General features: G+C 39.3%; 6 protein-coding genes across 7 annotated transcripts in view; 3 read left to right on the top strand and 3 right to left on the bottom strand.

Moving 5' to 3' along the window:
* The first annotated feature begins 1,398 nt into the window (after positions 1-1,398).
* Positions 1,399-20,222, top strand: LOC132851925 (uncharacterized). Its single transcript, XM_060878905.1, has 4 exons — positions 1,399-1,507; positions 3,116-4,876; positions 19,344-19,519; positions 20,214-20,222. The coding sequence occupies exons 2-4, from the start codon at positions 3,217-3,219 to the stop codon at positions 20,220-20,222; spliced, it is 1,845 nt and encodes a 614-aa protein (XP_060734888.1). The 5' UTR covers positions 1,399-1,507; positions 3,116-3,216.
* A 4,355-nt stretch (positions 20,223-24,577) lies between these two features.
* Positions 24,578-94,452, top strand: LOC132852815 (formin-like). The gene is made up of 17 exons (XM_060880262.1): positions 24,578-26,991; positions 29,018-29,138; positions 35,591-35,652; positions 39,321-40,027; positions 42,290-42,431; positions 50,983-51,070; positions 55,860-55,921; positions 56,156-56,244; positions 56,734-56,863; positions 57,020-57,166; positions 59,070-59,129; positions 59,205-59,325; positions 73,951-74,043; positions 82,973-83,024; positions 89,624-89,773; positions 93,090-93,171; positions 93,278-94,452. Exons 1-17 carry the CDS (start codon positions 25,279-25,281, stop codon positions 93,320-93,322), a joined length of 3,864 nt encoding a protein of 1,287 aa, XP_060736245.1. The 5' UTR covers positions 24,578-25,278; the 3' UTR covers positions 93,323-94,452.
* A 956-nt stretch (positions 94,453-95,408) lies between these two features.
* On the bottom strand, positions 95,409-98,409 carry grem1b (gremlin 1b). Its single transcript, XM_060879047.1, has 2 exons — positions 98,155-98,409; positions 95,409-96,794 (listed from the first exon to the last, which is right to left on the bottom strand). Exon 2 carries the CDS (start codon positions 96,791-96,793, stop codon positions 96,242-96,244), a length of 552 nt encoding a protein of 183 aa, XP_060735030.1. The 5' UTR covers position 96,794; positions 98,155-98,409; the 3' UTR covers positions 95,409-96,241.
* Positions 98,410-101,993: 3,584 nt separating this feature from the next.
* Positions 101,994-115,733, bottom strand: arhgap11a (Rho GTPase activating protein 11A). 2 transcript variants are annotated; one of them, XM_060880242.1, is made up of 12 exons: positions 115,133-115,733; positions 113,645-113,715; positions 113,322-113,418; positions 112,971-113,227; positions 111,919-112,082; positions 111,632-111,766; positions 111,382-111,456; positions 109,432-109,596; positions 109,050-109,170; positions 107,121-107,229; positions 105,740-105,881; positions 101,994-104,183 (listed from the first exon to the last, which is right to left on the bottom strand). In XM_060880242.1, the coding sequence occupies exons 1-12, from the start codon at positions 115,253-115,255 to the stop codon at positions 102,781-102,783; spliced, it is 2,862 nt and encodes a 953-aa protein (XP_060736225.1). In that variant the 5' UTR covers positions 115,256-115,733; the 3' UTR covers positions 101,994-102,780. The 2 variants fall into 2 exon arrangements, with proteins under 2 accessions (XP_060736225.1, XP_060736226.1); XM_060880243.1 differs by lacking the exon at positions 111,382-111,456.
* Positions 115,734-120,073: 4,340 nt separating this feature from the next.
* On the bottom strand, positions 120,074-123,752 carry actc1b (actin alpha cardiac muscle 1b). Its single transcript, XM_060880241.1, has 9 exons — positions 123,644-123,752; positions 122,444-122,591; positions 122,204-122,332; positions 121,962-122,072; positions 121,791-121,875; positions 121,225-121,386; positions 120,696-120,887; positions 120,403-120,584; positions 120,074-120,296 (listed from the first exon to the last, which is right to left on the bottom strand). Exons 2-9 carry the CDS (start codon positions 122,570-122,572, stop codon positions 120,153-120,155), a joined length of 1,134 nt encoding a protein of 377 aa, XP_060736224.1. The 5' UTR covers positions 122,573-122,591; positions 123,644-123,752; the 3' UTR covers positions 120,074-120,152.
* A 5,144-nt stretch (positions 123,753-128,896) lies between these two features.
* The window catches only part of eif2ak4 (eukaryotic translation initiation factor 2 alpha kinase 4), a 64,586-nt gene continuing 49,303 nt past the window's right edge, over positions 128,897-144,179 (top strand). Inside the window, exons 1-10 of the mRNA XM_060880260.1 lie at positions 128,897-129,291; positions 129,830-129,945; positions 130,880-130,982; positions 133,135-133,308; positions 133,663-133,743; positions 135,368-135,510; positions 135,644-135,744; positions 136,392-136,549; positions 138,787-139,322; positions 144,058-144,173. Of these exons, the coding sequence (XP_060736243.1) occupies positions 129,160-129,291; positions 129,830-129,945; positions 130,880-130,982; positions 133,135-133,308; positions 133,663-133,743; positions 135,368-135,510; positions 135,644-135,744; positions 136,392-136,549; positions 138,787-139,322; positions 144,058-144,173 (1,660 nt within the window). The 5' untranslated portion in view covers positions 128,897-129,159. The remainder of the gene's footprint in view (positions 129,292-129,829; positions 129,946-130,879; positions 130,983-133,134; positions 133,309-133,662; positions 133,744-135,367; positions 135,511-135,643; positions 135,745-136,391; positions 136,550-138,786; positions 139,323-144,057; positions 144,174-144,179) is intronic.

Here is a 144,179-nt window from a genome sequence, read left to right as displayed (position 1 = left end):
TTTGTGATCTCAGAGAATGTGAAGGATTGTAACGTGTTAGAAGACTAGTTAGATAGATAGGAGCTAAACCATTAGAGACTTGTACGTAAGTAGCAGCAGTTTGTAATCGATTCTAAATTTACCAGGTAGCCGGTCTGGGTTATATGATTTTTTTTTGTCCTGCCATTGATTCAGGCAGCAGGTAGGTACATACTAGTTTAAAATCATGTTCATTGTGAGAGCAAGTGAAGACTTTAACAGGTTTTACTATCACAGCATAACTGAAAACGAGAGTCAGTAACCACCACAGGCACTAAGGTCTACTTGTAGTCTTCAAAGACCTCCAGCCAGTCGAGTTTTTCCCCATTCCAGCTCCAAGATCCAATGATTTTTATTCATCATACATTATACACAGTAATATACAACATACAGCTTGCAGTGCAATGAACATCCGGTCTATTCATCCTTAGCCTATGCATATAAATAAAGTAAATTAAGAAACTACATTAAAAATATGATTAATAGAAATAAGACATAAGAAAAAGTAAGAATAACATGAAAAATAGAATAAAATGTCAAATTGTGTTGATATGTCAAATATATGTAGATACCTGTGTGACGTAACACTTACTGTACAGCACTGTCAACCTGGCTAAAATGTGTTTTGTGGTCTGGCTGGGAATAAAAAAGAAACACATGTTTTGGTTATATAAGACAGAAATGGCAAACATTTGAATTCATTCTGCACTTATGTAGAATTTGCAGATCTTTAAAATAAAGAGTATTCATTACCGATGCTAGTTAGAATGACTATACAGTAAATATAACCTTGGAGCATGCAGTTTGAATGCATTGCAATGCAATTGTGGACCTTGAGAACTTAATAAGAAGCTCATGCATTCACAAACATACTGTAGAACTGCGTATTGGATTACAGTCAGTTTCAGGTGTGAGCTTCAGGGTACAAATTTTGTCGTTATGCACAATACATTAACAATACCTATTGTTCTGCAGGCAGTGACGACTAAGACTTATGTAAAATAAGTTAACCACCTGCACACCACCTGCTGGAGTGGCACATATGAATGCATGCATGTGACATTTAATTATTTACATACACACAAAAATTCTATTGTCCTGTACAATGTAGGCAAGAAACACATGGTGCAAGTCACAGGTTTTGTCATTTCAACCTTCCTCTGCTTGATTTGTGAAGATAAAAACCCAAACCCAGCTTAGCAGGCGTTCGTTGCTGTTTCCCTTTAATGTTTTGATGCTGTTCTACATGCAAGCTGACCACCTCCTTCTCCTCTAGCTCTCTTCTGCACCTGAAAATCCGCATCCGCATGAGCTATGGCACAGCTCGAGGTGGCGCTCGTGCAGCTGTCTATACGCACTCTGATTGGACCACGCATGAGTCTGTCAGGAGGCGAGAACTCGTCCTCTGTAAGGCACCGGTGAACGCAGGCACGGGTTTAGCGCGAGGGGAAAAGACGAGGGAGAAATAAGCATCATGCCGGAGAAAGCGGTAAGCGCGCGCCAAACTTTCACGCACTTTCCACACGCGATTAGCGCGTATTGGTGCTGATGTTACGTAACGTTTCACATGTAGCGCAAAACGTGAGCGCTGCTGAAGCGCTGTTTGTTTGAGACTCAGCGCACAACTTAATGCCGCATTTTCCCCACAGCTATGAACTGGATTTTGTAAAGTAACTACAGTCGGTTAGCTGAAGAAAGCATAACAACTGTTTAACATGGCTATTATTATTATTATTATTATTATTATTATTATTATTATTATTATTATTATTATTATTATTATTTAGTCTATTTTATTTTTATTATTTATTTTTATTATTCTTTATTATTATTATTATGAATATTATTATTATTATCATTATTATCATTATTATTTATTTTTCTTTTATTATTATTATTATTCTTTATTTTTATTATTTATTTTTTATTGTTCTTTATTATTCTTATTTATTTTATTCTATTTTATTATTATTATTATTATTATTATTATTATTATTATTATTATTATTATTTAGTCTATTTTATTTTTATTATTTATTTTTATTATTCTTTATTATCATTATTATTATGATCATTATTATTATTATTATTTATTTTTCTTTTATTATTATTCTTTATTTTTATTATTTATTTTTTATTGTTCTTTATTATTCTTATTTATTTTATTCTATTTTATTTTTATTATTATTATTATTATTATTATTATTATTATTATTATTATTATTATTATTAAGACAAATTTTCCTTTACAAGTAAGTGCCACAGTATTTACTTTCTGACACACGGCATAACAGTTTACAGAGTAAAATGTGATCATGAGATTTATTGCACAATATCATGTGCTGAACATTTCCTCTAGTCATTCATGATGCACTATGAAAGCTGCCTAAATTCACACTGAATATAGACACTAAGCAGCAGCCCTTAAGGGTTCTCTGGCTGTCCCTGTGGTGGAACCCTTAAAGAGTAGACCGATATAAGTATATTTTGTTTTTTTTTGTTTGGTTTTAGAAAGATAAAAAAAAATGTGTCTTCTGATCATTAAGAGTCAATGATATACAATAACTACTGTTTATATTATGTACAGTAATTGCTGTTTTTGTTGTTATTAGTCATTAACAGATGTTTAATAATCTATAATTTTCTTGTTTTTGTTGTGGGGCAACAAAATTATGAGGCATTGTGAGTGTAGTATCAACATTGATCCAAATTATGGATCAATAGCACAAACATCATTACTAAATCCTGTTTGTCTGCTTTACAGGATCCCAGGCTTGGTATTGAATAAGTACCCTGCACATTTTACCGTTTGCCCTGCTGTATAACATCTGATGAATCTAACCATTTAATTAATGCTTTGTTGAAGTGGGTGTGTTAGATTAGGGAACCTGTAATCTATTTCATTCAAATATATAAACTATTTTACCAGTTAAAATATTGTTACTGAAATGCTCATTTATAATTATTTGTCTACAGGTTTAATATTGTATTAAGCAGTATTATTTATATTCACTTAAGACCTGTGTAAGATGAATTATTCACTTCCATGTGCTAAAATTATTTAATATATTCAGTAAAGGTGTTCTCTCCTTAACAGATTTTGAATGTCCATGGGGATTCTTCTTCCCAAGCAATCCATTACCAAAGCCAAGAGTCTTGGAACGGCCATATATTTCAAGTAAGTGTGTGATAAATTAAATGGCTCCCATAATGGAGGGCACACACACAGTGCTCTGTCTGCACAAACGAATTGAGGAGGTTATTTACATCAGCCCATACTTCCCCAATAGGGGAGTGCGAGGCTTTACACGCAGTGGCCACACCTCTCATCACTGCCAGTCACTGTTCACCAATCAGCACGACCAGAAGGCTGAAGATCATGCAATGCAGAAACAAAAGACTCAGTCAAACAAGCCAGCAAAGAAAGTCTTGCAGTCCTGTGAAGCAACACAATTTTTAGCTGAAATTCACTGGCTGTCTGAAGAACATTGGCAGCTGATTGTGGATCTCCTGTCTCTATGTGGTGACTGTGCATCACGATTCAGAATGGGCAACAAGGACGGCAAGCTACAGGCTCAATTCGAAGGGCATGAAATACATCCTGATCAAAGTGTTAGCAGCAGCAACCTTCAGCATACCATGTCTTTGTCCCCAGAACGTAAAAGACCTGCTTCTGGGGTTAGAAATATCAAGAAACTAGGTAGCAAGAAAATGGACACTGCTGAGGAGTTCTTGCAGACTAAATTGAAAAAGAAAGTACAGCCAATCACAGCTTCAGAAATGTTGAATAAATTCCTGGATGCAGACTTTCTTGAGGCAAATGAAAACCAAAAGTTGCTTGGAACCCCTGCTTCTGTGCATGTACCACATACCACTGGCTCCGACTCCTATGCCAGTGTCAGCAGTGAGCCACTTCTCACAATGGAAGAACCCTATCAGACATCTCAGGGAGCCTGGGACTTCATGGAGGACTCACGTCTGTTTGAGCCAGAGATAGACCTCTGCACTGAATTCACTGAGTTTGAGGACCAGTTCTGTCTGAGTTATGGAGCATTTTCCCGTTGTCTCACAGAAGCGAAACAGTACCATAACCATCAGGAGCAAATGACCAATGGAAATAACATTGCTTTAAGTGGAAAAATGAGTTCTGCTGGAAAATACAATTTGCAGAATAATTCTGGAGGTAAGACTGGAGTTAGTCTGTATGATAACATGAACAGGAGAGACATAGTTGTTGAAGTGGTGGCCAAAAGTAAGGAATTATCTAATTTCAACCATGGGGGCAAAGAGAATTCAGCTGACGTCATTGAAGTAGGGCCTCATACTGATAATGCTAGCTCTGCAGTGGGACAAAATACTTGCCAAGTTTTGAGACAAGAAATGCTAAATGTCCAGAACAATGTGGAATTAAATGTTAGAGACAGACCTTCAGAAGCAATGACATTTCCACTCATCGATTCTCAAAATCAAACTTCCAACCTCAGGCCTAGGACCAAAAGCCCTATATCTCCTTCCCTTTCTGGGGTTTTTAATTGTTCCTACCCTCCATCCAACAGCCTTCAGAGTATGTCCCCTATCTTGTCACCACTGTCATCCAAGCTGTCCAGTCCCCAGCTGAACCACCGCATTGTATTGCTGCCTGAGGAGGATGCGGGTAAGGACACAGATCAAGACATGTGGTTCCATGAAACAGCTGGGTCATGGTTTAAAGCTGGGGACCAGCCCAAAAACCCAATGGAGGCCACAGATAAAAACGGAAACCAAAGACCTATCACTAGGATGGACCTAAACCTCAGCAAACAGGGATCTGGTAACTCTACATGTATCAACAATGGTACAAACGCTTCCAAAATTACAGGTGAGTTTAATATATGATTAATATATGATAAATATATTTACCCAGTGGCATATGGGAGAAAGGGTCTTGGGTCCTTGCAAGAGGGATTATTTATATTAGCTACTATATTTAATCATCAGAGAATTTTTTATATATATATATTTTTTTATATATTTTTTTTATATATTTTTTTTTACATATCACAAGTCTTAATCTATGGCATATTATAAGGGAATGTTTTTGCAGCTTCGTGTTGCTCCAAAATGAAACAAACATCGCTGTAGTGTAAGTTTAAAATAAAATAATTCTGCTTCTGTTTTAGCTAATTCTAATTCTGTTAAGACAAAGTCTCCTACTGTACCTAAAATCAATATATTTTGGTCACTGTGTTGCTTCTTTGTTCTCATTTGTCACACTCAGGAAAATAACTCCAGCTTTAACAGTTTTCTTCATATATTGTGTGTTGCATCCTGTTGAGGAAGCTGCCCTGTTATGATTCATTTAATTGAACCAACGCCAGTGTCAATTCATGGATTCAGATCACATCTCAGTGGATTTTGCAATATGCTTATTAACTATTTGGCAGCATACCCCACAGCTTTCTGTGGTTTGGACTGAAAAGATGATGTCACTTTTCCTAGTGCTGCAGTGTCCAGCCTACTGCTTACCCTATCATATGATCATAGCTTGTTATGGGTGGCAGTGCAGTTCAAGCTATTCTACCTCGTCATTGTGCACGGAAAGCTCTGTCGTTCGACTCACAGTGTCAGTCTATTGGTTTAAGAACGTTTTTACATGAGGATGTTTTTCGTACTTCCCTTATAGGAAAAAAAAATAGGCAGTGCACATCTAGGGTCATATTGGTCAAAGTAATTCAATTTATAGTTAACAAGCACTACAATAGAGCAATAGAGCAACAGTTTCATTCTGCCATCTGTAAAGCCTTTTTAGCCTGTAGCTGCTACCAGAGATGGGGGACTCGAGTCATATGACTTGACTCGCATACTCGCGTCAGACTTAAGTCGCAAATTTGAGACTTGAGAATTGCTTGCCAAATATTAAAAAAAGACTCGACTTGACATTCATGACTTGAGACTTGACTCGGACGTGAGTTAAATGACTCAGAGATGGAGACTCGACTTGACTCGAGTCAGACTTAAGTCGCAAATTTGAGACTTGAGACTTGCTTGACAAATTTTAAAAAAAGACTTGACTTGACTTTAAAATCGACTTGACTTTGACTTGACATTCATGACTTGAGACTTACTTGTGACTTGCACATGTGTGACTTACTTCCACCTCTGGCTGCTACATAAAAGACATTATCTTGTGGTTTTGTTTCATCTTATAAGATATAAGGACGTTTCAACGGACGGTCTAGATGGCTAACACTCCCGGAGCATTCTGGGTGAAGATAGAGTCTTCCTTCTTTTAATAATTAATTGCTTCTGTAAAGTTACCAGGGTGAACAGCAGCGAAAATAGAATAGCTAAAACAATAGGGGTTTTTTTGGAATGCCCTTTACAGTTTGCCCTGACAGAATTACATCCCATGCAAAGTTTACAAATTTAAACACAGCAACAGCTAGCATGAATAGAGCATTTCATTAACTTCATGGTGAACAATTGAATCTTTTGGAAATCATTGGGAGATCAGAAAATGGAATCAGGACAATGTGACACGTATCAATGGCTAGGAGTTTAGTGGAACTTTGTGGCACATTAACAAATCCGAAAACAAATGAACAAATCCGAAAACACAACGACAAGTCAGACAACCTGGAAGAGGTTGGTATAGTTTGTGAATGGAAACTTACCGATCATTGGACAAGACACCTTTCATTCACCTGTATATCTTTAATGACAGTCGTCTTGTCCAATGATCGGTAAGTTTCCATTCACAAACTATACCTACCTCTTCCGGGTTGTCTGAATCGGTGCACGAAACATATTAACAAATCCGAAAACACGACGACATTTCAGACAACCCGGAAGAGGTTGGTATAGTTTGTGATTGGACAAGACACCTGTCACTCAAGGTATACATGAAGTTCAACAGTCTGCCGCAGGGAAAAGTTGGAATGGATGGATGGAATGGATTACTGTGGATTAATTCTGTTATTTTCTTATATTTAAACGGAGAATTTTACACATTACACATAAGATTCCATACCTGTATATCTTGAGTGAAAGGTGTCTTGTCCAATGATCAGTAAGTTTCCATTCAAAAACGATACCTACCGTTTCCGGGTTGTCTGACTTGTCGTTGTGTTTTCGGATTTGTTAATGTGTTTTCGGATTTGTTCATTTGTTTTCGGATTTGTTAATTTGTTTTCGGATTTGTTAATGTGTTTTCGGATTTGTTAATTTGTTTTCGGATTTGTTAATGTGTTTTCGGATTTGTTAATTTGTTTTCGGATTTGTTCATTTGTTTTCGGATTTGTTAATTTGTTTTCAGATTTGTTAATTTGTTTTCGGATTTGTTAATGTGTTTTCGGATTTGTTCATTTGTTTTCGGATTTGTTCATTTGTTTTTGGATTTGTTAATTTGTTTTGCACTTCTCGGCCACCGTACAGAGGCAATCGTTGGCATCTCGTATATGGAAGAGGGCAGATATGGTTTTCTTCTGAGGGAGGAATGTCCGGTGATACAACATGAGACATGTTTGCATTTATCCTCCATCATTTACTCTTACTGACTTAGACAGACGGGAAAAAAGCATCCTGTGTTGAATTGTAGCAGTCAGAGGCTATGTTACATTATTCATATAACATTCTGGCTTTTAAAACATCCTTCCTCCTAACAACATTAAGAACAAATCCGAATCTAACAGCACTAACATTTTATCCATCTGCGAATAGAAAGGTCCAGTTTTCCAAATAATTTTTCAGCTCTAGAATTTGTAGATGATGCAGAAACTCTAGTACTTTGCACTGATCCTGCCTCTGCTCTCTTGCACAAACTTAATTTTAGTAACATCTAAATAGCATTAACTAATCAGTCTATGGGTCATATGAGACCGATCGCTCCACAGAGAGTCAGTTGATATAGTTTGTGGTTCCTTTTTTTCCCAGCAGTCAACAGGGAACATAGGGAAACTCTATTCCTTATATTTGATTTAGTACTCATGAACAGACCCCAGACACAGCTCATTTCATTTCTGTAAGAGCTTCTTCAAGAACCTACTCAGAGTATTTTTTTCCTTAATTCGTGGTCAAACGTTTTCATCGTACAAATAAATGTACAATGTAATGATAGTTTAATTCATTAATTTTTCCCCCTTTGCATTTGAAATATTGCTTTAACTATTTATTTTAAAATGCAAGCTTTTGATTTGTACTAGTGCTTTTTATAACAGAAGATACTGTAAGTAGTGACTGCTGGTCACAATATTGAATTACAGGCATAATATACCCTACTATCTCTCAGTAATTAGATCTTACTATTCGGATATCCTTTAATGCTGAGGCTTTAAAGCCCAGGGTTTTTTTTTTTTTTAATGAAGTGTAATCATATTTTGCCTCTTATATAGTGTCATTCTATAGCCAGCTCTTTTGTTTATACCACACAAAAGCATTGCTTCTGCCCTTTGTCACTACCTGTAATTTATACTTTGATTAGATAGCTTTTACTTGGTCTATTTCCTTCTAGTTTTTCCTCCTAAGGCATTTTGATTTAAAAAAGAGGTTGAGCAAGTAATCCACTTCTTTTTTGTTTATTATTTCATTATTATTTGTGTTATTTACAGTCCTTTAGCTAGCTTTTGGGCTGCGTTTTGGCACAAATTGTCAATTTTCTTTTGAGGAAAAGAAATTGTTACTCATCAGACTGAAAATGAAAAAAAAACATGGCAGGCTAATGTTAAAGATTTTAATTCCAACGTTAGGAAGTAAAAACAGGTTCTTATATTTCTTGATAAAGTAAAATAGATGAACTCACCGGCTGTGCATCCGCAGTTTAAATAAAAACTACAACTCGTTTTTTTATTGCATTCGGACATGATGCTAGCTTTAGATGGTACTCTGTCAGTATGAGTATTAATGGGTTGATGAGAGCACACTGTGTCCTCTCTTTGAAATTCTAATTTAACTGGAATTATGGGCACATCACAAAGGATTACACTCCAGACACCACTAGAGTATTAGGACAGTAAAAAAGGATAATGTTCAGCTACATTACACTTGACCTATTTGGATGTGCTTGAGAGAAATGCAGAGGTTAGACAGATGCTGCAGCTGTTTGTTCTGTAGATTGCAGATAATCTAATTTGACCCTATTTACAATATTTCTTGGTCGTTGCATGACCGATATTGCACTACAAGAGGTTTTCTTTGTTCATGAGCTGTATGGCCATGCAGAAGTGTTATATTTATGCTATTTGTACATAAAGGAGTACAATATCCAGTACTCACATTTTTCAGCCTCCAAGTCAGCTGAGGTGTTACTTCAGCTCTGTTACACATGCCTGCTTCATTTAGATCACAGGGTTCAGTTCTCAGCTTATTCTTGCTTTAGAAGTAAAAGAAGCTTTATTTACCAGATATACATTGCACATCTCATTTGTTAAGAAGTTGGGGTCAGAGCACAGGGTCCACCATGAACCATTGGAGCCCTATACCAGAGAGGGTTAAGGGCCTTGCTTAAGGACCCAACAGCGCCAAGTGCCAAGGCTTAAACCCCCAACCTTCAGATTAGTAAACCAGAATCTTAACCGCTATCCCATAATGAACACTTCTAACAATAGCTAGTACATCAAGTCACATGTGTAGCATGAATAGCATGAATAGCTTCCTGTTATATATATATATATATATATATATATATATATATATATATATATATATATATATATATATATATATATATATATGTATATTGTGTGTGCATTATGTAAAGACCAAATTTAATTCACACACAATGCTGACAGCTCTGATTTTCTGTAGAGCTTATAATACACAGGGTTGTGGGGAATCAGGAGCCTATCATACACACACACATTCAAACACTACAGACAATTTAGAGATGACCATCAGTGTCAGGGAAGCCAAATGCAGGGATAACAAATACACGATTTATTAACAAAACGTGAGGCAGACAGGGAAGAAAATAACTAGAACTAGGAACATAATACGGGCAACAAACACTGGAAATTTAGAGTACAGAGTACATAAAACACAGACAAAGAAAAGGAGGAAGTAAATAGACATGATATTTAACAGGCAATTATATACAGGTGAGTCCAGATGGAGAAACACATGACACAACAGGCTGCCGGAGCACCCCCTAAATGTTCTGACAGAAAATAACCAATCAGTCTACAACACGTCTGGGAATGGGAGTGGACACCAGTGTAACTGGAGGAAGCCCCTAAAGCATGTGGAGAACTTGGCACACATGGGGTGAAGATGGGACTCAAACTCCAAAGGTGTGAGGCAAACATAATAACCGCTAAAGCAATCCCGTTATGTGTTGGACAAAATACAACTTTTTAAGATAGTTTAACGAACAACACTCACTGCACCTATATGTACCTTTACTCATTATGCAACATGCATCATATAGGTTATTTGCTGTAACTACTGATAATCTATGAACAGTTGTTTCCTCACCAGCCTTTCTTGTGGTCTCATGATGTTATTAACAAATTAAAGCAGTAATGTTCACAGAAAATGTGAACAAAAAAAGTCTAAAGCATCTCCCATGGCCAATGAGATTTGAGCATTCAACATTGCTGTGGCGTAACTCAGGAATAAAAGACGAGAGGACATATAGAGAAAAAAATTCATTGATGGGCTAATGCCATGCATTAGAAGCTGATTTATTTTCTATAACAGCACATGACAAGAAGTGTTTAATTTCTCCTGAAGATAATTATAGTAATTCACAGGAAGATTGTATTCGATATCTCCTGTAGTGGCTGAACATGCACGCGGACGTGTACAGGTTTTGTATTTTGTTGGATGAAATGAGGACAAGTTCAACTGAGGGCATGTTATCCAGACAGAAAGCAATGCACACACACACACACACACACATAGCAGAGTAACATGCCCTTGGAACAAACACACACAGCAATGCAAAGAGAGTGAGGCAGTCTCTATGTGCGCTTAATAAGATGGTTTTAACGAACAGAGCTAATTGCCCATGACCTGGTCTGTTTTTTGATTATAGCAGCTAGTACAGCTTGCTCTGGTGGAACTGAGCTCTGCGTCACACCGTCAGTGCCCTGTTTGTTTGTGTGTAGCTTAATGACAGGTTTGTGTTAACATATCAACTAAGACTGTTCTCAAACCTGGTCGGAAATCATCAACACGTTCAGAAACTGATTCATTCATCTACACGTGGAACATTTCATTCCATATCCAGCTCTTTTTGCCTATATTTTTCCAAATGCACATTAAACATTTGTATTGGACATGTATGTGGTCATGTCTGTTTTAGTCCACAAGGTGGCATTATTTAAAAACCATTGCCAAATTGATGAGTAGGCGTGTCCAATGTATATTGTGTTCTGACATTATGTCATTCAATGTTTATGTCATGCATAATATTTCTAGCTGTTTTTCATGTCTATTTGGTCTTTTGGTTTTTTTCTTCACAAGCTTTCAACAGCACATTTTGTCGTAAGGCATATATTCAGCTTTGACAACAGAAATTTCAAGCATTTTATAATCAATTTTATATATATACAGTGAGGAAAATAAGTATTTGAACACCCTGCTATTTTGCAAGTTCTCCCACTTGGAAATCATGGAGGGGTCTGAAATTGTCATCGTAGGTGCATGTCCACTGTGAGAGACATAATCTAAAAAAAAGAAATACAGAAATCACAATGTATGATTTTTTCACTATTTATTTGTATAATACAGCTGCAAATAAGTATTTGAACACCTGAGAAAATCAATGTTAATATTTGGTACAGTAGCCTTTGTTTGCAATTACAGAGGTCAAACGTTTCCTGTAGTTTTTCACCAGGTTTGCACACACTGCAGGAGGGATTTTGGCCTACTCCTCCACACAGATCTTCTCTAGATCAGTCAGATTTCTGGCCTGTCGCTGAGAAACACGGAGTTTGAGCTCCCTCCAAAGATTCTCTATTGGGTTTAGGTCTGGAGACTGGCTAGGCCACGCCAGAACCTTGATATGCTTCTTACAGAGCCACTCCTTGGTTATCCTGGCTGTGTGCTTCGGGTCATTGTCATGTTGGAAGACCCAGCCTCGACCCATCTTCAATGCTCTAACTGAGGGAAGGAGGTTGTTCCCCAAAATCTCGCAACACATGGCCCCGGTCATCCTCTCCTTAATACAGTGCAGTCGCCCTGTCCCATGTACAGAAAAACACCCCCAAAGCATGATGCTACCACCCCCATGCTTCACAGTAGGGATGGTGTTCTTGGGATGGTACTCATCTTCTTCCTCCAAACACGTTTAGTGGAATTATGACCAAAAAGTTCTATTTTGGTCTCATCTGACCACATGACTTTCTCCCATGACTCCTCTGGATCATCCAAATGGTCACTGGCAGACTTAAGACGGGCCTGGACATGTGCTGGTTTAAACAGGGGAACCTTCCGTGCCATGCATGATTTCAAACCATGACATCTTAGTGTATTACCAACAGTAACCTTGGAAAGGGTGGTCCCAGCTCTTTTCAGGTCATTGACCAGCTCCTCCCGTGTAGTTCTGGGCTGATTTCTCACCTTTATTAGGATCATTGAGACCCCACGAGGTGAAATCTTGCATGGAGCCCCAGTCCGAGGGAGATTGACAGTCATGTATAGCTTCTTCCATTTTCTAATGATTGCTCCAACAGTGGACCTTTTTTCACCAAGCTGCTTGGCAATTTCCCCGTAGTCCTTTCCAGCCTTGTGGAGGTGTACAATTTTGTCTCTAGGGTCTTTGGACAGCTCTTTGGTCTTGGCCATGTTAGTAGTTGGATTCTTACTGATTGTATGGGGTGGACAGGTGTCTTTATGCAGCTAACGACCTCAAACAGGTGCATCTAATTTAGGATAATAAATGGAGCGGAGGTGGACTTTAAAGGCAGACTAACAGGTCTTTGAGGGTCAGAATTCTAGCTGATAGACAGGTGTTCAAATACTTATTTGCAGCTGTATCATACAAATAAATAGTTAAAAAATCATATATTGTGATTTCTGGATTTTTTTTTTTAAGATTATGTCTCTCACAGTGGACATGCACCTACGATGACAATTTCAGACCCCTCCATGATTTCCAAGTGGGAGAACTTGCAAAATAGCAGGGTGTTCAAATACTCATTTTCCTCACTGTGTAATTGATTATGAAATAAATCACACTTCTGTGAAATCAAACTGCTGACTTAGGAAGCAACACTGACAATCAATTTCACATGCTGTTGTGCAAATGGAATAGACAACAGGTGAAAATTATAGGCAATTAGCAAGACACCTGCAATAAAGGAGTGGTTCTGCAGGTGGTGACCACAGACCACTTCTCAGTCCCTATGCTTTCTGGCTGAAGTTTTGGTCACTTTTGAATGCTGGCGGTGCTTTCAGTCTAGTGGTAGCATGCAGTGTTGTATAAAGTACTAGAAAGCAATACTTGAGTAAAAGTACAAGTATCATATTAGAAAAAGACTTTGGTAGAAGTGAAAGTTACCTTTTAGAATATTACTCAAGTAAAAGTCTTAAAGTATCTGATATTTACTGTACTTAAGTATCAAAAGTCATTTTCTGATATTTAATGTACTTAAGTATTTGAAGTAAAAGTAAAAAGTAAAATTTCAGTGATTTTCGGTAGGCATAAGAGCAGGGGCGGTTCTAGGATTTCATCTTTAGGGGGTTTTAGCCCTCAGTGAGAATTTAAAACAAGAAGAGTTTTATATTATATATTATATGACTACATAGTAAGCCAAAAGTTATGGTATTATTAAATGGCAAAAGTGGACACCAAAATTTTATGCATGATGTAATGATGCCAGTCTTGAATCAGATCAGTTCATGTATGTGTGCATTCTCTACAAACAGTGTGTCCAATGAATGCACTCATTAATATAAAAAATATTCACAAGACAAAAACCAAATAATTAAATGTTATTTTTATTTAGTATTGAATGGATTGTTTGCATTAATATTTGGTTTGTGCTACAACTCTGGTAATAAGAATAGTGAAATTTCACTGCTTTTGGTTGCCGTCTTTGCGGCTTTCAGATGATTAACGTTATAGATAAATGCCTCCAGCTCTGACTGCGCGTGCACGCTGCGCGTCCCTGTGCTTCTCTGTAGCGCGTGCGGAGCGTAATGCAATCTAGGAGCAGTGATTCGCCAGACCTCCCTTATTGCAGTCGCACGCATTTCTTCTGATTTTATTTTGTAGTAACGAGTAACGAAGATGCTTATTGGAAATATAACGGAGTAAAAGTAGACATTTTATCTAGGAAATGTAGTGGAGTAAAAGTGAAAGTTGACATAAATTTAAATAGCGAAGTAAAGTACAGATACGTGAAATTTCTACTTAAGTACAGTAACGAAGTATTTGTACTCCGTTACATTACAACACTGGTAGCATTAGACGAAGTCTACAACCCACACAAGTGGCTCAGGTAGTGCAGCTCATCCAGGATGGGACATCAATGCGAGCTGTGGTAAGAAGGTTTGCTGTGTGTGTCAGCGTAGTGTCCAGAGCATGGAGGCGCTACCAGGAGACAGGCCAGTACATCAGGAGACGTGGAGGAGGCCGTAGGAGGGCAACAACAAAGCAGCAGGACCGCTACCTCCGCCTTTGTGCAAGGAGGAACAGGAGGAGCACTGCCAGAGCCCTGCAAAATATTATAGTGTGTGGAGGTTGGGCAGTAATTTGCAGTGTACGCAAATGTGCTGAGTATGAATGAGAGAGCCTGTGTGTTGGGCTCGGATATTTTACTTTTTTATTTGGAATGTAGCCAAAATTTGCAGTCAGCATTTTAAGGCCTGGCAGCTTCAGGCTGGAGATACATTACCATAATGCAGATCTTAAGTAGGGTTTTTAGGCATTTTCTTAATAATGGATGTTGCTTTTTATTTCACCATTACAGAATGAAAGAATACGTTTCATTGTTTGTGTTTGAGCAAGAAAGATATTTTACACAATTTTGGTGTCACCCAGATGAGGATCATTTCCTTTTGAGACTATTTCATATTAAGGTTTCTTTCATCTCAGGTAGTTTCCCCTTGCTACTATCACCTCTGGCTTGCTAATAATGCTTTATAACAATGTCTTACTGTTGAACTGTAGTGACAGGAAATCGCCTTCTAAATCTAAAGCAGGTAACTTTTGATTTTTTTTGGCAACACACTAAGACCAAATGGGGAGAAGGGGATGAATTCAGTGTGCTATGCTTTTTCTCATCCTTCATGTTTTTATGCAGTGTGACATGCAAAAACCTGTATACATTCCCTCTTTACAGTACAATGTAAAATGTCACATTGATCACATTTTTTATGTTCTGTAATTTTAAAAATAGTAAGAAGCGCTAGAGTGAAAGGACAAAAATATTTTTTCTATCATTTTAAAAATGAGCTGACGTGTAAAAACGTGATGGATTCATCTGATGGTTCAGTGGTTAAGGCTTTGGGTTACTGATCAGAAGGTCAGGGTTCAAGCCCACAAGCTATGTGACATAAAATTTGAATTTTATTTAAAAAATGCTTTTGCTCATTATTGTCAGTCTTATTTGACAGCAATGCCGTGTGACTCACGTGCAAAGCGGAAGACAAGGATAGTAATCAATATCAAGCGCAAGGTTTATGGTCTTTACTATACTGTCAGTGTGTTGTTATTTTTTGTAAGCCAGTCATTAGAAGTTTGGCCTTTGTATGTTATTTGCACACTAACAACCAAAGTAGTTTGTGGGGAGGAAATTATGGTGCATTGGGTGGTGTTGCTGCCTCACAACTCCAAGGCCATGGGCTTGATGCTGCATTCAGGTTAATGTCTGTGTGGAGTTTCATGTGTGCTCTCTGTGTCTTTGTGGAGTTTCACGTGTGCTCTCTGTGTCTTTGTGGAGTTTCATGTGTGCTCTCTGTGTCTGTGTGGAGTTTCACGTGTGCTCTCTGTGTCTGTGTGGAGTTTCACGTGTGCTCTCTGTGTCTGTGTGGAGTTTCACGTGTGCTCTCTGTGTCTTTGTGGAGTTTCATGTGTGCTCTCTGTGTCTGTGTGGAGTTTCACGTGTGCTCTCTGTGTCTGTGTGGAGTTTCACGTGTGCTCTCTGTGTCTGTGTGGAGTTTCACGTGTGCTCTCTGTGTCTGTGTGGAGTTTCACGTGTGCTCTCTGTGTCTGTGTGGAGTTTCACGTGTGCTCTCTGTGTCTGTGTGGAGTTTCACGTGTGCTCTCTGTGTCTGTGTGGAGTTTCACGTGTGCTCTCTGTGTCTGTGTGGAGTTTCACGTGTGCTCTCTGTGTCTTTGTGGAGTTTCACGTGTGCTCTCTGTGTCTGTGTGGAGTTTCACGTGTGCTCTCTGTGTCTTTGTGGAGTTTCACGTGTGCTCTCTGTGTCTATGTGGAGTTTCACGTGTGCGCTCTGTGTCTTTGTGGAGTTTCACGTGTGCTCTCTGTGTCTGTGTGGAGTTTCACGTGTGCTCTCTGTGTCTTTGTGGAGTTTCACGTGTGCTCTCTGTGTCTGTGTGGAGTTTCACGTGTGCTCTCTGTGTCTTTGTGGAGTTTCACGTGTGCTCTCTGTGTCTGTGTGGAGTTTCACGTGTGCGCTCTGTGTCTTTGTGGAGTTTCACGTGTGCTCTCTGTGTCTGTGTGGAGTTTCACGTGTGCTCTCTGTGTCTTTGTGGAGTTTCACGTGTGCTCTCTGTGTCTGTGTGGAGTTTCACGTGTGCTCTCTGTGTCTTTGTGGAGTTTCACGTGTGCTCTCTGTGTCTGTGTGGAGTTTCATGTGTGCTCTCTGTGTCTGTGTGGAGTTTCACGTGTGCTCTCTGTGTCTGTGTGGAGTTTCACGTGTGCTCTCTGTGTCTGTGGAGTTTCACGTGTGCTCTCTGTGTCTTTGTGGAGTTTCACGTGTGCTCTCTGTGTCTGTGTGGAGTTTCACGTGTGCTCTCTGTGTCTGTGTGGAGTTTCACGTGTGCTCTCTGTGTCTGTGTGGAGTTTCATGTGTGCTCTCTGTGTCTGTGTGGAGTTTCACGTGTGCTCTCTGTGTCTTTGTGGAGTTTCACGTGTGATCTCTGTGTCTGTGTGGAGATTCACGTGTGCTCTCTGTGTCTTTGTGGAGTTTCAAGTGTGCTCTCTGTGTCTGTGTGGAGTTTCACGTGTGCTCTCTGTGTCTGTGTGGAGTTTCACGTGTGCTCTCTGTGTCTGTGTGGGTTCCCTCAGGGTTCTCTGGTTTCCTTCTAACATGCCAATAGGTGAACTCTTAACTGCCCCTAGGTGTGAATCTGTGTATTAATGCCTCCATGCCATGGACTGGCATCTCCCCAGTGTAGACTTCTCAGAGGGTTCAGGATAAAGCACTTACTAAAGATTAACGAAAAGATTAATTGCGATACATCATAGTATGTATACATCAAGAGACGGTGTATCAAAACTACTTCGTAATCCAAAATCCAGTGTGAGCAATGTAGTAGATTGTCTCTTTTATTAATATGTACATCAGGCTATAGTATAATAACAGAAAATGTTGCTTTGCACTGTTTAACTGATATCTGGTGTCACCCAGATGAGGATGATTCCATTTAGGATCTAGTTTTTCTGAAGGTTTCTTCCTAATAACATTTTAGGGAGTTTTTCCCTGCCACTCACCTCGAGCTTGCTCATTACGGATAACTTGATGCATTTATAAATATAAATTTTACATCCTGAATTGATCTATTTCTGTAAAACTGTTTTGTGACAATGCCTATGGTTAAAATGAATTAAATGAATGAAAAAGGTAGGTTATAAAAATATTTTATTTATACATATTAATGGAGGTTTCATTTTAGGGATAAACTTAAAGGTAGGGTGTCCGTTGTTTGAAAGCCAATGTTGACATTTGAAATCACCAAAGCAAACACGCCCCTAACCCAAATGGGTTCCACCCCTGTATTGATAGCTCCGCCCACACATACATACGTAACCCAGGAAAATAATGGAAAGAAATGTGTCTTTTTCATAGCTGAAGGGAAGAACAATACGATTGCAGATAAACAAACAAGCAAAAATGACACACAAGCATAATCATGCAAAGGACGACATATATTAGTTCTGTGTAACAAAACAAAACCAACGTTACTCACCTATCGAGAAGGAAAAAAGCGTCTCGGCGTCTTAAGTAAAGTTGGTCACATATTCACAGATTGGAGTTTCCCGAGTCAATAACTCCTGAGCTAAACGCTGTTACTAGTAAAACGCGGTTGTAGCTGCGTCTCTACATTACTACGATAGAAAAGAGGTGTTATTTGTGTAGTAACAGTGTTTAGCTCAGGAGTTATTGACTCTGGGAAACTCCAATCTGTGAATATGAGCCAAATTCCTGCTCTTTCAGTTCTCTCCAGCGCTGGAAAGCTGATCCTATATTAACACGTCCTACTTCTTACCTTATCGTAAGCCTTTCTTCGCTTTCTTTCTTTGTTTTTATCCTCCATGTCAATGTTAAAACCGCTTTCTGCTAATGTCACACATGCGCACTGAACACTCTCTCCGCCGCATATTGACAAGCTCCGCCCCTTTCTGCTCATTGGCTACACGTTAGTTTTGTTTTTGTTTTGTTTGTTGGCCCGACTCAGTTTTCTGAAGCATTTCTCAAACAACGGAGACCCTACCTTTAAAATTGATATCCTGAATTTATGTATTTCTATAAAGCTGCTTTGTGACAATGTCTATTGTTTAAATCACTAGATACAAATTTAATTGATTCAACTTGATATTCGTTTAGTTATATTAAAAAAGTAGCAGGTAGTAATGATTTAAGTATAAATGTATCTGGTTAAAAAACACAAGTCTATCAATTTCACTAAAGCTAGAGCGGATGATCGATTCAGTTCTGCTTATTCTGAGCTTCCATGCTGTGGCTTGGACATACTTGTAGAAATGCACCGAGTCAGTCATAATGGATGGAGCATAAATCATGATTTCAAGCAGGAATAGCCAAGAACTTCGGGAATATAGCAATATTTTTTTCTAGGTAGTGCAGCAGTCTTTTCAGTACTGATATAAAATGTTTAATGTATGATTAAAAAAGGAAGCGAACGTTACAGTTGTCCGTTTATCCTAGTAGCTGGTTTTTAAGAGGATGAAACTATTTAATAAAGGACGCAAGAGCTGTTAATGGCACTGACACTCGCCACGGTCATTTGTGGACTTTTAATCCTTTTAAAAGTATTTCATTACACTCAGTATAAACTTGAATTTATTTTAATTATACTTAGTATTTTTATGTCTGAGATTTTTTTTTTTTACTAAAGTCAACAGAAAGAAAGGTAAATAAATACATTTGTGTACATACACACATACAGAAGTTGCTGAAATGGTGCTTTAAATATTTTGCAGAAGAGTGCCTGAGACAAGAGGAAATGTGGTTGCTGGATGGTGAAGTGGATGGCGATGACTCCATTTCCCATAAGCCTCTGTGTCGGGCCACAAGACCTGATCACCTGGAATTTTTAAGGATAACACCGCCAGATGATGATATCATTGGAGAAACAGTGTGTTACACAAATTCAGGGGTAAGTGGAGCGCACACACACACACACACACACACTCACACAGCTTCTAACCTCAAGACAGCAAGATTCTGTTACTGTTGGTGGTGGTGCATCTGCTCTGGATCACTTACCTCTTTATACATCCTGGCTGGTGCTGTGTATCTGGTGTTGTGTTGTGTGTCGCCTGGGGGTTCACCAGCATGCCATTTCCAGTGGCATTGTGGGTAGGGCTTTTAACAATACCAGAATATTGACTACGATATCAGTATTAGATAGATAGATTTTGTTATTGTATTATGTTTTGTATATGTTATTGTATATGTACATTATGTTTAGTGTATGTAACCAGAGTAACCAAGATAATATAGAGAGTATATACAGATAATTCACATAAACTGAGGTAAACTAGGATACAGTTATATACAATTTTAACTGGGAGAAAAAGATGCAACAGAATGTAAAGGGTGGAGCAGAAAAGCAACGAGATTGCAGACAGTGACGTATTAGTGAGACATCAGGGTTCTAGCGGTGTAGTGTAGTGTATCGGGATGTCTTAATGTTTTAAATCTGAATTCTCAGTATCTGTTATTGCACTGATTAAAAAAAAAAACACCTTTACATTTCTGGAAAGTAATAACACACAGCTTTTGTACTCTATTAATCTTTATATTATTCTTTATATTAACCTTTTGTTCTATGTTCATGTTCTGTAAAGCTGCTTTGAGACGATGTTAATTGTAAACAGCGCTATACAAATAAACTCGAATTGAATTGAACAGCATTATTCATGTAAATGATTTAATTAACTAAATAGCTGCAGAGCCACCAAAACACTTATTCCAGGAAGAAATCGTAATGTCTCGATGTGTTCACGGTTGTCTTGATCTCTGTGAGAGAACTAGACCGTACTGTTCCCATTCACTGTGTATTTTGTAAACAATTACCTAAGGTAATATTTTCCCAAGAAAGGTCCAGGAATATTTTCCCAAGAAAAGTCCAATTTTTTGAACCTTACTATATAAAAGTCTTTCATCCACTGCCTTTACAATTCACTGACAGTTTTGTTATCATCTCCTCATTCTCAAAGCATCACACAAACAATACCACTCCAATGAGGAGTCGATGTTGTGTGGGATTGTTTTGGAGTGGTACTGGAGTGGTATTGAACTCCAATGGTTAATTGAGACTGAGACTCGTTGAGACTACAGATCGGAAGGTTGTGAATTCAAATCCCAGGTCCACCAAGCTGCTACTGCTGGGCCCCTGAGCAAGGCCCTTAAGGCTCAGTTGTATAAAATGAGATAAAAATATAAAGGCTAAATGCCATAAATGTATAACTACATCTATAAGCAAACATCTTTCGACTGATTGTTAACTAAATGTTTTCTAAACATGTAAGAGCCACATTCGATCTCAAAGCTAATCAGATCAGAGACTACTGTAGTGTATGAACAATAAGATTGAAAGTATAACAACTGGTCTTTCTTGTTGTACAGATCAATAAGTCTTTATTGCATTGTTGCAGATTTAAACACACAGATGTGCCTTGGGTTCTGAGTTAGATACTGTAAATAAATACATAAATAAAAACAATAATAGGGGAGTTGTTATATATTAAGGATCACTGACCGCAATTTAACCAAATACAAGGTATTTGTTTCATTTCCATTTATTAATTTGTGTGTGTGCGCATGTGTGTGTGTGTGTGTGTGTGTGTGTGTGTGTGTGTGTGTGAGAGAGAGAGAGAGAGATTTTTAGGGTCATGATTGAGGACAATGTCCCGTCCAGAGACAAGCTGTTTTGTGTTGAGGTTTAGTTCAAACCATCGAAAATACCCTCTCTAATGAATGTTTTTTTTTTTTAAATTGGTTGTTGCGTTAAATCTTACCCAGATACAATAGTGCTATTTTCTGATTGGCTATTATGTAGCCTCTTTTTTGATTGGCTGTTAAGTGTCAGGCTCGACTAAGAAGTGAGACGCGCTTGATTCCTGCCCTGTTCCATAGAGACAGCGGTGCGGACTGATACATTTTGGGCGCTGCGGCTTATTAAATATATGATAAATAGTCAAAAAGTTTTTCTGCGTGAGAAATATGATGTGTGGCGGGAGAGTGACAAAAGACCCAAATGAGTGACTGTCACTCTCAATGCGTGACACTTGACAGCCCTGCTATACTGCTAGAGAAATTAGGTCAGAATATGTAGCTTTTATATACATCCCATAATTTTTCATTTTATTTATCCTATTTGCACTGATTAGTGAACTGACCTGAAAGGAAGTGTAGATGTGGAGAAGGAAAGGAAGAGTTTTTGTAGTTTTGACACAACTTTGTAGTGTAGCATAGATCCTTTAAATGAGTGCAAAAAAGACACGGAATTGTACATATTTGTTGTATATATTTGTACTTATTTATTAACTGGTGAGTGGTTTGGAACGTTCAGAAGAATTAGTTACAGAAATCGAGATCTATAGCTAAAATGTCAACATAGAAATGACTACCTCTGGCACCTACTCCTCTTCACATGCCTTTTTAAAATAAAGAGCAGAACCATTTTAATTGATCTAAACCGGTAGGACAGTATCATTCTTTTTTTGGGTGTGGACTTTACACCCAAACACAGATACGCCCATTCATTATACAGGTCTGCATGCAGGCAAACAATAGCAAGTGTACACACACACACACACACACACACACACACAAGAGCAGGTGTATCCATATTGTGTTCCACAAAATTAGTAAAAAATAAGGAAAGCTGTTGCTTTTTAACAGTCTGTACTAAGTGGTTGGCTCTGCTTTATAGAAGCACAGGTTGTCTGGTAGTTCAGCTGATTCAGCTTTCTCGGTTCACCTCAATCTCTTCAATCTCTTCAAACTTCTCTTTATTTTTTCAATTGGTATGTCGCCTTTGTTTTTAAAAGGTGTTGCACAGTGCATTCTTTTTCACTGGAAAATGCTGCGCTATATTTATCATTATCGGATTGTCATTTTTATTTTTTTATTTTCTTTTTACACTTTAGACCAAAAGATGATGTTCACCTTGGTCCAAGACGTTTAAAAGTCAGTTACTTCTAAGACAGTGTCGTTTTTACACTAATAACCACCAAACTGATTTATTTCAGATTTTCAATGTGTCAAAACTCGACACGCGGTTAGTATTTGGTGGCATCGCCTTATAATTGTTTGAAATGGTGTAGCCTTCTTCAAGCTTCTCACTTTACTGGAAATGTTGCTCATTCCTTCTGACAGGACCTAAGTGTAGCTTAGTTAGGGATGTGAGCTTTCTTACTCGCTCGTGCTTCTTTCAATTCAGTTCACAATTTGTCTCTGGGATTTAGGTCAGGGCTTTGTGATGGCTACGCTGGTCATGGAGTAAGGGCTTCTTCCACAAAAGATCTAACACTTTTCGATGTTGAAATCTCTTAATGGTTGATGTACAGTACATATTTGTTTCCTGATGCCTCTAACTCCTTTACTACTTTCTTTATTATCATGGGGTTCACTTGAAGCTTTGGTGTGGTCCTACAATTATTATATTTGTTCATGCTACATTCAGTTGTTGGGAAAAACACAGACGGATAGGATTTTCTCATGCTAGGCTCTCGGGCCCTTTAACAGCCAACTCCTTGTTAAGACAAAAATACTTCTAAACATATTTCTGGAATTTTCTTGCACTGTTTTAAAGAGCAGTGCATGTCAATCTTTTTTTTTTTTGACCAATTGGGATTCTGATCTCTTAAAAATGTTGATAAAACAAATCTGTCTGTAATTTATTGTTTTAAATTAAGCTCTTTGAACAAAGTATATATACAGTACTAATAGACCTGTCATAATACATTTACAGTAAGCTGAAATGTGTGTAGATAGGAAAAATAGAGTTTGAATATTGTTAGCTTTGGTGTATGTAAACTTTGGCCTTTATACCGTATACTGTATGTACTCAAACTAAGTGTTGGTTTTTTGTTGAAGAGCATAAAGGAAAGGCTAACTGAAACTCCTCTGCCATAGTTTTTACATAACAGAAGCTCATAATCCCATATCACTTCAGCATGAACCCAAGTCTTAACTACTGTATATGTTGCAATGCTAAATCCTTTTAGCTGATTATCCCTTAAAGCATGTTAATTGCGATAGACCTATAGCACATATTTGCACACATGGTGCAGTTAGACAAACAATACCAGAAGAAAAACTTAACAATTAAGACAGATGGAAAACCCACCGCAATATGACGGGACATTCAGGCTACAATTAGCGAGCGAGTGAGAGAGAGAGGGAGAGAGAGATTTATAAAATATTTTTTATAACATTTTGCATTAATAGTGTCGATGTACATTTGAGTGAATGCATGTGATGAGGATTTAGATATTGATTTTAACTGTAAGTGTTTGCCATTCTGAAAAATGCTGTTAATGCTGAATTAGCAATAACAACGCTTCTTATAATTAACTGAAATCAAGACTCATAGACTTCTTCCCTAAATGCTAAATTCCATATAGAACCAAAAGGTTAAAAAAGTACTGGTTTGCTTTATTTATTTATACATACATACAGTAAATACATACATACATACATACTGTACATACATACATACATACAGTAAATACATACATACATACAGTAAATACATACATACATACAGTAAATACATACACACATACATACATACATACATACATACATACAGTAAATACATACACACATACATACATACATACATACATACATACATACATACATACATACAGTAAATACATACATACATACATACATACAGTAAATACATACATACATACATACATACATACATATATTCATTCATTCATTCATTTTTGTATTTTTGTAGTGGATCAGTATAGGCTTGGCGACTTAACCTTATAGCCAATGGCGTAATACTATGTGCAGGGTAAAGCAGCACCGCCCACTCCACCTGATCCTCTGGATTAGCAAAACAGGGAGGGAGGGAGGGAGGGAGGAAGGGAGGGAGAGCAAGAGAAAGCGAGAGAGAGAATGAGGGAGGGAGTGAAGGAGGGAGGGAAGCAAGAAGGGAGGTTGTACACACTGCTATTATGAGGAAGTAAGTTTGAGTAATAAGATACCTGGCTGTAAATGTTCTTCCCAAGGAGTAAGGAGGGGGAAAAAATAAGGTAGGGAGGTACAGAGGCATAGGTAACACGGTGTGACGCACTCTACACGAAGCCACGCAGATTTTCACAAAGACAGCACTGAACTTTGGTAGACCTACAGACTGTTGCATGTTTTCAACGAGAAGGAAGAAATCACAGAGGCCGGGAGTCTGCCATGCGGAAAATGCACGCCAAGGATATTTCTGGACCCGTTTTCATTCAAAGCTTGAAGAGAAGTATAACTTTTTAGCTTCCATAAAGATTATTGAAACTGCCAGTGCTTGTAAACACGATTCATTTGATATGGGCAGAACTGTCAGCTGAATGAAGCCCTAATCTGTAGCACTGGAATGTCTGCTTTTTGTTGAAAGAACTAAAAATGTCATGTGGTGGAAAAGATTCACGCTAATGTTTTGACAAGCACACAGTTTGAATACAGCTTTATCTGCCTAAAGGAAGCAAGATAAGAGGGGATTTTATTGAGGCTATAATCGTAGCCCTCCTGAAGTGGGCAAGAACAAACAGGGGATTTGCTCTGACAAAAGACTTCTGTTTTCTCAACCAAATGAGCTCTTTGTGACACTGACTGGATACACAGGGGTGATCTAACTGGTATTTTAAGTGGATTCGGGAAAGCTGTTAAATTCCTGTCATGGAAGGGAACAATTCACCTGGGTCATTACTCCATAAGTTATTAGCCTCACCTAGGTTTGCAAAAAGAGAATCTCAGCAGCAACCCGGGGAAAGTACTGTGTTAAAGTCGTTCCGGACGTTGCCCAAGGAAGAGACGTATGAACACCCTACTAACCATAGTGATATTAATACCAGCTGTGTCCGTGTTGGTTCTCCAAATGAAGAAGTTTTACAGAGGTCTCCTTTTCTTGATTGGAGAAGGCCCTTTTCTTCTTCCTTTGCTGACTTAAACTCAGATGTAGTTCAAGTCACCAGAGTGGAGACCTACATTGACAATGAAAATGAAGAGGAGAAAGTTATTGACAATGAAGATGAAGAGGAGAACGTTATTGACAATGAATATGAAGAGGAGAAAGTTATTGACATTGAAAATGAAGAAGAGAAAGTTATTGACATTGAAAATGAAGAAGAGAAAGTTATTGACAATGAAAATGAAGAAGAGAAAGTTATTGAGAAATCCTCATCTCTTGAACAGAACTGGGATCTGCATCATCATGGAAGGGAGAGTTATTTTTCTAAGACACACTCCATACTATCTGAGTTGACGAGAGGAGATGACAGATCTCTTCTGAACAGGACGTGGTCTATTGAGAGTTCTGACAGAAAGCAGGAGTCATCTCCTTACACAGTAGATGATTTACGACACAAGATTTCACCTAAAGGACTTCTGGTGGATTCTTATCAAAACAATGGTGATGGACAGAGAGTTTCTCCATACAGGACTGAAGACTCTCTTCACGTTTCTCCATCTAAAATTGAGAGCTCTCCTTACATTTCTGCGCTTAAGCTATATACAGAGTCTGAAGCTATACCAGCAGCAGATGGAAATGTTTTGGACTCCGGGTTGCATTCAGAAAAGCAAATTTCCCACGAAGAAGAGAGTTGTGGAACAGCTACTCCAAATACGAGTTTCATCAGTTCAGAGTCCCTCAGCTCTATAGCTGTTACCTCTCCAAGCTCCACTGTCCAGCCAGGAGGTGACATGACAAAGGACGCTTTATGGACGGATCAGAAAGAGTCCATAAATGATTCTGTACCAGGTGCTACATCTCCTTCACAAGTCATCACAGAGGACCTGCCTGCCATCAAGAACACTACATCAATCCCATCCACGTCTCCTACTCACAAATCGCTCTCTACAACATCAGCCAAGGAACCATTCCAGATGCCAGCGCTGTTCAGCGGTGTACGGGTACTAAAAAAAGGTGCTGTGGGAGACGATCGAGAGACCGTGTCTGAAATCAAGCAAAAGGATACAGACCGGGCACTGCTGAGCCTGAAACAGCATGTCAACAAAGCCAAACTCAAACAGCATCAAACCAGCACCTCCACACACAAAAAGGGAACTGATCCCAAAGCTGGGGCTGAGTCCAAAAATCAGTGGCGGCGAATGTTAAATTTTGATGAAACCCGCAATGAGGAGAGCATAGAAAAAGAGCCAAAGGGCAATGAAGGCCTCAATACAGGAGAGAAATTACAAGCACATGATACACCAGGGGAGTCCTTCAAGTTTTTGTCTAGTTTTAAGCCCCTTTTTAAGGACAGTGTCGGAGATACTTCAGTTGACGTAGAGGCTGTCAAGAAGAAAAGAAAAAATGACAGAGAGCTACTGAAGTCCATCTTTGAGAAACAGCCAAGCAAATCATTGAGCATTGACAAGAGTCCAGGAGAAGTATGTATCACTCAGAATTTGTTTACCTGTACAAACAACAAGGACAAAGATGGTCCTTGAATTACATTCTTGAATAGTTAGGAGCAATGTACTGTCTAGCTATTATCTTCAGTCTTAACTATTGCTATGGTGTAATTATTAAATGTCTGATTAACTGTTTAATGTCCATATTAGTGTCCATAAATGTCCATAAAAGGGAAAGCATGAAAAAAATTGAGAAGCAGTGAGATTCGTATCGAAAGTTTCTTTGAAGCATTTTACCATTATATATTAAGTCCATCTCATGGAATAGATTATTATAATATATCATTTAAATCCTGTTTTCAATTCCGCAGCTTTTAAAACACTTCATACATTTCAGTAATCATAAAATGCACTTTTTATAGTTGCCTCGGGGGTTTCCTCCGGGTACTCCGGTTTCCTCCCCCGGTCCAAAGATATGCATGGTAGGTTAATTGGAATCTCTGGAAAATTGTCTGTAGTGTGTGAGTGCGTGAGTGAATGAGAGTGTGTGTGTGCCCTGTGATGGGTTGGCACTCCGTCCAGGGTGTATCCTGCCTTGATGCCCGATGACGCCTGAGATAGGCACAGGCTCCCCGTGACCTGAGGTAGTTCGGATAAGCGGTAGAAAATGAATGAATGAATGAATGAATGAATAACAATAACTAGAGTGTTAAACATGAATGAACGAAGTGCATGAAGTGTTAAACATTCTACACTTTGTAATCGGGTATAAGTACAATTTGGGACGTACCTTCAGTCTTTCCTTTCACTTCCCGTATCCTGTTACAGTACTAGTAGTTTTTTTGTAGCTGTCTGGATACCTGAGTTGCATCAAGTCAAGTCAAGTCAAGAAGCTTTTATTGTCATTTCAACCATACAATATAGCTGTTGCAGTACACAGTGAAATTAGACAACGTTTCTCCAGGATCAAGGAGCTACATAAAACATAGACAGGGCTAAGGACTTAGTAAGTTAGTGCAACTGTAAGTGCAACTGTGCAACCTGGTGCAAACAGTGCAGGACAAGACAGACAAGACAGTGCAGGACAATACAAACAAGACAGTGCAGGACAAGACAGACAAGACAGTGCAGGACAATACAAACAAGACAGTGCAGGACAAGACAGTGCAGGACAAGACAGTGCAGGACAATACAAACAAGACAGTGCAGGACAAGACAGTGCAGGACAATACAAACAAGACAGTGCAGGACAAGACAGTGCAGGACAAGACAGTGCAGGACAAAAGACAGTGCAGACAAAAGGTTACAAGACAATACACAAAATACAAAAAAGACAATACACAAAAGACAGTAAACAAAAAACAGCACCGACCGGCCAGTGTCAATACTATATGTAAATACTGTATGTTCAGACAATATCGCGAACAGTAATACTAGAATGAACACAGTTTCTTAGCAGCAGGTCCCTGAGATAGTGTATAAGATTGTGCAAAAACAGCAACAACTGAAATATTCTACAGTATGTGCAAAATGACTGAAATGTTAGACAATGTGTAAAAAAAGAGCAAAAAAGTGTGCAAAACAGCATGTAAACAGTTTGTAAACAGTAAGTATGTAAACAGTTAAACAGTTTGATGAATGCACTGTAAGCAACGTGTAAACAAGTTGACAGATGTATATTAGAATTGTGTGTATGTGGGGTAGGTCTGTGCAGTCCATACAGATGATGTGCGTGTGTATGTTGTGCTCAGTACAGAAAACAAATAAATAGAGAAAACAAATACATTTTAATAAAAAAAGCCACCCTGATAGACTAACAGCATGAATAGGGGTAAACCTTTTTATTTATATTATGAGAAAGCACTTACAACTCTACAGCCAGCTATTATATAAAAGAGAAGTGATGGGACAAAACCTGGGTATTTCAATCAGTTTCAGGCTTGATTTCTATCACATCTCATTAATTAAGGTTGCTTAGTCAAGTTTTTGTTATTGTTATTGTTGCTACAACTATTGAGGGCTTGATCTATAACCCTTACATTGATATTTTTTTAAATCCCAGACTGAGCTCACCTCTCCAGGAGAAAGTGAGGACAGGACTCCCGGGAGACTTCAAGCAATATGGCCACCACCTAAGCCTAATGATGAAGTGGAAAAAGTGGGACTCCGTTACACCGAAGCAGGTCGGTGGTGTTTTAAAGAGCAAGCATCGATCTATGTACAGAAATATACACTTCTCTTTCTGTTTGCTTTAGCAACAAACATTCCTCAGTTTTGCATTTGAATCTAATTCTAAGCTGCCGAATGGGAGCAACTTTGCATCGCAGTGGCAGATGGGTAGAAGTATATGACACAGTTGTATTTTATGATTAAAGTAGTTTACTGCATATCTGCACACTTTTAATATCTGCTCGATGTTGTGCTATCCAGATGACATTTAGATTTCAATTCAAGAATAGTTTTTTTTAAAATACGTTAATAGAAAATCCATTAAACTGTCAAATCCATAGTATAACTGAATGATTTACTGTGTTTGTTTTGAATTATGAAATGAAAAACCGATAAATCCAGCAGAAAATATAAACAGCAGTAACACATCCGCATTAAGAGCTTAGTAGTTTATCCACTTGTGAAGTTTAAAAAGGAGGGGCAAAAGGGCACAATGAAGGGCAATTCCATTTCAGCACTGACTTCACACCCTGCTATTACTGATGTAGGTATTGTGTAGACTCATACATGAGCATTGTCCTGATTTCACCTGAAATACCAAACATCACACATCATTCTTTTGGTGAATTTGTATCAACGGTTGGTTTCTTCTGGACAGAATTCATGTTTCCTCGGAAAAATCCACCATAGTGAAGATCTCGTACTTTCAGCTTTTCCCGTTAGGGGTCGCCATGACGAATCATCTGTTTCCACCTAACTCTATCCTCGGCTTCCTCTACCCTCTATGTTCTCATTTAACACATCCATATATCTCCTCTTTGGCCTTCCTCTTCACCTCTTACCCAGCAGCTCCATCTCCAATACCCTTCTACCAATATAACCATCTCCCTCCTCTGTACATGTCCAAACCATCGCAATCTAGAGAAGATACAAAATACAAAAATAGGGCACCAAGTATTTGAAGAATTTCGTAGTAAAATTAACTTGAAACTGTTGCGTACATCAAATTAGACACTTTTTTTGATTGTTAAACCTCTAACGTCATTAGACTCATGCTACATTCACACATACGAAGTCATCTGTAGCCATTGCTACTACTAGTTGCCATAGTAATGATGTTTATCAGTGGGTGGTGCAACTACCATGCTACCTGAATAAACAAATCAGTTTTCTTGGCATTCAAATGAAATATTCTAGAAAGAGATTTGGCATATGTGTATAAAATTCATCATACAGTATATCATATGATATGAGATGAAGCTAAAGCAGCGTGTGCTCTTTTACACAGATCACATGTGCTCTACTGCATTCATGCCTGATTTGTAGTCACTGTACTAAGTCGCTCCATATTTGCATAAAGTTAAATTCTCTAATTTCTCAAATTCGCATCGTTTTACATGCCCACGTCTATTCACCGACGGACACTGTCGCTCATGTCACCAGAAATCTTCAGCTCTGACTAAAAACAGATCATCTCCGGTGGCTTTGTCTCTGTGAGTCAATGAATGTGTGAATGTAGCTTTACATGAAGATTTGGGAAGATGAGAACATTTTCTGTAGTCTCTGGAAACATTTCATGAAGATGAAATCTTTTTAGTGACTTGAATCATTTGAATCAGTTCAGTTAAATGATTCATGCACGTTTACTCACCGACTGGGTAAATTACACAGTTTGCCCGAACATGTAACTTGATCATGCCACATTGAACAGCTTAAGCAGTGTAAAATAGCTAATAATTATTGCTCTATTTGTTCAACATAATATGCTTGTATGTTTATGCTTAGAATTGTTTCTTTCCACAGCTCAACGCAAACTCCTACTAGTAGTACAGTCTGCTAGATTACTAGATCATTCTCTTAATAAACCAAGTGCAAATCTCAGCCATGACTAAAAGGATTCACTCATCTTTCTTTTAGCATACATGATTTTGAATTCACGCAGTTAAAAAGCACTATAAAGGTTTACTGAACCGCTGACACAAATCTCAGTCAGACTAATAACTGATAAACATATAATGTACAAATATCAGTTCATATACAGTAGATAAATCATGTCTAGTGTCTGGAAGGGCTCTGTAGAGTCAGTTAGTCTTTAGTGTAGTTAAAGTATAGGGCAAATCAATTGCCCCTGTAAAGTTCAGTAACAGTTCAACAATTAGAAAAAAGATCATCTTATGTAATTAACAGAGGAGGCACAAATTAAAGGAAAATCCGGTGGCTTTGAGGACAGGTTCGGGGCCAGTTTTTCCCCCCACACCCATAAATCTACTGAACTCTACACTAGAACCCTGATGTCTCACTAATACTTCACTGTCTGTAATCACATTGCAGTTCTGCTCTAACCTTTACATTTTCATTCATTTTCTACCGCTTATACGAACTACCTCGGGTCACGGGGAGCCTGTGCCTATCTCAGGCATCATCGGGCATCAAGGCAGGATACACCCTGGACGGAGTGCCAACCCATCACAGGGCACACACACACACTCTCATTCACTCACACAATCACACACTACAGACAATTTTCCAGAGATGCCAATCAACCTACCATGCATGTCTTTGGACCGGGGGAGGAAACCGGAGTACCCGGAGGAAACCCCCGAGGCACGGGGAGAGCATGCAAACTCCACACACACAAGGCGGAGGCCATGGAGGTGTGAGGCGAACGTGCTAACCACTAAGCCACCTTGCCCCCCCTTTACATTCTGTTACATCTTTATATACAGTTTCTTACAGAAGTGAGTACACCCCTTACATTTTTGTAAATATTTTATTATATTTTATTATCTTTTCATGTGACAACACTGAAGAAATGACACTGTGCTACAATGTAAAGTAGTGAGTGTACAGCTTGTATAACAGTGTACATTTGCTGTCCCCTCAAAATAACTCAACATACAGCCATTAGTGTCTAAACCACTGGCCACAAAAGTGAGTACACCCCTAAGTGAAAATGTCCAACTTGGGCCCAAAGTGTTAATGTTTTGTGTGGCCACCATTATTTTCCAGCACTGCCTTAACCCTCTTGAGCATGGAGTTCACCAGAGTGTCACAGGTTTCCATTGGATTCCTCTTCCATGACAACATCAAGGAGCTGGTGGATGTTAGAGACCTTGCGCTCCTCCACCTTCCGTTTGAGGATGCCCCAAAAGATGCTCAATAGGGTTTAGGTCTGGAGATGCTTGACCAGTCCATCACCTTTACCCTCAGCTTTTTCAGCATGGCAGTGGTCATCTTGGAGGTGTGTTTGGGGTTGTTATCATGTTGGAATACTGCCTTGTGGCCCAATCTCCAAAGTGAGGGGATCGTGCTCTGCTTCAGTATGTCACAGTTCATGTTGGCATTCATGGTTCCCTCAATGAACTGTAGCTCCCCAGTGCCAGCAGCACTCATGCAGCCCCAGACCATGACACTCCCACTACCATGCTTGACTGTAGGCAAGACACACTTGTTTTTATACTCCTCACCTGGTTGCTGCGACACACACTTGACACCATCTGAACCACATAAGTTTATCTTGGTCTCATCAGATCACAGGACATGGTTCCAGTAATCCATGTCCTTGGTCTGCTTGTCTTCAGCAAACTGCTAGCAGGCTTTCTTGCACATCATCTTTAGAAGAGGCTTTCCTCTGGGACGACAGCCATGCAGACCAATTTCCAGACCAGTGTTGAACTTCCAGTGACCAGTATGAAAGCGTGAGAGTGATAACACCAAATTTAACACACCTGCACCCCATTCACACCTGAGACCTTGTAACACTAAATGGCTAATTGGGGAAAAATGGCTAATTGGGCCCAAGTTGGACATTTTCACTTAGGGGTGTACTCACTTTTGTGGCCAGCGGTTTAGACACTAATGGCTGTGTGTTGAGTTATTTTGAGGGGACAGCAAATGTACACTGTTATACAAGCTGTACACTCACTACTTTACATTGTAGCACTGTCATTTCTTCAGTGTTGTCACATGAAAAGATATAATAAGATATTTACAAGAATGTGAGGGTGTACTCACTTCTGTGAAATAATGTATCTAGTAGGGATGAGCGAGTACAGCATTATCTGTATCTGTATCCATATCTGTTAACCATATGAATTATCTGTATCTGTATCCGTACTCGGAGTGGGTGGGGCATAACCCGGAAGTGGGCGGGGCTTGTCGTGAAATGGTCGGGGCTTTAACCGGTAATAATTTATTTGTAATATTTATAACACTAGCTTACTACCTTTATGTTTTTATGAAAAACAGCAAAAACGTGTCAGACACTCAGTGTCTGGTTACTGGTTAGAGACAGCTGAAGGTTTAAAAAAGAAAAAAAATCTCCGACAGGCAGAGACGCAATGCGAGTCGCATTCTACCAAGCAAGCACCACGTCTGAACGAACTCACGTTTACCAGAACTCTACTGGTTAGTAAGTACGTATTATTAACGTTACAACCTGAAGTAAAAAGCTGAAGAAACCCTAAACGTTAACGGAAAAGACCCGCGAACCCGAGTGACTGAGTGAGAGACAGAGAGCTGTTCTGTGTGTGACTGTGAGTGAGCAGAGCGAGACACAGCAACACAATACATCTGTATTTGTGTAGGGGAGGGGCGCTGTGACTAGCCTATCACTGTAGGGGAGGGGCGCTGTGACTAGCCTATCACTGTAGGGGAGGGGCGCTGTGACTAGCCTATCACAGAACGCTGACACAATCAGATACACAATGATGATTTTCATTCAATCCGAGCACAGATATTGACTCGTATTACTCGTATAATACTCGTACTCGGCAGAAGTGCTTTATCCGTACCGGATACTCGTTTCAGCCGAGTATCCGGCTCATCACTAGTATCTAGTACATATACTAGTATATCTTGGGTACCAAGGGATAGTGGTTAACATGTTGGTCTGCCAATCCATAGGTTGTGAGTTTGAATTTCAGGTCCACCAAGCTGCCACTGCTGGGCCCCTGAGCAAGGCCCTTAACCCTCAATTGCTCAGTTGTATAAAAAAAAATTGATGTAAGTCGCTCTGGATAAGGGCATCTGATAAATGGTAGAAATGTAAATGTTACTGATGTACATAATGCACACATTTGCACAGCATAAATAATTATATATATTTTTAGACATATTGTACTGTCTATAAAACTTGCACATGTTCCTATTTTACACAAACTACCTCCCATAATTTTATTTATTTGTTGTACATATACTTACATATTTATATGAACTTGTTCCTTATATCCTGCACTTGTTCCTGATATTTGCACTTCTGGTAGATGCTTAACGGCATTTCATTGCTATCTACCTTTACTATGCACTGACAATAAAGATCTATCTATCTATCCATCCATAAATCCTTCCATCCATCCATCCATCTATCTATCTATCTATCTGGGACATTTTCCTGGCATGGTTTGGGCCCACATCTATAAGGAAGGTGCGCTACACTATCACTTGATAATACTTTTTTATTCTGATTGGAGTAGATTTTTCCAAGGTGTCCTGTTGTATGCTACACAAAAGCTCACTGATTGGAGAAATGAGAATATAAATTATGTAAATCTTATGCTATGGCCTTGACAGTCACCAGATCTCAACCAGTTTTTCTCCACCATCATCAATACACCAACTGAAGGAATATGTTAATGAAGAACAATCCAGTACAGTTTCAGGGTCTTGTAGAACTGTTGTCATGACACACAGGGTGTTTTGGGAGCTTGTGTGGTTTTCACCCTGAGAACCTTTGCTGAGATCTGAATGTGAGTGTGATTGTTCCCAGTGCCCCTCAGACCCGTTGGTCTGGTTTCAGACTCACTCGATTGTACGGATCCATTCGTCTTATTTACATTATCACAGATGCATACGGAAAAAATGACACAACTCAACCATATATTTTGTTTTTGTATTACTTTGGTGCTATTATGTGCAGTAAGACATTTCACCTCTTCTGTGTCCCACAACGTTCCCCTTCCGCTCATTCTATATGTGTGTTATCAAGAAAATAAACTAAAACACATGCACAGCTTACTTCACTTCCTTAACAACTCAAGTACGAGTTGTGTTCTCATTCACGGCACAGTTCACCTCCATCTCCTTTGCTCAGTTGCCAGATTTATTGAGTGACAGAATTGCTTGAAGCCTGTAATTTTGGAAATCTGGAGAAATGTGCTTCATGTTAGTTGTGTTCTGCTTCACGTAGTATGGTGCTGTTAAATATACCTACATACTGTAAATATGCTAAAACTCTGGATAATCCACCGTTGCTTGATGGATTGCTTATCCTTCCTGTTGGTGCAAGTATGCGATTTTTTTCCATCGTATGTTTTATGATGTAAATGTAGTTTACAGCTAAACCTAATAACACAAACACATTAATGTTGATGTAGTCCTGTATGTTTTTGCTAAGCTTTACACAAGGGCACCTCTTTAGTGGACACTAAAGTCTCTCCCTCTCTGTGTGAATTTTTTTGTTTTTTAGAGCATCAGGCTGCTCTTCTGCAATTGAAGAGAGAATGTAAAGAGGAAGTAGAAAAACTTCAGGTACGTCACACTTTTTTTTTCCCCCTCTTATCTGTTTCCCTGTAGAAATTGTATTATGCTCACGAAGCACTAGATGTCAGCATACACAGTGAAGTCAAACCACTCACTGTATGACATTTGCTCTGTGCTCAGTCCAGATGAACTAAAACCACTACAGTAAATGAATATAAAGCCAGCAAATGCAGGTTAATGTGCAAAAAAAAAAGCCTTTTACTGTACAACAATCTCTTTGTTTTTAACTGTAAGACAAATCTTACAGACCACCGCACTACATACATATTTATTTTACTAACATAATACAACTGCCCAGTATTAGGTTCATAAACAATATTATATTTATAATACTATAATATTTTGGCTATTTTTGGAGCCATATGTTTTATTATTTTTTTTAATTAGATTATTTCACTTAAATTAAATGTTAAATCTTTTTTTAAATTTTACATTTTTTTTTAATGTCGATGTTTAGATAAAACTTCGCTTCTAGCGACGAGTCAAATAAGATGAAAATCTAGGCTAAGGAATGTCGTAATAAATATAATCATTTTCATAACGTTGGGTTCCATCACTGTAACAAAAAAATGTGAATGTGTGGGGAAAAAGAGAACCATGACTTCAAAGAACTTTACACTTTACACATTTACACTAAATGGTGGGAATAAAAAAGTGATAAGTTCATATTAAAGTCTCAGGTGTAGATGAGAGAAAATGGTGAGATTTAGATTGGATTATTAGAAGTATAAGACCAATGAAATGTAGATAGTGTCTAAACAGAATTGCAAATAGTAATATGTTAATATATATATACATACTATACGTACTGTATAATATATACATACTAAATAAATAGAAATATGTACAATATTTTGTTAATGCAATAAAATACATGACTGAGTGCAGAGTTACTTGGTAGGGAGCAGAGACCAGGTTTGTCTGTGAGCACACAAATACATACGTAGGGTCGCATCATGACAGTGCAAGCTGCATCATAAGGGAGAAATGTTGAAGAATGTGCAAAACTATCAGGAAGCATAATAACAAACATTGTAAAGTGCAGGGTGAAGGCAAGGTATTGTACGGTGCAGGACAGACAAGAGAAATGAGGGGAGGAAAAGCATTACCTCAGTACCACAGCCTCAGTCCGGTGCCTGTTGACTGTAAACATGCTCGTACTGTATATAAGGGCAGAAATGAATAAAGAAGCCGTAATGGACTGATATTTTACAGATGGAGGCCCACCTCCAACCAGCTTCTCTAAATGAAATAGAGACGTTTTCAAGCTGGATGTACTGTATCCTGACGTCTCATCCGTAAAAATGACACTAAAAAACATCCCCAAAACATTGGTTTGAATTCTTCTTGTGTGTCCCGTACTCATGTATCCGCTGCCCTAATTCGTCCTTTCTGTAACTAACCTGCGGCTGCTGATAGTAAACAGGCTTCACAGACATCTCAGGGGACAGAATATTTCTGATATTTCATTTGTGTGTGTGTTTCTGTGTTTGTGTGTGTGTGTGTGTTTTTTTTTTTTTGTCCTGTAAGAGATTTGCTGATTTAATGAAAGACATACACACATTAGAACTTAGCTCTCAGGCCTGCTTTCCAAACAAATTAAGCCTAGATTGAGTCTAGGCTTTGATGAACATATCTAGACTGGCTTTGTGTATTGTTCAATGAAACAGTCACACAGTAATGAGCTGAAAAAGTCTTTGTTGCAGTAACTGATACTTTTATTCCTGTTCGAGTAGCTGTAACTTTATAATAAGTAATCCCTCTTTTTCTGTGTGTGTGCATGTGTGTGTGTACGTGTGTGTCTGTGTGTGTGTGTGCATGCGAGTGTGTGCATGAGTGTGTTTCTGTGTGTGCGCATGTGCGTCTGTGTGTGTTTGTGTGTGTGTGTGCATGCAAGTGTGTGCGTGAGTGTGTTTCTTTGTGTGCGCATGTGTGTCTGTGTCTGTGCGTGTTTGTGTGTGAGTGTGTTTCTGTGTGTGTGCATGTGTGTCTGTGTCTGTGTGTGTTTGTGTGTGTGTGTGTGCATGCGAGTGTGTGCGTGAGTGTGTTTCTGTGTGTGCGCATGTGTGTCTGTGTCTGTGTGTGTTTGTGCATGCGAGTGTGTGCGTGAGTGTGTTTCTGTGTGCGCGCATGTGTGTCTGTGTGTGTTTGTGTGTGTGTGCATGCGAGTGTGTGCATGAGTGTGTTTCTGTGTGCGTGCATGTGTGTCTGTGTCTGTGTGTGTTTGTGTGTGTGTGTGTGTGTGCATGCGAGTGTGTGCGTGAGTGTGTTTCTGTGTGCGCGCATGTGTGTCTGTGTCTGTGTGTGTTTGTGTGTGTGTGTGCATGCAAGTGTGTGCGTGAGTGTGTTTCTGTGTGCGCGCATGTGTGTCTGTGTCTGTGTGTGTGTGCATGCGAGTGTGTGCGTGAGTGTGTTTCTGTGTGCGTCCACGTGTGTCTGTGCGCGCATCAGTGTGTGTGCATGTGTGTGTGTGAGTGTGTGCGTGCGAGTGTGTGTCTGCGTGTTTCAGTAACACGATCCATGCATTTCTTTGTTATAAAATCTAAATTGTTATGAGCCTGCGTAAGACGTTCTATAGTCAGTAATTAGAGAGACATTAAAGCATGTTCTATAGCATTTATCATGCTAAATATGTCCCAGGTTTTTACACGACTTTCAGAATGATTAATGTTATCCTATGCAGCCACATCCATTATGTCATGGTGTGCTGTTTGTCACAGCCGCATTCGATTGAAGGGAAAACAAAATGGAGATGTTTAGCACTGACAAGCAGAGCGCTGAAAGACAGGAACATGCCTCATTGGGTTCTTTGTATAGTGCCCTTTTTTTTTTTAATAAGAAACATATGGATGTCATATGAAACATTTGTTGCTTTTGCAATTCAACAGACCAAAATATTTTGTGTTTGCCTTCATGGTTGACGCAGGATCATTTCACCAAAAAGCCTTGAATAGTAGGAAGTTGAAACAACTTGATTTGTCATAGTGATGGTCTGGAAGCATCGAAGAATCATTTGAAGCCCGTTTTACACTGTACGAGATAATCTCCCAAAAATGTTGCTCATATTTTATAACTGTATGATATTGTGTGTTCACTTTGACAGAATATAAGATGAAGAGCCTTTATTGATTGATGCAATACGTTCTTACGTCATAAATCTTCGGACCCCAACGCGGTTGCGTAAATCGAACCATTCTTTACAGGGAGCTTGAGATAATAATGACTCTTTTTACTGTCTGTTAGCACTTTTCATATATGTTTCGACATTGCCATGATAGTCATAGATAGTCATAGACACTGCAATGCAATGCAGTGGTCGTGTTCTGATCTTTTCATTTACAAATTCTGACAATCATCTTTATTCTTTCTAAGAACGCTGATATCACAACCAAAGAATTCTTTTATGCTGTGCTTTTAGTTTAATCATACACTCTAAAGCTGGCTTAAGATGAAAATCTTTGCACTTAAGTTAAGTCAAATAAGTGAAAAAAAAAAAGTAGACTTCATAAATGACCTGATGACCTGATTACTCCAAGTCATATTGTATGATTAGCTAGCTACAGAGTGGCATGTATATCTATTTATGGAATGGCATTGAGTTATCACATGTCCCCTAACACAAATATCTGTCGTATACCTACACTATGTACACCCAGGCTGACTCCGAGCTCCGGGTGTTCCAGCTGCGTGGAGAGCATGCAGTGGCTCTTACCCGACTGCAAGAAACCATTGCTGAACTTCAGAAGGATCGAGGCTATACACAGAGCAAGGGAAAAGTGTGCGATGCCTGTGTGTCCACCGAGGACGACACATTTCTCAAAACCTATCGCAACGTTTGCATCCAAACCGACCGGGAAACTTTTATCAAGTCCCCTGAAAGCGAGAATGCCAAACCTGTTCAAAGCCTGCCTCGAAAACTCGACCTCGACTCCATCACCCAGAATCTGGGCGTGGTACCTGGAGCACCGCCTCCACCACCTCCTCCTCTGCCTGGCCAACTGCGCGTCTCACCAGCTTCAGGTTCTGCACCAGCACCACCACCCCCTCCTCCTCCTCCACCACCACCACCACCACCACTACTACCTGGATCAGTGCCACCACCCCCTCCACCTCCTTTACCTGGAGCCGGGGCTGCACCACCGCCACCTCCACCCCTTCCCGGAGCTGGTCCTCCACCCCCTCCTCCTCCACCACCTGGATTGCCAGGAGCTCCACCCCCACCTCCACCTATTTCAGGGGGTGGTCCACCACCTCCTCTGCCCACCTTTGCAATGGCAATGGAAAAACCACCACGCAAACCAGCAATTGAACCAACATGTCCAATGAAGCCACTCTACTGGACTCGGATTCAGCTTCAAGACAAGTAAGGACACTAAATTGCCTATGCTCGAAACCACACACACACACACACAACGAAGACATGTGTACGTAGCTCACAATTATGAGGGAAAATGCAGTACTTGTTTTGAAGTGCCTGTAGTTTATACAGCTGAAGGGTTTGGAGTGGCAGCATAGGACTTCTGTTGCAGTAAGTGGGATTAAGACAGGATCTACGTTGCATTATAGTCCTTCATCACTTCGGGAACATCAGGGCTAAACTGGATTTTCATGTTAGCCATCATTGCTAAGGTAATATATTTCTGAATTTAAACAAAAGCGTCAAGGTTATGTGTACAATTCATGACACCATATAAGTCACAATTTTAGGCACGAGCACTACTTTTTAGCCTTGTGAGCCTTACACAGTATTATTTATAATATATCGAGTAGCGATGACTCCACACAGAGTATCCCTCAAAGGGAAAAATCTAAACCGTGTATACATTGGCTCACCTCCAGTGAAATGCTTTCACCTTGAGGAAAGAAGCAAAGCACATTAGAGCTTTTTCAACCAGTTTGATAAATGGAAGGCGAATTAAATTCCCATCACATCCATTTGTGTTGAACACAACCACTGGAAACAAGGTTCTCCAAATGCTTCAGATTAGTCGGACTTGTTCTTAATTGAATCACTGGCAGCATGGTTGACTGCCGTGGTATTCTATCCGTGACCAACTACTGTACTTGACCCTTGAAATGTTTTAAAACCTTATTTCTCGCTTGTAAAGTTCTTTAGTGAAAGTGGATGAGTGCAAGGGATAACTTGTTCACTAGGGTACAGACTTATCAGGATACCATCAACCTAAATCTCTGTTCAGGTTTATTTTAATATACACAAAACAAACAGAGAAAGTAAGTGCTAGTTTAAGTGTTTCAGGAAGAGGTCGTTCGAAGATAGCCAGTGACTCAGCTGTTCTGACTTCTAGTCAGAAGTTAATTTTACCACCTCAGTGCCAGAACCGTGTCCTCACATATCTACGTCATTTAAGACAAATAATAAACCGGGTTAAAAAGCATTTTGATATTTAAGAAAGAATGGAAGGAGTCTCAGGTGTAACATTAATATATTTTACTCTAGCTCCCTCAAAACATCTCAAGTTTTTATTGAGATAGAGAGAGAGAGAGAGAGAGAGAGAGAGAGAGAGAGAGAGAGAGAGAAACTGGTAAAAAACGACAACAGTTTGTTACCATTATAAGAGGAACTAAGTTCATGGAGCTCATGGATTTTCCAATTATATTAAATGTACATGCACTAGTGCTGCCAATACATTCAGTAAATAAAATATTGTTATTTTAACAAATTGTAGTAAGAATAAAACACATGTTGTTACTCTTACAATTTCAGGGTGGCATCACTACCAATGCCGTTGATTATTTTTCCATTTCTATATACTTTTTTTTTATTGCATTGTATCAGTTACGTAACTGCAGGTATAATTGCGGATGAATTCGTACAAATATCTATTTTGGAATTCTGGATATGTGCGTGAACCCACATTCTTTAGACAATTGATAACAATCTATCCTAAAGAAACCATTCCATTAAACTGTCCTTTGTGAAATAAGATTTATGCACTACTAAGCCCCCTCTGGCTTTTCCTCAGTCAAGAGCCGTTTATGTGAGCAGATGGAAAGGAGCTGCTATATTATCTGTGGTTTTGATAAATTTCTCCTCCTTTCAGAAGGACAGAGTGAAAAAGGAAGGTAGCAATGAGGAGTCAGTGAGGGCAATGTTCGTCTCCCCCTCTGCTTCTGACCAGGCAGCTTGTTTGTATTAACCATGTTACTGAGCAACAGGCAAAATCAAATACCTCTCATGCTTAATGACGCAGTCGTTTTGGAGGAGAGAGAGTGGTTCTCTGCAGGCAAATACAGTGCTTATGGAAGAACACTTTGGACGTTACATTTCTTTGACACACGTGGGACAAATTTGTTTTGTTTTGGGGTTTATTCGTCGTTTCTGTGAAACCCTCTGAGCTCCGCATTCTTATACTCACTTTCAGCAAAAACATTTCTCCTCATCTCAAAAAGTTTAAATAAACTTTGGATGGAGGTTTTAAGCAAAAGAAAAGCATTGTTTACAACGGGGAGAGAACAGCTTGCCTTGGTATTTCTAGTGGTGCCTAATCTGTTCTTTATAATCCTCCCTTTTCTGTCACAAACTGTTGCTCTAATGGCGTCTGAAACATTACATATCTCTACATGCTTTTTGTACAGTCATACGGCTGGTGTATCTCTTTTCCAGTAATAACACGCTGTGGGAATCTCTTGAAGAGCCAGATATCGTTGACCCAAAAGAGTTTGAAGAGCTTTTCTCCAAAGCCACAATGCAGCCAAAGAAGAAACCTCTTTCCGACACATATGAGGAGAAGCCCAAAGCCAAGAAGGTATGTCTCCACCTCCTCCTCCTTCTCCTGCTCCTCCAAGTATTTGCACCAAATTAAGAGGTTAGGGTCTCTATTTTCCCCATCTAATGACCAGTCATCTGTCATGGTATATTTGCTGGACCTTAACTGAACTGGACACACAGGCATTAGCTATATAGTTATTTATTCCATGGAATCACTTAAATGATGATGGAAAGCTTTACCACTAGAGGGTATTTGAGACACACATCAAATCATATTTCTGCTCCACTGTGTTATTCATAACGCTCCTCTGCGCCTGACACGGCCGACGATTCTTTTCGGCTTTTTTCGATCTCGCACTGTTTGTTTGCTGCACCTTATTATTTGATGTACAGTTTAATGTGCCATGCATACTGACACCGAACCAAAACCGATTCCTGTGAGCACATAAAGTTTTCTGATTCTGAAACAGGGTCATTGACGAGCAATTTTATAGCTATACACTCACTACCTACCTCGGGTCACGGGGAGCCTGTGCCTATCTCAGGCATCATCAGGCATCAAGGCAGGATACACCCTGGACGGAGTGCCAACCCATCACAGGGCACACACACACACTCTCATTCACTCACGCAATCACACACTACGGACAATTTTCCAGAGATGCCAATCAACCTACCATGCATGTCTTTGGACCGGGGAGGAAACCGGAGTACCTGGTGGAAACCCCCGAGGCACGGGGAGAACATGCAAACTCCACACACACAAGGTGGAGGCGGGAATCGAACCCCCAACCCTGGAGGTGTGAGGCGAACGTGCTAACCACTAAGCCACCATGCCCCCTGTCACAAAGCAGTTTTATAGAAATATAGAAATCAGGATAGAAACAATACATTTAGGAAAAAAAAAAAATTTGAGGGGATCCAGATTGAAAAATAAACCTATTCTCATCTGGGTGACGTGATATAATTTTAATTATAGTAAATATTATTGAGGGAATGACTCTCTGCATACAGTATTCACAGCTGCTATGCCTAATCCTGCTATGGCAATATAGATATAATCTAACTGCATATCCAAATCACTGTTTAATATCTCTAAACATTTTTTGTTGTTACCAATTTCATGGTAGCCATAAGCTGAAATGTGCTGCCTCGAATTGGCTTCAAATACTGTAGTTGGATTAAGGGGGGTTGGATGAATAAAAACAAGATCTTTGTAAAAACAACCTTAATAAAATTGAGGTAAAAATCTGCACTCAATTTATTTGAATAGAATTCTTTCATGTATTTTTTATGTTGCAGTTAAAAAAAAGTAAAAAAAAAAAAAAAAGAAATTACTGATTTAGAGGTAGTGTGGGTATGTGGGTTGGAAGGTTGTGAGCTCAAAACCCTGGTCCACCAAGGTGCCACTGATGGGCCCCTGAGGAAGGCCCCTTACCCTCAATTGCTCAGTTGTATAAATTTTTGCTTTATTATAGAATAATATACAGATTGCATTATTTGCACATTGCTTATACCAAGATATTACAGAGTAATTGTTTTTTGAAGGTTATATTTAGTACCTCAGTGCTGTTGAATGGTCAGAAGGTGGTGATTTTTATTTTTACACTAAGACTCAGACTTGCACACATCTTACAGACTTTAAAGCGTTTTATGTATGGAGCATTTTGGTACAGTAGCAATCAAAGGCAAAGTTTAAAACTTCGATTTTTTTCTCACTCGATTTTTTTGTCAAGCTGCATTTTAACTTATTATTACATTAATAGTCAGTCTCTTAAGATTTTGTGGAGTTATTGTGTGATCGTCGCAGCCAAAAACGCATGATTTTGCAGCAGCTTTTTTCTACATTTTGTGTGCATTTTTTATTTTTTTTTTGGAAGAATTCACACTTATACAATCACAGTATTCTTTCATTTTAAACCTCTACCAGTGAAGATGCCTGGATATTTTTTTCTAAGATAGCTGTACTCATGTTCAATACATTTGAGGGTTTTTGATGATGTCACTTCGGATAAGCGGTAGAAGATGAATGAATGAATGAATGAATGAATGAATGAATGAATGAATGATGATGCTTTGAACATTGTCTTTGAGTTTGCTTGACTTTTCTAGATTGCAAAAATTTGTAGGAACTAAATAGAGAAGGAAAACAATAAAAAATATATATATATATAGCTATAGCTCTATAATGTTATATATTCTTAAATGTTGTTGCTGTGGTTTGAGAAGAAAACAACACTTTGGCACTTGCTGTTATAGGAAACGAAATAGCTTCAGGTGGTAACTGCATTCCATTACGACGTCATTGATTACTTTCCTATAACCGCACACCCCTGTTGTGTTTTAGCCCTCGTTTATATGGCTGGTCCCATAAACACTCTGTTGTAGGGTTCTACATATAGCTAAGTCCTCGCTGAGGAACAAACCACAGAAGCATGTAGGACTGTTGTGATGTTGCACTGTATCAGTGTAGGTAGTGGGGGGATGTAGTAGCTTAGTGGTTAAGGTGTTTAAATCCCAGATGCCACTTCTGCACCCCTGAGAAAGGGCCATAACCCTTATTGTAAGTTGCTCTGGATAAGGAATCTGCCAAGTGCTGTAAATATAAACGAATAGTGGGGTCAATGCCATACAAATACGTCTGATGACACCATGTTACATGTTAAAAAACTGTAAAGAACAATAAATGAAACAAATGTTTTTGGTGTGATCATCTGTTTTATAAAGAAAAGGGGTTTTAGAGTTTTAAATAGTTTCTTGCAGAACCAGCTACAGTTCTTCTGTTGATTTTGACCTTTACACTTGCTTATTTTTGCACACAAAACGCAGCAGCTTCGATTACGTTTTGTCTGAAAAGTGGTCTCTCATATCTCTAATATGGTGCAAACGCTTTTCTGTTACAAACTAATATAGTTTGTTTTAAATGTTTGGACATTTAAAATCTTTTTGTACTGACTCAGTAATGTAGAAATCATAAAATAAAAATCTATAACAAAGTTTGTACTAAAAAAAAAAATTTGCTGTAAGATTCCAGCCCAGACTGTGATGTTCCTTTCAGCAAGTCAGCACATTGCCTGGCGTCCAGACAGCTCCACTGGCCCTGTCTAGTCTTGTCTAGTCCTGTTTCAGATCCATACACACTCTCTTTCTGATCAATCAGTTAGGGCACCAAGTCGCCTGTGTGTGCACGTCTGGTCACTCTGTCCTCAGAGTTGGCCTCAATTAATATGAGCGCAGACAAGCAGAGGACTTGCCAGCTGTCTGTTGCCTACAGTCTTCACACGCTGCAAGGCTAGCACTACATCACTCATCGCTAGTTTTTTTTCCCATCTAAAAATACTGTTCCAATCTGTTTCACTTTTTCCAACGATCTCGCTTATTATGTCAGCTTGAAGTCGTTTAAATATTACTTATTTTCTCTACATGAAAAGATGAAGCCATTTTTTTTTTTTTGGAACAAACTCATTATAGCACAGTGAAATTCTTTTCTCTCCTATCCCAGCATGCCTGGAGAAGAAAGGGTTTAAGGGCCTTACTCAAGGGCCCAACAGTTGCAGCTTGACAGTGCTGGGGTTTAAACCAAAACCTTATAATCAACAACCCAGAACCTTAACTGCTTGATCCACCTCTGTCTCTGCTGGATATAATGCACTGTACTGGATATAAAATATAAATCTATAGCATATTTAGTTTAAATCAATAGCAAAATCTCTGTTAAAGTGTAATTAAAAACATTTAATAATAAATGAAATACTCACACATAGCATGTGACCTCCTGCACTGCTTCGAAGCGGATGTTCTCCTCACTCTCTCTCTCTCACTCATTTTCTACCACTTATCCGAACTACCTCGGGTCATGGGGAGCCTGTGCTCTCTGTGATCTCAGGCGTCATTGGGCATCAAGGCAGGATACACCCTGGACGGAGTGCCAACCCATCGCAGGGCACACACACACTCTCATTCACTCACGCACTCACACACTACGGACAATTTTCCAGAGATGCCAATCAACCTACCATGCATGTCTTTGGACCAGGGGAGGAAACCGGAGTACCCGGAGGAAACCCCCGAGGCACAAACTCCACACAAACAAGGTGGAGGCGGGAATCGAACCCCCAACGATGGAGGTGTGAGGCGAACGTGCTAACCACTAAGCCACCATGCCCCCCCGGACGTTCTCCTAACAAACGTAATTGTTCAGAGTGGTTGGGGAACCAACGGTTCATGTTAGCAACAAGTATGTACTGATATAAAACATTCTTTTATGTTCTGACTTCAACGGTCTTGGCTTTGTATGTCTTTTGCTCTCCTGTATATATTAACAACCCCACTGGAAATAACAAATGGAAAATGTGATATGAATGAAAGAAAGCCAGGAGTCCCATTGAACATAACAGGAGGATGTGAGGAAGAAAACATCTCAAGCTTCGTTGTTCAATATTTAAAGTTGATTGGATGAAATTGGCCGAGACGACTTGAACACGTACAAGCAGAAATAATGAATGACAAGCGGTTGTTGGATAGCATGCATGCAGATGTATGTGGAAGAACAAAATCTGGAGTGTAGTAAGTAAGGGCTGTTATTAAGCTTCAACACTGTGTCAGGTAAAAGTGACAGATGAATATTGGCACGGAAGTTCTTGGCAAGGCGCTGCAATTTCCAAAAGGTCGGCTAAACAAAAGTAACACGTTTACATCTCCATCTTCTTTTTATTTTCAATTGTATATACTTCAAGGTATAAATAGTTTTTCTGCGTCACCCTTCCAAGAAATGATGGTTACCGGAAAAACAAAAGATTTCGCTGTGGAGAAATTTCAGAAGGGGGGCGGCTGATTCAGACAGTCAGACCTGGCCTAATGTCAGTTTCCTACACTGACCACCCGTACACTACGTTATAGGGGGAAAAAGCCAGTAGCTGATAGCAGTTAGGTGCATCAGGATTGGTTCAATGGGGTCTGAGGAACGATGTAGGGGTTGCAGTGGGATTGTGTGCATTGGCATCGTCTTTCTCAAATATTTAGCTGGGAGTGATAACAGTGTCTATGTTCAAGTGTTTCCAGGTTGCTCCCTTATCTCTTGCCTCAGGGCTTCTTTTTTTAATAATTGTATATATATTGATCATTATGAACATTGGGTTTCTCTGTGAGTTATTTTTTTCCATCTACGGTCCCGATAACAATGCAAGTATATATAATAATTGCTCTCAAAACTGACAAAAGAACAGAATCTCTATACACAACTAAATATGTTAGTTGTGTAAGGGGTGGGAGGTTGGTGTATGTGTGTGTGTGTGTGTGCGTTGGGTGGGGGTGTTAATTCGTTTCATGTGTCCTTTTACACACAGTGTATATTCTTGAGGCCTTCTCTCTTTTTCTTGATTATCATATGAAAGAAGAGGAGATGACATAAAGTGAAGGAAGTCTCCGTCATCTCAGTCCACTGCACCCAACCTAATTGCAGGCATCTGGCTTCACTTGTGACGAAGGGATGAACACAGCCTTTGATGAGGCTTAAAACCTGGTTTTAGCACATTTTTCTTGCCCTGGTCAGTATTGTTAAAAATAAGAATGCATTATGCATTGTCGAAGAAAAATGTTGTCCTAATGTCTCTGTTGTTCTGATACAGCGCTATAATACGTAGCCTCATATAAACATCACACAACAGTTCTAGTCACCAGATGAATCACGTTTAATACACCGTTTGTATAATAATAATAGCAGTCAAACAAACAGAAGTTTTAATTGGTTCTGAGATGATTTATGGGCACGATCACCTCCTGTTTACTAAGCAGTTATTTAGGCTAAGCTTTTACGCCTGAGAGTGGGATCCGGAGATGCAGTATGTGGTTCTGTGTCAAGATGCTCTTTGGCAGAACATTTTGGTAATTTGGTGTGTTTGTGTGAAGAATTTTGGCCTCAGTTTGTGCTAAATGGTATTGCTGTTGGTGTTGCGAAAGTTAGTGAAACACCATTAATAACATGGTGTTGTCTGTGTCTCGTCTTCCCATTCACAGCTGGTGCTTTTCTCTATTCCTGATGTTGACTTAGTGTTCTGTCTTGAAGACTTGAAGACAAAAAAAGTCCAATCTATTGAGGATCCACACAATGTTGTGCGGGTGGTTTAAATGTAATGGCTGATCTGTACCTTTACATGTTCAGAAAATTAGGTTGTTATAGGCCTTCTTGTGGTGATAGTGTGAGGAGTTTAGCAGTCTGAGAAATCTTTGGAGTTTTCTGAATTGAGAGGAGTTTAAATTGGATGGTTTTTTTTTTGTTTGTTTGTTTTTTTTACCTCACAGAGATGTCTCTGGGTAGATCTATACCAGGCATGTCCCACTGGACGGAGACCCAGGAGAAATTGAAATTCACTTTTGTCTTGGGATCCCACAGGAGGAGCTGGAATCTGTGACTGGGGTTAGAGCCATAGTGTCTAGGATGACCTTCTCAGCCTGTTGCCACCGCAACCCCTGTCAGGAGAAGCAATGACTGAATGTACAAGCGAGACGTTTTTACTTTCCAGTAGGAGTGAGCAAGCTTCCGACGTGAAGCTCCCGAGACAAAGAAAGCCCAGGATTATCAGCAGGAACATTTATTCTTAGTATCTGCCTGGTCAGACACAGAGAGCCTATTAGTTTGAGTATTTTTGGAAATTGAAAATAAGAGAACACTAGTACAAAAAAAGCTGCATAAATCTCCATTATTGACCATGCTGGACATTACTAGCTGAGATTAATGAACTCCAGTGTGGGAACAAAATGTCAGTCAAGGCTATTCTTACTTCAGAATTAAATCCGAATACTGATAATATATTATTTCATGACCACCATATTCTCTAACAAACCAGTTTATGCTAATTAGGCATTCGTAGCCTGTTGAATTGTTGAATGAATTTCTATACAGTATAAAGCTTGTAACTGCCACTGTCTCATAGTGTAAACTTAATAATTGAGTAATAAGTGATTCTTATATTTGATGCAATCAGCAACCTACTAATTTCACAGGCAAACATTTGATTGAACATAATTGGGTGTATTTTTTTGCTATGGAAATTGTTTGCTTTTCTAAAGACTTGATTGAATCTCCTCTACAGTAGTTTGCCACAATGCCTAATCGGTTAGCTCTGCTGAGCACTAGCCCCACTCGGTCATTGTACAACACATGATTTATAAGCCTGGTTAGTTTTAACACGCTAGTTCATTAGAGGTGTTAAGAGAGGCACTCCTGCTCTTGCAGTGTCTGTGGGAGGGGAGGCCAGGGGAGATCCCCGGTGACATTAATAATGAATGCAGTAGCAGCATGCCCACTTTGCTGGCTGTAATGCAATACTCACTTTAAAGACCCCTCTTGCTGATTCCCACTGAACGCCTTGGTAGCTCAGAGCCTGCAAGAGCGCTCAACTGCTACCTAATGAATAAGTCTGAGACATTAACTTTTAAAGTGGGGCTTTAACTTGCCAAAAACTGTTTTGTCCTTTATGGGGATATTCACTCATATGTAATTGTGACCATGTGTAGGGACAAATAAAAATCCTGTAAATTTATAGTTTGTTATAAAATCTGTAAGTCTGCTTGTCCAGAGCTGAAAGATGTTCTTTTATGGTTCTTCTGGCTTTGCTTCTTTTGTTCCCAACTGCATCCAAATTGTGACTATAACAAAATGATTTTTACGTTGCATTTATGTTTCTATACAGTATATAAGCTTAAAATAAGCTCTGATAAGTGATAAAGTACTATGATTGAGAGGTGAGCGGTCAGATGTGAAGCTCCTAGGACAAGAAAAGACCATGTTTATTAACAGGAACATTTATCCCCAGTAACTGCCTGGTGGTCAGAGTGGCTTAAATTAGCTTAAACTAGTTTGAATCTTGCCGTCAAGTCCAAAAGATAATGTGTAAGCATGATTTTAAAAAAAAATCTACTTACAGAAATTCTGTTTTATTTTAAACAATTTATGATCTAGCTGAGGTTGAGGAACTAGCACAGCTAGAATTCATGAGTTTCTCAGTGTTTTCAGAGGCATAGTGGTTAAAAACCCTCTGGTCATACTAATCATACTAATCAATACTGAGCCATCTGAATACTAATCATATGTTATATGTCCTTAATATTGTCATGTCCTTAAGCAGAGTGACTTAATATTGTTTCTACAACTGAGCAGTTGATAATTAAGGGCCTTGCTCAATGGCCGAGCAGTGGCTATTAGGGGCACCACCTGGGTACCACCACTTTTTTGCACGTTGTTCAGGGGTTTCCTCCAGATACTCCCAGACTTCCTCCAGATATTCCTCTCCAGTCCAAAGACATGTGTTGTGGGCTGATTGGCTTTTTATAAATTGTGTGTGTGTGTGTGTGATGTGTTTGGTGTGTGTGAGAGTGATCGTGCCCTGGGCTGGGTTGGCACTCTGTCCAGAATGTCTCCCAACTTGAGCCCTGTGTCCCAATATCAATATCACAATGTCAGATTAACCTGAGTTATTAATGGCCATAAAGATATTTGTAGCTATAAGTTCTTTCTGTTTATCCACTAGTACATAATAAGCCTGTGTATTCCTTCCTGACTTTTGGTCATGTATCTGCATTCCTTTCAGAAAATCAAGTTATTAGATGGGAAACGTTCTCAAACCGTGGGGATCCTAATATCCAGCCTTCATCTGGAGATGAAGGACATTCAGCAAGGTGAGAACAGCACCCCTACACACAACCCTTCTAACCATTTCCTGCCTTTCTTAAACGCTTCCCGCTCTTTTAATTAGACCGCAATTCACTTAAATCATTGGTTGCGGACTTGATAACTCACAGATGGGTCAATTATTATTATTAACAGGGGAATATGTGAGCAATGAGCAACTGTAATTTTCACTGATGTCTTTTGATTTATTTCCAGTCACGCTTTTTTTTGTTTCCCTGAAATTCCTACATCTGCAGTGAGTGTTGGTGTCATATGAAGGAAAGTGTGTGTTTGTGTGTATGTGTCTGGGGATTTGGTGAGTAAGCGTGCATGTAGTGCAGGAACGAGTGCTTTTTAGGGAAAAGAGACTTTTTCCCCAATTTGGGAAATATACATAGGGTGAATGTGTGTAGGTGAAGGACAGAAAAAAGAGAGATACAGAAAGTGAGAGGACAGAAAGTTAAAGCCTGGCTGTCTGTAGGGAGGGTGATCTGGTTATTTTAGCTGGTAACACTCTTTATAGCTCTAATGGGAGTGAGGCAGTAATAATCTGTGTGTGTATAAATCTACCATCGCTGAACACACACACACACACACACACACACACACATGCAATTAGCCACACACATTCGGGTCCACGTGACATTTTAGGTCAGGCAGCCACTCTCTCTCTCTCTCTCTCTCTCTCTCTCGCTCTCTCTCTCTCAGCATGACCCCTTAATTTGAGGTTTGGGAAAAATACAGAGTCTGAGTGTCACAGTAAGGGGAAGTTTATTGTTAAAGATGTTTAAGAAGATAATTGCTTCTTAGCTTAACAATTTAAACTGACACAGTTAGTATTTGTTGCATAACCGGGTAACACACAGAGTGAAACTGGTAAAAAGAAAAAAAGAGTAAAAAGACTTAGATTGCACACACAAATTCAATGACCACTACTTATCTTGGACCTCCCATACACAAAGCCTTGCATGCGCACTGGTCCTCACTCAAGGTGCAAGTAGTTGATGTCCTTTGATCTACTGGTGTGAAGAAATTTCCAGAACAAGTCATCCCCCCCTTGCCCTGTACACTTCACACACAGCAGTCATCTTTGCGTGACTGATCAAACACTCAGCATGACAAAAACCTTATCCACATCTGCTGTACTTGTTGTCAGTGAGATTGTTAGCACATTACAAAGCTCAGCAGAGGAAAGCAGATAGCTGCATTGTTATTTGGAGGATATGAGTGTCTGTATAGGGGAGCCATAGATTTTGTCATCATCGCCTTCTCTTCTCTTCTCTTCCCTTTTCTTCTCTTCCCTTCCCTTCTCTTCCCTTCTCTTCTCTTCTCTTCTCTTCCCTTCTCTTCTCTTCTCTTCTCTTCTCTTCTCTTCTCTTCCCTTCTCTTCTCTTCTCTTCTCTTCTCTTCTCTTCCCTTCCCTTCCCTTCTCTTCTCTTCTCTTCTCTTCTCTTCTCTTCTCTTCTCTACTCTTCTCTTCTCTTCTCTTCTCTTCTCTTGCAATATAGATAATTATAGAACTGTGGTAGTTCTGCATGTGTGGGTTTTGAGGTTAAGCAATTACAGGCTTTTGGCCATGACCCATGGTCTAAAGGCTTAGTCCCCTATGCTTACTTGCTTGTGTTTGTGTGTGTGTGTGTGTGTGTGTGTGTGTAAAACCATAAGAGAGACTGTAACTATTACCATACTCATTAACATTCCCTGCATCTCCTACTGTAGCTTGTGCTGCATAATGAAGCACATTACACTAACAGTATCTAAGTGTACAGTATGACATATATCTTAATAATTCATTAATTTATTTATTTGTATCTTTAAATCCAGACAAACTCACTTAACAAAAGCACATCTCTATCTAAAAAAAAAACTGGAACAATGACTGAAATGAAATATAAAAAAAAACTTAAAGATGGGAATTCAATAAAGAACTGCACCAGACATAAAGGATTTAAAACTTGGTTATTGGATATTTCCATATAAAATGTGAGAACGATGGAAAAATACATTCAAATTGTTAAGTTGAGCACAATTGTGCTTTTAGTTGCCTTCATAGTAACATATATGTTGATAATAAATTATATATTTTATATATATATATATATATATATATATATATATATATATATATATATATATATATATATATTCATTCATTCATTTTCTACCGCTTATCCGAACTACCTCGGGTCACGGGGAGCCTGTGCCGTCATTGATCTCAGGCGTCATTGGGCATCAAGGCAGGATACACCCTGGACGGAGTGCCAACCCATCGCAGGGCACACACACACACACTCATTCACTCACGCAATCACACACTAGGGACAATTTTCCAGAGATGCCAATCAACCTACTATGCATGTCTTTGGACCGGGGGAGGAAACCGGAGTACCTGGAGGAAACCCCTGAGGCACGGAGAGAACATGCAAACTCCACACACACAAGGCGGAGGCGGGAATCGAACGCCCAACCCTGGAGGTGTGAGGCGAACGTGCTAACCACTAAGCCACCATGCCCCCCCTTATATATATATATATATATATATATATAAAATAAACCAAAATTATATATTTTATATATAACAAACAAATATATATATATATTCGTATCCGTAGTCTTCAGATAAACAAAGTGATAGAGTAATGATATTATCAGAAAATAAATTATTTAAAGTGCTTTATAACTTTACTGCAGCTGAGACTGGCTCCATATGGACAGCCTAGAGATACAAGAGGTTTCGGTGGATAGTATCACTTGAGAAACCATGTAAATGGCTCTGGACCTCAATTCCCACAAAGAGTTTTGATCACTGAACAGTTGATAGAAAGTATTTTTGTTATACGAACGAACCGAATGCCGTTTAAGTCTGGAATGTCTGGAAACGTATTTAAAACTTGTATGCGCCAGTGGAAAGCAAAGCAAAGCCAAATTTTCTGAATTTTTTTTTCAGTCAGCGTAAGTTGTTTTGAAAGAGTCAACCCACGATACCAACCCAGCGTTGCCTTCGTCAGGCTTTTAATAGCTATGTGATTTTTCACACGTTATTTTGTTTACAGATTGGAGCCATGGGTGGTCTGTTCTATTTTTAGCCCAAGCTTAGCAGCAGGACTTTGTGTTAGTGTTTGTGGGTTTTTTTTTGCTGTTTTTAGATTTTGTGCAAGATTTAGTGAAGACATAGCACCATTGGTCCCAAGAAAGTTAGCAAGAAATCACTAAAAAAGCAGCCAGTACAAGATCAAGCGATCTTACTAGAGAGAACAGATAACCAGCGTCTACCATTAGCACAATCTTCGCAAAACAAATTCAATTTATGTCGAGGTGGTACTGTATTTGAGTATAACATGTTCTCCTTACTTCATTGGTATTGTAAGGTAAACATGGATTTAGCAAATGCAAGTGCAGACTTGATTTCCAAACTGGAAACAGAACAGTGAAGCACAAACTAAAATAGCAAAACATTCACATTTACACCATTTGGCAGACGCCTTATCCAGAGCGACGTACAAAAGTGCAAAACACAGACTATGAATGAGGCTAGAGACAGAGATGTACTGAAACACAGGAGGTTAAACAGGAGTGCTGATCAGGGAGAAAACCGAAAAATCAAGTGACACGAGTGTCGTTATCATATGATATGCACCGAGGCTGATGGGTAATATAGTCTGGTGATTTAGTAAATGGTGATTTCTCATTCGTTGGCTGTAGCATGGAGGCGTGGTGGTACAGCAAGGAAGTGTTATGTCTCTCATCTGTATCTATTATGAAATTATGAGTTATTATGAAATTGTTTTTCTTTCAGTTTACCACTATAAAGTAAAACCATTGTACAGATCAAATTATAAAACATATCACTATCATAGCTGTCCATGTTTGCACTCATTTTCTTTATTATTACTTGCTTTATATTTCTGCTGTTATATAGTATTACCACATGCTTTATTATAAGATGCAGAATTATGAAATATGAATTAGACTAAACCAAAATTAGATTAAACCACCGGTTTTATTTTACTTTGGGTTTGAGACATTGGGAGATACTGCTGTCTTTAAGTAATATAAATGGTATTGTTATTAGTGCATCAACTTTGCACAGACACCTCAAGACTTTGCGCCTGTTCAGACGAAAAGAACATTGTGATCTGCTTGACGTTGCTGTGTTTCTATATCAGTTGAACCGATATGGTATACTTCACGGTAGCCGTATCACCATTCGTGAAAACCCGTCGATTGCACCATTGATGCAGATCCCATTTGGTTTGAGTTTATCATATGAATCAACATGCCATAAAAAGTTCGGGCCTGGATTATGATACAAACGTCGCCGAAGACGATTCCGGCGCCTCAGTTGCACTCCATGGAGATCCAGTATTTTCAACAATTGCCTGATTGTCTCTTGTGTCACCACATAGCCAGTCTGAATGCATTTCAGATGCATCATCTTATATCCGTGAAGCATACCATATCGGTTCAACTGATTAAACTTGAAACTTGGGACATGTTTACTTCCATGCAATCCACATTAAGTCGTTAATTAAGAAAAACAGAGCAAAAATTTTTTTTCCTGAAAAACTCTCATAATTTTGAGATAAGTAAGTCGTTAATTCAGAAAAACAGAGCAAAAAAATTTTTTTCCTGAAAAATTAAGTCGTTAATTCAGAAAAACAGAGTAGATTTTTTTTTTACTCAAGTGAATGCAATACGCTTCCGTACTCCTGTAATCGATGCACCTGCACGAAAGACGATGCACGTGCACGCCAAACCAACAAAAGTTTGTTCTAATGAAATGATTTCCTCTTGCAGCTGTTCTTACTGTGGACAACTCTATAGTGGATCTGGAGACGCTTGAAGCGTTATATGAAAATGTGAGTACATTTTGTTTAAGATTTTATTTTTTTTTTCTATTTAAGTTCATGTCAACATGACACACTATGTTGTAACATGTTGTTTCAATATTGTCTTGGAGTAAGACATTAAGACATTGATGGCGCTAACATTTATTACTTTGACTCATTTCTGTGACCTGGATTTGATTATTATTAGCTTTTGTTTAGTGCTTGCATTGTGTTGTGCCAGTAATTGTTTGGATTTGATCACAGAGGGCTCAGAATGATGAACTGGAGAAGATCAAAAAACATCACGAGAACGCCAAAGAGGATGAAGTCACACTTTTAGATAAGCCTGAGCAGTATGTCATTTTCATGATTGTTTTTTAAATTCATTTTGTTTAACAAAATTTTTTGTTTGTTGGTGTATATTATTAATACACAATATTGTAATATTACTAAAACATTATATATCATTATAAATTATCTGTTTTCTTTTTTTTTTTGTTTGTTTGTTTGTTTTCAAAGCTGCAGCTTTAAAAACGGACCAAATCTATAAAAAAAAAACCTGTGGTAATTTAGAAAAACTGGAGTGTTTAACTTGTTCACTTTGAGGTTGTGAATTCTTATATCCAGCAGTGTGTTATTTAAATTGAAAACATGTTTATGACACTCATAGCTTTTGGTTCTTAAGTAAATCACACTTAATAGCCTTTAGTTGCATCAAGATTTTCCAGTTTGTGTTAAAAACCAGGTCTTCCGTGAGATATCTACTTCGCAGGCAGGCGGAAAAAAATGTCGGTTCTTATCTCTATTACTGTGTGTTTTTTGTTTGTTTTGTATTTATAAAGATTCCTATATGAACTGGATCAGATCCCGGATTTTTCCGGCCGAACTCACTGCATCATATTCCAGTCAGTGTTTCTAGACTCCATAGTGTCTATCCACGGTAAAGTGGAGATCATCTCCAGAGTGTGTAAGGTACGTCCAGGCAGTGCTACCAGAACACTTCAATGCTGAGTCGAGAATGACCATTTAATATAGTGTTTATAATTTGACATTAAATATTTTTTTTTCTATTATTATCTATAATATTTATCTATTAATTTCTCTGTGTGTGTTTGTGTGACCCTGTAGGGTCTGTTGGAAATCAATAGTGTAAGAGACGTGATAGGTCTTATCCTGGCCTTCGGGAACTATATGAATGGCGGGAACAGGACCAGAGGGCAAGCTGACGGCTTTGGCTTAGAAATTCTTCCCAAGCTGAAGGATGTCAAGAGCAGGGTATTTCAGCACAACCCCATAGTCACATGAAGAGGCTTTGCTGCCTGTAATATAATTACGAGTGAATTTCTAATCATCATATTTACAGCATACTGTATGGTCAACACCCTTACATAGAGCAACTTACATTTTATCTCATTTTATCAACTGCTAACTGAGTTGTTGAAGGTTAAGGGCCTTGCTCCAGGGCCCAACATTGGCAGCATGGTGGTATTGGGATTTGAACTCACAACCTTCGAATAAGTAGTTTTCTCAACATCTTAACCAATGAGTTATTAGATATTAAACGTACTTATTTCTGTTTAGCTGATGTTAATCCCTTATATCGATGTCGCTCTTTAATTCAGGCTTGTTATACTGTGTACTTATGTTTAAAATTCTGCAGGAATCCTGGTTAAGTCACACCGCTTACTTTTTACCTGGGCTTAATAATTAATCCCAAATTTCACACTGAACATTTCTAAATCCTTACTTGCCCATTTCCGGTTGTCGCCAATATAGCACTTTAAATAACGGCTCGTGTAAAGCTTTCACACCATTGAGGAAAAAAAGTTCTTGACGCCTGTCGGAACTTTAACAATTGGTACAACAACAAAAAATATTTTGATATCCAGCTTCCACTTTTTCTGTATAATACTCTTATTATTATTTCTGACCATTCCATCCAGTTTGTTCTTAACAGACATTTGTGACAATAACTATAAAAAATAACACTGGCTCATTTTTGCTTCAATTGATGCATTTGCTGTCACCATTTCAGTTTTTTTACTCAAACACTGCAACTGTTTCCAAAACACCAAGGGTTTATGTGACTGTGATATGATGTACAGTTTCACACTGTACAGTTTTGGCACCACAATGTCAGATCAACACCACAAACTGGTGCTAACCTCGTGTCAGAGCAGTGTTTCATAACCCCAGAGTAAAAAGCTGTGATAATTCTGCCCCTAAATGACCAGTGTGAAAGGTTCCTCTACCCGAGGTTAAAAGCAGCGCTTAGAATGATGATATCCCGGTGATAAGAGCAGTGTGAGAGCACTTTTGACTAACAGTAATAATATATCATGATTTAATTTAGGTCTATATGTAGTTTTGTCCTCAGGGTGTCCCCAGGTATGTTTTTGTATCCTTAAAGTGTCCCCATGTGTATTTTTGTGTCCTTAGGGTGTCTTTAGGTCTGTGTTTGTGTCCTTAAGGTGTCCCTGGGTATGTGTTTGTGTCCTTAGGGTGTCCCTGGGTATGTTTTTGTGTCTTTAGGGTGTCCCCAGGTATGATTTTTTTTACCTTAAAGTGTCCCCTGGTATGTTTTTGTGTCCTCAAGGTGTCCCCAGGTATGTGTTTGTGTCCTTAAGGTGTCCCTGGGTATGTGTTTGTGTCCTTAGGGTGTCCCTGGGTATGTTTTTGTGTCTTTAGGGTGTCCCCAGGTATGATTTTTTTTACCTTAAAGTGTTCCCTGGTATGTTTTTGTGTCCTCAAGGTGTCCCAAGGTATGTGTTTGTGTCTTTAGGGTGTCCCTGGGTATGTGTTTGTGTCCTTAGGGTGTCCCTGGGAGTGTTTTTGAAACAAAAACATAAAACAAAATGTTTTTGTGGGTTTTTTTCCTGTTATGCAACCGGCGTGATGTGAATTTCACGCTTGTTTGCGGATTTTAAATGAAAGGGAATGGAAGAGAAGTGTTGTGATCAGATGTTTTATCCAAACCACCTCACACCACATCATCCATGAGCAGAAAGGCCTCCAACAAATAAATATGCTTTGTCTATTCAATCAATCTTTGTTTAAGTATTCCAGTTAAATTTCAGAATCTGTCATTTTTGCATTTTTGAATGCAATATGAAGTGGATTATTATATTATTAATATGAAGTGCTCAGCTCTCTCTAAACTGTTTATTGTCCTTCCCAGGACAATCGCATCAGTCTGGTGGAATATGTGGTGTTATACTACCTGCGAAACATGGACAAGGTAAGTTCTACAATTGTTTGATGATGAATTGTCGTTTAGATCTGCGTCTGAACTGCGTTCTGTTATTGGCCGCAGGACGCAGGTACGGATAAGAGTATTTTCCCACTGCCTGAGCCTCAGGACTTCTTCCTCGCTGCTCAAGTCAAGTTTGACGACCTCTTCAAAGACATGCGGAAGCTAAAGAGGGATCTCACAGGTATGAGACAGAATTGCTGGAACTTTCTTTAGTGCTCTTTCCAGATAAAAGGCTTTTAAACGGATTCCTGTAATGACACACCTTAATTAATTTATTACCCTTTTTTTGTTTGTTGTTTTTGTCATGTTATGGAATATAAATCCACCAAAAAAATGAAAAAGTAGGAGGCCCTGCTTAAACATATATAGCTTACAAATTTGACAATAAAATGTTTTTTTACACGTCTACACAGCAGCTCCATAAGCAGCCAGGAGGTTGAGGGTCACGCTCTTACCAGCCCCCGTGTCTGTGATTATTTAAATCAACCAATAATACAACATATGAAACCAATTAGCTGTGTTCTCTCTGCTCTCTTCTACGTTCACAAATCACAGTTAAACAAAAACCCTGATCCTTACTGACCCTGAGGGGGGATACAAAGTCGTCTACAAAAGAGTTGCCCGCTTACCTTGAAGTGTCTGTCATTCATTTATTAGAAAGAAAATAGAAGACTAAGAGACAATAAATGCAACACAAGGGCTTTAGTATTTGATCTGGACTGCAACAAAAAAACTTTAAAGCATCTCACCTTCTGGTCCTCAGGGTTTTGGCACCAAATTGTCTGAAATTGCAATGCTTTGGAAAAGAGAACTTCTGGCTTATTTATCTTTTATCCTCACCATGAGCCAACAGGATTAAATATTTATGCGGTGCTATCATAAACCACACTACAGAGAACAAGTGTTCTCAATTAACCCACTGGTAATGCAGCCAAGATCTGGTACTAAATATCGGTTTGTTCACAAGTCACATGTGGAGATGAGATACGTTTGCTTAATGCCTTGTGTCAATGCTGTGGCTCCGATGGTTCATCTCCGCTGCCTTTGATATCAAATATAGGTATATAGAATACCTAGGGACAATATAAGGTGTCTTTAGGTATGGTTTTTTGTCCTTAGGGTGTCCCCAGGTATGATCTGTGTCTTTAGGGTGTTCCCAAGTATGTTTTTTGACCTTAAAGTGTCCCCAGGTATGTCTTTGTGTCCTTAGGGTGTCTCCAGGTAGGTTTTTGTCTCCTTAGGGTGTCCTCAGGTATGTTTTTGTGTCTTTGTGGTGTCCCCAGGTATGATTTTTTGACCTTAAAGTGTCCCCAGGTATGTTTTTATTTTTACCTTAAAGTGTCCCCAAGTATGTTTTTGTCTCCTTAGGGTGTCCCCAGGTATGTTTTTGTGTCTTTATGGTGTCCCCAGGTATGATTTTTTGACCTTAAGGTGTCCCCAAGTATGTTTTTTTTTTTTTTACCTTAAAGTGTCCCCAAGTATGTTTTTGTGTCCTCAGGGTGTCCCCAGGTATGTTTTCATGTTCTTATGGTTTCCCTAGGTATGTTTTTGTGTCCTCAGGGTGTCCTTAGTAGTTGTTTGTGTCACTAGGGTGTCCCCAGTTATGTTTTTGTGTCCTCAGGGTGTCCCCAGGTATGTTTTTGTGTCCTTAGTGTGTCCCTTTGTATGTTTTTGTGAAACAATGTGTTTTTTTCTGTCATGCAACGTGTGTGATTTGAATTTCACACTTAATCTATATAAGTATATAGAAGATTGAATGCTTTGCTTCACTGTAATTCATTACAGCTAGAACAATGAAAGCGTGACAATCGGTGGAAATTCTCTGAAAAACAAGAATGGGCTTATTAATGCCTTCAAGCAACGATTGCAAAAACTCTGCTATATTATGAGGCACTCGCAGGTTTTCAAAATGACTCCAGATTTTGACCAAGATGCGTCATGTGACGCGTAGTTTAAGAAGCCTTTATGTTTGTCACACATACATTAGAGCAGATTTTTTATTCGCATGTCCCTAATTTTTAGAGGTTGTGTCAGAGGGCAGGGTCAGCCATGAATCAGCACCCCCAGAGCAGAGAGTGTTAAGGGCCTTGCTCAAGGGCCCAACAGCGGCATCTTGTTCGATCCTCCGTGCCTTAACCACTCAAGCCATCAGAATCCTTTGCCTGTGAAATTAACAAAATCTTTTTTATTGAAATTTTAAAAAAAAAAGCAATTTTGATTGCAACATTCACAAAACAAATATTGCATCTTGCATGTAATAATGTCATTGTTCACATGTTGAATATATGATAAAAAAAACATTCTATGTAATTACACGTCAATGTTTCAGTGTTTAGAACGGGTTATTTTATTTAGATATTTTAAAATAGTGTTCACTAGTCTAATGTACACTATTCATACAGAGCAGAATAGAGAAGTTCAGAGTAGAAGAGAGAGTTTTATTGCCAGATAAAGTCACATAAGTGTACAGTAGAAAGCAATAGACAAGTGACACAGATGTAGCATCATGCAGAGAAGTTAGCAGCATTGCAGTGCAAATACACAACAAGACGCTAGGCACAAAACGACACAAAACAGCTACTTTTCTGATAGCTGTACTGATACCATATTTATGTGTGTGTGTGTGTGTGTGTGTGTTTGTGTCTGTCTGTCTGTGTCTGTGAGAAAGAGAGAGAGAGAGAGAGGAGCTCCACCCTTTCTGTTTTTTGAAGATGACCATGAGAAGATGAGTTACAGCTTTGGGATTGTGGTTTGTTTCCAAATAAAAGTCTTGTATAGATATTTCTCAGGAACTTAGGCACAAAATACACTGTCTTGCTGTGAGAAGGAGACTTGGTGAGAAAACAGGGTGATAAGAGTCTGTGGGCTACATGTCTGTGTGTTTGGAGCCTCGCAACTCTTTTGCTTTTGCAGCACCCATGGTTTGAAACATGGCCTGGCTCAGGGTCAGGTCACAGGGTCAGCGTCAGGGTCAGAGAGCATAACTGAGCCCTGAGACACTCTGACTGCTCTCCTGTACAGCTTCTCACTGCAGCTGCAACCTGAGCCTTTATTTCATCTCCTTTTGAGTTCTTTGCGGGACTCTTGCTGCTTTTCACTGACATTTGCTTCCTCTCCTCTGTTAGTTTATTTTCATATCAGCATTTAGTTCTTGCAGTAGGTATTAAGATTATGGGATCACAACACTCTTCTGGCATGTATTACAGAAGCAGATATTGGTGGGACAGTGTGGCTACGTAATATCTTTGCTTCTTTTTTCAAGCATTTTGGACGGTTACATTGTCTAGATCAAACTTCATTAATTTTTTTTTTACAATGATTGTTCGGTACAATGATTGTTGTTTGGTCCAAACCTTCAAACCTTTATACTCATACTCTTATCATAATAATAATAATAATAATAATAATAATAATAATAATAGTTGTTGTTGTTGTTATTGTTGTTATTATTATTATTAGTAGTATTATTATTATTATTATTATTATTATAAAATAACTCTGTGGTAATACACATTTATAGAAGACAGCTCAAGACAGTTATGGCACATCTTGACATTTTCTATATTTTTTTTATTTATAGTGGTATCAGTTCCTGTCCTTGTGGTGTTCCTGTCCTTCAGGGGTTTCCCGATTGTGCCCCATGATGGGTTGGCACTCTATTTAGGATATTCACTGGCTTGTGCCCAAGTCTCCTGAGATTGTCTCCAGGTGGGGAAGTTGGAAATCGTCAGGTTTCCTGCCACTCTGTATAGAATAAGTGGTACAGAAAATGGCTGGATGGAGAAAAATCTCCTGAAAGTAGCCCCAGCCTTTTTGTTTCTAAAGATGACTATAGAGCAGATGACTTACAGCTTTGGGGTTTTGGTGTGTTTCCGAATAAAAGTCTTGTATAGATGTAACTGTGGCACAAAATACACAGCTCATTACATGTACACTGATGTTAGTGTGTGAGTTTGTGCCAGTATGAGAATAAATTATTGTTTCTCATGCAGTTCACAATCCAGCTGCTTAACCAGCCGTACAGTATGTCTGTTAGTACCTCAGAGCTTGCCAGTGTCTTGTGATGGTCACTGTCAGTCAATTAGAGACCAATTATGTAATTATAGATCTATAATTCGAGCCACCAGAGAGTTCTTTGTGAGAGCAATATAAAACCAACATTTGTTGAACCTTTTAGTTAAGGGCTCACATTGAATGGGAAGGAACAATGGAGTGAAAACACAAACGTATAAACACGTTTTTGTCATGTTATGGAAAATCTTTCCAGAGATGAGACCTTTGACTGGCCATTTACTCTGTGATCATTTAGATGTCAAGCAGTGGATCTTTTCCATTGCAGCAAAGCCAAAGAATTCAGTAGATAATCCACAATTATATACGAGCTCAGACTGCTGTCAGAGCATTTTATAAATCTTGGCTATTACCTTCAGAAATAGAACTAAGCCTTGGTTCCTTTCTTTCCCACTGCACACTCAGCGGTCTGCACCCACAAGAGGCTACTTTACTCCAGTTAAATACAGCAAGAGCTTGTAGCATTTGTTGATTCCAATAGTTAGAGTATTTATTAACAAAAACTAAAGGTTTGCACTGGATCATAACACTAGGTTAGATACACTCCCCAAGCACTTTATTAGGAACTCTACACTAATACAAGATAGGACCACCATTTGCATTCAATACATTCTCAATTCTTCATGGTGTGAATGCTACAAGATTTTGCAAACATTTCTTTCAGAGATTCTGGTCAATGTGAACATGATTGCATCACACAATTTTGCGGATTTGTCAGGCGCACTTTTATGCTGCATATCCCTTGTTCTACCACATCCCTAAACTCAGTGACATGTTCATGCTCACAAGGTGCATTTTTATCCTGGCTGTAGCCATTTGAAAAGGGTAAATTGTGACCATGAAGGGATACACATAGTCAGCAACGAAAATGAAATAGTCTGTTGCAATCAATTGATAATAGATCGGTCTTAACAAACCCAAAGTGTGCAATGGAAGCATTACCAGCATCATTATAACACCTTGACCAGCCTGGACTGTTGACATAAGGCAGGATGACTACTTTCTATGTGCCTCAGCAGAAATTGAGATTCATCAGACCAGGCTATTGTTTTTTCCAGTCTTCAAGTGTCCGGTTTTGGTGAAGCTGAGGCTTACATTATATTTATGGCATTTGGCAGACTTACATTAGATCTCATTTTATACAGCTGAGCAGTTGAGGTTTTCCTTGCTAAGGGGCGCAGTACTGTAGCAGCAGTTTGGTGGACCTGGGATTCAAACTCACAACCTTCCAATCAGTAGCCCAACACCTTAACCACTAGGCTTCCCCATCCCTAAGCTGGCAAAAGTGGATCCCAGTGTGCCTTTTGAGAGTCAGTTTTTTTACACACTTGGGTCAAACTTTTCTGTACATTTGTCAATAAAGTGGAAATTATAGAGGTGCTCATCTGGACAGATATCTTCTTCTTATTCTTCTTCTTCTTCTTCTTCTTCTTCTTCTATTTTCGGCTGCTCCCTGTTTGCCACAGCGGATCACGTGTTTTTATGCCAGATGCCCTTTCTGATGCATCCCTCCCATTTTTATCAGGGTTTGGGATCGGCACCGAGAGTTGACTCTTCAGTGGCTAAGTTAGCTCCCTGCCCAGGAACCGAACCCAAGCCACGTCAATGAGAGCATGAGATCCTACCACTGGACCACCAAGGAGTCCCACAGATATAATGGACAGATATAATCACTAAATTGCACAGAGTTCTGACAGTGCAACAAGACCTTATGGTGCTGCAAAAGCGCTGCACTACATCCACATCTGCTGTTCCTACAGCAATTAATATGGGAGTGTTTTGGGCAGTGTTTTCACAATGCTATGTGATCCATTTACCAAATGTCTGGGGTTATTTGGGCTTTTCTGTTTCATTTATTTTGTTTAAACCTCTGCAATTTATGTCATATATGAAATCCTAAAGGATTGGGTGGGATTGGTTAGAATTCCTTCAGAGTGGAAATGTTTAGTCAGAATTCATTCATTGGGATTGTTTAGAAATCCTTTGGTAATGGACAGGATTGGTCAGAATTCTTGTGATTGTACACAGGATCGGTCAGGATTCCTTTAGTAGTAGGTAGCCTAACAGGTCAGATTCCATTGGCAGTGGGTGGCATTGGTCAGAATTCCATCAAAGTGAAAATGTTTGTTCAGAATTTGTTCAGTGGGATTTCGTTAAAGATGTACAGGTTAGTCAGAATACCTTCAGGAGTAGGTGGTGTAACTGGTCAAAATTCCTTTGGGAGTGGGTAAGAAACCTCTAGGTTATTCTGTAGAAAAAATACCTTTTACAGGATGTATAATATATAATATTATAATAAGTGATAATCAGATTCAGCTAAGTGGTTAGTGGGCAAGAAATGCAAACACACAAAAGATAGACAGTGGTGGTGGTGTTCTTTTGGCTGCTCCCATTTTAGGTTCACCACAGCCGATCATGTGATCTACTGTACATATTAGATTTGGTGCAGGATTTACACCGGATGCTTGTCCTGATGTAACCCTCCCATTTCATTCTGGCTTGGGACCTGCACTGAGATTTAACTTTTCAGTGGCTGGGTTTGTTCCCTGCCCAGGAATCAAACCCAGGCCACGGCAATGAGAGCGTAGGATCCTGCCTCTGGACACCAGGAGGCTTAAAAGTAAGAAGACAAAAAGCTGTTTGTTAGTAATAGACTAAAAGCTTAATAGTAAATAAAAGCCCAAAATATTGTTTGCTTTACCACTGAATAAAAGAGCATACACAGGAATTGAACAGAATGAAATTAGACAAGAAAAAAATGTTTTGTTTATACTGGCGCAATCAAGTTAGAATATTTTTTAATTGTCATAAACAGCCCACACAGTTACTACTAATATATAAACATGGTCAGTATGATGTATGACAAGAATGTCTTGAAAAAAATTGAATGAGACAGTGCATTGAATGAAGACAGTGTTAGCCTTCAGGTAAAATACACCAAATACACATACCGTGCAACAAAGCACAAGGAGTCATCTCTCTCTCTGGCGCCCTGTTCACAAGTCTCGTCTGACCACATGGTGCGGTGGTGACTGCGCCTGTTCCACTAGTTCCAGTGAAAGGGGCCCTCGTACTAAAGGCCTTGCCTGCTTACGACATTTAGGGCCGTTTAAAGCAGGAACCTGCTGGCTGACTCACTAGAGTGATGGATGTTTTAACCTCCCTCGGAACCTTCTCTGAAACAGTAACCTCTCACGAATGCCAAACAAGCATTCGCTATTTTCTTTCCATTCCGCATTTCATCCTCATTTACTAGCATCCCAACTCTTCTGCTGTTTACTAATATTATGCAATAGCAAATAGCAGACAGAGCAGCTACTGTTCTGCTCTGAGTTTGGCTCATGACGTCCAGTACTTCGGTCAATGTATAATAAAGAAAGACATGATTCTGGAGCTAAAATTCTCGAAAGCTGTACAACCATTAAAGACGTGTATGACTTATTTTGTTTGGTATTTGTTTTATGCAAAGCAGTTACTGGGGGTTGTTCTTAACATCTCTTAAAACATAGGGCCCCATGAATTTATGGCATTTGGCAGATACCATTATCCAGAGCAACTAAGTGCTTGAAAGTTTCTATCAAAGAATACACTCTGATACTTGTTCACTAAGTCACACATTAAGAATACAATCAGTTAATAAGCTAGTTGTAGCCCTTCAGGAAGCAGTAGGATTTAGAAATTGTTTGAAGACATTCAGTTGTTTGGACATCCAGGGGAAGTCGAGAAGTGTCTTGGTGCATAGCTTACTTGTACCCTGAGAGATGGTGGGACCAGTCAAGCAGTGCTTGAGGACTGGAGGGAGCATGATGCAGTGTGGGATGCGATAAGTTCTTTGAGTTCACTGCATACTGGTCTGTTTTGGTTTTGTTTTATATCTGATGCAGGCAGCTACAGGAAGCCAGTGGAGGGAGTGTTACTGTGGAGTGTGCAGAGCATTCTGGATTAGTTTGGTGCCACTTGGTGTCAAATGGTTCTCTGAGGTGGATCTGCCAGTATTGAGTTGAAGTAGTCAAGTTTGGAAATGACATGGGACAGATTAAGCACCAGAGTGGCCTGTGTAATGGACGTATCATTCTGATGTTGTAAAGGAGAACTCATCACTGACACAAGCTCTTCCACATTGATTGTGAACATTTTAATATACAGTAAGAGTTAATTATGGGACTTTTTATATGCTTGAGTTTAAAAAGCTTGTTCTGTATGCTCTAGAAGATTGTCTGCAATTGTTCGTATTCGGTATAAGCTGAAGTCTTTGTCCAGTACAATGTTAGGTTACAATAGCTGCTACATTCTGTGCATATAGAGAAAAGAGCAAAGAGCATCTATGAAAAAGATTTCCAAAGAAGACAGTTAAGCAATATTTGCTTTTCACATTCCCATACTGCTTTAGCTCTATGGTCTATATAATGCATGGTGACCAATAAGGCCATGCTACACACACAACATTGTTCAGGTAGACGTCTGCATACTTTACATATACACTGATGAGAACAATATTTGATACACTGCCGATTTTGCATGTTTGCCCACTTACAAAGCATGTAGAAGTCTTTTATGTAGTCTTTATTACTTTGCATGTAATTTATATCATAGGTACTCTTCAACTGTGAGTGACGAAATCTAAAACAAAAATCCAGAAAATCACATTGTATGATTTTTAAATAATTAATTTGCATTTTATTGCATGACATACAGTAAGTATTTGATACATCCGAAAAGCAGAACTTAATATTTGGTACAGAAACCTTTGTTTGCAATTACAGAGATAATACGTTTCCTGTAGTTCTTTACCAGGTTTGCACACACAGCAGCAAGGATTTAAGCCCACTCCTCCATACAGACCTTCTCCAGATCCTTCAGGTTTCTGGGCTGTTGCTGGACAATACGGACTTTCAGCTCCCTCCAAAGATTTTCTGTTGGGTTCAGGTCTGGAGACTAGCTAGGCCACTCCAGGACCTTGAGATGCTTCTTACGGAACCACTCCTTATTTGCACTGGCTGTGTGTTTCGGGTCGTTGTCATGCTGGAAGACCCAGCCACGACCCATCTTCAATGCTCTTACTGAGAGAAGGAGGTTGTTGGCCAAGATCTCGCGATATATGGCCCCATCTATCCTTCCCTCAATACGGTGTAGTCGTCCTGTCCCCTTTGCAGAAAAGCATCCCCAAAGAATGACGTTTCCTCCTCCATGCTTCATGGTTGGGATGGTGTTCTTGGGGTTGTACTCATCCTTCTTCTTCCTCCAAACACGGCGAGTGGAGTTTAGTCCAAAAGCTCTATTTTTGTCTCATCAGACCACATGACCTTCTCCCATTCCTCCTCTGGTTCATCTAGATGGTCATTGGCAAACTTCAGACGGGCCTGGACATGCGCTGGCTTGAGCAGGGGGACCTTGCGTGCGCTGCAGAATTTTAATCCATGACGGCGTAGTGTGTTACTAATGGTTTTCTTTGAGACTGCGGTCCCTGCTCTCTTCAGGTCATTGTCCAGGTCCTGCCGTGTAGTTCTGGGCTGATCCCTCACCTTCCTCATGATCATTGACACCCCACGAGGTGAGATCTTGCATGGTGCCCCAGACCGAGGGAGATTGACTGTCATCTTGAACTTCTTCCATTTTCTAATAATTGCGCCAATAGTTGTTGCCTTCTCACCAAGCTGCTTTCCTGTTGTCCTGTAGCCCATCCCAGCCGTGTGCAGGTCTACAATTTTATCCCTTATGTCCTTACACAGCTCTCTGGTCTTGGTCATTGTGGAGAGGTTGGAGTCTGTTTGAATGAGTGTGTGGACATGTGGTTTTATACAGGTAACAAGTTCAAACAGGTGCAGTTAATACAGGTAATAAGTGGAGAACAGGATGGCTTCTTAAAGAAAAACTAACAGGTCTGTAAGAGCCGGAATTCTTACTGGTTGGTAGGTGATCAAATATGTCATGCAATAAAATGCAAATTAGTTATTTAAAAATCATACAATGTGATTTTCTGGATTTTTGTTTTACATTTTGTCACTCACAGTTGAAGAGTACCTATGATATAAATTACAGACTTCTACATGCTTTGTAAGTGGGCAAACCTGCAAAATCGGCAGTGTATCATATACAGTACTTGTTCTCCCCACTGTATATGGAGGTGTAAAATCTGTATCCGCTAGGGGGCAGGCTATGGTTGAACAGTACCTGGCTGGCTATGGAATATCTTTTTTGGAGGAGGCAGCTATTTTATAAGGTTTAAGTCTACCCTTTATGAGCAAGCCAGAGAAGGTGGCAAAGAAAAGCTCCATGAGATGATATGAGGAGGAAACCTTGAGGGGAACCAGATGCAAAAGGAAACTTATCCTCATCTAGGTGACACTGGATAGTTTGATTATAAATCATTTTCGTTCTATATCTGTTTATTATATGGAAAAAAGTGCAAATACATAGCCAGGAAATTCAAACTAGTTTAAATGAAAACTTTCTTATACTCGATGTGGTTCACCACAGTTGTGCAGCAGGTAGCATTAATGCCAACAGCTTCATGGTGTCGATCCTGAATTGTTCTCCAATTGAGTTGAGTTTGAACTGCTGTTCAGATTTGCTAGTTTCCTCCCATCTCCCAAAACCCAGTGTTCCCACGAATGTCTGAATTCAACATGAACCTGACTAGTTACTGAAGATGGATGAATGAATGAATGAACGAATGAATGAATGAATGGATATACTTGTGGCCGGACCACACAGACGAAACAGGACCTTGTTCCACAGCGAGTCAGAGGTTCCACAGTGTGACCCATTTGAGAAGTTGTGGTACCTGAACATTTTCACACTGTTGAGGCCTGAGAGAAATAAAAGAAGGTCCATTTCAATCAATCTAGTTAAAAAAGGACATGAAAACCTGCTAATATCATCCAGGACCTGAACTGTTTACAGTGGAATGCATAACAGATTGTTTTACCAAATATTAAATATTAAACACTTTCCACATTAAACTGCTTCGTATTCTCCACCTCAGGCTCCTGCCCCATGTTAACACTAGCAGCAGCTTCTTTACAGCAGTGCCTGTCAGGTTCGTGTTGAGTTGCAAAGCATATTTAACAGTGCAGTTCTTGCCGAGTTAAAGTATTTACAGCCTTTGATAATGACTAGCAGGTGACATAAATTTGGAAAGGATCTCTGCATTTGTTTTTTATATTATAACCCAAGAAAGCTTGTTTTGAAGAAACAATGTTAGAAGGTGCCAAGTTTTTTTTTTTTCAGTCTTCCTGGGCGTGTGTGAATCCAGTTGTTTGGCTGGACAACAAAGCTAATAGTTGGCACAAACAGTGCAAACATGTATCATAGCCTCAGAATGGGTCAAACCCAATCCATTGACCAAGTCTGGACTAATTCCGATGATTTAAGATGATGTCAGCTTGTCTATATAATGGTTCCCATTACACTGTAATAGAAAATGTATTAAAAACACTGTTGATGGCTCTACATATGATTTTTTTGTTGTGTCCTAATCCAATCAGCCTGTATAAAATACAGAAACAGTTCAAGATCTGCAGTTAATGTTCACATCAAACATCAGAATGGTGAGAAAGTGTGATATCTGGTTTGAGTTTTTCAGAAACTTATCATCTCCTGGGATTTTCATACATAGCAGACTATAGAATTTACACAGACCCATTGAGTGGCACCGAGGTCAGAGGAAGCTGGCCAGATTGGTTCTGGCTGACACCAAGTCTACAGTAAGTCAAATAAGCACTTGTTACAACTGGTGAGTAGAAAAGCATCTCAGCATTCAAAACATATTGTACCACATCAGGTTCTACTCCCATCAGACAAGAACACAAATCTGATGGGCACGGACTCACCACAAGTGGACAGTTGAAAACTGGAAGAGACCAGCTAACTTTTTTTTGCCTAATCTTTTGCCCCTTTTCCACCGAGGCAGTTTGAGTGCTGGTTCGGAGCCAGAGCCTACTTTAGAACCAGTTCTTTCTTTTTCGACACCCAAAGCACCGGCTCTGAACCAGGAAAAGTGGTTCTTAAGTAGCACCAAAACATTGCTGGTCTAGACTTAAGAACCGCTTGCGTTAGGGGCTGTGGGCGGGGCTACTGTTAGCGCATTTGATAATGTACCTTAAATATACTAATGTTTAATACACTTTTACTTTACCGCAATATTATACATTATCAGCACACATGATAGTAAGTAGCTACATGCTAAGGCTAACTTTTTTCTGTGTTAATGATAAAATAACGTTATGTACTTTCTCGATAACAACCTCCGTTTATACAGATTACATGGAGCTGCACGTACACGTTTGGGTGTTAATGTAGGTTCACAAAGCCATGAGCATTAACAGTAAAGTAACATCCGCCATTGATGTGTTTGTGTTTGCCGCTGCTGCGCTAAAGTTGCTGGGACACGTGACACGTATACAGTGACGTCAGACTCGGCTCTGTGACGGCTCTCTAGCCGGTGGAAAGACGAACCGGTTCATACAAGGTTCACCAGTGGAACCAACTTTGAACCAGCACCAGCGCTAGCTCTGAACCAGCACCCGGTTCTTTTTGGTGGAAAAGGGGCATTTGACTTTCCAGTTTGAGTGAGTCTGTGCCCATGGTAGCCTCAGATTTCTTTGCTCTGTGAGCGATAGTTATCTTCTGATGTTGTGTAGCCCATCCCATTTAAGATTCATGTGTTAAGTATTCTGAGATGCTTTTCTGCTCACCACGGTCATAAAGAGTGCTTATTTCCTGTCAGCTTAGATCACTCTGATTATTCTCCACTATCTCTCTCATCAACAACCTGCTTTAGCCTGTAGACCCACCACTCTTTTTTTCTTCTTCACACCATTCTGTATAAACTGTAAAAAGTGTTGTATTTGAAAATCACAGATGAGCAGTTTCTGAAATACTCAAAAGTATTTTCTGAAGTCCTGAAGTCCTTGACTTGTATCTGAAAGTTATTATGAATTGCTGCAACGTGATTGGCTGACTGGATAACCGGATAACACACATGTGCAGGTGTACAGGCGTTCCTAACGAATTTGACGCTGAGTGTATATACGTGTCTGTATATGTGCAGACTACTTCTGAGTAATAAATACTTTAGTCATTTATATTGCATTACAGCTGAAATGCAAACATTAGTGTGAAATCTAGCACTTAATGCCGGGCATCATTTTCAACAAAAATCAAACCATGTGGGATGAAGCACAGATGTATGGGCTGAAAAGGGCTCAGTAATTACATGATGAGTTAAATCAGGTGTCTTTGAACAGGGAAAACACAAAACAGACTAGGCATCTGTACAAGGGACGCCCGGGCCTGGGATTAATAACCGTTTCCATAAGAACAACAGACTTGTCATTGTTGCATGTAAAACGTGTTAATGAAAAGAAAATGTTTACTTTTAAGTTGCGCTGCTATAAAATCTTGTTGAATATATGAAAGGCAATGATTTTGATTACAGGAGACTGACTGGGTAATGAATAGCATTGTTTCTTTTGTTACATTCTGAACCAGGCCCAATTTTGACTAAAAAGATTTTAATAGCCATCTGTTTGGATGTTTCTATGTACATACACACTTGTTTCTCCTCGTGTGTTTCCTTGCTTTGAGTGTTGGTAACGAGACACGCAATCTCACATGCCTTTCATTAATCTCTTGCCAGTTTGTATACCCAACCCATTGTGGTGAAACAAGCTGTCAGGACTTCCTGAGTGACTTCTCAATTTAGTAAAGTTTATGTAAAGAGCATAAAAGTGCCATTTGCTAAATTCTACATCATCACATTATTGGGAGTAGAAAATGATTTACATATGAAACATGTCTTTGTCTTCCACAAATTCCACAGATGTGTTATTAGTTTGAACATAACACAACAAGGCTATAAGTGTGAGGGTGCTGTGGCAGAATTCTGTAAAGCAGTCAAAATTGTCTTTAACCAGAATTTAGTTTTTATGCTCATAAGATTATCTGCCATCTAAACTTTTAGAAAACATAAATATGTTGAACCAAAATGATCTGGAATTGTTTTTTATTTGTTTAGATGGCTTTGGCTTTTTGGTTACAAAGATCATGTTGGGTAAAGAGCCTAGCTAAGTGTGATTTTCTCACAGTTGGATCAATTTAGTTTGGAATCAGTTACCAGCTTTTTAAAATGTGTTCGTATTTTCTACAGACAATAACCTAGTTATAAATGTGTGTGTGACCCAATAAAAAGACATTATTAAAAAGTAATCGGAGACTGATGTGAATGTAAATCAGCGTGATCAGCATTTCCAATTTTATATTCAGTTCATTAATATTTGCTGCTAATATTTAGGCATGGGATCTTACAGGTCAATTCGAATTAAAAGCATTACTTCCCTTGTTACCCATTTGCAAGTAACCAGACATTGTACAGTAAAAGTTGAGAAGTCGAGGAAGGAAAAAAATTTCATTTTCAATAGCTACGCAATTTTATGTTATGTTACATTATGTTGCTTTACTTTACAGTACATTACATTACATTACAGTACATTTATGTTACATAGTTGTGTTATATAATGTCACATTATGTTATGAAATGTTATGTTGAGCTGCATAATGTTATGATATATTGATTGTTTAATGTGCCAATTTTTCGCTCAATCACTCTCAACCACATTCACATTTTGGACATCAGTTGTACAGTTGTATGCTTTCTCACTTCTATAACACAGAACATATTTTGGTGATAGATATTTAACGGGTCTTCCTGTTGTTTCTCTGCTTTGTCCTGTAGCGTGTGAAAAAGATGCACAAAAAGTGTGTGCCAACTCCTTAGAAGAACACCTTCAACCATTCAAAGACAAAATGGATACTTTTCTCACCACTGGTAAGTGAACAGCAAAATGGAGCAGAACTATTGCTGCTACGGACTGGACACATCTGATGTGGTTTGCCTCATGCTGGTCACAGTGTGTAGCCAAAGGGCACCAATTAGCTTTGTGTGTGTGTGTGTGTGTGTGTGTGTGTGTGTCTCCCAGTCCTTAAAGTTGTTTGTGGTTACTTGTGTGATCCACAGCGGGACAGCCTGTATACTGACTGTTTTGTGGTGAAAAATTGCTGTTCTTTCTCTCTTTAATTAAACAAGTTGACCTTTTTCACGCTTCCCATAAGTAGTGACTCTTTAACTACTGTTCATAATCTTAGGTGCACAAACATTATTTTTATTGTACGTATTATTTACAGAATGAAATCCCCCACAGCAGAGCTGATTCTTTCTAACATCCCTTTCTAATCTCTTTTTGTTATTTAAAATCACTTAATTGAGCATTTCAAACTAAATAGCAAAGGTTGTCTCACGAATCAGACTAAGTTAAACACGGTATACCCTTTTTGACATTGTCTCCGAGACTTGACCTTGTGCTTTGTTGAGAAGCCGAAATACTAGCCGGTTTCACTGCACGCCAACCTGAGGCCTTAATCCAGCCAAATAGGTATCAGGTTGCCCTAAACTAGTCGTATGTACTCAGTGGTGCTATAAAGCTAGCAGGACATCTCTGAGTGGGCTCTCGTAAAGCTTGGCCCGCCTCAGCAGAGACAATTTCAAGGGACCACCATAGTAGGAGACATTGTGCCATGGCTGTTTCTTACATTGTCTTATTCTGAAGGCCACATGCTAATTTGCAGTTTAAATTGCTTATTGGCTTTGAATTTTAATTGAATACAAAGAATTAAACAACTTAAACAAATAGCATTCACAGGTTCAAAATAATGTATCGAGACCACGTCTATGCAAAAGTAACTCGATAATCAGTTACAGTAATGATTAACTGTTATATAATATGCTGGTTAAATCCAGTGTTCTTGACATCATGTTTCTTAATAGCAGCATCATAAAATAAAGCTAAATTTTACTTTCACCTGAGGCATAAATGAGAAGTGCCAAATCTATTGCTCTTTGGACAACACAAAATATTACAACATATTTCAACTTTACAGATTCTTCTATCCAAAATATGATTAATGTTTGAAGCACTGCTCTCAGTTTCATTTGGGAATTATGTCATTAAAGATAAGGAGCTTATTTGCGATTGCACAAAATACTAAGTGCATGATTACCTCTATCTAATTCTAGCCATCGAAACAGATTCTGCTTGAAAAAAATCATTCATGGGTTTACCCAAACAGACACTTTAAGGGTGTGAGAGGGGTGGTTTGGTCTTGAGTTGAAATCAGTGATCTTAGAACTCATAACGTCTCATAACGATTTTTTTTACTTTACATAAAATGATCAGTATGATCACTGTTATGATGTTCATCTACGAGCCATCAATAATTGAAAAATAAATAAAAGAAACAAACAAAGAACAAAACTTATGATAAGACTACAGACAGGGCCTTTGTTTAGTCTTCATGCTTGGTCCCGTACACAGTGAGTTGCAAAGCAACGTTTGTGAACGAATCAGTGTTTCAAAAAAAATCTTTTTTAGTGAACGAATCATTCTTGCTCACTTTTATGTACTGACTTGTATTTTTCATTCACTTAAGTCTTGCCTATTTAAAACATAGGACTGCTTTGGCTTTTTTTTTTTTAAAGACTGCATTAGAGTGCTGGCTGTGAAGAAGCATGTCACTGGTTGGAAGTATTGAACAAAAACACTGTTTGATTTAAGTTGGAACGAGAGCGATAGAGCTACTGATTCTGAGCTTTTATACAGAGCAACATACAAAAGATGCTGCATAAACAAAAGTGCTAGTTCAAGTGTTTCAGGAAGAGGTAGGTCTTCAACCGTCATTTGAATATAGTCAGTGACTCAGCTGTCCGAAACACTTGGGGAAGTTCATTCCACAGTCTTGGTGCCAGAACAGGAAAGAGTCTTGTTGTATACCTACCTCTTACTCTGAGAGATGGTGGGGACAGTCAAGCCGTGCTGGTAGATCTGAGGGAGCGAGGTGCTGTGCGAGGAGTGATAAGAGCTTTGAGGTATGAGGGAGATGGTCCATTTTTGGCTTTGTAGGCAAGCATCAGTGTTTTGAATCTGAGGCGTGCATTTACTGGAAGCCTGTGGAGGGATTGCAGCAGTGGGGTGATATGTTAGAAATGTTTCAAGGCAGGTTGAAAACAAGTCAAGCAGCTGCATTTTGGATCATTTACAGAAGACAAGTTGCATTCATAGGTAGACCTGCCAGCAGTGAGTTGCAGTAGTCCAGTATTGAAATGAGAAGAGACTTAACAAGTACCTGAGCAGCCTGTGTGGGCAAAAATGGCAGAATCTTTCTGATGTTGTAGACAAGAAACCGACATAAGCAACATTTCACATTAGCAACATGCGAGGAAAAGGATAGTTGGTTGTCCATGGTTACACCAAGGTTGCGAGCTGTGGCTGAAGGGGAGATCAGATTGTTGTGTAGGGATATTGCAAGATCCTGACCTGGGGATAAATCACCTGGGATTATCAGCAGTTAGGTTTTGCTGGGATTGAGTTTTAACTGATGAGCTGACATCCACGATGATATGTCCGTCAGACATGTTAAGATCTGAGCAGAAGCCTTGTTATCTGAGAGTGGCAAACCCCACCACTGACAGGACGCTTGTTGGGCTCTTGGGCAAGGCACTTAATGCTATCTTCTTCAAGGGTGCTGTATCACAGCTGACTCTTTGTTCTGATCCCAACTACCTAACAATCTGGGAAATGTGAAGTTGGAATTTTATAGTGAGGTACACTCACCGGCCACTTTATTAGGTACACCTGTCCAACTGCTCATTAACGCAAATTTCTAATCAGCCAATCACATGGCAGCAACTCAATGCATTTAGGCATGTAGACATGGTCAAGACGATCTGCTGCAGTTCAAACAGAGCGTCAGAATGGGGAAGAAAGGTGAATTAAGTGACTTTGAATGTGGCATGGTTGTTGGTGCCAGACGGGCTGGTCTGAGTATTTCAGAAACTGCTGATCTACTGGGATTTTCACGCACAACCATCTCTAGGGTTTACAGAGAATGGTCCGAAAAAGAGAAAATATCCAGTGAGGGCAGTTCTGTGGGCACAAATGCCTTGTTGATGCCAGATGTCAGAGGAGAATGGCCAGACTGTTTCGAGCTAATAGAAAGGCAACGCTAACTCAAATAACCACTTGTTACAACCGAGGTATGTAGAAGAGCATTTCTGAATGCACAACACGAACCTTGAGGCAGATGGGCTACAGCAGCAGAAGACCACACCGGTACTAGTAAGGTGTACCCAATAAAGTGGCCGGTGAGTGTATATGTGACAAACTATGGCTTCTTTTCTATCTATTATTTGGCCAGGAAATTATTGCGATCATCTTGTACAGTGTGGCAAATCTTAGATACCAGTGAACGTGACCCCTTTTGCTCTCTAGACCTGATGTTCTACTTCTGTTTGGAGCCTCGTCACTCAGAGGCTGCTGGCTGGAGATACATGGGATTGCTTTAGATAGTACCACACAGAAACCATGAAGAGGACTGCAACTGCCACAAACAGTTTTGCACTCAAGTATGCAGCAGTGAAGAGTTAATAACTTTTGATCCAGTAGTATATTTATAAAGTTCGCAATATAAACAGAATTACTTTGGCTTTCCACCTGTTTTTTAGCTTTTGAAATAGTAGGAGCTTAGCAATGACATTGTCCTTCTCCTAAGCTAAGTTCTTGGCTTCAATCTACAAAACAAATGGAGATTAAAGTATTAGAAAGACTGAGATTGTTTGGAAGTCAGAGCCCTTTTAATGGTGGAATAGGCCAAGCAGGTATTTTTGAGTCTGCTTCAGTGGGTCAGTGATTCAGGGCAGTTTCTCTGAGGGATTATCTGTTTGAGAAGTTTGGCACACTTTTCTTTAGGCCAGGTGGATCAGGCTGGAAGAAGCAGAAGTGTTGTTTGTCTTTAGCAGGTTATACTTACCGCTGCTACTTTTTGATTCTTCGGTTTGTTTTGAATAGAGTGCTTATGTTCTTGACAGTACTGTGTCTATGTTAACTCTTTACTGTTTTCTCACGCTGTTTTAAAAGAGTGTGGCCATGTGTGTATACATAGCAGTACTTCGTAATTCATATATGAATGCTTTACGGTGAGGTCTCAGTGACAGGGGCTCTCACAGCAGGAGGCGCAGGTGAACTCGAACGGCCTGTATGCAAGCTCTTAAACCTGCCTGTGATCTGAGCAGCTTTAACGTCTTCCAAACTCATTCATCCATTTTGCTATAATCCATTTACCTTCCTCCCCCTCTCCTGGCTCCATGACCTCCCGCCCCTTTTGTCCCCTTTAACAGACCTCCCTGCGGTTACCTCCATAGGAGAGCCCATGCTTCTCTCGTTTACTCAGTCAATTAGTTATTCTCTTGTAATCTGGTTACCTTTAGACTCACTCCTACAATACTCCATACCTCACATTCATTTATTCAGTCAGTCCGTCAGTCAGTAACATTTGTATATTCAAGGTAAACTTCAGATTTATAAAGGATCATATAACACAATAAAAGATTAAGCCATTTGGATTTTTGTGTTTATAGTTACAGAGATGTCTGATAATAGTTTAGACCTTCAGGAGATAATCAGATCCATACAGAAAACGTAAGCTTTGCCAAGCAGGGTATCTTACACGCAAACGTTTTGTTTTCATCCTAACTGCTTCTGTTCTGTTAGTAACACTAAACTTTAATAACACTGAAACATAGCAATTATTATTCAGATAATAATACTTAATATATCAGTATTATATTATTACCTTACAGAATCTGATAAATGATTTAATATTATTACTTATGTTTACAATGGAAAGGGTCCCTGGTGGTCCAGTGGCAGGATCTCGCGGTCTTGTGGTTTGATTCCTGGAAAGGGACCCGGGTTTGATTCCTGGAAAGGGACCCAACCCAGACACAGGGACCCGTAGAGACAGGGACTCCTAGTTCCGGTCCCAAGCCTGGATAAAATGGGAGGGGTGCATCAGCATCCGGTGTATCAGAAATCAAACATGGACACTAGACTCTGACTGATGGATAGTACTGATATATATGGTACTTTTGGACTGTATAAAATGTTCACATTGTTAAGTATATAACTATTTTTAAAATACTGATTTAAGACACTTAATATCTCCCACTTACATTCAAATATGATACTTGTTTACTGTATCATAGTCACTTGTTTATTGTAGCTACTTTTTGTACATAAAAGCTATTTACCATATTCACACTAGTTCACTGGTATACAACAAAAGAATTTAATTTAATCAGTATAAAAAGTATAAAAATTCTTAAAGCACGTCATGCGAGTGAAAATAAACATGAAACTTGAAACCCGGTGCCACTGCGGTACTGCTGCACAAAGCTCAGAGTTAATGTTAAATGCAAAGCTCATCAGATGCCCAGCTAGTAAAATGGCCACCCCATATATATATGAGAGGAAATTAATATAATTTAATATATTTCATAATAATATTAAAGACATCATTATAAGACAATCGTGGTGAAGGTGACTGAGCTTCCTTAACGTTGACAGGTTCAACATTATTAAACATCATTGGGGTAGAAAAATCACATCATGGAAGATTTCACCATTCGTAGCCAGACTAATGATAAAGAAACGAATAGAAAAGCCAGCAGTCCTCAAAAAGATTTGCAAGACAACCTGAAAGCAACAGGAGCAACATTTACAGACAGAACAATAACATTCGTCTATATTAATACACCTTTCAAAACTCCTCAGATAAAAAAACAAACAAACTCTGAGCTCTTCTTCAGAGCTCCTTTCTTAAACAATAGACAAAACAAAACTAGAACTCTGGTAGTAATCTTGGATTAGTGTGTCATGGTTGGAGAAACAAAAGATTGCATGTTTGATCCACAAAACCTCCATATACACAATTAAGCATACTAAAGTTTAAAGCAAAACTTCTTTCAAAATGACTTAAGACTGAAACATGAGGACGAAATTACTTATAAAGTTCACGATGTGTGTAAATTTAAAGTGGATATATACACTGTATGCATATTAAATAAACAAAACAGAAGGGTCTGAATGCTTATTTCTGCTTACTGTACACACAGATGGATGATAATGGGAAAATCAAGCAATACTTGGATATGGATATGTGACTTTTTTCATCCTGGAATAGACCACTCCCATCAGGATAGAAAGATTTCATCATAGGAAACCAGCCCTAAAAACGCCCCAATGAAAGAATCATTATAATCTACACAGTCGAGTACATGTGTTGCATGTCAATCCTAGTTAGAGGACTTTCACAATTACTGCTGAATTTTTGAGACTGTGGTTACAGAAGGTGTGGGGCAAGTGTGCTTGCAAAAAAGTGAGTGGAGCTTTTAAAGCCTTAATTTATTGTAGCTCTCAGCGCGTGAGTCCCATAACTTTCTAGTTAGCTACTACTGGTTTCATGTTTACAGAGGGAGCTCTTGGGGTGGGGGTGTTAAGGGTTGTTTGCGGGGGTTTCACACATCCTTTCCCTCTCTCCGCTCTCACACTGCTCTTATGAGCGGCCTTGCCACCTACACACACACACATATTGAAGGAAAGAGAGGGACCTCCGGCGCCAGTCCACCCCTGCTGAGACCAACGCCATTGGTCATGGGCCGCCCCTTTTTGTCCATTATCCCACCACAGTGCCCCTCTCCTGTCATTTAGCTCACCTCTGATAATCAGCCACACACACACACATAAGTACATATATACGCTAAGTATGGAGTGGAACGGGATGTTTTGTAGTGCACATTCAACTCCCCCACACTCTTTACCCCAACCTCCTCCTCAGCTAAGACCCCAAAAACCTCCTTTGAACAATTTTTGGAGACTTCCCCCTCTTAAATCTTTTCGAGTGGGAAAGGTCCCCCCTCAACAAAGTAAAAAAAAAAAAAAAAAAAAAGAAGGGTGAATCAGAAAAAAAATGAAAAAAAAAAGCAATAAATCTGAGATCACAGGCTCTCTCTGGCCCTAGATAAATTCTTGCACCTCAGCCTGGCCCACCGTACACATCTGCCTTGCATTTAGACACTTTTACACGGACGTCTCCACAACAAGCTTTTATTCCTCGCTCTTGCTACACACACACACACACACATACACACACAAACACAAGTAATCAAAAAATTCAAATCATTCGTAAAAAAAAAATAGTCGAGCAGTTGACATTTCTATAGTTAATGTGAAAACTGTTTTACGACGTCACTGCAGCATGCAGCAAGAACCTGTCAAGGCTTACTGTACTTCACTGATATACACATGCAACAAATTCAATTTACAGCCTCAATGCTTTTAGGCTGAACAGGCTGAACTGCTAACAATGAAGGTGAATAAATCAGTGTAATATATGTGTAAAATAATAAACCGATATATCAAAATAATCTAATCAATGACGTACCAATTTGTAGCCGAGAGCACAACACAATGCAGAAGATGTCTAGCGCTTAATGATGGGCTGCAAGAGCGATGTCTGCAGCGCGGGAAGTTTTTCCACCACGTTCCACCAGGCTCAGTAGGAATCTGGATCAATCTCTTTAAGCTGGCAAGCCGCTGATCTGACTCTAATCTATCTGTGTACGATTTGACAGTGACATGCAAGCCACAACTCAACGAATGTCTCTAACAGCCCAAGGATCTTATTTCAGTTTTATTTTGATTTAAAGGTAGATAAAAAATAAGGAGCAGGAGAGAGTTGGCTTGAGAAACAAAACAGTGGCCTACACACCACATACAAAGTGATAACATGTTAACAGTCCATTAAATCACAGAAAAAAAAGGGAAAAAAGAAGAAGAAAAGTATAAAATTTTGTGCATCTGACTGTACAGTTGGTTTTAAAGCATAGCACATTTAGCCTGCCTGTGTTTCCTACTGCCAAACTGGCTCACAGGCTTTTATTGTGCATAGTGCAAAAAAATAAAAAATAAGGCTTGAACAACACTGCAAAAGACAAACTCGATATCATCAGAAGCTTGACAGTAAAATACTTTGCATTAGTGTGAACTTCCCCAGTTCCACAAGTGAATGTGACTTGGACATGTGACATGCTGGGGCTGATGGGAATTGGAGTAAATTGTGCATAACCATGCCACAGCTCCCCACAACGCTGACTAGTGCATGGCTTAGTCGATTAGTCTGTGTAACCCTTACAATCTCATCACCGTAGTCTTCTTTCTACTGCAGCATAATTTTAGCTTTTTTATGTTTCTTACTCATTGAAATATTAATAAGCTGAAGAGCTCAGTGGTTAAGATGTTTGGACGTTTATGAGTTTGAATCCCAGGACCGCCAAGCTGCCACTCACACACACTCTTCACCCTCCTGCCATCTGGAAAAAGGTACAGAAATATTCAGGCTCTTACAATCAGACTGTGCAACAGTTTCTTCCCGCAAGCCAACAGACTCCTCAATACCCAGAAATGAACTATACCAAACACACACACATACACACACAGAACTGCACTGAACTGTACAAATTCAAATCCCTCACTCAGTTGCTGTTTGCACACCATATTTCAATACCTCATCAAAGTGCATAGTGTATAGTGCAAAGTGTATAATATACAGAATGCCCACTGGACTAGTAAGTACTATTTTGTGTATTTGTCCTGTTGTGTTTTGTATTGTCTGTTTTGTCTGTTTGCACTAGGTTGCACACGATGCACTTTATGTTGCTAGAAAGCAACTTAACCTTTGCTCAGGATAAGAGTGTCTGCCAGATGCTGTACAATAGAAACAGATGTATTTATTAAACAAATAAAGAACATCAATATAATTTGTGTTGATTATTGATTATTTTTAATGTCTTTTTTTTTCTTCGGCAGCAAAAGCAAAGTATGCGGCTGAAGATGAGAACCTCAACGCTGCCCAGAAAAGGTAGGACATCCATTAGTTATTACAAGAGCCTTGTGTTTACAGTATTGTCTAGAAATTTGGATGAGATTTGGATTATGCTTGGAAGTTTATGACATCTACTGGGGAACGTTGCCAAGTGAGATTTATGAGAGATGTTAGCCAGGCATCACTGGCTGCTCTGACATGTTAGGAACATCGGATAATAGAAATGTTTCACATTTGTACAGGCGTCTGTGGCACTTACTTACTTACTTACTTTCTTACTTACTTACTTACTTATTTACTTATTTACTTACTTATTTACTTACTTACTTACTTACTTACTTTCTTACTGACTGACTGACTGACTTGCTTTCTTGCTTGCTTGCTGACTGACTGACTGACTGACTGAATTGCTTGCTGACTGACTGACTGACTGACTGACTTGCTTGCTGACTGACTGACTGACTGTCTTGCTTGCTGACTGACTGACTGACTGACTGACTGACTGACTTGCTTGCTGACTGACTGACTGACTGACTGACTGACTGACTGACAGACTGACTGTCTTGCTTGCTGACTGACTGACTGACTGTCTTGCTTGCTGACTGACTGACTGACTGACTGACTTGCTTGCTGACTGACTGACTGACTGACTGACTGACTGACTGACTGACTGACTGACAGACTGACTGTCTTGCTTGCTGACTGACTGACTGACTGTCTTGCTTGCTGACTGACTGACTGACTGACTGTCTTGCTTGCTGACTGACTGACTGACTGACTTGCTTGCTGACTGACTGACTGACTGACTGACTGACTGACTGACAGACTGACTGTCTTGCTTGCTGACTGACTGACTGACTGTCTTGCTTGCTGACTGACTGACTGTCTTGCTTGCTGACTGACTGACTGACTGACTTGCTTGCTGACTGACTGACTGACTGACTGACTGACTGACTGACTGACAGACTGACTGTCTTGCTTGCTGACTGACTGACTGACTGTCTTGCTTGCTGACTGACTGACTGACTGACTGTCTTGCTTGCTGACTGACTGACTGACTGACTGACTTGCTTGCTGACTGACTGACTGACTGACTGACAGACTGACTGTCTTGCTTGCTGACTGACTGACTGACTGACTTGCTTTCTTGCTGACTGACTGACTGACTGACTGACAGACTGACTGTCTTGCTTGCTGACTGACTGACTGACTGACTTGCTTGCTTGCTGACTGACTGACTGACTGACTGACTGACTGACTTTCTTGCTTGCTTGCTGACTGACTGACTGACTGACTGACAGACTGACTGTCTTGCTTGCTTGCTGACTGACTGACTGACTGACTGTCTTGCTTACTGACTGACTGACTGACTGACTGACTTTCTTGCTTGCTTGCTGACTGACTGACTGACTGACTGACTTGCTTGCTTGCTTGCTGACTGACTGACTGACTGACTGACTTGCTTGCTGACTGACTGACACTGACTGACTGACTTGCTTGCTTGCTGACTGACTGACTGACTGACTGACTGACAGACTGACTGTCTTGCTTGCTGACTGACTGACTGACTGACTGACTGACTGACTTTCTTGCTTGCTTACTGACTGACTGACTGACTAACTGACTGACTGACTGTCTTTCTTGCTTGCTTACATGACTGACTGACTGACTTACTGGTTAATGTTATGGATTTTCTTCTTCTAAAATCAGAGGGAGCTCTAAAATTTTTCTCCATCATGGATCTGTCATACTGTCCTTGTGGGGTCTTTATTTATGCAGTTTAACATATGCTATGCCTGTACCAAAATGTAACAATGACCTTAATTTCAGTAAACAAAAGGAAATTCTTTTTTCTATAAATAGCTTTCAAAATGTTTGTTTGGGTTCTGGGGAGCAGCCGAAGGTCAAAATGAGATATTCTATCCTTTTTTGGGACATTCCCAGCATTCCCCCAACACACACGCACACACACACCCACACACATACTGTACACACACACAAGCACACAAACACACACACACACACACACACACACACACTTGTCATTTATTCTTATCACTTGTATTAGTGCAACTGGCTTTGGTGATTCATACAGAAACATTCGAGTTACAGATGCCAAACTGCAGAAAGGATATCTGGAACTTTTCATGAAGGGAAAATTTGTCTTGAAATGACAAAGAAAATTGATTATTTTTCCTTGTTTACATAGAGACAATGGACCATGGAAACAAGGCAGAATTTATCCATAAATCAAAAAGTGTGCATGCATGCCAGAAAAAGAGGAGAGGGACGTCTCTGAGTGTCAGCAGTCATTTAGCTTGGCTTTATCTCCAGATTTCTTAATGAGCTTTTGTTTGCTGCAGTAACACACTAGAGGTTAACCTCCCAGACTCCCCTCCATGACTCCTTTCTGATCAAGGTGTTGAATTGACTAATGTTGATCAAAAGGCCCTAGCGGCTAAAAAAAAAAGCTTTTTTCATTCACCATTAATTTAGTCCTCGAAGGAGACCAAAGAACTGGCCGTCCCAAGGTGGAATGAGTGGTACGCTCCAATTTCCCATGAACACACCTCATTAATGTGACATGCTGGTGATGGATATGGCTACACAGTTAAACTCCTGGAGCTGGGTGGGCGTCCATACCAGAGAGGAAGCTACCTTTGCTATACTGTGTTACACTGTGTGGCCTGTGTGAGGCACAGATTTCTTAATGAAACTGTAGCTTTGATCAGTAATTTTGCTCTCCATCAAAAATAATGATCAATGAAAGCAAAAGCATATCTTCTTCTTCTTCTTCTTCTTTCGGCTTTTCCCTTCAGGGGTCACCACAGCGAATGGGGGATAAAATTATATAATACAGAAGACTGAAAATATAATACAGAAGACTGAAAATTAGGATTTTTATTTCATTTCAAACATTTAATCCACAGCACTTTTTCCTTAATAGACTCCTAAAATTCATTTGTTAAAAGCTATAGATTCATGTTACTACAGCTTTGATAGATCTGTCAGCTGTAAAATGATGCATATTAATGTGCATATTCTAATACGGTATCATTTTGGTGATTAATGATCATTAAATGAAGCTCTTTTCCTGCATTTTTTTTAATTGTCCTGCAGCCATTGATTGGCTGATTAGATAACAGTCTGATTGTGCAAATATAGAGGTGTGTGTGTGTGTGTGTGTGTTAGTGAGTGTGTGTGTGCGTGTGTGTGCGTGTTAGTGAGTGTCTTAGTGAGTGTGTGAGTGTGTGTGAGTGTGACTGTGAGTGTGACGGTGAGAGTGTGTGTGTGTGTGTGTGTGTGTGTGTGTTTGTGTTTGTGTGTGTGTGTGCGTGTGTGTGTGCTGCTTGAATCCACTGTAGAAATGTTGCTTTAGGAAAGTAGAATAAACCAATCCAAGCAATGTGACAATGATGCTGTAGACTAAAGTGTTAGTTAGGATATTTACTGAGATGTGTAATAAACTTCCCAAGATTAATTGGCATGCCAGCTAATGTGTGTGCCGTCTCTGACTCTTTTCTCATAGTCTTTGATGTTGGCCTGGGTGCCTCCAGGGATGCTTCTCGGAACAATAACCTATTTATTCGTTTTCTTAGTCTGTGTTTCTTAACGGTTTTAGATAAAAAAAGAAAGTGGCACAATCATATACATAGGCCTTGAATTATAGATAACATATAGAATAATATTTTATTATAGAAGCTCTGTTTCATATTCATAGATAAATTGTAAAAAAAAAAAAATACTCTACAATGGAATACTTTGTATTGTTTAGAGGCATCTGATAAACCTTATTATTGATTGTCTAATGACGTTTCGGTAAAAATAAGAATCGGATGCACTTTGACCTGTACCGGCAATAACACAACTAATTTCCCTCTGTTATTTTTTTAATGAAAGATTCACATAGGTGGAGGTGATTAATAGTGGTGATACAGGTATTATTATAGCTACAGGGTCCCAAATGTGATCTAGAACTCTGTATGGTGGTAGGAGTCGCTGTACCTTGAGTGATTGTGGGACCAGTTGAACAGTCGATTAATGATTCCTACCATGATCTTGACCAGGATAAAGCAATAACTAGCAGTTACCCCCAGCAAAACTGACCCACTGGCCATTCCATGTGATTCATCTTCAGGTCAGGATTTTGCAATATCCCTACACAACGATGTCAAAAATGGAACAGCTCCCTCTTACCAAAGCTCTTATCACTCCATACACTGCACCACACTCACTCCGATCTACTAGCACTGCTCGACTGGTCCCATCGTCTCTCAGGGTAAGAGGTAGGTATACATCAAGACCATTAAGACTCATTTCTCTTCTGGCACCGAGGTGGTGAAATGAACTTTCCCTAGATGTCCGAATAGCTGAGTCACTGTCTATCTTCAAACGATGGCTAAAGACCTACCTCTTCCTGAAACACTTAAACTAGTGCTTATTTTCCCAGTGTGTTTTATATATATATATATATATATATATATATATATATATATATACGTATATATACACACACACACGATCGAATGAACGAACGAATGGAGGATTCAACAAAAGAAGGTCTTGCAGTGCTGTTACTGTATCTTAGACACAGCAACTCTGATGTCAGAGGAAGCATGTGCAGGTTTTCATCTCCTTTAAAATGATTAGTAGGTTAAAAGACTAAACTTTTTGAAAGGCAAAAAACAAGAGTTTAGTTAGCAAATCTATTCAATGAATAATCAGCTTAATGAGGCAACTAAGACAAAGCACTGTATTTTCTCCCTTTCCAAGACTTCCCTGACATATCCAATCTACACAGCCCTTTAACATTCCCCTGTTTGTGATAGTCTTAGCTGTCACACCGGCGCCCATTAGTCACACTGTTCCACTTGACTTGTGGCTTTGTGAAAATGTTCTGCTCCCCAGTGGCTCCTTGCATCCAGTAACAGATTGGTTCCCCTTAATCTTATCCCACTGTTAACACCACAACTCTGAACAAAAGTCTGGTGTCACAACAACAGCCAAAAGAATTGGTGATTGTCGTAAAGACAGTTTTGTCTAACAGTTTATTGATAAGCAGATTTAAGCATAATCTTGAATAAATGGAAAAGTGAATCTTAATCCTGGTCCATTCTTTATTCTTGAGTCTTTATTCGTAGCCTTGTTAGCCTTAGCCTTAGCCTTAACCATAAGACAGCACAGAGCTAAGGACTAAACAGTAATGTGCATAGTATGCAACCTAGTGCAAAAAGTGCAAGACAGACAATGGCAAATAATACAATATGCTACAGGACCAGTACATAAAATGTAGCTCTGGCCAGTACAGAATGTATTGGCATTGTGCACATAGAGATTAGTAAAAAAGTACGAGGATTGTAAACATATCTTCACTTCTAATAGTTATGACTTTTTGTGCAAAACAGCATATTATCAGTGTTTGTATGGGTGGTGTTGTAAACATAGATTTCTATTAAATGAGTATGTTTGCTGTGTGTAAAATACAAAGCTGATCTTTAAAATCTTTAAAAGAACATCTGAAATCTTTAAAAAAAAAAAAAGGCACACTAGATGTTTTAGGTGGCTTGGCACTGTAGGTAGAAATGTAGTTTTAAGATCCCTCAACGACGTTGTTTAACTCTTCTATTTTAGATATAAACGTTTTTAAAGGCTAGCATGGAATATCAGTTTTATCTGGAGATGGAGATTTTCACTGCTGTGTAGTTTGCTCTGTGTTATTGCTTCTTTCCTGCCATTCAGACGGAATGAAGGGAATGCTTGTACGGTTCCAAACTACTAGCAGCAAGCGGTACTATTATGATGGAGAAGGATCTGTTTCGTTCATGACCCTTAGTGATTTGTGTCTGTTCCTTGTCCAGATCATAAAAGAATCCAGTGAGAAAATAGATCAGTGAAGTCACAGTTCATAAAGCTCAGAATCTCAGCGCTTGTCTAAGAAAAGAAAGAACCAAATGTTCCTACTAGTTTTTTAGACTACCATGGCTATGGAAGGCCCTGGATAATAAACGGCCTATGGTTTCATGCTGCACAGCATCCAGAAAGATTGGAAGCATCTTGGCACTGGCATGGCGCCATCCGGGACACAGCATGTCTCCTATTAGCACAATGCTAGGCCCCATCCGTCTGGAGGTCAGGGGAGGATTGTGGATCCCCATGCAACCTTCGGAGTCACGGCTGGCAATAAGACAGGCATGACAGCGGCAATAGGAGAAGCGCTTTAATCTCTGAATCAAAGCAGGTTGCTGAGCAGGGTGTAGTGTCTGCAGCTTGTGGAACACTGCTGTGAACGCTGGGAAAACATCAGGTTCAGTTACAAGTGAATTATCTGTGGTACACCGAGTTTATGAATACTCAGAGGTGTAGTTAGAGAGACTTAAGAGCTATGAAATATTGACATGAACTCTTTCTTATTGAAATACAAGCACACAATAAAACACTTATTTGTTATAGTGTGCTGCAGTAGACTTTTGCAATTGCTGACTGAGGATTGTCCCAGTCCTGTCCCAGTCTCAAGTCCCCTTTGTGATCTTTTAACTCTGAGAGGAAGAGTAGTAGACCTCCAGCCAATGAGTCTGTGCTTCTGTTCAGTCATTATTGTCCTGATCTTGTCCAAATCTCACTTTTGCTTTTCCTAGCTTCAAGGAAATGGTCACCTACTTCGGAGTCAAGCCCAAATCTGGAGAGAAGGAAGCTTCACCTGACTATGTTTTCTTACTATGGTATGAATTCTGCAATGATTTCAAGAACGTATGGAAACGTGAGAGTAAGATCATCTCTCAGGAAAGGTGAGTAAGAGGACAATGTTTTTAAACTCTTTTTTTATATGGAAATCCTTTTCGACAGTTAGTGGAGAAGAACAATAATAATTGGAAGTAAACAATTAACAAATAAATGTTTTCCTTGTTAAGTATGCGTGCATGGATTTTCCATTTCTATTCACATAGCCTAGACCATTTTTTTTTTGGTTATTTCTATAATAATAATAATAATAATAATAATAATAATAATAATAATAATAAATTTTATTTGAGGGCACCTTTTAGACTCTCAAGGTCACCTTACAAAAATTCATTTAAAACACACAGCATAATATAAAACATACAAATAGACAACGGAATAATGAAATAAATTAAAAGAAAAGATAGATAGATAGATAGATAGATAGATAGATAGATAGATAGATAGATAGATAGATAGATAGATAGATAGATAGAAAAAAAAACACAACATTAAATAAATAAATAAATAAATAAAGAGGTATCATTAGAGATATCATTTAGAGCAATCAAAGGTGAGTGACTCAGTCAGTCAGTCAGCAACTTCTTACAAAGAAAAAAGACAAATGCCGCCTGCTTGAGACTAAAAGGTTTCCGTCCGGACCGGAATCCAACAGCACACAACAAAATAGTTATCAGGAGGCTATAACTTTCACACAGGCCTGAGCAACCCACCTGATATGAAGCTCACAAGACAAGCAAATGACCCATAACTACGATCGTGTTCTTAGTAACTGCCTGGTCAGGTTTGCGTTGGCTTAAATCAGGTTCCTAGTTTGCTAATATCACATACACATTACAGCACAGTGAAATTCTTTCTCTCGCATATCCCAACTTCAGAAGGTCAGCGGTTTGGGGTCAGAGCACAGGGTCAACCATGATACAGCACCCCTGGAGCAGTGAGGGCTAAGGGCCTTGCTCAAGGGCCCAACAGTTTCAGCTTAGCAGTGCTGGGGCTTGAACCCCAATTCTCAACCCAGAGCCTTAACCACTTGAGCCACCACAGTCCACTAGAGATGTGTCTAATGTATGTAGAACTTGACATTAGAAAAAAGTTGGAAGTAAAACAATTAGATTTTTTTTTAAACGTTCAAGTTTTTTTTTAAGCTAAAAGATTCATCAGTGGTTTAATTAATGAAGTGGAACAAATGGAGTCCAAACTATATGAACATTTATAATCAGTCTTTAACTTTGCTTCAGTGTTGTTTGAAGTTAACACACATTATTAAAGTTTAATGATTACCTTACACCTTTGCCGTCATTAAAATTCTCACACTCTCTATCAACTGCCGCAGTACCTTCAGTTTCTGTGCTTCAATTAGCCAACAAAGCAATGGAGCCCCATAACACATGCCAGACTCTCAGCTCTGCTTGCAGTTGGGTCTACTTACCTGAGACCCAGCCCAAATTTTGCAGACGATACAGACAAATAAAAAGAAACTACTTTTAGGTTGCTGTTTAAGGTCCTAGGGGCATCAAAGCTTTGGACCTGACCCAGGGCATCTCAGCCGGGGGCACAATACCTCTCACTGCGGCCCCCTGGAGGCTTTACAGGCACAGGACGGTGGGGGGGGGTTTAAAGCTAGCGCACATGGTGATAACTTTTAAACCAAGCTCCAAGCTGAGGAATTCAGAGTAACTGTCAGCCTGAGGACACTTTATGGTTTGCTTTACACGTTCACACGAGGTGCACGCTGGAGATATCACAACTCACGACTCTCTTCTTCTGTGCCGAGGATTTACATTGTGTGTGATGGAGTTTTTATGTACTGAAATTTTCAAACATTAAAGGAAAAGAATTAAAGTCCGCACAGACCTTCTTACCACTTACATAAAATTAGCTCACTAAAATTAGCTTCCTAGATATAAATCTTTTACATTTTTACACCTTTTAAATTTTAAATTTCATCTCTTAATCATCTCTTAATAACTCACCCTTAATAGACTTTTATACAAGTTTTATTCTTTAATTCTTGACTTCACAGCCATTTTTGGGACATTTTGTATGGGATTTTTGTAAGAAATAACCATTATGAGCTACTTTGTTCAGAACCAAGTACTTATTTAGTTTAATTGAATATTTTACTAGTGAAAAGGCCAGCATGTTATGCATTAATAAGGAATTCTGAAATAGTTAGTCCAGATTTTCCAAGTGGGATGTGATGTGATTATTAAACTATTTTAATCACTATTTAACTATTTAAATACTGTTGCTACTACTTGACTACTGATCGGAAGGTTGTGAGTTCGAATCCCAGGTCCACAAGGCTGCCACTGCTGGGCCCCTGAGCAAGGCCCTTATCCATCATTTGCTTAGTTGTATAAACTTTAAGTCTCTCTGGATAACGACATCTGACCTGACAAATACTATAAATGTTAGAAGATTAGTATAGATTTATATACGGATGAAGTGTAAATAACAAACAATTTAATTAACTATTCAAGCAAAGCTTTTAATTAAAAAAAAGCCAGATAATTTAGTGATTATTTGATATTTATTTATAAGATTTTGATCTTTAATAGATCAGAGCAGATCTTTCAAGCATTATCTTGGTGTAAAACGTCTCACATAGATTTCTTTTGATCTCACATAGATTTAAATGCCACACAGAGGCATTTAAAATACCATTTTATAACTTCAACATAAAGGGGGGGCACGGTGGCTTAGTGGTTAGCACGTTCGCCTCACACCTCCAGGGTTGGGGGTTCGATTCCCGCCTCCGCCTTGTGTGTGTGGAGTTTGCATGTTCTCCCCGTGCTTCGGGGGTTTCCTCCGGGTACTCCGGTTTCCTCCCCCGGTCCAAAGACATGCATGGTAGGTTGATTGGCATCTCTGGAAAATTGTCCCTAGTGTGTGATTGCGTGAGTAAATGAGGGTGTGTGTGTGCCCTGCGATGGGTTGGCACTCCGTCCAGGGTGTATCCTGCCTTGATGCCCGATGACGCCTGAGATAGGTACAGGCTCCCCGTGACCCGAGGTAGTTCGGATAAGCGGTAGAAGATGAATGAATGAATGAATGAACTTCAACATATAAAGGTCTCAAATTGCAGAGTTGTCTTTTAATGTGACATTTAATTTAATACTTGTATTACAAACTAATATGTTGCATGAAACTAAATCTGAAAACCATTATATTAGTTTTGACAGATATCGTAACCTGAATTATTCACATGGCTCCTCTCTTTATTCCCTACACTTATTTTCAGTATTTTGACATTAACATGTTAAATCTTAACAGCAGACACACAGCGATTTTGGACTACATAAATGTACAGATTCTATTATACATATAGTTTTTAAAGTATTATTTCAAAATGTTTTTTAGAATAAAGGAAGCTCAGCTGAATGTAAAAAAGATCACGGCCGAGAAGAAAGTGGAGACGAAAAAGGTCAACGCCAACAGTCTGGTAAGAAATACACACGTATAAATTGTATGTCTATAATACACACATATACAGTTATCACACCGTCTGTGTATTATACTACCATTTTGTAAAATCTATCTCATTACAGAAGGAGAGGCTGAGGCAGAAAGAGACAAACGTTCCCTCCAGCTGAAGAAAAAAAAAGAAAGTACAGACTGATAAAGCATTATTTCATCCAATGTTAAGAGGGACAGTTTTGCACAGGAGTATGTTGGTCTATTCTGCCATAATGTATAGTAACGTAGTGCTCACCAGAAATCTGGAAATCTGTGTTTCCCTCTTTTTGTGGACATTCAAGTTCAATCAAGAGTTGAGGGACTTATCAGGAAATGAGCCATCTCTATCTCCACGTGAAGGGTAGAGACATCTCCTTGTAAAGGTGCTCCTGGTCAGAAAAGGTTCCACCGTACAAATGATTGCAAACCTTTCTGAATTTCAGAATCTCAGCTTCATTTAAAACTTTGACAAATTAAATCTCAATGGATAAAAAAGAAAAAAGAAAGAAAAAGAAAAGATAGTGAAGTGAGACGTCTGCATTCATTCAAAAACCAGGACATTTATTAAAAACCTTTTAACAGCCATCTTGTAAGGCTTGATGAATTTAACGTGAAAAGAGAGAGACAGGCAGGAAAAGAGAGAGAGAGAGAGAGAGAGAGAGAGAGAGAGAGAGACACTTTGCCTATAAAGGGTTTTTATAAACTTCTAGGTCATAAGGCTTTCTCTATATATTTATTTTCTATAGAATATATACATTAGTGCAGACAGAATGGCAGACTTCCAGAACTCGTCAGTCAGTAAAGACCTCACTTACACACCTCAAGTTACCAATAAAACTCAGAGTTAGAGGAGAGATAAAACTCCTTCATCAGTCAGAGTTTTTTTTTTAAACAGTTTTGGTCTCGTCCCATGAGTAAGGTGGTTTAAACTCTACGTACCTACTCGGTCTCCGTAGGTGTAGGTACTGTATACGACAGTCACATGCACTTTCCTGCTTGCAGCAGCAGCCCTTGTGCCACTTCCTTTTTACTAGATACGATTTACCTCCTTTACTACGTCTCCTGCACCTCACTTGTAGTTTCTATGCAAGCTCCTTGCTGAACAACAGTTATGGCTCATGAGAGCCATCGTGTCCATGTACAATATAATATATTTATTTTCCTAACATTTTGCTGAAGCTAATATCCTTTAAATGGTGTGTTGAAAAGTGAACAAATTAGTAAGCCTGTACCTGAAGATGGATATGAATACATATATAAATATATATATATATATATATATATATATATATATATATATATATATATATATATATATATATATAAATATATATATATAACTTCTAATGAGTGATGTTTTTTGTGCCGCAAGTAAATTCCTTATTATTACCAAATTGCTCATGATTTCATATTTTTCCCATCTGTAAGAACAGATTAAGTGTCTTGGACAAGTGACCGTGTCAACTGGACAAAAGCTTACAGTTTCTGTTTATTCATTCCAAATATGTGGTGTGAGTATCAACATTGTCTCAATGTCATTAATCTTGGCCTTCTTTTCTTTGCTGTTTTTGTCCTGTCTGTCTTTTTCTTCCCATAAACCTCACTCATTCCCACTTGTGGTTGGTGTTAAGTTGTTCTTTCAACAGTCTGTTCATATGCACAAAAACTGAACTTGGCGACCGTGGGGAAAATCAGGACATGACCAACATTAGCTCACATGCACCAAATGTTTCCTCTCACTTCACACCAAAGTTATGCATTAAATCTGAAACATATTTGTGGCACTCCATATTTTTTTGTATTTGTTGTATATTATTTTAGGCAGGAACCAATTCTGAATAAGGTGAAATGGGAAATGTTACTCACTTTATATTCTCTTATATATGGCATAAAGGCATATTTCTTCCACAGGGATTAGAGGCTCTTTTTTTTTTTTTTTTTTAAAGTTCATTCCCTATAAGTACACTTAAGGCCCTAAAACACAATTTCAACATATTTATAAAAGTACATTACAGCCTCTAAGTAAGTGACAATAAGTGCTTCTGGTTCAAGACAATATGTTCTGTGTGTTTTTTTTTTTTTATCTATCCATGAAAACAAACATGACTGCGAGACCGTGATTGCGTTTCAGATTAATATAAGATGCATAAATATATACAAATGGCATCAGTTTTCCCGGCTGGATATGTAATGATTCACTGTCCAGAAAGGGACTCAAGTAGATTTATTTCACTTTTTATTAATACATTAACTCAATAGGCCTACAGTCAAGATAAAGCAGCAATCCCATTAAACAATCATGTAGAAAGACTTGTAAACAGAATGGACAGCAATACTTGCATTATAAACAATTCCGGTAACCTTTTTTTCTTTTTTTTTGCAAGACTTGCTTTTAAATAAATCATATAGTGAGTGTTTAAGTTTTATGATGTCATTCTCACGCAGGTCTTATTAGAATAATTGGAACATAAAAATGTCCACAACGCAAAATTCACAACCAACAGACAATATAATACACCTGCTATTATACAAGTGTCCTTCTATCATATTAAATAAAATAAAAAATAAAATAAGTCTTCTGTACCTGTCATGTTAGATCACCACTAATTTCCACATGGTGGAAAAAACACCTTCCAGCACTAAAAGAAATAAACAGGCTGTTACATGATTACCTATTAATAGCTATTATTACATAAATAGGCTCTAAAGTCCCAAAATGTTTCCAAAATGATGCAAAAGGGTGCTGTGTGTTTGCCAGTGGATTCGAGTCGTCTTGTTTTGTGCACATTTGCTCCTTTTAAAAAGTGAGGAAAATAACACGTGTATATGTTTAATGCTTGGATGAGGCTGAGATTTTTACTGTCGGTGGAGAAACTATGTGATAAATGATGCCTTGAAATAGGTGTTGTGTCCATGACGGTGCACTTGGCTGGAGTTCGTCTGGTTGCGCCATATCAGCGCAAGCAGTCTTAAAATGTGCTTTTCATTTGTTCTTTTCATTCAAATAAGTCCTCAGAACTTAACAGCTCAAGATTAAAGTTCCACCAACAGACACTTCAGTCCAGGTCGATGGAGATGCAGCGGCACTGCTTGACGCGCTGGACGCGCTTCTTGCGGGTGGGCGGCTGCAGGTCAGGGCAGGACAGCGTGTAGGTCATGGTGGTGAAGCGCCTCGGCTTGCAGAACGAGCACGACTGGAAGGCTCCCTCCTCTCTGCGCACATGGCGCGGGATGTAGAAGGAGTTGCATTGGCCGTAGCAGAAGCGATTGAGGATGGTGATGCTCACGCAGCCTTCCTCATGCAGGGTCTGTTTCAGCGGCTGTGTCTTGCACCAGTCGCGCTTCAGGTAACGGCGCTCGGTCACATGCAGCGCTTCCTGACTGGATTCCAGCACCTCTTCTGCAGAGGAAGACGAGCCTCTACCTCTGCCTGACGATGAGGATGATGACGACGACGAAGAAGAGCCGCTCTGTCGTCGCTCAGACTCGTTTGGTTTGCTTTTGCCCGGATTAGGAATAGCGCCCTGAGTGGCTCTGGTTTCCGCTGCACAGGATACAAGAACCAACAGCAAAAGCACAGCACACGTGAACTGCACCAATCTGCTCATTCTGCAAAAAGACAAAAACAAAAAGCAAGTTATATGTTTTATGATAGAAGCTTTCTGGAAGGGATTTTAACAATGATCCTCTACATTTAAACATGTTCTTCCTGTCATACAAGAAATATCATGTTCTTAGGAGATTCCTGGTCCATAGTTCTCAAGGGTTTTAAATATACTTTATATATATAGATGCATATATTTCCAAATAAAAGATTTATATAAACAAATCCCAAACCTTTGCACTTTACAGTGCTCTTTTTTTCTGAATGTCTAATGATTAAAATCCAGTTCTCCTGCTGTTGATGAGAATTCCTAGCAACCACTTATAATTTTAAAATGATGAATGAACTGGATGCATCATTTCCAAAGCTTTTTCCAAAAATGTAGGTCTTTTTGTATTTAACTGCAAGCTAAAAACAAGAAGGCAGGTTTATATCATTTTATATGTGGAAACTGGTCACAACATTACAAAGGAAACAAGTAATAAGGCGATTTCCATGTGCACCTAAAATATTGTACAAACCTACAGTAATAAATAACCTGATTTCTAAGATCTGTGACTAATAATGTGAAATATTTAAGCTTATAATTGTGATACATATGAACACAGTGTGATGGGGTTGTGCGTCAAATGGATCAGAAGGGGTTCCTGGTTATAAAAACAAGTTTGGGAAGCCATGGGTTCATCCATCGTTTGGGAAATCGAGTATGGAGTCCTGGTCCCCATTAAGCCCATAGTTAACTTTACATTTTAAAACTTTAGTGCAAAAAAAAATAAATAAAAATGCAAATAACCAAACTACTTGTAAATTGGGCTAGTTTGTACTGGAGCCTTCTTTTGTGCAGTGATGACAAAAGAAAAAATACTATAGTTGGAGAGACCATGAAAGTGTATAATGTATCATTGCTTCAGTTGCACGGAAACAGGCTGGACTTAAATTTTTCTTTTATTGTTGCATTTTTAGTACTTCTTAAGTACCGAGATCCAGTTGCAGAGTTTTAGGGTTTATTTAACAGTGGCCTGCTTCGTGACGCACGCGCGCTCTTAAGGGGAAAAAAGTTTCAATCTTGTTTAAAAATGTGTTTAGATTTAAGATCGAAATAGCAAAAAGAGGCCAAGGTATATAAGGTATATCATTTTAAAATGTATGCATGTATTTAAACTGGTAAACCTTAAAAACTTTAATGAAAGGTACAAGATTGGTCCTTAAGAACATTATACATCTTATATGGATCATGTTTAAAGGTTCATTACATTCACATTACTGCGTAAAAGGTAAAAACTAGATATAGATTAGTGTGTGTGTGTGTGTGTGTGTGTGTGTGTGTGTGTGTGTGTGTGTGTGCGCGCGCGCGCAAAAGCTCACCTGTCAGAGCTCCGAGACTTAAGCAGTGCAGTTTTGTCAGGAGATAAACGGTGTGGTCCAGTGGATGTGATCAATCCTTTTTCTGGAGAAAATCCAGTACCGAATGTGGATTAGAGATGATCAGATGTGCCGGAGAGAGTGTACAGAGCTCATACCGATGCCACACACACTCAGGCACACACACACTGTCGGGGGGTTTAATAGGAATCGTAGCAGCGCCCGACTGTCTCCTTTTTAACTGATGTTCACTGCTGCGCTCTGCACATTATTGGCCAGACGCGACGCGACGCGAGCAAAAGCCAAACTTTCCGCCCCCATCTAACACTAACCCCCTTTATCACTTCCCCGAAGCCACTTGAGGCAGGCAGAGGATAGGAGGAGAGGAGGAGAGGAGTGTGTCTGTGGCTGGAGACATTGATGACATTGATCTCACAGAAACCCAACTCCATCCAGCAAGTTTGAGGAAGCACAAAGTCCCAAAGGGAGCAAATGTAACAGGGACAACTGACTAAATCCAGTTTCATTACTGGTGCAGTGAAAGGTATAGCCTAATATATTCCCTGATGAGTGGATGGATGGATGGATGGATGGATGGATGGATGGATAGAAAGAAAGAAAGAAAGAAAGAAAGAACCTGATGGCAGATGTCACTCGCAGACATAAAGTACTTTTCTGGTGCATACGACGGACACCGTTATCCAGAGAGACTTAACTTTATCCCATTATTTTACACCTTTAGAAGCTGAGGGTTAAAAGTCTTACTCATGTGCCCACCCTTGGCAGCTTGGTAATGTTTTGATCAGTAGCCCAACATCTTAACCACTCAGGGGTAACCGGCAGGGTGCCATCAGAAGTACATCTCTGTATTTGTATCCTGGAAATGTACATATGGTGAACCTTAAGGACCTCTTATGTGCCTCTCAAGCTAACTAAAGTCTAGCTAAAGGTAAAAGATACACACAAAAAGATAAAAACACGTGGCCTTAATTGTCCCACCCCAGGACGAAAAAGATTCTCTTTATATCTGAGAGTGCACAATGCAGAATAAATCTAATGTTAACTATTAATCAGTCTTGTCCTGCAGAGCATGGCTTCATTTGTCTTCTGTTTCCACCCCCCTTGTGAGTTAAGATAAGCAATGTCGGCTTAAACACTTAGTGATTTTGAGACAGATGATACATTCATTACGCACTAAACCAGTAATGATAGAGATTAGAATTGGCTTTAAACGGGATTTGGTGACCCTGTGGGTCATAAAGGCAAACTTATCTTCCCATTAACATTCACATTAAACACATTACATAGAACATCATTAAATGAAATCTAGAAGAAATCCAACCCGTCTTTTTATTTTTCACCAAGTTTCCGTGCTGTAGATTTATCAGGCACGTCGGACGCAAACTGCGTACAAATCCCCTCTAATGGGAATGAAACCATCCGGAGCGCTACAACATGTACATGCCTTTAATAAGGCACGGGCTGAAGGCAGGCCTGAGTACGCTCCATTACACCCAGGCGGATGTGGTTTTAAATCACCCTGCAGATCTACAGCTATGTGGCCAACATGGCCAGTGTCAATCAGCCCCCAGACTCGGACCCTCAGCCAGCTTCTCCCCCTGACCCTCCATGTATGTGCGTAAAAATCACGCAATTGCTGCTCTTCATTCATTCACATTTCTAAATCTACTCGTTTTGTTGTTTTTTTTTCATTTCTGGAAACTGATTTCATTAAGCAGCACTTTGACAGAAACCAGCTGTCTTTTTAATGTGCTCTAAAAAGAAAATGAGACGAGATCAAACTTCACGAATTGCGCCACAGATAAATACGAACTTACTGGATGATGTATGATGTTATTCGCTCTTTTTTTGGATATACACAAACCGATCACTTCATTAGGAACACCTATACACCTACTCATTCGTGTTATTAACTAGCCAATCGTGTTGCAGCAGAACAATGCAGACTAAAGATTAGGAAGAAAAAAAATATATATATATATAACCAATGTCTTTTTCCAGTCTTCAGCTGTCTACTTTGGGGTGTCTGTGCACATGGTTGCTACAGATTCTGACAGGAGTGAATCCATCACCTCAAGGTCTGATTTGGGGGATGCTTTGTGTGTGTGTGTGTTTTTTTTTCACCATTTTGTGTAAACTCTAGAGACTGTTGTGTGAGAACTCACTTTTATTTCCAATTTTTCTGCTGTTGAACTGAAGCTCTTGTCCCCTATCTGCACGATCGGCCGATATAATAACCACATGGATATGAAGTGTCCCTAACAAAGTACTTGGTGAATGTATGGTTAGTGTTGGCAATTTTTTTTCCAGACAGAAGCAGCTAATAAATGCTTCAAAACCACCCAAATGACCCCATAGAGAAATTGTAATAATTAGTGCATTGCCATGACGCTTTGTAAATTAGAAGTTGTTGCATGAAGTAGAAAAATTCTAAAGACACACAAAAGCAAATGGAACAGAATTGTTGTTGCAGGCTGGTGATTTTGCAGACTTTCATAAAACAGCACACGGCAGTGGGTGCACGGTGGCTTAGTGGTTAGCACGTTCGCCTCACACCTCCAGGGTTGGGGGTTCGATTCCCGCCTCCACCTTGTGTTTGTGGAGTTTGCATGTTCTCCCCGTTCCTCGGGGGTTTCCTCCGGGTACTCCGGTTTCCTCCAACGGTCCAAAGACATGCATGGTAGGTTGATTGGCATCTCTGGAAAATTGTCCGTAGTGTGTGATTGTGTGAGTGAATGAGAGTGTGTGTGTGCCCTGTGATGGGTTGGCACTCCGTCCAGGGTGTATCCTGTATCCTTGATGCCCGATGACGCCTGAGATAGGCACAGGCTCCCCGTGACCCGAAGTAGTTCGGATAAGCGGCAGAAAATGAGAGAGAGAGAGAGAGAGAGAGAGAGCACACGGCAGTGATTATTCCACTGTATACCACAACAATCTGCCAACAATTAACATCTTTAATTTACTAATGCTTTTAATTTATTCATGTTTAACTACTACATTTAATGCTGTGGAACATCCCGGAGACAGGATCATTCCAGTTACCTAGAGTTTCTCCCACCAGGCTTTTGAAGTTAATATAAAGAAAAGAGAGAAGGAAGTAAAATAAATAAATACATTTTAAAAAAAAAAAAAAAAAAAAAAAACACACACACACAAAGGTCCCCTGACCCAAAAACTCTCCTGTGGCAGAAAGATGACTGCAACAAAGGCTAATGCCTTCTACAAAAAACTGAATAAACATCTTCTCACCAAAAGCTTTTCCATATCAATGATTATACATTATTCTTTTGTTAATTAATGACATTTAATTCCAATCATTTTTTCCATAGGTTTATGTTTGTTACTACAGGAACTACATATAAGTAAGAGCAAATGAATAGAAACCTGCGATCTGAATTACAGCTAGCTGCAGTTATAGTGAATTCAACATCACGGTGGTATAGAACTAATTAGAATAGCTGACGAATCAACCCTCAGTCGTCTGTAAAGCACGTCTCATACTTTAGTATACTTAAGATTAGTTCTTCACCAAGCTATAAAAACATTGAAGAAGCAACATTGTGTATTTAGGATTAAGGACTAAAAGAATGAATCTTTTTTTTTTTGTCTTAAGTCTTTCAGAGAACATTGTGCTTTGGTCTTAATGTTATTCTCTAATCCCCTTTGTGACATTTAGCATGAGCCCTTTATGTAAAATAAGCATACTTTGGTTTTAATTAAGCACAGACTGGCATTTTTCTAAGATGTCCCAGTAGAGGAACTTCTAAATCGTAGAGCGCCATACTGTGGTAAGCAAAGGAACTTCGATGAAATCCAGCATGGGTTTGTAATTATAATTTTATGCTCAGAAAAAGTTCCATGACATAAGCATTATACAATACAGATTAACAACAGTTTTGATATTTTTGAAATTTGTTATAAAAGGAAACTGTAATACTGTTCCATACATACAAAACCTTCACACTATTGACAAACCTTTTTTTCCCCACCACTCATCACTGCTTAAGACTTTAAACATTACCTTTGGAATAGAAAAAGGAAATAAATTAAAACGCAAACAAGACTGCCATCTAAAATCCTTGCATCCAGGTCAAACAGACATGCACACTTACGTAAAGAACAGACAGCAAATCCAAGGTAAATCCTTTCGCTTTACACTTTCAATCATTATATTCAATATTTCACTTGCTTTAGCAACAGGAGATAAACTTGTATTGATTTTTTTTTTTAACAATGTGTCCCTTAAAGCCCTTTGACATTACATCACACTCTCTCGATCTAGCCTCTGTTAAATTAATATTAATAAAAGTCCAGAATGATGTTCAACATTGGGTCGAGATAACCCCAAATAGCAGAGTGAAAGTATTATAATGCAAAAGAAATGGTCTTTCTGCTGCACTGTACAAAAAAAAAAAAAAAAAAAGCCATATAGTAGGTGTTCACTTGAATTTTCACATTTTTCTGGCTCATAAATTAACTCGTATTATAGCTGGACAGAATATATAGTAACAAAGCTAAACCAAAAAAGCTCAAAAGCAAAGTAAAGTAATTAAATAGCCCTGAAAACAAAATGAAGAAATTGCAAAGCTATAAGCTGAAATGGGCATTTCATAGGTCTATAGGCTTCATAGAGGATAGAAGCATGCCGTTTGCAAGGGGTTTTTTGGGTGAACCTCTATATGCTCGGTTCCTAGCTTCTTGTTTCAGGACAGCCTTGGCTGCTTCAGATATGGCACACTTAGGAACTGATGATAATACAGTGGCCTTGGGTGCTACTGTATTGGTTAAATCTCCCAAAGCACTATGCCTACTGCTTGCAGGCTTTTGTGGTGACGCTGGTAGATTTGGATTTGTAGAAACTTCAGCATCGTCAGGAGGAGAGCTGAAGATCTCACTGTGTTGAGGATGCTGATGAGCTCTACTGAACTGGCCACTTTCTAAACTACATGCTTTAGTCATGGTGGAACTTTGACTTGTAGCACACCACCCAGACCTGGCTCCTTTCCTCTGGTTCAGAGAGTTGAACCTCAGGACTGACTGCTGTACAGGCGTTCGCTGGAACTTCAAAGGTGCTCGGGCTTTGACTTTGGGCGAATTGATGGTCAGCATGTTGAAACGCTGGACATGGTCAGCAACTCTCACTGGACATGGTTCCTTGGGACCAAGTGTGGCTCCATGCTGATTTGAAGACTTCCAAGGCATTTCCAACAACAGTTGCTCTTTCAGGGACTTCTTCACAGACTGTAGGGTATCGAGTTCCTCCGTTTGCTCTTTTCCTGAATACGGTGTAGACTGAACTGTGATTGAGCTGTTGAGCCTGAAGGCCACAGGGCTTTGGATGTCTAGGGCATCAATCAGTTGGCTACAGTTTGCAGAAGGTGCTGAGCAGTCTCTAAATAGATCTAAACTGTTCTCATTGTCAGCACTCACAGAGGCCTTGTCGGTATCTTTGACCAAATCCGAACTCTCTGCAGCTTCAAACAAAGTACTGTCTATATGCAGAGGAGACAAGGGAACAAACTCGGTTTGTCCAAAAGTATTATGATCATCGTCCTTCAAATCTTTTTGTGGTGTTTTAACATTTTTCTTTAGTTCACTTGCATTTTGTAAAATTAGAGAGGAATATGAAGAAGAAGGGATCTCTTTTGCACATGAAGGTTCCTCTATTTTGTCTATGGGTTCCTCTCTGTCATTAGTAGGACTCTTACTGTCAGATGTGACCTGCAGAACTTTAGGAGCTGCCTGAGAGCCTTCCTCTTGAAAAGACCCAGAGCTAGCTGAGCTCTCGGGGCTAGTAGCACAGCAGAGACTCGAAATGGTGTTGACTACAGCTGGTTTGCTGATGACGATAGTTGGCTCTGAGCGGTAGCTGAGGTATGCTTTCATTGGTGTGTCAGAGAAAGAGTGTTCTGTGACTTCATTTAGAGTCTCCCTACTCCAGGAAGTCCCGGGCTCTTTCGCCTCCCGAGGGGTCAGCAGGTTGTCTTCGGATTTACTGATGTATTTGGTTCCTGTGAAACAGATTTGGCAACAGTATGTATAATGTATATCTGTTCAAACCAGACAACCAACATACAGATAAGAAAGTTTCACAAAAACATCAGTGATTCTCAAGACAACACACCACATTAAGAACCAAATAAGAGACCACTTTTGAAGCCTCTACAGAAGCCTCATAAGAAAAGAAATAACTATTGATGCCTGGCATAAAAGAAATACTTACACAGATTGTCTTGTTCTTAATGTATTGTGTTGCCTTCTTGATCATCAGAGAATGTGTTGCACCTTTTGTAATAGTGAACTAATCCCTCAGCTGTCCCTGGTGTGAAAAGTTCAATCTCTACACCATATAGCCTTTTTCGGAAGGAAGTCAAATATGCAAAATATGCAGGAAAAGCTAAAAATGTGCAGGATTTCTCTGCAGTTTAACTACTCAGGACAAACTCAGACTCATCCAGGTCAGAACACACAGTAGGAAGAATCAAGTGTTCCCAATCTCAGGTGTTATTTTGTCTTGTGGATTATATGTAAACATCTGTTAGGTGAAAGTGATGCAGGGCATCCTCAAAGTTTGTGTTATATAAATTCATATTGAACATGCTCGATGCAACTTTAACTTTATTTGTTTTGACGGTCTGCTTCTTAGTGTTTTGTTAATTAATTCAGAATGGAAAAGTGGCTCTAAACTTATAAAGCTTTTAATTAACCATTACTTTAGTTAACTGGGCTAGATTTCAAATCAAGTTTGGAAACAAACAAATCTAGCCATAACTAGCAGGCTAACATGGATTAAACTTTCTACCATATATCAACCATGCACACTCACACAAAACTGGCAAACGCACATAGCTGTCTACATTCAGCATTAATTTCAGTAAAATATTAGGATCTGATTTCCTGTACCACCCATTTCTCCATTAAAACTGTTAAATGGTTATTTCTATTTGACCTCCTTTGTTACTCACCATTTTAAGGAAAGGAAACAGAATAGACTTTTGTTAAGCAAACCAACAAGCTTTCCGCTCTGTTTACTTCTTTCCTTAGATCTGGGTTAACTGTAATCTGTTAAATGCTCTGCATTTATAGGTTCACACTTGTATCAGCTGTCGTTCTGATGCTGCACAAGGTTTTTATGAATCAGGGACAGGTTCATGATGTATGCTATTAGGTCAACGTTCATTTCTACACGACTTTGATGAACAAGGTCAGTAATTTAAATAGAACTTGAGGACATGATGTAACTATAGTTCATAAAATTGGCACTAAATGTCTGCATCTTTATTACTTATACCCGTCTTCAACCAAATTGTGGGGGTTGGGGCAGTTTTAGCTTCACGCAGCCTGGTTTGCATGAGTTCAAATGGCAAGAAATTGCTAATGTAAAAGGTGTCTGCCACATGCTCAGATTTGGAGGGTTGAAGCAGGTTACTAATAAGCCAAGAGGTCCCTAAGAAATTTGGCGTGTCCTCTGTCGCTTCAGCTATTACAGGAACTCTACAAGTAGGACAAACAGACAAGAGCTTACAGAGTGTAGTAAAATATAGTAAAAACGTACATAAAGACTGACCTTGTGAAGTACTGTTTGTCAGTACAGCCGGACTAAATGCAGCATCTTTGAAGTGAAAACTGGTGACGCTCTCTTGTGTCGCTAGGCGCCAGCCAATGACCTCTGACCCCTTTGGCACCGGTAGAGAATTTGAAATGACACTCTGTTGAAATAATAAAGGCACTTTCTTTTTAAATCCTCGATATATAGAAGGCTAATGTGTCTGCTCTTTCAAGCGCTGTGAAGTATGTGACAAAAAACTAAGACATCAGAAATAAAAAAAATAAAAAAATAAAAAATAAATAAAAATCAATTAATGATCAAGTGGCCAATGAGTGCAAGTATTAATATATAGATTTTATTTTTGGTGCATATAGACATTTCAGTATAATGCATCAGGAATAAAGAGAAACCCAAACCAGGCCATGTGTCAGTAAAGCTTTCATTTAAAAAGCTTTGTATTAAGCAGCTAAAAGGTTAAACATTAGTGTCTTTTATTCTTAATATACATTTTATTTTAAGCCGTTACATTTATAGATTAGACAGCACTAAAAACATCGTCTCTTCTCTTAATATAATATAAATGTGCAAAGTTGGGCACCGTCACACAGAAAACATGTAGATACAAGTGACAAACACATCACATACCGTTAAAATAAACAAAAAACACTTGTTCATTTTTTACCAAGTCCAGACGTTAATAATACAAATTAAAACACCTGACGATTAAAAAAATAAAAAATCCGTCCTTCCCAACGTGTCTTAATTCCACTTCCAGTAATAATTTTCGTGTGAATGTTAAGTGCTGTGCATTATTTTTACTCCTGTCATTTAAACAGGTGCTACTGCTCAATTTGTTGTGTTTCCATGTTTCCACACGTCACAACAGAGGATAAAGTTTGTTCACTTATAAAACAGACTAAACTGTATTGTCGACTGTGAAAAGTACACATTTATACGTAAAGCTGGATGATAATAGTGTTGGAAGTAAATTCAGGATTGCAGATTTCCAAATACTGAATCCAATGACTGATTATTATCCAACTGTTTTCTCTACCACTGACTGATTCTGGCTCATAAACAGTTTAGACCCTCCACTTATTGCCAAAAAGGAAAATAAATGTTAACAGTAACTGAATGGCAAATGTAAAATCAAAGAAAGTGACAGACACAAGGGTCACAAACATCCTAAACTGTATAATACTAATGATTGTATTACAGCCTTCAAATCTAATCTATTAATTGCTAGTAAATGATCTGCATTCTAACATGCAACATTCTACATGCACATTAAAAAAAACATGCAAATCTATGTAACAATGACGAACAAGGAGATTGAGGAGGTTGATTAAAGTTGAATTGTGCAGTTTCTTGAGGAGGCAGACAGAGATGATGGACTTACACAATCTCTGTTGGTTTTCCCGAGGCTGAAGCGGAGACGCAAGGACTTTCTCGTGCTCTCTTTTTTGGCCGTTCTTGGAGAAAAGCAGCCCGACTTTCCTGATTCGACTCTGAAAAGTAAGTAAGTTAGTTAGTAAACGGCAAACAGTTCAAGTGACCAACAGTGTGCAAACGACTTAGATCAGAGTTCAAATTTGTCAGATTTGGTTTTTTTTTGTATTTATAAATATGCACCTTCAGCTTGATTAAGTTTGACAATGTGAGCTACAAAATATATCCACAAGGGGGAGCAATTAACGTTCAATTCTTAGTGTGCCTCAACATACTGCTCAGGGAACACTCAGTGTATTGTATTATCTATATAACACTGTGTATGGTACATTGTAGTAGTCATTTTCCAAATTAATGATGGTTATAAAATATTTTATGAATAACATTATCTTTACAACTTCTAGGCAATTCTTGGTACTATAAACCATCCAGCAGACAAACCACTTTACTATAAAATTATGAGAATAAGCTGCTAACATGCAAATGTTCTTAAAACCTGACATTTACGAATGCAATGCCATTTAAAACAACCAAACGTTAATGGCTAACGTTGTAGATGGCAATCATAGAAAGCTGTTTTCTTTTCACTGCCACCACCACCCCTCTGTGGGGTAACCATTAAAATTTAATTTATTGATTACATTTTGTAGATGTGTTGCACGTATTTAAGGGTAAGTCTGGGACAGTAGAAGAAACAAAACAACAGACAAGACAGTGGCTGTGACACGGACATGATATCAGGACAGCGGGTGGAGTGGACTGTCCGTCCAAATGGGAGTTAATTAAAGTGTATTTTGGTTTCTGTAAAAGTTGCATGCGTTTGATTTAGCTATGTTTGAGAAGGTCTGTGGAGAGTATAATATACGCTACTGAAGTATATTCCCTTTAATGTACTTAGTGGTATCCAAATTTGGGTTAGAATTTGGTAGCTTTATGTTTTTTTTCTTCTTAGTTTTATTTCATGTATGATTGGGGGAGAAATTAAATCAAATACACAACCACGGATAAACTCTCCACCTCAATCTGTGATATTCATGTTCTTTGAATTCCAGTTGTGTTAGTGTGCTTTTCTTGGCAATGGTTATCACTGTAAGAACCGCCATTTTCCTTTAATACTGATCCCAAATCATCTCCAAGTCAGCAAAGTATGGGGAGAGTGGGATGTCCTGATTTAGAAAACAGATCCTTCAGTACATTAGAAACCTTGAGAGGAACCAGAATCTGAAGGGAACCTCATCCTCATTTGGGTGACACTGGACAGTAAATAATGTAAATGTAAATAAAGTGCTTTCTACAACAGTTTTTTGTCAAAGGGAACTGTGCAAAAGAGAGTTGTTATTCAGTGAGAGACTGAATAATAAAATATAATCCAGCAAAACGCATTTCAAAAAAGTTATAACTAGATTTGAATTTTAATGATGAAATAATTATTTGTTCCTCTATTAATCCCCAAGATTTCTGGCTCCCAGGTGTCTTTTATACAGGTTCCTCTCTTAAAGGGAGTGCTCCTAATCTCAGCTCATTACTGCTATAAGAGACACTTGTACACAGAAGCAATTGATCAATCAGATTCCAAACTCTCCTCCATAGCCAAGACCATAGAGCTGTCCAAGGATGTCAGTATAGATCAGTTTATCTGTGATTTTCTTTTCAGGAAAAAAAATAAAACCCAAAAAATGAGCACTAACATGAACGATGAGCTCCTTTACTCAAAGGAATACTCCCCAAAAGGGAATAATGTCCCAAAGGGACTCTAATCCTACACGAAAAGTACAAAATAACCAAAACTTATGAAACTTGCTGACTTGAACGGACTTCTCTGTAACCAGAACTGTACATTTATTTCCGTTTTCATTCAGACGATAGTGATATAACCTACCTGTTAATGTTTCTGTGGTTCAGTCTTTTGCTCTTTCTTCTTGCTGAGCTGGCAGTCAGGCGGCTAATTTTACCAAATGAGGGCGAGTTACATGAATCCAGGGTTCCTGAGGCACTGTGGACTGACAGAACCAACAATGTATATGTAATATGTTCATGTTAAACATTGGGTCTACTTTTAATACAACAATGAAAAGATAGACTGAGGATAATACAATTTCAATATGATGACACTAATACTAGAGTTCTGATTTCTGAGAAAAGTCCATTACTAACCACTGCACAAGAACTATTATGGAAACTTTCAGTGTGCCGTCAGTCCTACTTCATACTTCAAGGTCTGTAAGGAGTCATTAAAAGAAGCTCGGTTAAATAATGTGTACCTGATCCAGGTGTGGAGATTCCTCCAAAAAAGGAATTTGGCAGAAGCTCTAGGCCGAGGTTCTTGATAGACTTGCGCTTCTTGTTGGAGAATCCATAACCGTGTCCTGACTCTAGAGGCAGTTTGCGCTTAGGGGTTCCAACAACAGGGGTACCAGTGGAAATGACTAGAAAATTAAGATTGAAGTCAGATAAGATAATTTAGTATTTAATTTTAAAAGGTAGCTTAAATGAGAACATGAGTAGAAGCAGGTTTGCCTAAGCAGCTACTATGCAGGTCAGCATTTCTCAAACACTTCACCCATGGCACATGTTTGTCTCTTCTCAGACACACAACACTACTATGGCGGTGCACGTCAGAAAAGAAAACGACTGGTCTAAGCAATCTCAAGGTTATTTTGGTTTAGAAATAAAACTGTACACAGATGATTGACTATTCATCAACCATTAATACAAGCCACGAGAGCTTGTGAGTGGAGCGGAGCAGCGTGCTGATAAACCTCGGGACTGGAGAGCACCTTAAGATCCTGCTGTTTGTTCAAACCACTCAGCAACACACACACAAATTAGAATGCAGTTTGTGATGCTTATTTTGACCTCTCTCAAAACAGCAAATCCCGATTATTAACTCTACTAATGTAATTGAGGCATTATTTCATGTGTTAAACAGGAAAAAGTATACTACAGAGAACATTCATGATGGAGTGGGAATTGAGGGAAGTTTGTTTGAGGAAGGTTTGCTTGGGCTTGCTTGGGCACAGAGCAGAATATTTAGTGAGGTGTAAAAACGGCTCCGCTCACACGCCCTGATGCACATATACTGTATGAGATGTTTTTTTTTTATTACTCTTACTTTGTCTCCCACTATACTAGCAGCATGTGTAATGGAATTGTAATTGAGAAACGCAAAACATAGTGAGTGTTAGAAACGCACTGGATAAACTGAACACAAAACTTAAAGAAAAGGATTTCAAATATTTGGAAAATCATACAGCAAAAGAAAAGTCAAAAGAATAAGCAAGGCACATTCAAACTAAACAAAATCATCTCAACAAGCATTTGAAGGATATTATTGGTAATTGATATTCTTCATTAAATAAAAGATGGTACTCATGCCAATCATTAAGACCTCATAAACAAGACCAAGCAAGCAACCCAAGAACTAGCCTTTTATTTTCTGTAGCTGGGAAAGCATGTTTGCACCACGAACAAAGACCGAAAAGCTTCCAAACTAAATTTCCAAACATTTTTTTTATTCTGTTTTGCATTAAAGAGCATCAGCAAGCAGATTATAAGAAACATTTTACGACATCCATATCATTGTTTCTCAGCCTATTCCTCAGAGCCACAAGCAGCACAACCACTCCAAAGGGAGCTGAATGACGCAACGCTGCTCATTTCTGTGTATTAAAAACTGGGAAAGAACATAATTAGTCTAGTACAACTTTATCTGACATCCATTTCATAAAATTCTTTTCTAGGAAATTCCCTAGGAGAGCAGTAATGCTTAATACTTAATTGTAATACTTTCATGCTGAACCCTAAGGCCATGGCTACAAATAAAGGATAAAATTAGAAACAGCTCTTTTGTTCTGTCCTGCTGTTTCACATCACCACTCTGATCAGATGAGATCAGATTTGGACTTGAAGCAGGAAAGATTAACAAACTATTTGTGTAATTCTTTATACAAATGCAAGAGATTGGACAGGTCACAGCAGAGGATCTGCTACAGAAGCTGTGCTTGTTTATACATTTGTTGAACCATGATAAATTCTGTTCATTACAAAACATGCTTTGCTAAATTTGTTAAATCCTTGGTGCAGTAGGGACTCTAAGTACTAGTTTGAGAAACATTTGCCCTGAACACATCTATTGCAGCTTAGCTAATAGAGTATCAGAATTTTCATGCTTTCAACAGACATGCAGCCAAGCCTTCCCTAAGCATACCCACCTATTCCATCAGGCTGAGGTGTGTTTGACGGAGTTCTATTACTTTTTAACCTAGTCAGAGCTCCATTTACCATATCTGGAAAGCAAGACAAAACCACTCATCTGTGAAGGCCTAGGTATTAAAACACTTTGTTTAGAAAGGCCTCCGTTTCATTGTAGGTCACTTTTCAAACTCATAACCAGTAGCTTCTATTCAAACAGAGGGGTTAGTGGAAGTAAGCCGACTGACCATTTAAACGTCACGCTCTTACCTCCTAAACTGCGCCTGCACCTCTTCACACCCGAGGGTGTGTTTCCCTCCTCGGTAGCCTCAGAAGGGGAAACCACTCCGGGTTCACAACCTAGCATGGCTGGAACTCTGGCCATGAGGAACTCGGGTACGACACCTGAAAAGAGCAGCGACTCCTTCAGAACACAAGCAAACTTAATATACAATACTGAACTATCGATTTAATACTGAAGAAATTAAAATGGTACATTCTTTCTGCTAAAGAGTGACTGACACCTTCATTTTAATCAGCAGTATTGAATTAAATACCTAGATCCTGAGCGTTATCAATGAGGCACTGCACAACAGCAGCTTGAAGCTTTAGTCTCTTCTCTGTGCTGGTGTTTACTTTATCTGTTCCATCCGCACAGTGAAAGAGGTTCGGGGCGAAAATGACAGAAAGATTGCTACTGTCCATCTTGTTTTCAGCAGATCTGAAACAAAGAGGAGTCTGATTGGAGTCTTGATTCTCTAAACATACCACAGTCATGTAAATTGTTAAATGGAATTGTCATTGTACATTTTTGTTTCATTGAATTTAAACATAAAAAAAAAATAAACTGCAAATAAAAGGTGTTTCAACCTTCGTATGGAATTATGTGATAATAATCAGGGATATAATGGTTTTTAAAATCTTTCCTAGATAAGCATCAATTGGGCCAATCTATAAAATAACTACTGCCCCAATTTCATGCAACAACATACATGAGCCCTGTGTACATCTTGCATAGCTCCCTAGCTGGTGAATCAGTATATCATGTACATGAGTTGGGGCAGTTTTTAGAACCATGGCTCACTAAACACTCATGGTACTTCAAGCAGAAGCGTTTAAACCATTAAACACTTAAGTGTTTATGTGGTAGTCTAGTGCTTAAGATGTTGGACTACCAATCGGAAGGTTGTGAGTTTGATTCCCAGGTCCGCCAGAGCAAGGCCATTAACCCTCAATTGCTCAGTAGTATGAAATGCGATAAAAATGTAAGTCGCTCTGGATAAGGACATCTGCTAAATACTGGAAATGTATGAAATTTAAGAAAGGCAAGTCATCAGAATTGAAAAACTAAACGAACAGTTACGACTTCATTCCCAGTAAGGCAGCATAATGAGCATCAATGCTCCCTGGCATTTGCAGTGGATCATGGGATTTTTAAACAGCGAACATTTCAAACAGCAAAAACTTAAACACTACACACCTTTATTGTAACAGAATAAAGTCCCATCATAACATCTTTACAATATAAATTGATGGTAAAAATTAGTGATTAACAAAACACAAATGACTAACGATGAGTGATGAAGTCATGCAGACGTATTCAGCTCACCTTTGAGAAACCCTTTTCAGGAAGCTGCAGAAGTAGCGCAGTGTGTTTAAATTCTCATGAGTCAACACACAAGATAGCAGGATGGTTGCTGATGTCCTCTCGCCTGAAGTGGGCAGCTCCTGGGCTTTTAGAAAACTGCTCTGTAGGTCTGTGGCTAAAAGAGGCTCAGGCAGCTCCCTCAAGAACTGCTTCAGGAGTCCGGCTACGTCTAAGGGCAGCGCAGTGGACAGGCACTCTTCTGCCTGATCCAACTTCACCTACAGAGTCAGAACAATGTAGTCACTGTTTAACACAATCTCCCAGTCAGGAATTCTCAACCGAAAGTCCAAGAAGTCAAGACAGGTCACTCACCCTCAGCGCCTTCCCTCGAACAATAGAACCTGATTTTCTAAACAGGCCCTCTGTTTCCAAATGCCCCAGAAGGCATGTACAGGCATCCACAAGGAAGCTAAAGGAGGAGGCAGATGTTAGAGCGCTGGATGAAACGCTACTATTTTTGCATGTGATACTCTTACTACAAACAGCAATCCAAGTCTCACCCAGACACTGATTTTAAGAAATAAAATGCAAAATGCTTTTCTGGGGTAAAAATTTCTAGGGTGTATTTTCATGCCTGAAAACACACAATATTAAACTTAAAGCACAACCATTTAAGAGATAATAAACCATCTTACCAGGGTATATCTCCGTAGTCTAGCACATGACAATGTGGTAGACTTTCTAAAGCCACACCAAAGACCTTCGTCTGGGGAAAAATCAACAATTTAGCATGCCCTCAGTTTAGTGAAAATAATCTTAGACGTGCAGTTCTAATTTATTTTCATCAGGTTACACATTTTTAATGAAGCACCTCCAATACTTCTGATTCTCATTACTACAAGCCTGAAAAAATGTTAAAAGGTGGCTGTTAATGAGAGACATTCCATAGCTTGGGGGCAAGAACACTGTTTACAGTTTAACTGAACAGATATCGCAGGTCTGCCAAGTGAATTAGTGTAGAGGGGAAAACATGCAAAAAGGTCCTTCAGTGTTCACTTGAAAAACAACGTTTTAAAGTTGCGTAACCACCCAATTCTATTACTTCATTCACTTTGCTGTTTAAACCATAAAACCCCACAGAGTCCTGTGTGTGTGTACCAGTAATGCGGAACGAAGGGTGCTTGAAGTATTCACGGATTCAGCTAAATCTCGGTCATTTACCATTTCTTGATGCTAAAACAAAATATTAGGAGGAAGATTCAATATATATATATTCACCAGTGTATATATGTATCCTATCATACAAGATAAAGGAAAAGCACCATCTTCAGTCCTATTGGAAGTCTCTCCATGGTTACATAAAGTTCAACTTTTCTCAACTTTGTTGCATGATGCCAGAATTCATGTGTCTCATTGCTCATGGTTCTCACTGAAAAAGAATGGTCTCTGGTCATTCTGTTGCAGTGCGATGTTTTATCTGTGAGTGTAGCCTGATGTGGCCACTATTGAAAGTGTTTTTGAGTGATGGGATCACAACACACCTCCAAGACACACAAAAACTGCTTTCAAAAATGTATTCAGCACTGTTTCTATTATCAGATCACCAAGTGCACGTTACAGCCAGGTCTCGAATGCATCGCTGTGTGACGAATAAAATTTCTGAGCAAACGTGAACAAACTCACACTTCAGTAAAACAGTTCGCAAGTAAGAACATCTGACTATGGCTTATTACACTGTGCACTGGGTTAAAAACAAGTGGTTCTTTAGTCTATTCCACACTTAAAAAAGAACCACATTACAATTACACGATGTTCATGAGGCTGCAACCACAAAGTATAAGCCGACAAAACTTTACAAGCAAAAGGACAGAGACCATGTGGTACTAATGTATACTATTCACAAGTAATCTAAGACATGAAGCAGGAGTTTTGCGTTCATAAGCAACCCGAATTAGTCTCCTATACTGTTTACACTAGCATAATAAACCTGTTCTCACAAAACCGGATCACTACAGTCTCTATTTCTATACTTGCTTAAAAAAATTAAAACCATATAGTGCGAGTGATGACCTTTTGCAAACCCCAGAAACCTGCTTTAGAGATGAAACAAACATTAAGTTAAAACAGTACAGCATGTTATAGAGCTGATGTTTTGGACAAACTGTTTCAAACTGTTTCCTCACCGCGTTGCCTGGTTGGTTCTTGCTGCTTTTGCATTTGTTCCAGTTCTTCGTCTTGATGCCGTAGGTTTTACGAAGGTGCTGCACAACTGCCAAACGCACCACATTTCTCTCTGCGGTCTTCATACCTCTTATTTACACCCAACTCACCCACTTAGCGTTTGTATCGAAGGTAAATGTCCAAGAACGCTATTTAGCAAACAAGGAACTCAAGACACGCCTCAGTATAAATGCTTCTAGCAGCTATTTGACTAGTTTGGGTGTTTAGCCTTTAAGCTAACACCAACCCCATAGTGCAGAGGACAGTTAAACAAAACCAGCAACTCTTTATCAGTCGATACAGCAAAATATATTCGTCTTTCGGCGCATAAACATAACGAAGCTAACGGCTACATACAGCACGAACAACTCGGAACGCTTTCTGTTAGCTAACTAGCCACCCAGCCATTTAACGTTCCCCATTCAGTATTCGAAACATAATACGAATTAGAACCGTCTTCTATATAAACAACATTAAATATACTTTTTTTTACCGTCCTAACGAACCAGTTAGCCAACTTTTAGCTCTCTAACTATACTTCCTTTGTGGACGTGTTTCAAACTGTCTCACAAACACAACGCTATTGGCTACACAACAACGTTCAAATATCGTAGCGCACGTGACTGCTGTCCGATTGGCTAAACTTCTGACACGTGCTTCCTCATCCGTAGCCGTTATGTAAAGAGCTAAAACGTAGATATTAAAGGTGCCCTTCCACACAAAACCGTTTTTACTTGTATTTTTTTGATATGTGTTAGGTCCATATGTGTTTGTGTTGTGTCGTGAATGTGAAAACGAACTGTTACCTCCCCGGTCAGTTCTAGCCACTTAAAAGAAATAAGGGGAGAAATCAGGACAGTTGGAAAAGCTGGTCAGTGTGACGTAGTAATGATTGAGCTCATTACTATTCATGAGCTCTCCCACTTGAGACCTCGCCCACAGAATTCGTGTAGCTCAGTGAGTTTACTAAACAGCAAGGATGGCTGAACGTCAACGGGCTTGTGAAGAAGCCATTCTGCCGCAATTCAAGGTGATTGTAAACAAATTTCCTCTAGCCTAGGCTACTTATTGCGCTGTGTGAATGAATAGTCTTGCTCTCATATCCTAGCGGTTAGCCAATCGGAGCCAAGCAGCAGAGCTCATTTGAATATTCATGAGAACTGGCGCAAATCGAGCTGAGTCTTCCTGCAGGCTTTCTATACCACACTAGAATGGCTTGAAACAAGGTAATCAAGGCACTTGTTCCACAAATAAATATTACAGAGTCCATGGTAAACTTCAGACATTACCACAAAAGTAATGAAATACGTGTGTCAGGGCATCTTTAAAACGACCAAATGATCAATAACGTCTACGTTTACAATAGAGATGCACGTGGTAGGTAAACAATTACTGACCAATGGAAAGAAACAACTGTGCTGGAACATTCACGACCATGTCATGTACAGTGGAAGATCAAAAGCACTTCAACACAAACCTTTATTTTATGGAGACACACTGATCAAAACTAGAGAACATTATGGAAAGATGACAACAAAAGTCTTTGAGGGTTACAGTAGGAAGCGTAGAGGCACTTGCTTTGAAAGGCTTCAGTAGCTTCAGCACATCTGCGGCTAAACGTCAAAGGTTCCTTATGCTACTCTGGTGTGATCTTCATCCACTCTAATCCCAGTCTTTTCCACAGTTCGGTAACTTTGTTCCCAAAGATTTTTCAGAGATATTCATTTCATTTAGATCAGGACTCTAGACTGGAAATTTCATCATTTTTAATGTTCTTAGCTTCAAGAAACTGCTTTATCTGTTTTGCAGTATGACAGGAGGTATTGTCTTGCCTGAAATTGAAGGCTGGTTGGAAGATGCTCACAGGAAAGGAACTGCATGTTGCTGAAGGAGGTTCTGATAAATATTTGCCTTCACCCTGCCATGTACCTGTAGAAAAGGCCCAACTCCTGCTGCAGAGAACATCCCCAAACCATGCCACGTTCTCCTAATTCCACCTTATCATTGTTTAATGGTTCATCTTTTGTAACTGTGACGTTCCCATTTTATTTGTGCGTGTGTGTGTGTGATCCTTTCATGTGCCACCAAAACAAAATAACTGATCTGTCAGGGGCTGGAGTCCACTAGACATTTGGAAGTGTGCTGTGGTATCTGGCACCAAGACATTAGCAGTAGATCTTTAAAGACCATTAAGTTGTAAGGTGGGGCCTCAGTGGATTGGACTTGTTTGCCCAGCACATCTTACAGGTGTTTTTTTACAGATCGGATCAAGAGCTGGGGAATTTGAAGGCTAACCCAACACCTTGAAGTCACTGTTATGTTCCCCAAACCATCTACCTGAACAATTTTTGCAGTGTGGCAGGACTCTGTATCCTGGTGAAAAAGGCTACTGACATTAGGGAATACCACTGCCCTCAAAGAGTGTACTTGGTCTACAGCTATTTAAGTGGGTGCTATGTTTTAAAGTAACATCCACAAGAATGCCAGTACTAAAAGTTTCCCAGCAGGACATTGCTCAGAACATCACACTGCCTCCGTTAGCTCCGTCACCTTGTTCCCATAGTGCATCCCAGAGCAGGCTGTTCCCCAGGTAAGCATTGTACATGTTCCTGGCTGTACATAAGATGTAAAAGAAACCATGATTCAATAGACCAGACCTTCTTTCATCACCCCTTGGTCCAGTTCTCCACGTGCCGATTGGACACACTTTTGGTGGTGGACACGGTCAGCATGGATACTCTGTACTTTCAGCAAGCTGCAATTCACTATGTCTTCTGATAACTTTCAGTCATAGCCAGAATTTACTTTTTTATTCTTTTTTTAAATGTACATAAATAGTACAATATTTCAAGACAGCATGGTTCAGTTACATTGGGAAAGTTTTAAAACACAATATAATGAATTATGTAATTATTATTTTGTGTTTTGCTGGTGTGGCATGGAATAAATGATAACAAATGATAAATTATACTTACATTTTGTTGTTTACTTAATCTGTTTGCATTGAATTTGAGAAAAGATTTTGTACTTGTCATCTTGTCAAACTAGCTGGCTTTGAAAATCCTCTGACCATAACAATTGTTCATGTCAGGTACCGATTTCTTTTGGTAATACCAACTAATGTGACTTGTCAGGTACAACTTCAGATTCATTAGCATCTCCAGCACTAAAGGAAATCTTTTACTTACTGTCTAAGATTTCCTGTCCAATAATGAACCTGTAAGACTGCAATCAATTCATCTGAGCTACTCTCTGAAGAGTCAGGGACTCAACTTCTAGTTAGCTACACTACTAATGGAGCAGGCATCTTGAGTACTTACCTCATGTTGCTATAAAAGACAATACAACTTAAATGTGAACACTGATTAAAGGATTACTGCAGTCTCCAGTTATTTCATATTCAGGAATTTATTTCATAAATGATTTATCCAAGGGGGGGCATGGTGGCTTAGTGGTTAGCACGTTCGCCTCACACCTCCATGGTTGGGGGTTCGATTCCATAAATGAGGGTGTGTGTGTGTGCCCTGCGATGGGTTGGCACTCCGTCCAGGGTGTATCCTGCCTTGATGCCCAATGACACCTGAGATAGGCACAGGCTCCCCGTGACCCGAGGTAGTTCGGATAAGCGGTAGAAAATGAATGACTGAATGAATGAATGTTACATCATACACTTTGTATTCAGCAACAGAGTTTCAACATTTTTTAAAGAAATTAAGCGGTTAGCCTTAGATATCAAGTCAAGTCAAATCAAGAAACTTTTATTGTCATTTCATCCGTATATAGCTGTTGCAGTACACAGTGAAATGAGACTACGTTTACCCAGGACCCTGGTGCTACATAAAACAAAGACAGAGCTAAGGACTTGAGTAAGTTAGTCCTAGATACATAAAGTGCATCTGTGCAACCTGGTGCAAACAGTGCAGGACAAAAGACAAAAAAAGACATTGTAGGACAAAAGACAGTGCAAACAAAAAATACAAGACATTTCAAAAAAGACAATACACAGAAGACAATACAGAAAAACAGCACCGAACAGTGTAAATACGGTATGATCAATCAATATTACGTGTGCAGATATAGTGGAATGAACACATTAGTATTAGTATTATAGAAGCAGTTAAGTATTGTGCAAAACTGCAATCAATTGAAATGTGAGAGCATGTGCAAAGAGCAAAAACAGTGTGCTAAACAACATGTAAACAGTTTGACATGGTGGCGCTGTAGACATGGATGTAAATGGGAAGAGTGTGTATTTGTTGTGGGTCATTGCAGTCCATGCACAGTTGATTATGCATGTGTGTGTGTGTGTGTGTGTGTGTTGTGCAAAGTTTCAGATATGTTTTCTCCATTTCTTGTTTTCTTATTTTTTTTGGTGAATGATGTCAGGGTGTGATACTGAGGTAGACACTTCAGACCTTCATTTGTGAATCATTCTTGTACTTTTCACTTATACTGTAAATAAATGTAAGACTGTGCACTTTGAAGTGATGAGTAGCTGCACTTTTATTTAACTTTATGAAAAGTAAAGAATTTGGATGCTTAAATGGATTCTATGTTGTGAATGGTTACCTTTTGTTCAGTTATGAGTCTTGTATTAAAGAAAAAGCTGAGATTAAGACTAAGCTGCTGTGAAATCAATGGCATTTTATGTTCATTTTATATCCTGTAAAGACTTTGTCAAATACGGCTAAACTGATTTTCAACAAGCAGGGAGATCATTTCACTGAAAATTCTCTTCTGGTTGACATACATATAATCTTGTAGTCCAACTATATGTCAAGAATTTAAATTATTATTTCAGAATTCTAGATTTTTTTCTAGATCATTTTTTCTATAAATTTGTAGCACTATCTCAAAGGACAGATATAGCATTTGAAATAAAAAATAAGAAGTGGAGACAAAGACACTGTCATACTGATCCACATTTATTACAACATGACATGTATATACAGTAAAAGAGACAGTACAAATGGAAGTGAAGATTTAGAAGCACTTCCTGTGGACAATGGATGGGCCGGCCTCATCGTACTCCTGCTTGGTGATCCACATCTGCTGGAAGGTGGACAGGGAAGCCAGGATGGAGCCACCGATCCAGACGGAGTACTTACGCTCAGGGGGAGCAATGATCTGGAGGAAGAGGAAAATTTGTTGAATTTACTCGGATGTTCAAGAACATTGGATTATCAAACTACCCAGAGAAAATATGGATATATAAACTAAAACTTCATCTCACCTTAATCTTCATGGTGCTTGGGGCCAGAGCAGTGATCTCCTTCTGCATACGGTCAGCAATACCAGGGTACATGGTGGTACCACCAGACAGGACATTGTTGGCGTACAGGTCCTTACGGATGTCAATATCGCACTTCATGATGCTGTTGTAAGCGGTCTCATGGATACCAGCAGACTCCATACCTGTAGTTTAATGAGATTTCGGTTGGTAAAAAAGCAAATGCACTGAGTATGTTAGTAGAATTGATGGATGGAAAAAATATCCCCATGTTAATATATAGAAGTGCAACTCACCAATGAAAGAAGGCTGGAAGAGGGTCTCAGGGCAACGGAAACGCTCGTTACCGATGGTGATGACCTGACCATCGGGAAGCTCATAGCTCTTCTCCAGGGAGGAGGAGGAAGCAGCAGTAGCCATCTCGTTCTCGAAGTCCAGAGCCACATAGCACAGCTTCTCCTTGATGTCACGCACGATCTCACGCTCAGCTAAGAGGGACAAGTTTCAGAAAATTGATGAATGAACAAATGCACAACCTTAACAAAAATCACTACACTAAACCTGAGCAGTATAATCAGTACATCCTTAAAAAATGGTTCTGTGGATAGTTAGGTTAGGTTCCATTAATGGTTCCCTTAACCATATGTACAACTGTTATAAAAAATTCTAAACTTCAGCAATATAACTAGTAAATCCTAAGAAAAAAAATGGTTCCTCAAGAGTTCTTGGAGTCCTTTAGGGCTCTTTAGCTTTTAAAAGTTTTTTTTAAAGACTCTAAAAAGTGTGACAAATTAAACACTAATCTGATTTAACACCACAGTTTACCAGTTGTGACGAAAGAGTAGCCTCTCTCTGTCAGGATCTTCATCAGGTAGTCAGTCAGGTCACGACCGGCCAGATCCAGACGCATGATGGCATGGGGGAGAGCGTAACCCTCATAGATGGGCACATTGTGGGTAACACCATCACCGGAGTCCAGCACAATACCTGCAGGGGGCAGATTTCATCACTCCAGAACATTAGGGATTATTGCTAATCCTATACAATGTACTGCACAATTGCTGCCTGTTAAACACACTTCAGAGCATGTTTAATTGTTGTAACTATCGAATAAAATGTTCTCAGTGGCAATTATACAATTTTTCTCACTTTCTCCTGCTAAATTAGAAATTACTCTGCAATAAGTTAATTTGTCTCCATAGAGTCATAAGCATATGGTCTATGTTTACATTATGAATAATTATAAAGCTTTCATTCCATTATAAAGGATCGGTAAAGTATATGCCTTAAACTGACTTGCTAGCATTTTGTTTGACTTTGGCAGGATTGATTTTAGTAACTTTCATTCATAGAGTACTGTGGAGTTAAACTTCATTACTGCTTATACTGACCAGTGGTACGACCGGAGGCGTACAGGGACAGGACAGCCTGGATGGCCACATACATGGCTGGGACGTTGAAGGTCTCAAACATGATCTAGAAATGCAGATTTCAAAAAAGATTTTAATGTCAGCGCATCTGAATGCTGAAGAGTTGTTAAATGGTCATGGTATTGTGAGTACCTGGGTCATCTTCTCCCTGTTGGCCTTGGGGTTGAGGGGGGCCTCAGTCAGCAGGGTGGGGTGCTCCTCAGGAGCCACACGGAGCTCATTGTAGAAGGTGTGGTGCCAGATCTGGGGAGAATTAACAAACAGGGTTCCACTGATGCTATGTGATATGTAAGATTGCTTTTTAGGATACCCTAAGACTACAGATAAAGTGGAATCTAATAGGGAAGAGAAAAGATCAGTATCTGGTCACCCACCTTCTCCATATCATCCCAGTTGGTAATGATGCCATGCTCAATAGGGTACTTGAGGGTCAAGATACCTCTCTTGCTCTGGGCCTCATCACCAACGTAGCTGTCCTTCTGACCCATACCGACCATCACACCCTGTGGGGAAAAAGAGGATTCAGTTTAAAGGTAACCAAGAAACCAAGAGGATGTATTAAACTATTCAGCTGATTATTTTGCAGAAGATTTTGAATAGGGAAGGTGGTAAACCTGGTGGCGGGGCCTTCCAACAATGGAAGGAAAGACAGCACGGGGAGCGTCATCACCGGCAAATCCAGCCTTGACCAAGCCAGAGCCGTTGTCGCATACGAGGGCGGTAGTCTCTTCGTCGTCACACATGGTTGGTTTCTGAGATGGTCTGTGAAAGAAAGAGATGACATATTTATGACTGGGACAAATGCTTTCCGAGTGAAAGTAATATCGCTCTGCTAGGGGGTCAAAAGTGGAGCATGGAGTTCGCTAAAGCCTAAATAAATAACGCAAAAAAACAGAAGTCTGTCTTAATGAGATGAAGCAAGTAGACTTCTATTGGAAGTTCTAGTAGAAATATTTCTAAATGTTATCTACTCCATAAGTATAGCATAATAATATAACATAGAGTTATATTAGGTTTAACTATGTTTTGGATTTGAGTTAATTTTACATCCAACTGTGGAAACACAAAATAATAGTATGCCATATCTGAAATGATCAAATTATTAAGCAATGACAAAAAAAATCTTAAGAATAAATCAAACTAATGAACTTGTTGACCCTTGTTTTCTTCCTCGCCTGCCGATTCTTCACCCCTTACCCCTGTGCCCCACACCTTCCTGAAAGATTAATGAAACTCTATCTCCATACCAAAGCACTTCAAGATATTCAGTCTCTGAGTCTAAAGCCAAAAAAGGGGTCACGCTAAAGCCTCAAAGTCTATTTTAAGGTCTCCCCCCCCTTGTGTGTGAGGCCTATAGTGTTTCTTCTGCCATGCTGCTTCTTATCTGAGCTTGGTGCTGGTTCAACAGCTGTCATCACATTTTAACACTTTGCCTGATGTCGTGGCCTCTGTCCCCTCAATTCCGAATGGCTTCATTCATGACATGCTGTGCTGTACTATCTAAATGTATCATGACAGCACGATGTAAGCTCACCCTGTCTTTGGCCAAGTAACTCAATAAGCATGAACCCTTAACAACTTGCTGACTTCTAAGCTGTTAGTTTTGAGCATTAAATTTGTATTATACAATCTATGCGATGCATGTCTCAGTTCTAAACGATAAATGCTTTAGTAATTTCTGACTATTTGCTCCTATTCCATGGCACCTTTGAGCCATCTAGTAAAAAAAGTATTTGAAACGATTCACTAAATTGTGAAAATATTTCCGCAACCCTTTCTGTCTTCTACATAAGCCATCAATATCGTGCACTTACCAAGTTGTGTCGCGGGACTGATGCTTCCACTGGGACAAAGTGATCAGTGAGAAAGCTCCCCTTAAATAAGACTCAGGCACAGGGGTCTGGGGTGGAGCATGGAGTTTGCAGAAGCCCAAATAAGAGCTTTTGAAAAAAGAGAGCCGAGCCCTCCCCAATCAGTCTATCTTGATCAGACGAAGCAACTGGATCCTTCCCAAATGGAGCAGCATTTCCTTGGAAAGACCAGCTCTGTCAGACATAAAACTAAAATGGATGATAGACGTGAATTGCTTTCACTGCAAATAATGTTTGATTTTGGGTCAATGTCTTGCTTTGGGAAGTAGAATTTTGTCAAATTATAGTGTAAGAAGTATAAGTATAGTTTATTTGTAATTGTGTGAGAATTACATGATGTAATTATTGAGCATCGAGTGTGAAAATTCCACTATTTTTTCTGATCTGAACTCTCATAGTATGTATCCGAAACACATTCATGTAAATTTGGGGGGGAAAAAAAAAATTCTCCTTTTTCTCAATCATTCATTTAATAATGAAGCACTTTATTAAGTTTCAGGGTAACTGGGGGCAGCTTATGATGAGCATTCAATCATCGGCCTCCCACTAAGATGGGAAACTGTATATGTCAGTAAGTTGGCTGACTGGTATGTAGTCTGGAGCCCCAAACGTGGATAACAGCTGGTTCAGAGGGGGGTGAATCCATTTGGCGTTCCCCTGCTCACCTGCTTCCTGATTGGCTTGGCTGTATGGTAGCAAAACTCTGATTGGTTGAAATCTTTCCTTTTAGGGTTATGGTGGGAAGCAGGTGTAGGAAGATACTGTCGAAGTGACAGTAAGAGCAGGACTCCTTATTTGTGTTGACCTTTACAGCCCCAATTAGCATATGCCTCTGTAGTGCTATGCTGAATAAATGTGCTAAGTTTGCCAACTACTTCTGCTTAAAATATTTCCTGTAATGAGATTCTGGTTTAAAAAAAAAATGGCAAGCTGGTGTTTGTATAATAAAAAATCTATTTCTTTTTGTTTTTGGTGCACACATGTAAAGTGTAATGCATCATTATTTTTATTGAATAATTTTATTATTCAATTCTACACTGCAATTCTATAACAGATTAATTTCAATATCAAATTGATCAAACTTGCATAACTTTTAGGCTTAAAACCAAGCAGAACTAACAGGTCATCAGCTGCAGGTCTTTTTGTAATTCTACAAATGAAATGTAAAAAAAAAAAAAAAAAAAGGTAAAAGGTAAAAGTGTCTTACTTTGTGACACATGCTGCCTGAAGACTGTGTCCTCTTTTAGATATAAGCTTAAGAGCTTGCTTTTAATGCAGGGCTTTGGCTCTATGTGACTCATAATATGCTTTTTTATCCAATTTGTTTTTTTTTTTCACCATTATATTCACTTGTCAAATTAATTTATAATATTGTTAATCAAACAATATTACACTCACCGTGAAACAATTAATTTCTTTGAAGTGAGCTGTATACTTAAAGTTGATTAGGGTTTCAAGCACAAAGAACAGAAACCCTATTACTATTGCATTATTATTATTATTATTATTATTATTATTATTATTATTATTATTATTATTATCCTATACATTTTTTGTGTGTTTTTCCGAGAGGCCTAGGGACTTGTAATGTTAAGGGGTTGTAGGAACTACAATATTGACAAAAAAAACCAGACATTTTGAGTGACGGCCATTAGAATTGTGTGAATACTGGATTTCACAGACACATTGGCGTATCATTACGAAACTCTGTAAGTTTCATAGTCTTGTTCCATCCCCAATTAAAGTGCATAAACCCCAATATTTGCTGCTCACAGCTTTATTTGTGTATTTGTTTGTTTGTTTCAGTAACCTCTTTACAGTACCCTGCTCCGGGTTGCAGTGGGTCCAGCGGAACACTGGGCATGAGGCAGGAATACATCATCTATGAGACATCACTTCTCCTTAGATGGGGTGATGCGAACACATTTAATTCAGTTCAGTTCAATTCAATTTATTTGTATAGTGGTTTTAAAAACTGACATTGTCTCAGAGCAGCTTTACATAAGTATAGAAATAGAATTACATTTTTAAAATTTTTAAAAGTTACTATTTATCTTTAACATCTATCCCTAATGAGCAAGCCTGAGGTGACGGAGGCAAGGAAAAACTCCTTGAGATGGACCTTGACAGGAACCAGATTCAGAAGGGAACCTCATCCTCATTTGGGTGACACTGGACAGTAAATAATGTAAATGTAAGTAATGTTATTTCTACAAAAGTTTGTAGTCTTTGCAGTTTGTAGCAACCAAGGGCCCCTGAGGAACTAATGGGGCAACGCAATTTCTGAGTCTACCACAGACCCAACACTAATTCCTTCCTGCCAAAATCTTCAAATGATCACTGAGGGACACCTGAGCACAAAGTTGACCTGCACAACAATAGCTAAAAGATGGTGTGACAGTCTCCAGGCGGCCCCTATCCACAGAAATCCCATGAGTCACTGGATAACCATGCAGATCAATCCCCTGCAGACTGCACACCAGGCGACAAGACTCCAACCAGGGGTAGGGCTTCAGTATTTATACACTAATACGCAACTGCGGGTATTTTATCTTAGCCAGTCAACCTTTTAGTAGGTTTTTCAGTGCTGGGAGGAAACCAGAGAACCAGAAGAAAGAACCAGAGAAACCCAGGCAGACACGGGAAAAAAGAAACAGACAATAACCTGAGCTTAACCCTGGAGCCTCAAAAAGCACCTCTGTGTATTATTATCATTATTATTATTTTTTTTGTTATTATTATCATTATTACTATGACTACTAATTATAACAGAAGTTGTTATTATGTGACTCATTTATTTGTTAGGACTCATCATGTAAATCTATTGTTTGGGACACTGGTTTTCTAAGCAGAGATATGAGACAGATAATAACATAACAGAAATGAAAAAGAGATTACAGGTACTGGTCATATAATTAGAATTTCAACAATAAGTTGATTTATTTCACTAATTCCATTCAAAAAGTGAAACTTCATTCATTACACACAGACTGAATGTTTATTTCTTTTAATTTTGATGATTATAACTGACAACTAAGGAAAATCCCAAATTCAGTATCTCAGAAAATTAGAATATTACTTAAGACCAAAACAAAGAACGGATTTTTATAAATCTGGGCCAACAGAAAAGTATGAACATGAAAAGTATGAGCATGTGCAGCACTCAATACTTAGTTGGGGCTCCTTTTGCCTGAATTACTGCAGCAATGCGGCGTGACTTGGAGTCGATCAGTCTGTAGCACTGCTCAGGTGTTATGAGAGCCCAGGTTGCTCTGATAGTGGCCTTCAGCTCTATTGCATTGTTGGGTCTGGCATATCACATCCTTCCTCTTCACAATACACCATAGATTTTCTATGGGGTTAATGTCAGGCGAGTTTGCTGTACAATTAAGAACAGGGATCCCATGGTCCTTAAACCAGGTACTGGTAGCTTTGGCACTGTGTGCAGGTGCCAAGTCCTGTTGGAAAATGAAATCTGCATCTCCATAAAGTTGGTCAGCAGCATGAAGCATGGACCAAGTTTCACTTTTTGAATGGAATTAAGTGAAATAAATCGACTTTTTGATGATATTCTAATTATATGTCCAGGACCTGTATAGGCTGTAACAAAAAGATATGTCTCAAGAAATAGTGGACCGATGTTATCCGCATGCCACAGAACTGTCCAAGAGAATAACAGATGGTGAATAAATTGTATGCTTTCCAGGGACAGACACACTACACCGTAGACTTAATCCATAACACATCTACAACTGAAGTATTTAAAATGATGCTAATGTAGTCAGAGTAACAATTATTTACTGAATTATAACCAAACAAGGTGTGGGTAACCTGAGTCATCTTAACGCTCAGCTACTTGGCTTATGACCGGTCATAAACTCAGGGCATTGCCAGTGTCAGTAACTAATACACTGGATTTCACATTTGAGAAAACTCTGAATTTGACAAAGGACTTTTTTATGGTATTATATGTAATATGATATTAAATACAAGTGAGATATTAAATATTTCCTAATACCATTAAAAGACTCCTCTCTTCCTCAAAGAACCTGCATTTGTGGCGTCTGTACAGTATTTGTGGTCTCCATAAAATTCTCTAAAAATAGCACCATCCTGAATAACTGCATCAACTAAAAAATGTTTTCAGAATCTTGGTAAATCTCAATTTATTATATATACAGTAGATATATTAAATACAGTATATATAAATGTTGCCTGTTGATAACTAACATCCACTAAAAGTATGAATATGTAAATTAGAAGTATAATATCTATCTATCTATCTATCTATCTATCTATCTATCTATCTATCAATCACTTTCCTAAAATGTGATTTTGATTTTTTTTTTCTATAGAAAAATGATGACTTTTCAATGTATTTTTTTTTACTACTGCTATTGCATGTTGTTGGCCAAAGTGAATAATATGCCTGATCCCCAGAAAATAATTACCTTATTATTTGGTAAGTAAAATAATGTGACCAAGTATTTTTAAGTCCATTATTAAATAAGGCAAAGGGAAAGTTAAAGAATGAACATTTCATCTTGTCCACATTTAATCAGCTACAATATCCCCTAATACAAAATAAAAGACTCTAAACCATTTCACAACACTGTGTTACTTAAATACGTTGGTTAAATGGGTTGCCATGTTGGTATAAAACATCCAAATTACGAAATGACAAATAATTCAGAATCAGAATCAGAAATCAGGTTTATTGGCCAAGTGTGTCGACACACACAAGGAATTTGGCTCCAGTTGTTGATGACTCTCAAAAGTACAGACATAAATAACACCATACATTTAGCTTGGACAATACAAGACAGACATTTACAAGCATGGTGTGTGTGTGTGGGTGTGTGTGTGTGTGTGTGTTCGTGCGTGCGTGCGTGCGTTTATATTTACGTTTTAGACGTCTGGCGCTACAAATACGTGTAAAACACGGATCTGACAACACTTTCACCTGTACGCCAATACTGGCTCCTGATTGGCCAAGAGAATCCCCTCGTTCTGTAACGTCATTAGTTGACAGTTCATACGCACCACAAGAAAACCCGTTTCTAAAAAGCATTCGATTGGACGATGAATTTGAGCGACAACTAATAAACCAATCACAGCTCAGAAGGCGGGATTTTCAGGAAAACAAAAAAAAATATTTAATAACGTTCGGCGCGTTACGTCATTCCTGCGACGTGAAAGACGTGTCCACGCCTTTCCACGCGCCAGCTCGCAAGTTGTGTTTTTACTGCGCGACGTTTACTCGCGTGATCAAGTTTTGCCCCGACGTGTTTTATTTATTTATTTTTTTACACACATCGGCGTGTTTTGCTGCCTCACTTTTAATACGCCAGCGTGAGAATGTAGACGTGAGTGAGAGACGTGAGGGAGACGTGAGTGAGTGAGTGAGTGTGAGACGTGAGTGAGACGTGAGTGAGATATGTGTCCAGTGTTAGAGAATAATGAGCGGTTCTCTTCCTGACTCTCCGGCTGGAAATGAAGACTATGTAGTGCAGCAGGACAACGAGCTCGAAGCCCTCGCGTCTATATTCGGGGATGATTTTCAGCACATCCGGACTGAACATCCGTGGAAGGTGAAGCCGAGTGTTGATATTAAACTCAGTCAGAAAACTGATTGATGTAGCAGGAGGAAATTTCCCGATCATGATCATATACGATACAGTAAAGGATCTCAGTGTCCCCTGCATCTGGGTTACACAATGGCTTGTACACTGACACACAAACTGGCTGCTAATGGAAGGGAAACTTAGGGGGAAAAACCCACTGAAATGTACAAGACCTGGCTAAGATCAGTTCATTTTCCTTTTGCCAGATGCAGGCAGATGTTGGAACTTGAAACGCATACATTCAGTCAGAAACACATCTTTTACCTATTAATGTATTTGTGGTAGAACTGAAGCTTTCAAAGCAACATCACTGGTCCTAAAAGTCTGATGTACCTTTTATTATCTATTTAAAATGTGCACTATATCAGGAGCTGTAGAGTTTAGTACTTTTTTTAAAAAAAAAAAAAACGAGAACCGTTTACATCTATACATCATACATCTATATAGTGTATAGAGTATCCTGTGGTGATTTAGATATTTTGACCATTTTTATTCCCAAATTCAGATCAAACGATCTCCAGAAGTGTTCCTGTTCCTGCGTCCCAAAGGTCTGAGCCATGGGCAGGAGTGTTACGTGACTGTTGACTTGCAGGTCAGATGCCCGCCGACGTATCCCGATGCGTAAGTTTGCATGCACATAGTTGCCTTTGTGCATGTTAATCACACCATTAAATAAATGCATTATAACATAGTGCCGATTGCAACCGAACACAGCCGACTACAAAGTTCAGAAATGTTTATATGCTCACTGCTCAGTAGGGAGTGTGGGTCTGGGTTGTTGATTGGAAGATCAAGGTTCAAGCCCCAGCACTGCCAAGTTGATACTGTTGGGCCCCTCAAGTGGCAGCTATTGGGCTCAATTGCCCAAGACCCTTAACTCAACCTGCACCAGGGGTGCAGCATCGTAGCTGCCACTTGAGTGGCCCAACAGTATCAACTTGGCAGTGCTGGGGCTTGAACCTCGGCCCTCCGATCAGCAACACGTGCCACTACTGCCCCCATGTTGTCCACTGTATTCCATGTTTTCCTCTTTTATTGAGCCCCATAATTGTATTATTATTTCTAGGCATAACATTGCTCTTATTAAACCCAGGCTTCTTTCCGGTTTCTGTCACACGTCATTTAAAGTTCATGACGTCTAACTCAAAACTAAAATATGTGATTTGTGAATTTGATGCTGATTTGTTAGTTTTCTGTATATTTTCCCTACTTTCACCAACTGACTGTTCACTTGCTGTCTTATATCCCAGCCCTTGACAGGTGCCACTGTAATGAGATAATGAATGTTATTCCTGTCCTCTCTCTGTGGTTTTAATACTCTGTCTGTTCGGTGTATATTATACTACTTTCAATGTGAATTTTACGTCCGAGCATCACTGACCGACTCACAGAACATAGTCTGCACATCTGTGTTTCTCATGTTCTGGAAGTTTCCTGCTTTATTATAACCAGTGTTTTGTGGTTGTGTAGAAAAACCGTTCTAATCCTCTACACACCAGACACTATGCACTACTTTGGTATGTTAGTTTAACATTCTCCTTCTCTTGTTCTCCAGGCCTCCAGAACTTATCCTGAAGAATGCCAAAGGTCTCTCGAACGACAAGCTTCAGAATCTGCAAAGTGAGCTGACCGCGCTGGCCTTGCAGCGATGTGGAGAGGTGAGTCTGTGAAGAGTGTGAGAGGAAAAGTTTGTGTGTGAACAGAGTGATTACCAGGTAACACGACAACGTCTCGAGTAGTCTTTGATATAAACATAGGTGAGTAGTGTACTTGCCCTGGCCATAATTTGGTTGCCTGGAAACAGAATTGACTAGACTAAAAACTGATGGCTTAAGTAATTAATGTATGATGGTCTCTTTAGCTAGCAAAGTGTACTAATATAGGCTGATATTACTGGGTTTTTATTGAAATTAATAATTTGTTTACAAAACCAAAAAAAAAAATGCTGACCTGACACCAGTGCAGTGTTGGTATGACTCGACCTTAGAACATGCGTTGAGGAATAGATATGAAGGTGAAATGGCAAAAAATAAATAAATCAGTCTAAATGGTTTCAAACAGAAATGTGCTTGGCTTATGGATGTTTACCACATCCAAAACCACACTTTGGACGATGCGTTTGTTTGCCGTGACCTTGGCCTTGGGGAAATCATGTCTGCGAATTCTCAGGACGGGATGAGTGTGTAGCCCGAGTGCTTCTCTCTTCTGATGTCAAGTCTTCAGCAAACATTTGGCTTACAAGATGTTCTGTTTTCTTTTCATAGCTTTTAATATGTGACTATTATTAAAGGCTGGTTAGTCTGTTTGTTTTGCCTTGCTGTGATTAAGTGAAAGGTTTTATGACCTGGCTTTTCTTGGGCTGGGTTATTTACTTAAAAACATTAGTTGGCATCTGTATAAGCTTAATTACTTCACTTAGCACTAGGGTTGGGTATCAAAAGAAAATTCCCGGTTCCGATTCCGGTTCCAGTTCTGCCTTACGATTCCCGGTTCTGATTCTGATTCCATAATAAAAGAAATGTGAAAAATAATGCACAATACTTAAACAATTCCATTTGTGTTTATTAATCACTCTTTAAATATTTTAAACAGAGCATTTCAATTCATACCAATTTAACTTTAAATAAATCCCACATCAATTTTAACATACAGAATTCCAACTTAGCAAAACAGTTAGCAATTTTTATGAAGAAAAATTAACGTCTGCTTTCTCTGGGAGAATACGAGACATTTCCTGGCTTATTGTATCTCCAGCTGTGGAGAAAACCCTCTCAGACGGGGTAGATTTGCTTCATTGTTGTAGCTTTGGAAAGGAATCCAAACTTTAGACTTTTTTTTAGACATGTTTAACACAAAGTGTACCTCAGCACAGCAGCGCGAGTGTCTGATTTCTGTGGTAAGCTGCGTTAATTTGGTTGCGTGACTGTAAACAGTGTAAAAAATTAATATACATGAGGTAAGACATGGCTATTTAAAGTGACCTCTCCCAGCGCTTTGTTCGTCATTGCATCGGAACTGCGTTTGGAACCGAAACTTAATCATTTCGCACGGTTCCGGTCCCTGTTAAAAAACAGAACCGGTTCTGAATAAGAACAGGTTCTCGGTTCCCAACCCTACCTAGCACATCTTCAGACAGCGTGTAGTGCAGCAGGTGGTGGGAACAAGTTACGACATTGCCGCCACTCGGTGTGGCAACGAAGTCATCAGTAGCCTTTACTGTTAGTAGTTGCCATAGTAATAACATTTATCAGTGGGTAGGGCAACTAGTGTTTAAAATAAGGATATCTCCTTTCTCCTTGGCATTGTTTGACTCCTTGGCACTACACTGGTTTGGTTGGTTTCCTCTCTTAATCATTGTTGCCCAACCACTTTCCTAAGGATGTCTAATTTGATTGGTCTGATTAACTGATTCAGTAAGCACCTAAATGTGTTTCTCCTGAATCTGTTACCCACTTTACTTTACCAATGCAGCTGGGTCTTCACTTACTTTTGCACATACAATAATTCAAGCTTTCATGTAGTCTTTTTGGCTACTCACAAAATTCCCTGTAAACAAACGTATGCAGTTGATCAACACACATTAATCTAACGTTTAATTTATAAAGAGCAGATTATAAAATAAGAAAATCATAGTAAAACAACAGAAAACTCTGAACAGCTAAAGGGGTTCACAAACTTTCAAGCAGCACTGTACTGTATGTGCTTTCCTTACACAGAAAACGTCAGGGTTTGGTTAGGATTTTGAACAGATACATCCCAGACAGATGCCTAATCAGTCATATTCCTCTGCCTCTCTGGACCCCGCTGTAGGTGATGATCTTTGAGCTAGCAGACTTTGTTCAGGGCTTCCTCACAGAACACAACGTTCCACCTTCTTGCTCCTTCCATGAAGAGATGCTGAAGAATCATCGGCAGCAGCAGGAACGCCTGGCCCTCGAAGAGCAGCAGAGGATCGATCAGCGCCGCAGGCAGGAAGAGCAGATGGTACGCCATTAATAAGCTATCATTCGGGGTTAATAGTGTGTGTATTGATTTTATTCCAGGACATAGTGCTTAGTTTTCTTAACCTCTATCATGTACAGTAGCCTTTTGTAGCTGTTTTGGTGGCTCGAGTGGTTAAGGCTCTGGATTGTTGATCGGTGGATCTGAGTTCAAGCCCCAGAACTGCCAAAATGCCACAGTTGTAATGTATTTGTGAGAAATGAAGGGCTTCTAATTCTTCTCCTTCTTGTTACAAGCTCTGATCATGTAAATCTCAATGCACAGCTCATGAAAAGAAATGTGCTTTTGGTTTACCATGTTCTATTTGGTGCTGACTTGCTTCCAATATCTCCACAGCAAAATGAGATACTTGCTGAAATCCAGAGACGAGAAGAGGAGAAGCGAGAGGAAAAGAGAAAGAAAGAGATGGCCAAGTTGGTAAGATTCTGTTCTGTGTATCCTGTTAGTCATCATATCGAAAGGGGCCTCGCAAATTGCATACTTGCGCACTGCCCTGCGCCATTTTGTCATCTAAATAGTGAGTAGCGTGTTCCACAAGAGGAAATTCACTTAAACTACCGAGGTGATGCACTTATTTCACAGGAAAAATAAGAATTTCTGACATTTTATGCACTCAATTTGCAACTTTGCTTTCGTAGCGGAAGGGGGCGGAGCTACCAGGCCCTCGTGTTGAGTGAGGAGAAATTTGCAAGACAACACTCTGGTGGAAAAGACATCTTACAAATATCTTTTAATTTGGCCCATGCTATGCGATTTATTTAACAACATTTTATAAATTCACCTCATTCTTTACATGCATTTGACATCATTTGCTATCAACTAATGTTCTGTTTGCTTCGATGCCACCTGTCTAAGATTCACATACTAGACTTTATACAGTACAGAGTGCATAATCTGTCATTTGGGCTACAGCTAATGTTGGCAAATAGACTACAGATACTCTCAGAGTTACGATAGTTCGACTTAGGAATTTTCTATCTGCAATGGACGATGGCTTTAATACAAAATTGTAAAAACTATTTAAAATTTTGCGTGGCAGGAAATTGTAGCTTGTACGTGGTATGATGAAGTCGTCTTTGTTTTTTGTTTATCCTTTATCATCACCATCCTCATCTTCCGATAACTAAGTTAATGTAGCCATCAGCGACCTAATGTACGCAGACTTCGGACAGAATCCTACGATACGACACGAAACGATACTTCAGTGCATGCATGAGATGTAGCTTTAGCGATTTTATTTTAGGGTCACGAACATTGGTAAAATCTTTCTGATCACCTTGTGACATTGTCTAGTTAGGATGGTGTCGCATCTCCTTCGTAACTCAGGGACTAGCTGTATTGTTTTAGCATGATATTAACAAGGCATACTTCTCATTCGCTTGTCATACACTCATCACTTCACTTCTTATATATCTACATATTTATCCAAATGATCCAATCATCCAGTTATTTGGCAGCATTGCAGTACGTAAAGTCATGCAGATACAGGTTAAAAACTTCATCTGACATCAGCCTTGGAAAAAGTGTGATCTTAGTGATTTTATAAGATGTGAGTCATATCAGATGCAATAACGCTTTGTGTCAGCTCAAACCAGTCTGGAGTTTCTCCCCATAATGTGTCCATCTGCAGAGCAGCAACTTAATAGATGTTACTTCTCACTTCTCCCCATTCTGATATCTGAGGTGAACCTGAACTGAAGCTCTTGGTCTGTATCTGTAACCGTGACTCTAACCATAGTGCTTATCTTGTCCTTCAAGATAAAATTGTACATTATAAAAATTCACTTACGTGCTGATGGACATTTCTGCTATAAGACCTACTGTTTTGTTCCTGAGTTTTTTTCTCACTTCTGGTTTAAACCCAGACTTGACTGCTAAGAAACAAATAAAAAATTTTGTTTATGAAAAAGAAGATAGGACAGAGGGTTTGTCTGATAAGCTTTTCTCTGATAAGCTTGCTTGAATGGGGGAATAAACATCTGAGACTGTTCTATCCACCTCCGGAACGTGGTGCTGGAAACTAAACTTGTTCCTCTTGTAGGAGCGTTTGGAGAGCAAGTCTCATCCGACTGCAGGAAGCCCGACGTCGGGCAGCGTCAGTTCCCCTGTACCTCCCACGGAGACACCAGACAACAGAAAAGGAGCTTCGATCAGACGACGCACCGTTTCCAGCAGCAGACACAGGTGTGGCCAAGAGGCCCTAACTTTCTGATACACGCTAATCATCTGCTAGTTCAGTTACTGAATGTCGGTATTTTTACTGGGTGAACCTGATCAATTCCTCTCTGAATACCCTTCGCGGATGTCCACTGATAAGGCGAGACACGTACAACGAAGATAATCCAAGTCCTCATGAAGTTCTGCACTTCAGCAGCAGTGCCATGGGTGAGATCCTGGTTCACAGAGGAAAATGTATAGGTAAGCGTTCTCACTGTTTTCTCGATCATTTTGCTAAATAAGTGGATCTCAACTTGACCCGGTTTTAAGGGCACAAATTTCTCATAAATGATGACACCAAACCTTATGCACCATAAATAAGCACTAGCCAATGTTTAGGTTTGAAGGCTGTGAACACAAAGCCCATTTTAAACCCAGCCCAGTAGAGCATTCATTTCTGTGCTTTCTTGTTTAGTAGAGAAAATAAACCTTAAACAATACCACTCTAGTTTGTTAACCCACTGAGATGTCTACATGTACTGACCGCTTGAACTTCCATAAGTACTGGAGTGTGTGCCTCCAGGGTACGGTTGAGATTAATTAAGTTGACAGCCATAACAGGGTACAGTGTCTCTGGGTTTTAACTCCAAATCAAAGGAAGAAGCTCAGCTAATCTCGCAATTAATTTTATATACATAGGACTACTTTTATATATTGTTTTTAAAAAGTTTTTTGTAACCTCAAGGTTGAGAACCTGTGTGGTATATCATATGCTGCTGTAATATCCCACAGGATTAACAATGCCTATCAATCTGTCTGTATTTCAGGCTAGCTAGATACATGTAGCGTATATCAGCCATGCCATGTAATTTTATTCATAAGTGTGTGTGTGTGTGTGTGTGTGTAAGGTGAGAGTGAGAGGCTGGGTCGGAGTGTGTATTATGCCCTCAATGCAACCTTGGGAGATTTTGCTGTTGTGTATGAATGGATTCTTCGCTGGAACAAGAAGATCGGGAAATTCTTCACCAGCCAGGAGAAGGAAAAGATAGAAAAATGTAAAAAGCAGGTAAAGAGTTTTTCTTTTCTTTTTTAATAGTTTTGTGGTATAATTATCTTTGTGACATTAACATATCGTTACTGTCAGGCGGAATCCTCGTATCTCCAAAACTGTTACTTTCAGGAAATGAAAAAAACACTGTACCTTATCTGCAGTGCACAGGGTTTAGTCCGCGTTGCAGTCGATTGTCTTGCGCTAAATTCCTGTCCTCAGACGAGCACCAGAACTAGCGGGGGTCAAGATTTTTTTTTCTTTGAGCCCAGTGTTTTGAAGACATTTACCTCAGAAGACGTGTTGATTCGTTGCGACTCTTCTTGAGGAGAAATATGCCGCGAAGCTCTCCCACGGAGTGAGGAAGAGGTGGACAGATGAAGTGTCCAATGGAGTTATGAGATTTGCGCTCAAGCTATTTTCAAGACTTTAGATTGGTTAATAACTTGTAAAAATAACAGACCCACGTGGGGACTGACCAATAGTATCGATATGTGAAAAAATATGAAATTGACAAAATTTGGACATACGAGGTTTCCGCCCGACAGCGACGATATATTGTATATTGTGCATATACAGATTCAGACTCATTACTGATGCTTCACAGCCCCCTCTAAAAGTTATTGGAACGACTAAACCAATTCATTCGATTGGGCTGTACACCAAAAACATTTAGGATTTTAGGATTTGACTTCAGGATTACAGCTTTATTTTCCTGAGTTTTATATCTAGATGTGCAACTTAAAACAAAGAACCTTTTTTTATCAAACGACCCAATTTTGAATCTAGAAAAAGTATACAAAATTAGTAGAAGAGAATTAAACTGAATGACATTAATATTTGATTACATATCCCTTCGCTTGCAGTAACTACATCAAGCTAGTAATTCCGTTACCTCAGCAAACAGGCTAGTCACTTTTCCCCTAATGAATCCTTTGGCTTGTGTTGGCAGTGTGTTTTGATTCATTGTGCTGTATTATAAAGAACAACCATTAATTTGGATGCCTTTCTCTGTATATTGGCAGACAAATTAGCAGTAAATGTCTGAATTTATTCTGGTGCTACCAACATGAGTTACAGCATCAATAGAGATTAGTGAGAATGTTCCAGAAGCAGCCATGCAAGCGCAGGCCGTGATGCTACTACGTCCACCTTTTTTCATAGACGAGCTGTACGTTTTGGATAATGAATAGATTCTTTCTTTCTTCACACTTTTTCACTTTTTTTTATTTCTTATGAGTGGTTTGCATTCTGTGAATTATGGCCTCTATATTTCTGCTCTCTTATTCTTCTTTGAATGTTGGGTAGTAATACCTTCACTCCTGCCCTGTGGAGGTTGTTGATGTCACTGACTACTGTGTCTTGTTTTTTTTCTATTGTGTCTTGTTCTCACTATGTTTATCAATTGCTGTTGTTTTCCTTAGATTTTGTTTGTTGCTCAGTACAACAAGAGGTTTCTTTCTTTTTTCAGGGAATCTCAAATTGTTGTATTGTGTATGCCCAAATCAGATCTGTGGATTGGCTTTCCCTCTTTTCTCAGCTCCAAATTGACTTGCTTTTCTCCCCTAGACAGCTCTCTGATCTTTATTTTGATATATTAATTTTTAACAACAAATACAATCTTGAAAGTGAAGGATAAAACCGAGGGATGCTTGAAGATGTTCGGAGCTGTTTATTGGTTAACCAATCAGTCTAAAGGGATATACCAGGAAGACAAGTAAATATTGTTCCAATGTTTTAGCTTGCCTAAACAAATTGGGTGGTCTGATACGAAATGTGCTGTCAGCTAACACTTCTACATATAAATACCAGGAAATATAACTGAAATTCTAAAAGTTCTTCACATACTCCAATAGTTTTGGAAGGGGACTGTATATATAGACATGCTGCATGTTCAGCAGCTCTGTCAGAGGGTTTGTCTGATAAGCTTTTCTCTGATAAGCTTGCTTGAATGTTGAATAAACAACAACTGAGACTGTTCTATCCACCTCCGGAACGTGGTGCTGGAAACTAAACATGTTCCTCTTGTAGGAGCGTTTGCGTTTGTTTAACTTATCCTTTCGCCAAGTGCTCTGTTTGGTCGGGTGAAATACTTTTCTGGGTCTGCGTCCAGACTGTGATTTGCCAGTTGATGATTCCTGGTATATTGTAGAAACCAATACTGGCAGGAACCTAGTGTATTCTTTTGGAGTTATATAATCCAAAAGAGCCAAAATGCTGATCATAACATGCTTGCTCTGATTTTATCTCTGCAGATCCATGGAGCAGAGAGTGAGCTGAACTCCCTGCTGAAGCTGGACCACCCCAACCTAGTTCGCTACCAGGCACTGAACTACAGTGAGCGTGAGGACTGCCTGGTGGTGAACCTATTGGCTGAGCATGTGCCTGGTAGCAGCCTTGCTCAGCACCTCTCTTCAGGAACACCGCTGCCCCCTGATCAGTTGAGGCACCACGCTGCCCAGCTGCTTGCCGCACTTGACTACCTCCACACCAACTCTGTGGTACACAAGCAGCTGACAGCCTCCTCTGTGCTTCTAGATGCCCAAGGCAACGTGAGACTGGCTGACTACAGCTTGGCTAAACGGTTAGGGGACATGTGCAAAGAGGACATTTTCGAGCAGGCTCGCGTCCGATTCAGCGAAGACACACTGCCCACGCGCACCGGCAAGAAAGGGGATATATGGAGCCTCGGGCTGCTTCTCATGGCACTTACTCAGGGATGCATGGTCAAGGAGTACCCTGTGACCGTTCCCTCTAACCTACCTGCTGATCTTCAGGACTTCCTCAAAAAGTAAGTTTACTACAAACCATAGGTGTCGCTATACCCTTTGTTGCAGGGATACACTGATGTTTCATTGTCTGATGAGGGAGATCGCAGTAGATACGTCAGAATAAAGGTTATTCTCTAAATTACATCATTTGAAGTGTTTAGAACATGCCAGCTGAAGCAAAAATATCTTGCGGTTCCCCTTTAATCGTTTGCCCTGCCCCTCACTGTGCTCCTTCTCCCTTTACTTAAAGGTAGGGTCTCTTGAAATGGTCATTTGAAATCACCAAAACAAACACGCCCCTAAACCAAATGGGCCCCACCCCTGTATTGATAGCTCTGCCCACACATACATACGCAACACATTCAACTAATGGAAAGAAATGTGTCTTTATCATAGCTGAAGGGAAGAACAATACGATTGCAGATAAACAAACAAGCAAAAATGACACACAAGCATAATCATGCAAAGGACAAAGGCATATATTAGTTCTGTGTAACAAAGCAAAACCAACGTTACTCACCTATCGAAAAGGAAAAAAGCGCCTCAGCGTCTTAAGTAAAGTTGGCGCATATTCACAGATTGGAGTTTCCCGAGTCAATAACTCCTGAGCTAAACGCTGTTACTACACAAAACACGGTTGTAGCTGCGTCTCTACATTACTACGATAGAAAAGAGGTGTTATGTGTGTAGTAACAGCGTTTAGCTCAGGAGTTATTGACTCGGGAAACTCCAATCTGTGAATATGCGCCAACTTCCCGCTCCTTCAGTTCTCTCCAGCGCTGGAAAGCTGATCCTATATTAACACTGTCCTACTTCTTGCCTTATCGTAAGCCTTTCTTCGCTTTCTTTCTTTGTTTTTATCCTCCATGTCAATGTTAAAACCGCTTTCTGCTAATGTCACACATGCGCACTGAACGCTCTCTCCGCCGCATATTGACAACCCTTTCTGCTCATTGGCTACACGTTTGTTTTGATTTTTGTTTATTATTCAGCCCGACTCTGAAATGCTTCATTTTCTGAAGCATTTCTCAAAAATCGGAGACCCTAAATTTAACTGTGTAGCAATCTCGACTTGCAGAGTTCCAAGGTATGAAAATATGGAGTTTCTCATTGTCTCATTTGTTTGAATGGGTTTACTTTGTTTACTCCTAAGACACGTGTCTTACTGGTTGGAACCACTGATTGGTTGATGACAAATTATGATGATATTATACTTGGTCATTTATTTATTGAGAAATATTGTCCGCTATTACATATCTGTAAGTGGAAAACTATGTGAACCTTTGCTTTCAGTAAAAATGGTGTGACCCCTTTGTGGAGAAACAACTGCACGTAACCATTTCCGGTAACTGTTGATCAGTCTTCCACAACGTATTGGAGGAATTTTAGCCCATTCCTCAGTAGAGAACAGCTTCAACTCTGGGGTGTTGGTGGGTTTCCTCACATAAACTGCTTGCTTCTGGCTCATCCACAACATTTCTTTTGGATTAAGGTCAGGACTTTTACTTGGCCATTCCAAAACATTAACTTTGTTCTTCTTTAACTAATCTTTGGTAAAAAAAAAAAAAGACGTGTGTTTTGATGATTGATTTTTCTCTTGAGATTCATTTCATGGACAGATGTCTAGCTGACATTTTTCTTTAGAATTCTCTGGTACAATTCCGAATTCATCGTTCCAGTCATTCTGGTCCAGATGAAGCAAAACAGGCCCAAACCATGATACTACCACCACAATAGGACAAGTTTCTGCTGGAATGCAGTGTCCTATTCGTCCACAAAAAAATTTTTTTAGTAGTCCTCTGGCTTGTTTACATGATGTTTAGCATACGTCTGATAGGCAGCAATGTTCTATTTGGAGAGTACTGTAGTGGTTTTCTACGTTAAAATCTGTCATGCACAATGTGGTTATTCAGTGTTTTCCTAATGGTGCTATCAAGAACATTAACATTATCCGACATAAGAGAGGCCTTAAGTTGCATGGAAGTTACCATGGGTTCATTTGTGACCTCAAAGACAATTTAAACGTCTTGTTTTTGGAGATCAGTCTTGTTTTTTATCTAGAGTGACATCCCCCACCATTCCTTGGGAGGGAAGCAATGGTATTAAATTCCCTTCATTGAAACAAAATCTGGGGGGGCACGGTGGCTTAGTGGTTAGCACGTTCGCCTCACACCTCCAGGGTCGGCACCTCCAGGGTCGGTTCGATTCCCGCCTCCACCTTGTGTGTGGAGTTTGCATGTTCTCCCTGTGCCTCGGGGGTTTCCTCCGGGTACTCCGGTTTCCTCCCCCGGTCCAAAGACATGCATGGTAGGTTGATTGGCTTCTCTGTAAAATTGTCCGTAGTGTGTGATTGCGTGAGTGAATGAGTGTGTGTGCCCTGCGATGGGTTGGCACTCCGTCCAGGGTGTATCCTGCCTTGATGCCCAATGACGCCTGAGATAGGCACAGGCTCCCCGTGACCCGAGGTAGTTCAGATAAGCAGTAGAAGATGAATGAATGAATGAAACAAAATCTGTCTGACGTCTTGATTAGTGGAGTCCAAACTCTTTAGAACTTTTTTTTTTTACTTGTTCCAGCCTGATGGGCAACAAAAACTTATTTTTTTTATGAGGTCTCCTTTGTTTGTGTCATGATACACATTCACAAACACACATTGTGAAGATCAGACCCTGTTTTATTTAAAGAGCAAGGATCTCTCACTGACTGCTCTCTAACTGCTAATCCTAGAGGTTTACATACTTCTCACAGATACGTAAAATGATTACTAGCTGCATTTTAGATCTGCAAATTCTACAGACTTTCTTACTTTTGCAGAATGGAAGACTTTGTATTTGATTCCTCAGGTTTGTTATACTTGATTTTAACATTTTTATTTACTTGTGGAACACACTAGAGGTTATAAATAAATACAAAATTAGCCAGGCCACTCGGCGAGTAAAAGCTCGTGTGTTGCTTAGACCTCGGCTTTGTTTCCTGTGAACTCGCTAGGCTGCGATGCTGTAGCTAATCTTTTTTTATAAAATAACTAGTGCACGAGTTCGCTATTCTTAAAGACTGATTAGTAAAGCAGTGAAGCAGGTCATGGAAAGAACATTGCTAAACATTTAAGCTACCAAAAGTTGTTGTGGTGTTTTTTCAGTTGTTTTGTCTTTAACAGCGCACATAAGATACTGTTTATGTCTGGCTCGTGTGTTTATTTTCTCTCAGCATGTTTGTTCAGCTGCAAGCTAGGTGTTATTTATAATAGCCGAGTTGTTTGGTTCGTTGCAGATTTTTTATTTTTTTTTTTTGCCTGAAATGCCTTTGATTGCTAACTGTTCAATAACTGATAACTCTTTAAATAAGAGATCCCAGGCAAACACTGTGTGGTCGCTTTTATGTCCGAGTTTCTGGCCATATCAGCATTAGCTTTGCCAGTAGATGGCATGGATTAGTGCTGTGTAGCAGAGTGTGTGTGTGTTTTTGGGTTTGCCCATGTGGCGTTTGGCTCCCCAATGAGAGCTGTTGTACAGGTGTGTTTGCATTAGAGATGCTGACTGGACTGGTTTTCATAAAGGGTTGGTGTGTTTGTGGTTGTTTGTCCTGCCTCAGGCTGCTTCCAGAGGCACATTAAAGGCAAATGTCAATCTAGTGGTTTAAAAAAAAAGAAGAAAAAAAAAGATATAATAGCTTCATGTTCCCTAGTGAGTTTGGGTATTTGTGAATCGGGGGTGTTGCTACAGTAATGGGGGGAAAAAAGATTAGTTGTGAAAAAATAGAAATAAAAAAGAGATCAATGTGATATTAGTTTAAAACCAGAGAGCATTTAGAGAGAGGTCTTTTTTTTTGAGTAACAAACCTCTGTTAAAAGTATATTTATATGTTTACTGTTTGGATCAAAACTGTAGCTCATCATTGGTTTGTGTAGGTAAATAGTTCATTGATTGGGTGAGCAGATCATACACTGTAAACGTGCCAACATTGTTGTTCAGAGCCAGCTTTTGGTTGGTCAGAGATAAATATGGTATCTGTGGTAACCTAGTAACATTGGTGAGTTAGTAGGTAAGTCTAAGGAAACAGACAAATATAAAGATCAGTGTTTCCACATACCTGCATGTTTCTGATTTAAACACTTATATGCCTGCTAGTCATCATATTGTGCTGACAGTCTGATGTGTGTAGTGTTGTATATGGTAAGAATTTTGTGACTTTCACTAATCATACAACTCACTGTGAAGTACAGCTTGTGTACACATTGGGTAGCTATTTAAGAAATTAATCCTATTGTTTGGCATATGTAACTTAGGAGATGGGTTTTCTTTTCTGGTTGTTTGATTAAGATAAGATCTACTTGTCCATGGGGTATTTATGAATTAAAAAAAACCCAAAAACATCTGCTTGTCTCGGTCTGCAGGCTACTGATGTCAGTCTGAACAGATGAACAAGTCAGTAGTGGGTTTGCCCACCGTTACACCATGACCATGAGCCTTACCGCACAAAGCGGGAATTCTGTCGGTTTTTATATATACTTTCACAATTGTAAATCCATCATTGTAACTCCGTGTCAAATGAACCGACTCTTTAAAATGAAATTTTCTTGTTTTATAAATGCTCTACTTGGAGCCTTTCATGTAAGGAAAATCCTCTTTTGTATGGTTCGACACTGTGTGTTTAAGAGGAGAGACAGAAAACTCTTTCAGGTGCTTGGTGGAGCCATACAAGTGTGCCTGCAGGTGTGTGTGTATGTGAGGTTGACTCTATTTGTTTTACACACAGGTGTGTGTGTCTTAATGATGCTGATCGCTGGAACGCTCAGCAGCTACTGGAGCACTCCTTCCTGCGACCGCCCTCACCAAAGAGCCTTCCTCCTTGCCCGGAGTCCAGTCCAGAAGGTACAT

This window comes from Tachysurus vachellii, chromosome 10 (genome assembly GCF_030014155.1).
Source record: "Tachysurus vachellii isolate PV-2020 chromosome 10, HZAU_Pvac_v1, whole genome shotgun sequence".
In the NCBI taxonomy this organism is placed as follows: Eukaryota; Metazoa; Chordata; class Actinopteri; order Siluriformes; family Bagridae; genus Tachysurus; species Tachysurus vachellii.
This window is presented reverse-complemented; position numbering and strand designations above follow the sequence as displayed.

What these genes read in the sequence shown, in the direction of transcription:
- LOC132852815 (XM_060880262.1), top strand. Translation starts at nt 25,279, where the DNA reads ATGGAAGGGAACAATTCACCTGGGTCATTACTCCATAAGTTATTAGCC. An exon ending in TTGACAAGAGTCCAGGAGAA is followed by an intron (nt 26,992 to 29,017) that starts GTATGTATCACT and finishes TTTAAATCCCAG; the next exon opens with ACTGAGCTCACCTCTCCAGG. An exon ending in AGGTCAACGCCAACAGTCTG is followed by an intron (nt 93,172 to 93,277) that starts GTAAGAAATACA and finishes ATCTCATTACAG; the next exon opens with AAGGAGAGGCTGAGGCAGAA.
- actc1b (XM_060880241.1), bottom strand. Translation starts at nt 122,572, where the DNA reads ATGTGTGACGACGAAGAGACTACCGCCCTCGTATGCGACAACGGCTCT. An exon ending in TTGGAAGGCCCCGCCACCAG is followed by an intron (nt 122,333 to 122,443) that starts GTTTACCACCTT and finishes TTTTCCCCACAG; the next exon opens with GGTGTGATGGTCGGTATGGG. An exon ending in CTTCCAGCCTTCTTTCATTG is followed by an intron (nt 120,585 to 120,695) that starts GTGAGTTGCACT and finishes ATTAAACTACAG; the next exon opens with GTATGGAGTCTGCTGGTATC.
- grem1b (XM_060879047.1), bottom strand. Translation starts at nt 96,793, where the DNA reads ATGAGCAGATTGGTGCAGTTCACGTGTGCTGTGCTTTTGCTGTTGGTT.
- arhgap11a (XM_060880242.1), bottom strand. Translation starts at nt 115,255, where the DNA reads ATGAAGACCGCAGAGAGAAATGTGGTGCGTTTGGCAGTTGTGCAGCAC. An exon ending in AACCACAGAAACATTAACAG is followed by an intron (nt 107,230 to 109,049) that starts GTAGGTTATATC and finishes CTTACTTTTCAG; the next exon opens with AGTCGAATCAGGAAAGTCGG. An exon ending in GGAAAACCAACAGAGATTGT is followed by an intron (nt 105,882 to 107,120) that starts GTAAGTCCATCA and finishes TTATTTCAACAG; the next exon opens with AGTGTCATTTCAAATTCTCT.
- LOC132851925 (XM_060878905.1), top strand. Translation starts at nt 3,217, where the DNA reads ATGGCTCCCATAATGGAGGGCACACACACAGTGCTCTGTCTGCACAAA. An exon ending in AAACGCTTCCAAAATTACAG is followed by an intron (nt 4,877 to 19,343) that starts GTGAGTTTAATA and finishes AATATTTTGCAG; the next exon opens with AAGAGTGCCTGAGACAAGAG.